Source organism: Oncorhynchus mykiss, chromosome 19 (genome assembly GCF_013265735.2).
Source record: "Oncorhynchus mykiss isolate Arlee chromosome 19, USDA_OmykA_1.1, whole genome shotgun sequence".
In the NCBI taxonomy this organism is placed as follows: Eukaryota; Metazoa; Chordata; class Actinopteri; order Salmoniformes; family Salmonidae; genus Oncorhynchus; species Oncorhynchus mykiss.
Window position 1 is genome coordinate 2612640 of NC_048583.1, and position 132236 is coordinate 2744875.

The 132236-nt window shown below is 44.7% G+C and overlaps 4 protein-coding genes, 3 long non-coding RNA genes and 1 pseudogene across 8 annotated transcripts in view; 1 reads left to right on the plus strand and 7 right to left on the minus strand.

The window, feature by feature from the left end:
* LOC118941533 (zinc finger protein 239-like) overlaps window positions 1–1397 on the minus strand; it is a 2354-nt gene extending 957 nt beyond the window's left edge. The window contains exons 1-2 of the mRNA XM_036955459.1: window positions 1364–1397; window positions 1–507 (exon numbers count right to left, since the gene is read on the minus strand). The exon at window positions 1–507 is cut by the window's left edge and continues 957 nt beyond it. Coding sequence (XP_036811354.1) covers window positions 1–507; window positions 1364–1397 — 541 coding nt within the window. The remainder of the gene's footprint in view (window positions 508–1363) is intronic.
* A 3666-nt stretch (window positions 1398–5063) lies between these two features.
* LOC110519710 (zinc finger protein with KRAB and SCAN domains 7) lies at window positions 5064–7114 on the minus strand. Its single transcript, XM_036953917.1, has 2 exons — window positions 6597–7114; window positions 5064–5796 (listed from the first exon to the last, which is right to left on the minus strand). The coding sequence occupies exons 1-2, from the start codon at window positions 6862–6864 to the stop codon at window positions 5504–5506; spliced, it is 561 nt and encodes a 186-aa protein (XP_036809812.1). The 5' UTR covers window positions 6865–7114; the 3' UTR covers window positions 5064–5503.
* A 10129-nt stretch (window positions 7115–17243) lies between these two features.
* On the minus strand, window positions 17244–52705 carry LOC110516472. 2 transcript variants are annotated; one of them, XM_036953915.1, is made up of 4 exons: window positions 52348–52705; window positions 51570–51890; window positions 17726–17814; window positions 17244–17606 (listed from the first exon to the last, which is right to left on the minus strand). In XM_036953915.1, the coding sequence occupies exons 1-4, from the start codon at window positions 52487–52489 to the stop codon at window positions 17472–17474; spliced, it is 687 nt and encodes a 228-aa protein (XP_036809810.1). In that variant the 5' UTR covers window positions 52490–52705; the 3' UTR covers window positions 17244–17471. The 2 variants fall into 2 exon arrangements, with proteins under 2 accessions (XP_036809810.1, XP_036809809.1); XM_036953914.1 differs by lacking the exons at window positions 17244–17606; window positions 17726–17814 and adding exons at window positions 51027–51266; window positions 51378–51466.
* Window positions 52706–52932: 227 nt separating this feature from the next.
* On the minus strand, window positions 52933–54055 carry LOC118941404. The gene is made up of 3 exons (XR_005037621.1): window positions 54029–54055; window positions 53486–53797; window positions 52933–53057 (listed from the first exon to the last, which is right to left on the minus strand). It is a non-coding gene; the product is annotated as an uncharacterized LOC118941404 (long non-coding RNA).
* A 14180-nt stretch (window positions 54056–68235) lies between these two features.
* On the minus strand, window positions 68236–101210 carry LOC110511353 (deleted in malignant brain tumors 1 protein-like). Its single transcript, XM_036953912.1, has 7 exons — window positions 100847–101210; window positions 71258–71536; window positions 69974–70279; window positions 69575–69850; window positions 68797–69117; window positions 68605–68693; window positions 68236–68475 (listed from the first exon to the last, which is right to left on the minus strand). Exons 2-7 carry the CDS (start codon window positions 71397–71399, stop codon window positions 68341–68343), a joined length of 1269 nt encoding a protein of 422 aa, XP_036809807.1. The 5' UTR covers window positions 71400–71536; window positions 100847–101210; the 3' UTR covers window positions 68236–68340.
* LOC118941405 lies at window positions 71819–81949 on the minus strand. Its single transcript, XR_005037622.1, has 4 exons — window positions 81765–81949; window positions 72938–72967; window positions 72395–72706; window positions 71819–71966 (listed from the first exon to the last, which is right to left on the minus strand). It is a non-coding gene; the product is annotated as an uncharacterized LOC118941405 (long non-coding RNA).
* LOC118941402 lies at window positions 90272–91215 on the minus strand (annotated as a pseudogene).
* A 23236-nt stretch (window positions 101211–124446) lies between the features above and the next one.
* Window positions 124447–132236, plus strand: part of LOC118941408 — a 33069-nt gene continuing 25279 nt past the window's right edge. The window contains exon 1 of the long non-coding RNA XR_005037626.1: window positions 124447–124628. This is a non-coding gene — a long non-coding RNA (uncharacterized LOC118941408). The remainder of the gene's footprint in view (window positions 124629–132236) is intronic.

Below are 132236 nucleotides of genomic sequence, written 5' to 3' on the forward strand. Positions count from 1 at the left end.
TAGATGTAGTAAAATTCTTCCCACATTGTTCACAGCTATAAGATTTCTCTCCTGTGTGTGTTCTCTGGTGTGATACCAGGTTGCTTGACTGAGTAAAATTCTTCCCACATTGATAACAGCTGTAAGATTTCTCTCCTGTGTGTGTTCTCTGGTGAGACAACAGGCTGCTTGACTGAGTAAAACTCTTCCCATATTGATAACAGCTGTAAGGTTCCTCTCCTGTGTGTGTTCTCTGGTGAGATAACAGGCTGCTTGACTGATTAAAATTCTTCCCACATTGATCACAGCTATAAGGTTTCTCTCCAGTGTGAATTCTCATGTGTACTTTTAGTGAATTTGATATTAAGTAACTCTTCCCACAGTTAGAGCAGCAGTGAGATTTCTTCCCTGTTGGTCTCCACTGATGTTTCTTGAGGTGATATGATCTGGAGAGACTCTTCTCTGCCTCGTTAGCATCATGATGTTGAGGCTCCCCAGAGGATCCACGATAGTCATGTCTCTCTCCTGTGTAAACAACAAGTCAGACAGATGGTTAAAGGCCCACAACAGCAGAAATCCACTGTAAAAGGTGATGCCAACAGCGTAGCCATGATGTTGTACAACAATTGTCTGTAATGAATGTTACAATGATTTGACAATTGTCTTAAGACAGTCAAGTGAGCAACAATAGTCATATTTTGTCTTGTTTTCACATTAGTAGTAACATTGATGATTGTAGGCTATAAATACGTTATTACAGTTGCTGAACACCTAACAAGTGTGCCAGACAACCTTTGGTCACCAATATAAGCCCCTTACTGTGTTTGCTAAAATAGGCGCAAGAGGGCAATGAATTGAATGTGAGAGTGGTTACATTTCTCCAGCCCCCATCCCTCAGCTGTTTACCAAACCAAGTCTCAGGGCAGCCATTTTGTTGCCGTTTAAATCCTAGGTTGTCCCTTTAAAAAAGCCAAATCAATCGATCAACCAATCTGCAGTTCAAACAATAACAAAGATGTCATTCCACCACTGTTTTGGTAATAAGATGATGGATGGGTCTGGAGAAATGTAACTACTCTCAAATTCATAGACAGACCTACGGATGCAAGGACTGACCATCCATGAAATCAACATGATAGTTTTAACCATGTTGAGGCTATACAGTGTTGATTCACATTGTTTCTAAACATTGGTGTAAAAAATCTTATTTGGGGTTCTGATGGGGTACAACAGTTGAACTAAGCTCATGAGGTATGTGTTATATTCTTCAAGAATCAATGGCTATAAATAATATAAATGTAGCAATTACATATTTCCCCTTTAACACCACACATCAGTTCAACAACTGCAGAGTTTGTGCCTCTGTTTTTAAGACAGTACTTACTAGTGTTAATCACGGCCCGGTTTCTCAAAACCATCTTACGGCTGAGTTCACCGTTAGAACCATAGGATGCGTTAAGATGCGTTGGGGAAACCGGGCCCAGATATCCAGTTTCCTCCTCTTAGTCTTCCTCCTTTTTCGATGTGACAGTCATCTCCCCCTCTTTCACTCCATAAACTGCAGCCTCCTCTCTCTCCGCTTCCTCTTCTTTTACTGTAACATCCTCCTCCTCTTTCACTCTGAAAGAGTCTTCCTTTTCTTCCACTGAAACGTCTTTCTCTTCTTCTTTCACGGTAACAGCCTCACCCTCTACGTGTTTTTGTATTGAAACATCCTTCTCTTCCTCCTCCTCTTTCAGGAGAACTTCTTTCTCCGTCCAGAAGACCTCCTCTTCTTTAGCAGGAGGAGAGTAGCTTAGTGAACTTATGGTCGGAGATGTTCGCTAGCTAGCATTAGCAACTAGCCTAGTTCTAAGCTAATTTAGCAAACCAGCTAGCTGACAAACAACGTAAATATATAATTAAATGGGCCAATACGTACATACGACAGAAGTGTGTTTAATACACAGCGACTAATGTACACCAAAACAGTGTAAAGAGAGTGAATGTTGTAGCTATGTTTGCTATAAAGCTACCGAGGTGACTAACTGTTGTTGTTGAAGGAGCGTCCCGTCCACTAGATTATACGTCACACTGGCAGCGTCGCCTGAACCTAAAAGACGCACATCGCCATCTGCTGACTGGAGGGGCAACGCAGTTGAGGAACCAAAAGTTTATTTTTCATTTATTTCATTAAAGTTGATTATCATATTAAGTCATTCAAAGAAAAGCATGTGTTGATTGACTCGTTTTTAATGAGTGATAATTTAAAACAAACTCTAGACCCACTACATATTTACATTGAACCATAGTTCTGACATGGATCATTTAGACCCACTACATATTTAAATTGAACCATTGTTCTGACAGGGATCATTTAGACCCACTACATATTTACATTGAACCAGAGTTCTGACAGGGATCATTTAGACCCACTATATATTTACATTGAACCATAGTTCTGACAGGGATCATTTAGACCCACTATATATTTACATTGAACCATAGTTCTGACAGGGATCATTTAGACCCACTATATATTTACATTGAACCAGAGTTCTGACAGGGATCATTTAGACCCACTATATATTTACATTGAACCATAGTTCTGACAGGGATCATTTAGACCCACTACATATTTACATTGAACCATAGTTCTGACAGGGATCATTTAGACCCACTACATATTTACATTGAACCATAGTTCTGACAGGGATCATTTAGACCCACTACATATTTACATTGAACCATAGTTCTGACATGGATCATTTAGACCCACTACATATTTACATTGAACCATAGTTCTGACATGGATCATTTAGACCCACTACATATTTACATTGAACCATAGTTCTGACATGGATCATTTAGACCCACTACATATTTACATTGAACCATAGTTCTGACATGGATCATTTAGACCCACTATATATTTACATTAAACCATAGTTCTGACAGGGATCATTTAGACCCACTATATATTTACATAGAACCATAGTTCTGACATGGATCATTTTGACCCCAGAGGCATATCTTTTATCACAGCCAAAATGTGGTTTATTCAATGTTTCATGACTTTGTCAATCAACTTGTTCTTAATACATCTAAATCCTGGTTTAGTGTTTCTGTATCAATATGGACTTTTAACAAATTAAAATCCTTTGGAGTCATTTTGACTCCAGCCAAAATCACCTTTGATAAATAGGACGTTTATTTCAAATCAAATCAAAATCACATTTTATTGGTCACATACACGTGTTTAGCAAATGTTACTGCAGGTGTAGCAAAATGCTTGTGTTTCTAGCTCCGGCAGTGCAGTAATATCTAACTAGTAATATCTAACAATTTCACAACATATACCCAATACACACAAATCTAAGTATTTGAATGTAGGTTTCTCTGTAGACATGATCCATCCCACCAGAGGGTGGAGGGGCACCTGTATCAGTGGTTTCGACCAGATAGACACCTGCAGACACACAGTATAGTGCCTCCCATGTTCTCTCCTAAGATTGGACTTTCTATACCACGTATCACCTGACTGTGTACAAAACTGCCAATGATAGAAACCTCTTCCAGTGGTATACAGTGTATTCATTAAGTATTCAGACCCCTTCACTTATTCCACATTTAGTTACGTTACAGCTTCATTCTAAAATTGAATAATTTCCCCCCTCATCAACCTACACACAAAACCCCATAATAACAAACCAAAAACGGGTTTTTAGACATTTTTGCCAATGTATTTACTTAAGTATTCAGACCCTTTGCTATGAGACTCGAAAATGATCTCAGATGCATCCTGATTCCATTGATCATCCTTGAGATGATTCTACAACTTGATTGGAGTCCACCTGTGGTAAATTCAATAAATTAGTCATGGTTTGGAAAGGAACACACCTGTCTATATAAGGTCCCACAGTTTACAGTGCATGTCAGAGCAAAAACCAAGCCATGAGGTCAAAGGAATTGTCTGTAGAGATCTGAGACAGGATTGTGTCGAGGCACAGCTCTGTGGAAAGGTACCAAAAATGTCTGCAGCATTGACGGTCCCCATGAACACAATGGCCGCCGTCATTCTTAAATGGAAGAAGTTTGGAACCACCAATACTCTTTCTAGAGCTGGCCACCCGGCCAAACTGAGACATCGGGGGAGAAGGGCCTTGGTCAAGGAGGTGAACAAGAACCCGATGTTCACTCTGACAGAGCTCCAGATTTCCTCTGTGGAGACGGGAGAACCTTCCAGAAGGACAACCATCTCTGCAGCATTCCACCAATCAGGCCTTAATGTAGCAATGATTCAATTGTCAACATTTATTTCAATGGACAATTCTGTGAACTGTTCTGTGAAATGTGTTGGCTAGAGATGACTTGCTGGAGCTTGCAGGGATTTGTAGGCATGTTGTCTACTTTGATGCTAATTAGCATTTTCAAATCTGAGAGTAAAGAGAGACAAATATATTGATACAAGTATTTGTATTTATTGTGGATCCCCATTAGTTCCTGCCAAGGCAGCAGCTACTCTTCCTGGGGTTTATTGTGGATCCCCAATAGTTCCTGCCAAGGCAGCAGCTACTCTTCCTGGGGTTTATTGTGGATCCCCATTAGTTCCTGCCAAGACAGCAGCTACTCTTCCTGGGGTTTATTGTGGATCCCCATTAGTTCCTGCCAAGGCAGCAGCTACTCTTCCTGGGGGTTTATTATGGATCCCCATTAGTTCCTGCCAAGGCAGCAGCTACTCTTCCTGGGGGTTTATTATGGATCCCCATTAGTTCCTGCCAAGGCAGCAGCTACTCTTCCTGGGGTTTAATATGGATCCCCATTAGTTCCTGCCAAGGCAGTAGCTACTCTTCCTGGAATCCAGCTAAAATAAAGGCAGTTATACCATTTTAAAAACATGACAATAAATTGACAACACACTGTGTCCTCAGTCACCTTGTCCCAGAGAGGTTTACATGGTTATCAAAACATCACACCAGGGTGAGTCTAAACAAAACACAGCCCTGTGGGGAAAATGAATGGAACCATCTCCCTGTTTGACCTCTAGTTGTTATGGATATTATGACTCTACAGAGACACACAGTGGACCTGTCAAAATATGTTCCATTGATAAATCACACTTTATTTAACCTCAATGTCATCTTGTGTTTACATGGCATTGTAGATTTTAGCTGTATATAGGATGTATTCTGGATGTTTTCAGTGTGTTTTCAACCCTTTCAGACAATGGATTAATCACAATTAAAAATAGTGCACTAACATTACACAAAGTGGACTCAAGTCTGACAGCCCAAACAAACACACACATTCTCAGTCAAAAACACAAGTCAGAACACAGCCTCTCGATTCTCTCATGTGTTTTCAGGTTTTCTGACTGGGAAAATGTCTTTCCACAATGAGAGCAGTGGTATGTCTTCTCCTCCTGTGTATTTGTATGTATTCTTTCATGCTCTTTCAGGTACCTTAACCGGGTAAATCTCTCTCCACACTGGGAGCAGCGGTACATCTTCTTACCTGTGTGTGTCCTCTCATGCTTGTTCAGGTTTCATACCTGGCCAAAACTCTTTCCACAATGGGAACATTGGAAAAGCTTTTCCCCTGTGTGTCCCCTCTCATGCGTTTGCAGGCTCCCTAACTGGGTAAACGTCATTCCACATTGGGAACAGTGGTAAGGCTTCTCTCCAGTGTGTATTCTCTTATGTGTTCTCAGGCTCCCTAACTGAGTAAAACTCTTTCCACACTGGGAGCAGTGATGTCGTCCTGCTGGTTTGGACGTCTCGGGGTCTGGTTTCCCTGAAGGACTCTTCCTGCTGTCAGAAGGAGAGTCTGGTCTCTCTCCTGACAAAGACAAACAGATGATTTAATTAAACAGAGACCTGAATGAAACCTCCACATGATAAAACTTCCTATGACGTTTAATCTAGACCAGATCCCTCAATCACCTGAAGTCACTTTTCACAAGTGTTATTACAGCCACTACAAAATGCAGGTCTCTGTGTGGTTCTTAGTCAGAGAGGCCTATAGAATGGTCTAGAATGTCATTGTATGTTGTAGCGTTTACACCAGTCCAGCCTACGCTTGACACTCTGGCAATGATAAAGTACTTTATGATTACGCGAAAATTAAATAAACGATTTGGTATCATTTTTATTATGGAAGATTGAATAGGTGTGCTTCAAACGGTTTGTTTGTAATGATTTGTAGCCATCGTCTCGACTAGCTGTGCATGAGAGTCCATTCAACTCAGTTTCCCTACCTGAATAAACGCCATTCCGTAAAGTGTATTCGCGCTCGCAAATTCAGGAAGAAACCGAAGAGCAGATGGCCTGACCGCGTTTTGCGACTGTCGGCTCACTTGACCGCAGTCAACGGTGGGCTGGAAATCGCCTCCAGTTTAATACAGTGGAATTGCAGTATTGAATGAAGGCAAGTCCATTCCGTGAGACATTTAAGATGTGATTTTGGGTGCAAATCCATTAAAGTTTTGTTGTTGGCCAGCTTCTTGATGGTATTCACATCTTACAGTGTAGCTTTATCAATTCCTACATTAAAAAACGGCATTTAAGCTCAGAACCAGAGTAGAATGCCGTTTTAAAACCTCGTATCAGTTCAACAACTATTTTCAAGACAGGACTTACTGGTGTTACTCAGATCTTCTGTCTCCTCCTCTTCTTCCCTCTCCTCCTCCTTCAATATGACAGTTATCTCTCCTTCATTCACTCCAAAAAAAGTATAATGGTTTTCTTCCTCTTCTTTCTGTGTAACAGCCTCACCCTCGACTTCTTCGTTTACTGTGACATCCTCCTCTTCATTCTCCTCTTTCACGACAACGTTCAGCCAAATACCTTCTTTCTCCTTCCAGCAGACCTCTTTTTTAGCAGGAGGGCAGTAGCTTGCTGAGCTCATGGTCGGGGATGTTAGCCAGCTAACCTAGCTAGTTAGCGACTAGCCTAGTGATAGGCTCATTTATCAAGCCAGCTACCGTTACCTGACTAAACGGAAATATGACATGAAATGGGGAAACTAGTTAAAAGACAGAATTATGTTCCAAATACAGAAGTAAATATATACCGAAGCAGTCTGAACAGCTTGAACGTTTCCGCTAGGAAGCTACCGAGGTGGCTGACTAGATGTTGTTGAAGAAGCGTCCCGTCCACTACATTATACGTCACTCTGATAGCATCGCCTGAAAAACGCATATCGCCATCTGTTGACTGGAGTGGTTAACGCAGATAAATGTTTATTTTATTTCCAGACAAAAAGTGAATTTTTACATTTATTTCATTAAATAATAATATAATAATCAGACAACTGCAGATTTGTAATAAGTATGAATTTAAAACCTACTTCTACATTCTACCAACCCAACAGATGTTTCTACTACAGGGAATATTAACCAATGAGGTGAGTCTTTCCACATTCTACCAACCTAACAGATGTTTCTACAGGGAATATTAACCAATGAGGTGGGTCTTTCCACATTCTACCAACCTAACAGATGTTTCTACAGGGAATATTAACCAATGAGGTGGGTCTTTCCACATTCTACCAACCCAACAGATGTTTATACTATGAACACTTTCAGGTTAATTGAAGTTAAATTCTCAAAAAGCCTAAACAGGTTTGGTCATTATCAGGTATTGGAGCGTTGAAAGATGATGCACAACAACGGTTTCTTCCACGAAACCACGACAACAATAACCACCGCGGTCATAAAACCGGAAAGTTATTCGCCATCGAAACGAATACCGCTACAATCAACCTGTTCGCAACACATGGGTATTGGATCTAACCTCATTGATCTATCAGTAAGCTATGTTTAGATGGGTATTGGGATCTAACCTCATTGATCTGTCAGTAAGCTATGTTTACATGGGTATTGGATCTAACCTCATTGATCTGTCAGTAAGCTATGTTTACATGGGTATTGGATCTAACCTCATTGATCTATCAGTAAGCTATGTTTAGATGGGTATTGGGATCTGACCTCATTGATCTGCCAGTAAGCTATCTTTACATGGGTATTGGGATCTAACCTCATTGATCTGTCAGTAAGCTATGTTTACATAGGTATTGGATCTAACCTCATGGATCTGCCAGTAAGCTATGTTTAGATGGGTATTGGATCTGACCTCATTGATCTATCAGTAAACTATGTTTAGCTATGTTTACATGGGTATTGGATCTAACCACATTGATCTGCCAGTAAGCTATGTTTACATGGGTATTGGATCTAACCTCATTGATCTATCAGTAAGCTATGTTTAGCTATGTTTACATGGGTATTGGATCTAACCTCATTGATCTATCAGTAAGCTATGTTTAGCTATGTTTACATGGGTGTTGGATCTAACCTCATTGATCTATCAGTAAGCTATGTTTAGCTATGTTTACATGGGTATTGGATCTAACCTCATTGATCTATCAGTAAGCTATGTTTACATGGGCATTGGATCTAACCTCATTGATCTATCAGTAAGCTATGTTTAGATGGGTATTGGATCTGACCTCATTGATCTATCAGTAAGCTATGTTTAGCTATGTTTACATGGGTATTGGATCTAACCTCATTGATCTGCCAGTAAGCTATGTTTACATGGGTATTGGATCTAACCTCATTGATCTATCAGTAAGCTATGTTTAGATGGGTATTGGATCTGACCTCATTGATCTATCAGTAAGCTATGTTTAGCTATGTTTACATGGGTATTGGATCTAACCACATTGATCTGCCAGTAAGCTATGTTTACATGGGTATTGGATCTAACCTCATTGATCTATCAGTAAGCTATGTTTAGCTATGTTTACATGGGTATTGGATCTAACCTCATTGATCTATCAGTAAGCTATGTTTAGCTATGTTTACATGGGTATTGGATCTAACCTCATTGTGTCATGTATTGTCATATTATGTCTTGTTCCTGTTCTTTCTCTTCACTCCCTCTCCCTCTGCTGGTCGTATTAGGTTACCTTCTCTTCCTCTCCTTCCCCCAGCTGCTCCTCATCTTCTCTAACTACCTCGTTCACCCTTTTCCCACCTGTTCCCTTTTTTCCCTCTGATTAGGTCTCTATTTCTCTCTCTGTTCCTGCTTCTGTCTTTGTCAGATTCTCGTTTGAGTTTCTCATGCCAGAACCAAACTATCGTCTCGTTTGCTTCACCCTTGTTCTGTCCTATCGGAATCTGCCTGTTCATCTGATGCTTCGTGTGATCAGGTACCTCTGTCCTCTACAACCCAGCTATTCTCCTCTGCTGCTAGAAGGGGACTCTAACCCAGCTATTCTCCTCTGCTGCTAGAAGGGGAACTCTTCTGTGATATTCAGAAGGACTTTATGTTTCTTTTGTCGCCCTCTCTGCGGGTTGTTTATTTTGCCATCATATACATTTGAAGAGGATCTATGTCTTACCTGTGTTTTGACATTAAAGGACTCTGTTTTTGTTAAACCGCTTTTGGGTCCTCACTCACGTGCATAACACATTGATCTATCAGTAAGCTATGTTTACATGGGTATTGGATCTAACCTCATTGATCTATCAGTAAGCTATGTTTACATGGGTATTGGATCTAACCTCATTGATCTGCCAGTAAGCTATGTTTACATGGGTATTGGATCTAACCTCATTGATCTATCAGTAAGCTATGTTTACATGGGTATTGGATCTAACCTCATTGCTCTATCAGTAAGCTATGTTTAGCTATGTTTACATGGGTATTGGGATCTCAGCTATAGTATAATCCAGCATAGAGTTTGGAGTGTGACTGTTTGAGGTTGTGGACAGGTGTATTTTATACTGATAACAAGTTCAAACAGGTGCCATTAATATAGGTAACGAGTGGAGGACAGAGGAGCCTCTTAAAGAATAAGTTAAAAGACCCCCAGACAATTTAGAGAAAAAATCATGGTTTGACCATTAAGCAACAACAAGCCTGTTTGAGGCTGCATAGTTCCCAAAAGAGGAAAGTCACAGTCATATCTCACACATGCTCTGTTCCAGTGTGACTAGACCTATAATTTGAGAGCATTTTGGCAAAGTTTTGAGTTTTTTTTTTCGATTTTTAAAACACCCAAAGACATTTACACCCTCTTTCCCAGAATTTCAAGGGCCAGCGAGAGCTCACCGGACGCCGCCGGAACCGCAACGCTTTCCAGGGCTTGGGCCCCTCTCTCGGGGCGAACCCATTCCAGGGCGCCCATCTCCGCCACTCCGGATTTGGGGATCTGAACCCTTTCGATCGGCTCACATGCCACAGGCCCAAAGGCCCAAAAGCCCATAGCCCTGCCCTGGTACTTTCATAGGCTTTCAGGGCTTTACACATGACATATTATGTTGTATATTAGGTATAACGAAAATGTACTTTATTTAGTCACATAACTACAGCTGTAAATACTACTGGATAAAGGCTTCTGCTATTGAATACATTCAATGATTTATAACACCTGGAACAACCTTAAATTGTCCCTGCATTTTTTTGATCCCCTTCAGAACATTTATGAGAGTTTGAGATAGTGACCTTTGGAGAGAGTTTTTCCAAACTGCCAACCTTTTGTTTTCAAATGGAATTAATGCAAATACAACTTGTGAGAAAACCCCCCACTCAGAGGTGTGATATTCCCTCCCTTCACCAAACAATTTGCCCTGAATAGAATATTTAAATGTGTAAAGGGGTTGGGCCTATCTGATTGTAAACATAAAGACCTTTCCAGAGTCTGAACTCATTCACTACAGAACGTTATACTGTGAGACACTTAGAAGGAGCTGGAGCTGGATTATTGCCCTTTTCCCATATTCTGAAAACATTTAATTGAGAATTGACTTCCTTCTCCTTGGAGCAAGATGGCATCTGCAACTGCTACTGGTTCAAGGTAAGTTCTCTCTAAATGAAGGGAATAGCACACCTCTCAGTGGGGGTTTTAGACTCTCATTTGGCTCTTTCTCTTAAATCAGACCATAAATTAATTGCTTTCTATCATGTTTCACAGAGGGTTAGAGGGTGAGAGTGTGCAGAATGTTTTTGAAATCACTTGGCAACTCTTTATTTCTGTGTTTTGTGTCGCGCAGTGAGGGTTGAAAAATGATGGTCTGTGATTGTTAGCTGGCGTGCTATCCTCAGATAATAGCATTGTTTGCTTTCACTGTAAAGCATTTTTGAAATCTGACTGGATTCACAACAAGTGTCGCTTTAATATTGAATGTGTGAATTTCATGAAGTTAAATTTTTACAGTCATTTATTTGAATTTGGCATTCTGCATTTTCACTGGATGTTGGCCAGGTGGGACGCGTCCCACATATCCCAGAGAGGGTTTAAGTAATAACTTCATTACATGTACTTATTGTGCATTCACTGTCTTACAGAAAACAAAGAAGGATCCCTATTGTGTGCAGATTTTGCATGAAGAACCAGGAAAACATAATCTATACATCTCAGCAGAGTGTGCATGAAGACAGAATCAAAACCAAAGATTGATCAGGAAGTTCATCATTCCCGCGATTCCATGATAGAGCATCTTTGGCACGGCAGGATCAATGACTACAGAATACTCAGCTGTATCGTGACACGACAGGACGCACTCCAACCTCTGATTAAGAATCGTGAACAAATGGGTCATTTTGTTACGAACAAGCCAGAAGACAATCAAATAACTGGGTAAGCTACTGTTTTACACTGATAAAATAATATGTGTGCAAGTTACATTGGAACTCATTTGAACTGTTGTCCAATTATGTTTGATTGTAAAATAATAAAAACGTTTTTGTTAATCTGTATGATATTTCAGCGGAAGTGGCTCAAGTGTTGGCACCAACTACAGATGAACATATAGATGAAGACTCAGACGTCAACATGGACCAGTCGGCGTTGTACCAACCGTAAGTAAATGCAAATAGAAATCATCTCATTAACAAGTAGTACGTATAAGTATATAAACAAACATGGATGTATTTTATTAATTCCAATCTGCATACCAGATATTTTCCAGACCATTGAACCAGTCATGGGACACCACACTGAGAAAGGGGATGCAAAGCAGTGGTTTATACCAAAAGCACCCTCTGGATTGTGATCTACTGGCTGGATTTGGGAAATATCTCCGACAACAACATTCCCCATTTCAAACAGGAGGAATGTACAGAGATTTTACTTTAATTTAACTGTTTACATATTTTAATGAGAATGAATAGATTTTAAAGTAGTTATTAACTATGTCATTAATATTATTTTCATGTTTCATGCCGAGAGAGACAGAGAGGATCTATTACATCAACTTATGTTCGTTCATCTGTGATGGCTGAGAGGGATTTGGGTCACAGGTGCTGTTTTGAGGGGTTAAAAAGGTCACATAGCTTGAGAGAGAGAGGATCTATTACATAAAGTTATCACAGATGCACACTATGTAAAACACATTATATTAATAATTCCATAAAAATGGGATGTCATTCTCTCTCATAACTGTTGCAACACAAAACATTGAAACATTGTTAAATATTTGTTACTTTGGTTTTGAGTGAAAAGTTATACATATTGAAAGAGAATGTGCAATATTACACAGTTAAATAATAGATCATCTCTCACACACACAAATGTGGCTTCATCGTTGTTCACAGTTTATTATCATAGTTTCTCACCATTTTTAATTATCGCTTATAATCAGTTTGAACATAGTTGGCCATAGTTTCCAATCATAGTTTCTAATCATAGTTTCTAATCATAGTTTCCAATCATAGTTTCTAATCATAGTTTCCAATCATAGTTTCCAATCATAGTTTCTAATCATAGTTTCCAATCATAGTTTCTAATCATAGTTTCTAATCATAGTTTCTAATCATAGTTTCCAATCATAGTTTCTAATTATAGTTTCTAATTATAGTTTCTAATTATAGTTTCTAATTATAGTTTCTAATCATAGTTTCTAATCATAGTTTCCAATCATAGTTTCTAATCATAGTTTCCAATCGTAGTTTCCAATCGTAGTTTCTAATCGTAGTTTCCAATCATAGTTTCTAATCATAGTTTCCAATCGTAGTTTCTAATCGTAGTTTCTAATCGTAGTTTCCAATCGTAGTTTCCAATCGTAGTTTCCAATCGTAGTTTCTAATCGTAGTTTCTAATCATAGTTTCCAATCATAGTTTCTAATCATAGTTTCTAATCGTAGTTTCCAATCGTAGTTTCCAATCGTAGTTTCTAATCGTAGTTTCCAATCGTAGTTTCTAATCGTAGTTTCTAATCGTAGTTTCTAATCGTAGTTTCTAATCGTAGTTTCTAATCATAGTTTCCAATCATAGTTTCTAATCGTAGTTTCCAATCATAGTTTCTAATCGTAGTTTCCAATCATAGTTTCTAATCATAGTTTCTAATCGTAGTTTCTAATCGTAGTTTCTAATCGTAGTTTCTAATCATAGTTTCTAATCATAGTTTCTAATCATAGTTTCTAATCATAGTTTCTAATCATAGTTTCTAATCATAGTTTCTAATCATAGTTTCTAATCATAGTTTCTAATCGTAGTTTCCAATCATAGTTTCTAATCGTAGTTTCCAATCATAGTTTCTAATCATAGTTTCTAATCGTAGTTTCTAATCATAGTTTCTAATCATAGTTTCTAATCATAGTTTCCAATCATAGTTTCTAATCATAGTTTCTAATCATAGTTTCCAATCATAGTTTCCAATCATAGTTTCTAATCATAGTTTCCAATCATAGTTTCTAATCATAGTTTCCAATCATAGTTTCCAATCATAGTTTCTAATCATAGTTTCTAATCATAGTTTCTAATCATAGTTTCCAATCATAGTTTCTAATCATAGTTTCCAATCATAGTTTCTAATCATAGTTTCTAATCATAGTTTCCAATCATAGTTTCCAATCATAGTTTCTAATCATAGTTTCCAATCATAGTTTCCAATCATAGTTTCTAATCATAGTTTCCAATCATAGTTTCTAATCATAGTTTCTAATCATAGTTGATAAATGTTCTTTCTAATTGTATTTTCTAGTCTGAGAAGTGTTGGTACAATAATATAGTCAAATACAACCTAACAGGCCAGAAGCAATTGTTTGTCCCTGTAGTTTAGAATTTTTCCCTGTCAGAAGATCGTTGAGAGGCAAAGAGAGAATGACCTTTGGAGGTGATCTTCCCAGGATGACAACATTCTGTTATCTTCTGTTGGAGAGGGGAGGTTCCATTCAGGAGGTCAACATTCTGTTATCTTCTATTGGAGAGGGGAGGTTCCATTCAGGAGGTCAACATTCCGTTATCTTCTGTTGGAGAGGGGAGGTTCCATTCAGGATGTCAACATTCTGTTATCTTCTATTGGAGAGGGGAGGTTCCATTCAGGATGTCAACATTCCGTTATCTTCTGTTGGAGAGGGGAGGTTCCATTCAGGAGGTCAACATTCCGTTATCTTCTGTTGGAGAGGGGAGGTTCCATTCAGGAGGTCAACATTCCGTTATCTTCTGTTGGAGAGGGGAGGTTCCATTCAGGATGTCAACATTCTGTTATCTTCTGTTGGAGAGGGGAGGTTCCATTCAGGAGGTCAACATTCCGTTATCTTCTGTTGGAGAGGGGAGGTTCCATTCAGGATGTCAACATTCTGTTATCTTCTGTTGGAGAGGGGAGGTTCCATTCAGGATGTCAACATTCTGTTATCTTCTGTTGGAGAGGGGAGGTTCCATTCAGGATGTCAACATTCTGTTATCTTCTGTTGGAGAGGGGAGGTTCCATTCAGGATGTCAACATTCTGTTATCTTCTGTTGGAGAGGGGAGGTTCCATTCAGGATGTCAACATTCTGTTATCTTCTGTTGGAGAGGGGAGGTTCCATTCAGGATGTCAACATTCTGCGATCTTCTGTTGGAGAGGGGAGGTTCCATTCAGGATGTCAACATTCTGTTATCTTCTGTTGGAGAGGGGAGGTTCCATTCAGGATGTCAACATTCTGTTATCTTCTGTTGGAGAGGGGAGGTTCCATTCAGGATGTCAACATTCTGTTATCTTCTGTTGGAGAGGGGAGGTTCCATTTCAGTGAGCTGGAGCCTTTGATTGGACCTGCCTCTGGGAGACTAAGATATATCTGCCAAATATTTTTAGCTACATACTTCTATGTGGAGAGTTTTTTTTTTTTTTTTTTTACCATTCAGGGATCTACTATCAAACAGTCATGAAATCATAAATAAATGAATGTGTACACTACAGTATGTGAATTTGATGGACTTTCTAACTTTAAAGGTCCAAAGTACAAATGAAGTCCGTGCTCAGCCCTGGTCCTTTCATTCTGTAAATTCTGGTTCCTCTCTAGGTTTCTTCTTAGATTTCTGGCCTTTCTAGGGAGTTTTTCCTAGCCACCGTGCTTCTACACCTGCATTGCTTGCTGTTTGGGGTTTTAGGCTGGGTTTCTTTACAGCACTTTGAGAAATCAGCTGATGTTAGAAGGGCTTTATAAATACATTTGATTTGAGTCAATGCCATGTCTGTTGTCTTTTTTCATAGAGAGAGAGAGAGAGAGAGAGCCTACTACACTAACTGATACATGAAGATGTTTGGTACCAGAGGGAGATACTGCTTGATGATGAGAAACCCTACTACACACAGACTGATCTCAGTTAATTCATACTGTATGTTGTAGTCTGTCCAAGAGGGGAATCACACAGACTGATCTCAGTTAATTCATACTGTATGTTGTAGTCTGTCCAAGAGGGGAATCACACAGACTGATCTCAGTTAATTCATACTGTATGTTGTAGTCTGTCCAAGAGGGGAATCACACAGACTGATCTCAGTTAATTCATACTGTATGTTGTAGTCTGTCTAAGAGGGGAATCACACAGACTGATCTCAGTTAATTCATACTGTATGTTGTAGTCTGTCCAAGAGGGGAATCACACAGACTGATCTCAGTTAATTCATACTGTATGTTGTAGTCTATCCAAGAGGGGAATCACATAAGAATGATCTCAGTTAATTCATACTGTATGTTGTAGTCTGTCCAAGAGGGGAATCACATAAGACTGACAGACAGTAATTTTATTAAAAGCATGAAGTTGATTACATAGCTTAGAGACCAACATAACAAAAATCTACATAATAATGAATCTCATAACAATTATAATCAATAACATAATTATCTCTATACTACTTACAACATCATAACAATAATCTACATCATAATCAATATAATAACTTTTATAATCAACATAATGAGAGGTAAACAACCACAAACCAAAATGACTTCAGGAAAAAATGATCTTTGTATTTATTTTTTCAAAATACAAAGAATGAACAGATGATTATAATAATACATGGACTAATAATGGAAACACTTCAAGATAAAGAATCTAAGAGACACTAAATAAGATAAAGAATCTAAGAGACACTAAATAAGATAAAGAATCTAAGAGACACTAAATAAGATAAAGAATCTAAGAGACACTAAATAAGATAAAGAATCTAAGAGACACTAAATAAGATAAAGAATCTAAGAGACACTAAATAAGATAAAGAATCTAAGAGACACTAAATAAGATAAAGAATCTAAGAGACACTAAATAAGACAAATAAATGAAGATAAGAAGCAATACTGGAAGATGAAACAGACGTAATTGAGCTGCTCTCTTAAAATAATTAAAAACCGATTGTTACCAAAACCCCATGTTACCAAAACCCCATGTTACCCAAAAACCCATGTTACCCAGAACCCCATGTTACCCAAAACCCCATGTTAACCAAAACCCCATGTTACCCAAAACCCCATGTTACCCCAAACCCCATGTTACCCAAAACCCCATGTTACCCAAAACCCCATGTTACCCAAACCCCATGTTACCCAAAATCCCATGTTACCCAAAATCCCATGTTACCCAAACCTCATGTTACCCAAAACCCCATGTTACCCCAAACCCCATGTTACCCAAAACCCCATGTTACCCAAAACCCCATGTTACCCATGTTACCCAAACCCCATGTTACCCAAAATCCCATGTTACCCAAACCTCATGTTACCCAAAACCCCATGTTACCCCAAACCCCATGTTACCCAAAACCCCATGTTACCAAAACCCCATGTTACCCAAAACCCCATGTTACCCAAACCCCATGTTACCCAAAACCCCATGTTACCCAAAACCCCATGTTACCCAAACCCCATGTTACCCAAAAACCCATGTTACCAAAAAAACCCATGTTACCAAAACCCCATGTTAACCAAAACCCCATGTTACCCCAAACCCCATGTTACCCAAACCCCATGTTCCCCAAAACCCCATGTTACCAAAACCCCATGTTACCAAAACCCAATGTTACTCTGGTGGTAAAAACCAAACTAAATTAATAATGGTGGTTGCAGTCACTCCTTTTAGATTTATTCCAAGGTTCTAGAAAGAGAAACTAATTCTGAACTTGTTATTAAAATTAGAACCACTTCAGGTTTGTCACCACATTTTAAACACCAGTCCACTGCTGACCATCGATTTAAAACACAAAACTGACCTAAGATCAGCATGTAGAGTCAGATTCATTCTACTCCTACTCCGTCCCCTGGGCTGCTCTCTCCTCTCCCGGTCCAGCTTCAGCTCTGGAGCTCAGAGAGACCATCTCCATGGCATTGACATAAAGATCCATGCTGCTCACCCTGTTCACTCTCTTCTGCCTCCTGGTGGGCTAGGGAGACACAGCACCAACTGTCAGACATTTACTCTCTAGTATCTCCATTCTCTCCCTCCCTCTCCCCCTCTCCCTCTAGTTTAAATGACTTGTAACGTCTGAGTAAATGTCTTTACCTTGTAGTACAGGTAGGAGATGGTGATGGCTGTCAGTAGGATCAGCAGCACTACAACGTGTCTGATGATGAAGGCTGGCAGAGGAGAGGCTGCAAACAGAAACACCTTTGATGAGGGGACTGATCATCATCACATAGATCTGTGGGAAATCTGTCAATTACAAAGTTATTAGTCTGGTTCATGTTCAGTTACCTGTGATGGTGAGGGAGAGGAGCTCACTCTCAGAGGAGAAGCTATGAGAGAAAACATAATTCTCATAAACACAGCTGTAGTTCCCTTGGTGGGAGTCATCTGCAGCAGGGAAGAGGAAGGCAGCAGAGTGATTGACAGCTGGCTGGGTCTGGGTTCTGTTGGAGCCGGTGAACGTGAGGAGGAAGGAGCCTCCTGGGTACTGTGGCTGAGTGGAGCAGGTGATGGTGAAGTTGTAGCCCCTGAACATCTCGGGCCCCTGGTGGCCCCTGAAGACCCCTCCCATTGGGTCAGTCAGGAAGATATCAGGCTGGACCAGGAGATCTGTAACAATAAAAGAGAACAAGAAAAACCTCTTCAACTAGTTTCCTATAGATATGACAATAACATCAGCATGTAACAGTGCCAGCCACCCTCCCTCACAGGGCAACATGAGTAGTGGGCCTACAGTCACTGAGACAACATATGTTGATATCAGGCTGAAGCAGGACATCTGGAACAAGAGGAGAGAAAAAGAAAACGTAGCTCCTCAACTACTTTCCTCATTTAGATGTGACAATAACATGACATGTGACAGTGGTAGTGAGTAGAGACGTTCACTGAGATAACACTCACATACAAAAGCATTCTGGGATATTTAAGTGGTATTTGATTCCTACTTGACTGAGTGATCTATTTAGTAAAGCAGACTGACAAGTTAAACAGTCATCATGAGAGGTGCAGAGGAAGTTGTATGAATGAAGGAAATCAGTTGAATATAATTATAATATGTTGTTATTACCTGAGCAGATCACTGTGAGTCCAGGAAGGAGATCATATCTTCTGGAACACTCCCTCAGTGCAGATTCATCCCCATCACAGTAAACTCCAAACCCTCTAGTGGTGTTTCCAGGTAGTACTGAAACAGTGGAACCACAACCCAGCTGTCTACACACTACTGCAGCTACATCGTCCCAGTCGTAAGTTCCCACAGTCCTCCACTCTCGCTGGTCGTACCACTCCACTCCACCAGCACAGCGACTGCCTCCTCCCACCAGCCTCACATCATCAGGCTCTGAGAAAAGAAAAGAGAGAGACAGTAATCTTACTATTTTCTCACTAAAACACACCTATATTGTCTCTCATCTTCTTCACTCCAGGTGAGAAACAATGTTGATTGAGTGACAAACTGTTTCTTACCTGAGCAGGTGAGTCCAACAGCATTACCAGGTAGGCAGGTGTTGTTCTCTCTGTCTGAGGTGTCACAGTCCAGGAGAAGGGACTCTTTGCCTTTACACTGGAACTCTTTATCCCAGGTCTGACCCTCACCTTCTCCATAGAGCCCCCCCTGTAGAGCTGCAGGAGCCCCACAGCCAACATCCCTACAGACTACCTCTGCATCCTGCCGGTCAAAGTCAGCTTCACACACTGAGGCCCAGGACTGATTGGACTTCACCTCCACTCTCCCAGAGCAGAGACCAGCTCCATCCACAAGCCGCACAGACTCTGGAGAAAAAGAGTTGGTTGAACATTCAATCAGTTTTGTTGATGACATTGTCAAGGACTAAACACAAATATGTTGGATAAAAGATTGTAGTTTGCTATGTTTGATACTGTAAGAGGTAGAAATGGGTTCTTAGTCACTCAGGATAGGGTTGGGAATAATGCAGGCAGGAGACAGGAATAAGTTCACTTCACTTTCTAGAAAATAAACAGCTGGACATCCATCAGGCAGCTTCACTTCAGTACCATCTGATCTACAAGGTCTGATGCTGTATGTCAGGGTCAGGATGGGCCAAGAGTAGAAAAGGTTACTGGTTATGATGACATCACTGGTGAGAACTTAGTGATAAAAATATATTTGATCTCTCCTTTATCTCCCTCTTCCTCTCCTCCTCCCTCATTCTCTCTTTGTGACAGTGGTAGTGAGTAGAGACGTTCACTGAGGTAACACTCAAATACAAAGCATTCTGGGATATTTAAGTTGTATTTGATTCCTACTTGACTGAGTGATCTATTTAGTAAAGCAGACTGACAAGCTAAACAGTCATCATGAGAGGTGCAGAGGAAGTTGTATGAATGAAGGAAATCAGTTGAATATAATTATAATATGTTGATATTTCCTGAGCAGATCACTGTGAGTCCAGGAAGGAGATATAATACATGGACTAAAGTATGTGGAACTCAGCAGTGAGTTTTACAACAGAGGATTATTCTTAAGCTCTACGTGGTTCAGCACTCGGCGGTCCGTTCTGTGAGCTTGTGTTGTCTACCACTTCACGGCTGAGCCGTTGTTGCTCCGAGATGTTCTACGTTGAAAGTCACTGACATCTTCAGGAAGGACATTTTACTGCTGATATTTGTCTATGGAGATTGCATGGCTGTGTGCTCAATTTGATACACCTGTCAGGAACAGGTGTGGCTGAAATAGCCGAATCCACTAATGTCAACATACTATTGACCATATAGTGTATCTTATTATTACCTGAGCAGATCACTGTGAGTCCAGGACGGGGATAATACATTCTTCTACAGTCCCTCAGTGAAGACTCAGACCCAGAACAGGAAACTCTAAACCCTCTAGTGGTGTTTCCAGGTGGTACTGAAACAGTGGAGCCACAACCCAGCTGTCTACACACTACTGCAGCTATATCCCCCTGGTTCCAGTCATCAGCTCCCACAGTCCTCCACTCTCCCTGGTCGTACCACTCCACTCCACCAGCACAGCGACTGCCTCCTCCCACCAGCCTCACATCATCAGGCTCTGAGAAAAGAAAGGAGAGAGACAGTAATCTTACTATTTTCTCACTAAAACACACCTATATTGTCTCTCATATTCTTCACTCCAGGTGAGAAACAATGTTGATTGAGTGACAAACTGTTTCTTACCTGAGCAGGTGAGTCCAACAGCATTACCAGGTAGGCAGGTGTTGTGCTTTCTGTCTGAGGTGTCACAGTCCAGGAGAAGGGACTCTTTGCCTTTACACTGGAACTCTTTATCCCAGGTCTGACCCTCACCTTCTCCATAGAGCCCCCCCTGTAGAGCTGCAGGAGCCCCACAGCCAAGCTCCCCACAGACTACCTCTGCATCCTGCCGGTCAAAGTCAGCTTCACACACTGAGGACCAGGACTGATTGGACTTCACCTCCACTCTCCCAGAGCAGAGACCAGCTCCATCCACAAGCCGCACAGACTCTGGAGAAAAAGAGTTGGTTCAACATTCAATCAGTTTTGTTGATGACACTGTCAAGGACTAAACACAAATATGTTGGATAAAAGATAGTAGTTTGCTATGTTTGATACTGTAAGAGGTAGAAATGGGTTCTTAGTCACTCAGGATAGGGTTGGGAATAATGCAGGCAGGAGACAGGAATAAGTTCACTTCACTTTATAGAAAATAAACAGCTGGACATCCATCAGGCAGCTTCACTTCAGTACCATCTGAACTACAATGATCTGCCCATGAACATCTCCCATAAACCAATATGACAAACACAAATATAATGTTTAAATACATCTGACATCTCTCCCTCTATTTAAATGAAATAAAAACACATAAAACATGATACATGGTAATATTGTATGATGTATAAATAAATCTCTCAATATGACCAGTCTCTTACCTGAACAGATCACATGATGATAATATCCACCATCACAGACATCAGGTCCTCCTATGATGCTACACTGTCTAACAGAAGACTCCTGTCCACTACAACTCCACATCTTGACTCCTCTTCTTCCATCTTCAATCAGAGGTCCTCTAGATTCAGCTACAGGATTCCCACAATCCAGCTCTCTACACACATCCGTAGTCTCTCTCATCATGTCCCACCACCTATTGCAAAGACCCAACCACTCTCCTCTGTAGAAGACTTCCACTGTCCCAGAACAGGAAGTGGTCCCACCCACCAGTCTGACTGAGTATTCAGCTGTAAACAGCAGAGAGGAAAACACAGTGGTGAGGACAGATGATGACAGTGATTCTGTTATTCTAACAGCAGTAATGCTTTGTGGTTGACAAGTATTAGTAGTTACATAAAACACTACTTGTTATTGGGGTTTAGAATGGTTTGTATGGACACATGAATTTCTCCATGTGGGATAATAAAGTTGACGAATATTGAACTGCTATAATCACTGTAGATTTATACTCTACCTACCTGGTGGACTGACGCTTTGAGCCTGGAGATCTGAGGAGAAAGAGAGAGACAGAGGAGAAAGAGAGAGAAAGAGACAGAGAGACAGAGAGAAACAAAGGATAAAGAGAGGAGTCAGAGGAAGAGAGAGACAGAGGTTAAATGAACATCAACATGACCTTTCATGATGTGATGGGGAAGACAGGCTTATCGTTGGTATGGTGCAACAACACCCATGTGTACATACACTACATATACAAAAGTATGTGGACACCCCTTCAAATTCTGTCCCCATCTGGTCGTGCTGCTGCTCCAGTTTCAACTGTTCTGCCTGCAGCTGTGGAACCCTGACCTGTTCACCGGACGTGCTTCCTGTCCCAGACCTGCTGTTTTCAACTCTCTAGAGACAGCAGGAGCGGTAGAGATACTCTGAGTGATCGGCTATGAAAAGACAACTGACATTTATTCCTGAGGTGTTGACCTGTTGCACCCTCGACAACCACTGTGATTATTATTATTTGACCCTGCTGGTCGTCTATGAACGTTTGAACATCTTGGGTTTTAGGTTTCTGTACAGCACTTTGTGACATCAGCTGATATAAGAAGTAAATAAATAAATGTAATTGATTGATTGTATGTGGACATCTCTTCAAATTAGTGGACTCTATTTCAGCCACAAATCAAGCACTCAGCCATGCAATCTCCATAGTCAAACATTGGCAGTAGAATGGCCTTGATGAAAAGATCAGTGACTTTCAACATGGCAACATCATAGGATGCCACTTTTCCAAGTCAGATGGTCAAATTTGATTTGATTTCCCCCAACTCCTCTTCTCCCCCCTCTTAGCTTCTCCACCCTCTCCTCTTCTCCCCCTCTTCCCTTCTCCCTCCTCTTCTCCCCCTTTCCTATTCTCCCCTCTACTCTTTTCCCCTCTCCATCCAACTCTCCTCTTCTCATCTCCCTTCTTCACTTCTTCCCCTCTCCTCTTTCTCTCTTCTTTCTCCTCTTCCTATTCTCCCCCTTCTCCTTTTCTGCCCCTCTCTTCTCCTCTTCTGCCCCATCTCTTATCCTTTTCTGCCCCTCTCTTCTCCTCTTCTGCTCCTCTCTTCTCCTCTTCTGCCCCTCTTCTCCTCTTCTGCCCCTCTCCTCTTCTCCCCCTCTCTTCTGCCCCTCTCCTCTTCTGCCCCTCTCCTTTCCTCTTCTGCCCCTCTCTTCTCCTCTTCTGCCCCTCTCTTCTCCTCTTCTGCCCCTCTCTTCTCCTCTTTTGCTCCTCTCCTCTCCTCTCCTCTCCTCTCCTCTCCTCTCCTCTCCTCTTCTGCCCCTCTCTTCTCCTCTTCTGCCCCTCTCCTCTCCTCTCCTCTCCTCTCCTCTCCTCTCCTCTCTTCTCCTCTCTTCTGCCCCTCTCCTCTTCTGCCCCTCTCCTCTCATCTCCTCTTCTGCCCCTCTCCTCTCCTCTCCTCTCCTCTCCTCTCCTCTCCTCTCCTCTCCTCTCCTCTCCTCTCCTCTCCTCTCCTCTCCTCTCCTCTTCTGCCCCTCTCTTCTCCTCTTCTGCCCCTCCCCTCTTCTGCCCCTCTCCTCTCCTCTCCTCTCCTCTCCTCTCCTCTCCTCTCTTCTGCCCCTCTCCTCTTCTGCCCCTCTCCTCTTCTGCCCCTCTTCTGCCCCTCTCCTCTCCTCTTCTGCCCCTCTCTTCTCCTCTTCTCTTCTGCCCCTCTCTTCTCCTCTTCTCTTCTGCCCCTCTCCTCTCCTCTTCTGCCCTTCTCCTCTTCTGCCCCTCTCCTCTCCTCTTCTGCCCCTCTCTTCTCCTCTTCTGCCCCTCTCCTCTTCTGCCCCTCTCTTCTCCTCTTCTGCCCCTCTCCTCTCCTCTCCTCTTCTGCCCTTCTCCTCTTCTGCCCCTCTCCTCTCCTCTTCTGCCCCTCTCCTCTCCTCTTCTGCCCCTCTCCTCTCCTCTTCTGCCCCTCTCCTCTTCTGCCCCTCTCTTCTCCTCTTCTGCCCCTCTCCTCTCCTCTTCTGCCCCTCTCTTCTCCTCTTCTCCCCCTCCCTTCTCCTCTTCTCCCCCTATATTTTCCTCTTCTCCCCCCCTCTTCTGCCCCTCTCCTCTCCTCTTCTGCCCCTCTCCTCTCCTCTCCTCTCCTCTCCCTCTCCTCTCCCTCTCCTCTTCTGCCCCTCTCTTCTCCTCTTCTCCCCCTCTCTTCTCCTCTTCTCCCCCTATCTTCTCCTCTTCTCCCCCTCCCTTCTCCTCTTCTCCCCCTCCCTTCTCCTCCCCCTCCCTTCTCCTCTTCTCCCCCTATCTTCTCCCCCTATCTTCTCCTCTTCTCCCCCCTCTTGTTTTCTCCCCTTCTCCTCTTCTCCCCCCTCTTCTCCTCCTCTCCCACTCTCATCATACCACTTTCATATAAACACCTCGATACACAGCAGAACACCTACACTGAATCCTTCCACCAAACATCCTGATTTGTTTTAATGAACACTTTTTACGACACTAAAATAACCTTCAACTACAGTATATATGAAGGGATGATTGTCATTGTTACATTATATAGGCTACAGGAAGTTATATTCTTCCATTTTAAATAACAGGTTCTCCCTCCATCTACAATCATCAGGTCTGCTTGCAGATGAACAGAATGTCTTGGAAAGCCAGACCTTTAGACCTCATAGTTCTGTCCAATACATTGTTGATTATTTATACTTTAGTTACAAGTTAGGATTTAAATTGATGTACACGCCATGACGTCTCAGTGAAAATGTATTATATATATTTATTATAAAACAATTGAGAAAACGTCACTCAAATCCTGTTCAAATGTATATAGAGGCATTAGTCTCATTCTACAGTATATAAATTATATTCTTCCATATTCTTCCAGGCTCTTCCACCATCTCTAATGATCTGATGATGAACAAAATGTAGACCACAGCATGATTATTATATGACTAATGTCGTGGAAATTTCCTCTATTTACTCATGAGAGTAAACCACACACACAAGTCAGAGTTAGTTATCACAAAGTCCATCTTAAATTATATGAGCTCTATCACAACCCTGTGACTCTCAGATCAATTCAGTGTCTATCAATGAATTCTCTGAGAGTCCCTTACACATTGCAACTGAGATCCTTTATAGCAAAGACACACATAGCCAGACAGCATCGGCATAATTTATCATTCAGCTTTGTCTCCTAAACTATGTTATTTACTCAAACTCAGAACCATAAACAAATCCTCCATATCAACAGGCATATATCTCCATATATCATATATCATCATATATCATATATCCTTCATATATCTGTGTGACTGGCACACAGACATTGTGGAGCCAAGAGATACACACTTGACCTCTCCCCTCTCTCCTTCCCAAACAACTTAGTCTTGACATAGAACAGATACTGCAACCCTGCCACAGTATTATACAAACACATTCTGATGAGAAGTAACTTAGTCCTGACAGAGACCAGATTCTGCAACCCCACCACAGTATTATACAAACACATTCTGATGAGAAGTAACTTAGTCCTGACAGAGACCAGATACTGCAACCCTGCCACAGTATTATACAAACACATTCTGATGAGAAGCAACTTACAAACATATGATGAATATAAAACATCTATGTTACCAACTAATTCTGATTATTCCCCAACACACTATGTAGGGAATAGGGTTCTGGTCTAAAGTAGTGCCTATGTAGTTACCTATGTTACCAACTAATTCTGATTATTCCCCAACACTACCACATCTCTGTACCCCTCACACACAATCCATGTTTGGCAGATGCTCTTTTCATTTACAATTGAACCCTTCGCCTACAATTTCTGCAGCCGTGTGGAAATCTGTAACGTCCAATCAGTTTGGCCTGTAAACGATGGAAAGATGAGACTCAGGAACACGATGATGTTCTCCGTTTTGTCCTACAACCCCATAAGCATCGTCTGAGGTCATACAGTCCATCTGCCAACTTCTGTCTGTAGTGTCAGAACCGTTTGGACGACACACTAACATGACCCCACTATGGAAAGGTGAGTCTCTCAGGAACACATACAGGTTGTTGTGATCTAGGACACACTAACATGACCCCACTATGGAAAGGTGAGTCTCTCAGGAACACATACAGGTTGTTGTGATCTAGGACACACTAACATGACCCCACTATGGAAAGGTGAGTCTCTCAGGAACACAGACAGGTTGTTGTGATCTAGGACACACTAACATGATCCCACTATGGAAAGGTGAGTCTCTCAGGAAGACATACAGGTTGTTGTGATCTAGGACACACTAACATGACCCCACTATGGAAAGGTGAGTCTCTCAGGAACACATACAGGTTGTTGTGATCTAGGACACACTAACATGACCCCACTATGGAAAGGTGAGTCTCTCAGGAACACAGACAGGTTGTTGTGATCTAGGACACACTAACATGATCCCACTATGGAAAGGTGAGTCTCTCAGGAACACAGACAGGTTGTTGTGATCTAGGACACACTAACATGACCCCACTATGGAAAGGTGAGTCTCTCAGGAACACATACAGGTTGTTGTGATCTAGGACACACTAACATGACCCCACTATGGAAAGGTGAGTCTCTCAGGAACACATACAGGTTGTTGTGATCTAGGACACAGTAACATGACCCCACTATGGAAAGGTGAGTCTCTCAGGAAGACATACAGGTTGTTTTGATCTAGGACGTCCACAAGCTTTACAAGACTCGTCTGAAGGTCTCCTGGTACCAGTTTAACACATTTATGGAAGTAGATATGGAGATAGTTTAGTTCTTAACAATAAGGGGTTACATTCAAGTAAAAAAATTATAGTTTCCTGATCTGTCTTATATCTCTCAGATAAAAAACATGATTAAAAAAATAACAACTAAAATCCAAGGTTTAAAAATGTCACAGTAGGATGAAAGACAGAGGACACTAAAGTCTCTTCATATCTGGGCTTAACAATAAGATATACGGGCCATTTCTGCTTGGCTGTCAATCAACTGAAAGAGGAAGGAAGAGGGACTTTTTGAGCTATCAAAAGACAAATTCAAATTGACATAACAATTAGAACCTCACACAAAGTATCCAAATCTACACTTGAACCAATTGCCCTTTGTGGGAGTGAAGTGTTAGGTCCACTAACCAATCAAGATTTTTTAAATGGGGCCAACATCCAATTGACATTCTGCAAAAACATTCTCATAGAAAAAGGCCCAAATAATGCATGTAGGGCAGAATAAGGCCAATATCCATCACTAATTAATATCCATCACTAATTAATATCCATCACTAATTAATACCCATCACTAATCAATATCTATCACTAATTAATATCCATCACTAATTAATATCCATCACTAATTAATATCCATCACTAATTAATATCCATCACTAATTAAAATCCATCACTAATTAATATCAATCACTAATTAATATCCATCACTAATTAATATCCATCACTAATTAATATCCATCACTAATTAATACCCATCACTAATTAATATCATCACTAATTAATATCCATCATTAATTAATATCCAGAAACAAGACTTCAATGTCTATAACCACATAAAAACAAGAGAGCAGCACTGAAATACCAAGAGATGAACATAGAGAAAAGTCCCTTCATCCAGCTGGTCCTGAAGCTTAGTTCACAAACCACTACTAACCCAACAAAGCCTCAGGACAGAACTCAGACAGTCTGGCCCAAACAAATTATAACCAAACATATTAAAAATGATTTTACCTATTGGGAAAACATTACAAATTCTCAATTTGAACTTAAATGCTATTTGGCCCTAAACAGACAGTACATGATAGCATACATAGAGACAATGTACAGACTTATTGAGCTTAGCCTTGCTATTGAGAGAAGTTGCCATAGGCAGAGAGAAGACGGGCTATGTGCCCACTGCCCACAAAATGAGTTGGATACTGAGCGGTACTTCCTAACCTCCTGCCAAATGTAAAACGATATAAGAGACACATGTTTCCCTCAGATTACAAAGACCCCAAAATAATTGGAAAACAAATATAATATTGACAAGCTCCTGTATCTGTTAGGTGAAATACCACAGTGTTCAATCATGTCAGCAGAATGTGTGACCTGTTATGATGAGAACAGGGTAACCAGTGGAGAACAAACACCATAGTAAATAAAACCTAGGACTAGATTTATCACTTTAGTTAATACCCCTTGACATTTGTACTTCTACTTTCTGTACACACATCTCACACTCTCCTACACACACCAGCTGACTGAGAGGGCCCTAGTGGAGCTCTCCTATAGACACCAGCTGACTGAGAGGACCTTAGTGGAGCCGGTTGACTGAGAGGGCCCACATAGAGCAGGCTGGCTAAGAGGGCCCTAGTGGAGCCGGCTCGTTGAAAGGGCCCTAGTGGAGCCAGGTGGCTGAGAGGGCCCTAGTGGAGCCAGGTGGCTGAGAGGGCTCTAGTGGAGCCAGGTGGCTGAGAGGGCCCTAGTGGAGCCAGGTGGCTGAGAGGGCTCTAGTGGAGCCAGGTGGCTGAGAGGGCCCTAGTGGAGCCAGGTGGCTGAGAGGGTTCTAGTGGAGCCAGGTGGCTGAGAGGGTCCTAGTGGAGCCAGGTGGCTGAGAGGGTCCTAGTGGAGCCAGGTGGCTGAGAGGGCACTAGTGGAGCCAGGTGGCTGAGAGGGCCCTAGTGGAGACAGCTGGCTGAGAGGGCCCTAGTGGAGACAGCTGGCTGAGAGGGCCCTAGTGGAGCCAGGTGGCTGAGAGGGCCCTAGTGGAGCCTGGTGGCTGAGAGGGCCCTAGAGGAGCCTGGTGGCTGAGAGGGCCCTAGTGGAGCCTGGTGGCTGAGAGGGCCCTAGTGGAGACAGCTGGCTGAGAGGGTCTATGGTGGCAAAATTATGTTTATGTTTATCTATAATGTGTATCTAGTGTATCTATGTATTTAATTATAGTCTGTTATGTTTAACTAGTGTATCTCTGTATTTAACTAAAGTCACATGATGTTCTGATGAGATTTGCTCCCTCTGCTAGAACACTTCCCATTTGTCTACATGACTGACTCATGGTTCTGGACTCACAGCCAAATGCTGTTTCTCCATATCCTGTTATTGAGCAGTAGACTGAACTAAACTGTGAGAGACGAGCAGGACAAATGGTTGTGGTTCTCTTGAGAAACAGTGTTGAGACATTGAGCACTGAGAAATGGTGTGACATTTCTCAACAAGACCTCACCACAACAGTCACAATGTGGAAAGGTGGACCTCTCTCTGCAAAGGAGTTTATATATAATTTAATACATTTGCTTTCTTATGTTTCTGTTTTCTCAATTGTTCAGCTCCATAGGCCAGGGGTCAAGCTGAGCTGAGCCAATAGTGGAAGAGGTTACTGGTTATGATGACATCACTACTGGTTATGATGACATCACTACTGGTTATGATGACATCACTACTGGTTATGATGACATAACTGGTGAGAAGCCTGTAGTGAAAAGATATTCAGTTGACTTCATGTTAGTCTGTCAGCCCTCCCTCTCCTCCCCTTATCTCTCACCCTCCCCACCCCCTCCTCTCTCTCTTTTGACATCTCCCTCCTTCTCCTCCCCTTATCTCTCACCCTCCCCACCCCCTCCTCTCTCTCTTTTGACATCTCCCTCCCTCTCCTCCCCTTATCTCTCACCCTCCCCACCCCCTCCTCTCTCTCTTTTGACATCTCCCTCCCTCTCCTCCCCTTATCTCTCACACTCCCCACCCCCTCCTCTCTCTCTGCTCCTCTCAATTAAATTCAATTGAAGGGTTTTTTTTGGCATGGGAAACATATTAACATTGCCAAAGCAAGTAAACTAGTTAATATACAAAAGTGAACTAAACAATGAAAATGAACAGTAAACATCACACTGACAGAAGTTCCCAAAGAATAAAGACAGGTCAAATGTCATATTATGTATATATATACAGCGTTGTAACGATGTGCAAATGGTTAAAGTCCACAAGGGAAAATAAATAAACAAATATGGGTTGTATTTACAATGGTGTTTGTTCTTCACTGGTTGACCTTTTCTTGTTGCAACAGGTCACAAATCTTGCTGGCTGTGATGTCACACTGTGGAATAGCAAGACTATGCCCACTGAGTCTGTACATAGTCAAAGCTTTCCTTCAGTTTGGGTCAGTCACAGTGGTCAGGTATTCTGCCACTGTGTACTCTCTGTTCAGGGTCAGTCACAGTGGTCAGGTATTCTGCCACTGTGTACTCTCTGTTTAGGGTCAGTCACAGTGGTCAGGTATTCTGCCACTGTGTACTCTCTGTTTAGGGTCAGTCACAGTGGTCAGGTATTCTGCCACTGTGTACTCTCTGTTCAGGGTCAGTCACAGTGGTCAGGTATTCTACCGCTGTGTACTCTCTGTTCAGGGTCAGTCACAGTGGTCAGGTATTCTGCCACTGTGTACTCTCTGTTTAGGGTCAGTCACAGTGGTCAGGTATTCTGCCACTGTGTTCTCTCTGTTCAGGGTCAGTCACAGTGGTCAGGTATTCTGCCACTATGTACTCTCTGTTTAGGGTCAGTCACAGTGGTCAGGTATTCTGCCACTGTGTTCTCTCTGTTTAGGGTCAGTCACAGTGGTCAGGTATTCTGCCGCTGTGTACTCTCTGTTTAGGGTCAGTCACAGTGGTCAGGTATTCTGCCACTGTGTACTCTCTGTTCAGGGTCAGTCACAGTGGTCAGGTATTCTGCCACTGTGTACTCTCTGTTCAGGGTCAGTCACAGTGGTCAGGTATTCTGCCACTGTGTACTCTCTGTTCAGGGTCAGTCACAGTGGTCAGGTATTCTGCCACTGTGTTCTCTCTGTTCAGGGTCAGTCACAGTGGTCAGGTATTCTGCCACAGTGTTCTCTCTGTTCAGGGTCAGTCACAGTGGACAGGTATTCTGCCACTGTGTACTCTCTGTTTAGGGTCAGTCACAGTGGTCAGGTATTCTGCCACTGTGTTCTCTCTGTTTAGGGTCAGTCACAGTGGTCAGGTATTCTGCCACTGTGTACTCTCTGTTCAGGGTCAGTCACAGTGGTCAGGTATTCTGCCACTGTGTACTCTCTGTTCAGGGTCAGTCACAGTGGTCAGGTATTCTGCCACTGTGTACTCTCTGTTTAGGGTCAGTCACAGTGGTCAGGTATTCTGCCACTGTGTTCTCTCTGTTTAGGGTCAGTCACAGTGGTCAGGTATTCTGCCACTGTGTGCTCTCTGTTCAGGGTCAGTCACAGTGGACAGGTATTCTGCCACTGTGTACTCTCTGTTTAGGGTCAGTCACAGTGGTCAGGTATTCTGCCACTGTGTACTCTCTGTTTTGGGTCAGTCACAGTGGTCAGGTATTCTGCCACTGTGTTCTCTCTGTTCAGGGTCAGTCACAGTGGTCAGGTATTCTGCCACTGTGTACTCTCTGTTTAGGGTCAGTCACAGTGGTCAGGTATTCTGCCACTGTGTACTCTCTGTTTAGGGTCAGTCACAGTGGTCAGGTATTCTGCCACTGTGTTCTCTCTGTTTAGGGTCAGTCACAGTGGTCAGGTATTCTGCCACTGTGTTCTCTCTGTTTAGGGTCAGTCACAGTGGTCAGGTATTCTGCCACTGTGTACTCTCTGTTCAGGGTCAGTCACAGTGGTCAGGTATTCTGCCACTGTGTACTCTCTGTTCAGGGTCAGTCACAGTGGTCAGGTATTCTGCCACTGTGTTCTCTCTGTTTAGGGTCAGTCACAGTGGTCAGGTATTATGCCACTGTGTACTCTCTGTTTAGGGTCAGTCACAGTGGTCAGGTATTCTGCCACTGTGTACTCTCTGTTTAGGGTCAGTCACAGTGGTCAGGTATTCTGCCACTGTGTACTCTCTGTTCAGGGTCAGTCACAGTGGTCAGGTATTCTGCCACTGTGTACTCTCTGTTCAGGGTCAGTCACAGTGGTCAGGTATTCTGCCGCTGTGTTCTCTCTGTTTAGGGTCAGTCACAGTGGTCAGGTATTCTTCCACTGTGTTCTCTCTGTTCAGGGTCAGTCACAGTGGTCAGGTATTCTGCCGCTGTGTTCTCTCTGTTTAGGGTCAGTCACAGTGGTCAGGTATTCTTCCACTGTGTACTCTCTGTTCAGGGTCAGTCACAGTGGTCAGGTATTCTGCCGCTGTGTACTCTCTGTTTAGGGTCAGTCACAGTGGTCAGGTATTCTTCCACTGTGTTCTCTCTGTTCAGGGTCAGTCACAGTGGTCAGGTATTCTGCCACTGTGTACTCTCTGTTTAGGGTCAGTCACAGTGGTCAGGTATTCTGCCACTGTGTACTCTCTGTTTAGGGTCAGTCACAGTGGTCAGGTATTCTGCCACTGTGTACTCTCTGTTTAGGGACAAATAGCATTCTAGTTTGGTCTGTTTTTTTTTGTTGTTAATTCTTTCCAATGTGTCAAGTAATTTTATTTGTGTTTTCTCATGATTTGGTTGCGTCTAATTGTGTTGCTGTCCAGTTCTCTCTCTCTTCCTGACATATAGAATCAGCCCTGTTGATCTTGACTCAGGTCACAGACATCTAGGTTCCCCCTGATCTAACATAACCCCAATATAATATATAATATATACTCTCATTAATTTACATAGAGACAGATACAATAAATCATTGACACACTGAATATACAACAGTCAGATGCATGACATCATCACCAATGTTCCCTCTAACTTTCTCCGTCACTGAGCAGACTTCAGGTCTTCCAGTGTGTGTTTACTGTGAACACTGAGGCTGTACCCCCTTTAACTTACAGTTCTAACAGTGTGTGTTTACTGTGAACACTGAGGCTGTACCCCCTTTAACTTACAGTTCTAACAGTGTGTGTTTAGTGTGAACACACAGGCTGTACCCCCTTTAACTTACAGTTCTAACAGTGTGTGTTTACTGTGAACACTGAGGCTGTACCCCCTTTAACTTACAGTTAACAGTGGACAAGTGGGCTACTGTGGCTATTTGATCATAATGTAGATCTACCACAGTAAAGGGACACGTTGACGGTGTGAACAGGAGAAACTCTAGAACAGAGATGGTGTTAACAGGGGAAACTCTAGAACAGTGATGGTGTTAACAGGAGAAACTCTAGAACACTGATGGTGTTAACAGGGGAAACTCTAGAACAATGATGTGTTAACAGGAGAAACTCTAGAACAGTGATGGTGTGAACAGGGGAAACTCTAGAACAGAGATGGTGTTAACAGGGGAAACTCTAGAACAGTGATGGTGTTAACAGGGGAAACTCTAGAACAGTGATGGTGTTAACAGGGGAAACTCTAGAACAGTGATGGTGTTAACAGGGGAAACTCTAGAACAGAGATGGTGTTAACAGGGGAAACTCTAGAACAGAGATGGTGTTAACAGGAGAAACTCTAGAACAGTGATGGTGTTAACAGGGGAAACTCTAGAACAGTGATGGTGTTAACAGGAGAAACTCTAGAACAGTGATGGTGTTAACAGGAGAAACTCTAGAACAGTGATGGTGTTAACAGGGGAAACTCTAGAACAGTGATGGTGTTAACAGGAGAAACTCTAGAACAGTGATGTTGTTAACAGGGAAAACTCTAGAACAGAGATCTAAAGCGAAGTTTTTTTTTGGATGATTGACAATTAATAACTGTGGCTGTAAATGCTACAAAATCCACCTTTTCCAAATAAGTGTTTCCACTTGATTGACATATAACATTTACAACTGGTTGTGGTTCATCCACCTCCATCTCTTCTTCAGAACTGTGGCCTCTTTTCCCTTCAACTCTCTTCATCACCTCCACATAGGAGACTTACTGTACAGCCCTGATCCTTGACTCCTTAACCTCTTTCACCCTAACAGGGAATTCTGGGAATACAGGAATATGATCCCAGCTACATTCTCCATAGAGATCAAACAGCTACATTCTCCATAGAGGTCAATAATACATAATGTCCAACGGTACGCCAGAGATATCAACCCCATACCATTCCAGGTTACTATGACGACACCATATCAACACCATACCATTCCAGGTTACTATGACTAGACCATATCAACATCATACCATTCCAGGTTACTATGACTAAAAAATATCAACACCATACCACTCCTGGTTACTATGACTACAAAATATCAACACCATACCACTCCTGGTTACTATGACTGCACCATATCAACACCATACCAACCGGTTGGTGACCAGTTGGTGCTTCTCGCTATTGGCTGATTTATCTGCAGCTTAGGGAGAACAATGTGTCACACCCTGATCTGTTTCACCACTCTGCCTGTCCTGACTCTGAGCCCACCTGCCTGACCACTCTGCCTGTCCTGACTCTGAGCCCGCCTGCCTGACCACTCTGCCTGTCCTGACTCTGAGCCCACCTGCCTGACCCTGAGCCCACCTGCCTGACCACTCTGCCTGTCCTGACTCTGAGCCCACCTGCCTGACCACTCTGCCTGTCCTAACCCTGAGCCCACCTGCCTGACCCTGAGCCCACCTGCCTGACCCTGAGCCTGTCCTGACTCTGAGCCCGCCTGCCTGACCACTCTGCCTGTCCTGACTCTGAGCCCACCTGCATGACCGCTCTGCCTGTCCTGACTCTGAGCCCACCTGCCTGACCACTCTGCCTGTCCTGACTCTGAGCCCACCTGCCTGACCACTCTGCCTGTCCTGACTCTGAGCCCACCTGCCTGACCACTCTGCCTGTCCTGACTCTGAGCACACCTGCCTGACCACTCTGCCTGTCCTGACTCTGAGCCCACCTGCCTGACCACTCTGCCTGTCCTGACTCTGAGCCCACCTGCCTGACCACTCTGCCTGTCCTGACTCTGAGCCCGCCTGCCTGACCACTCTGCCTGTCTTGACTCTGAGCCCACCTGCCTGACCACTCTGCCTGTCCTGACTCTGAGCCCACCTGCCTGACCACTCTGCCTGTCTTGACTCTGAGCCCACCTGCCTGACCACTCTGCCTGTCCTGACTCTGAGCACACCTGCCTGATCACTCTGCCTGTCTTGACTCTGAGCCCACCTGCCTGACCACTCTGCCTGTCCTGACTCTGAGCCCACCTGCCTGACCACTCTGCCTGTCTTGACTCTGAGCCCACCTGCCTGACCACTCTGCCTGTCCTGACTCTGAGCACACCTGCCTGATCACTCTGCCTGCCCTGACTCTGAGCCCACCTGCCTGACCACTCTGCCTGTCCTGACTCTGAGCACACCTGCCTGATCACTCTGCCTGCCCTGACTCTGAGCCCACCTGCCTGACCACTCTGCCTGTCCAGACTCTGAGCCCACCTGCCTGACCACTCTGCCTGTCCTGACTCTGAGCCCACCTGCCTGACCACCCTGCCTGTCCTGACTCTGAGCACACCTGCCTGATCACTCTGCCTGCCCTGACTCTGAGCCCACCTGCTTGACCACTCTGCCTGTCCTGACTCTGAGCCCACCTGCCTGCCCTGACTCTGAGCCCACCTGCCTGACCACTCTGCCTGCCCTGACTCTGAGCCCGCCTGCCTGACCACTCTGCCGGCCCTGACTCTGAGCCCACCTGCCTGACCACTCTGCCTGTCCTGACTCTGAGCCCACCTGCCTGACCACTCTGCCTTTCCTGACTCTGAGCCCACCTGCCTGACCACTCTGCCTGTCCTGACTCTGAGCCCACCTGCCTGACCACTCTGCCTGTCCTGACTCTGAGCCCGCCTGCCTGACCACTCTGCCTGTCTTGACTCTGAGCCCACCTGCCTGACCACTCTGCCTGTCCTGACTCTGAGCCCACCTGCCTGACCACTCTGCCTGTCCTGACTCTGAGCCCGCCTGCCTGACCACTCTGCCTGTCCTGACTCTGAGCCCACCTGCCTGACCACTCTGCCTGTCTTGACTCTGAGCCCACCTGCCTGACAACTCTGCCTGTCCTGACTCTGAGCACACCTGCCTGATCACTCTGCCTGCCCTGACTCTGAGCCCACCTGCCTGACCACTCTGCCTGTCCTGACTCTGAGCACACCTGCCTGATCACTCTGCCTGCCCTGACTCTGAGCCCACCTGCCTGACCACTCTGCCTGTCCTGACTCTGAGCCCACCTGCCTGACCACTCTGCCTGTCCTGACTCTGAGCACACCTGCCTGATCACTCTGCCTGCCCTGACTCTGAGCCCACCTGCCTGACCACTCTGCCTGTCCTGACTCTGAGCCCACCTGCCTGACCACTCTGCCTGTCCTGACTCTGAGCCCACCTGCCTGACCACCCTGCCTGTCCTGACTCTGAGCACACCTGCCTGATCACTCTGCCTGCCCTGACTCTGAGCCCACCTGCGTGACCACTCTGCCTGTCCTGACTCTGAGCCCACCTGCCTGCCCTGACTCTGAGCCCACCTGCCTGACCACTCTGCCTGCCCTGACTCTGAGCCCGCCTGCCTGACCACTCTGCCTGCCCTGACTCTGAGCCCGCCTGCCTTACCACTCTGCCTGCCCTGACTCTGAGCCCGCCTGCCTGACCACTCTGCCTGTCCTGACTCTGAGCCCGCCTGCCTGACCACTCTGCCTGCCCTGACTCTGAGCCCACCTACCTGACCACTCTGCCTGCCCTGACTCTGAGCCCATCTGCCTGGCCACTCTGCCTGCCCTGACCCTGTGCCCACCTGCCTGACCACTCTGCCTGCCCTGACTCTGAGCCCACCTGCCTGTCCTGACTCTGAGCCCGCCTGCCTGACCACTCTGCCTGTCCTGACTCTGAGCCCACCTGCCTGCCCTGACTCTGAGCCCACCTGCCTGACCACTCTGCCTGTCCTGACTCTGAGCCCGCCTGCCTGACCCTGAGCCCACCTGCCTGTCCTGACTCTGAGCCCACCTGCCTGTCCTGACTCTGAGCCCACCTGCCTGACCACTCTGCCTGTCCTGACCCTGAGCCCACCTGCCTGACCACTCTGCCTGTCCTGATTCTGAGCCCACCTGCCTGACTCTGAGCCCATCTGCCTGACCACTCTGCCTGTCCTGACTCTGAGCCCACCTGCCTGACCACTCTGCCTGTTCTGACTCTGAGCCCACCTGCCTGAGTCTGAGCCCACCTGCCTGACTCTGAACCCGCCTGCCTGACCACTCTGCCTATCTTGACTCTGAGCCCACCTGCGTGATCACTCTGCCTGCCCTGACTCTGAGCCCACCTGCCTGACCACTCTGCCTGTCCTGACTCTGAGCCCACCTGCCTGATCACTCTGCCTGTCCTAACTCTGAGCCCACCTGCGTGATCACTCTGCCTGCCCTGACCCTGAGCCCACCTGCCTGACCCTGAGCCCACCTGCCTGACCCTGAGCCCACCTGCCTGACCATTCTGCCTGTCCTGACTCTGAGCCCACCTGCCTGACCACTCTGCCTGTCCTGACTCTGAGCCCACCAGCCTGACCACTCTGCCTGTCCTGACTCTGAGACCACCTGCCTGACCACTCTGCCTGTCCTGACTCTGAGCCCACCTGCCTGACCACTCAGCCTGTCCTGACTCTGAGCCCACCTGCCTGATCACTCTGCTCGTCCTAACTCTGAGCCCGCCTGCCTGACCACACTGCCTGTCCTGACTCTGAGCACACCTGCCTGATCACTCTGCCTGCCCTGACTCTGAGCCCACCTGCTTGACCACTCTGCCTGTCCTGACTCTGAGCCCACCTGCCTGCCCTGACTCTGAGCCCACCTGCCTGACCACTCTGCCTGCCCTGACTCTGAGCACGCCTGCCTGACCACTCTGCCTGCCCTGACTCTGAGCCCACCTGCCTGACCACTCTGCCTGTTCTGACTCTGAGCCCACCTGCCTGACCACTCTGCCTGTTCTGACTCTGAGCCCACCTGCCTGACCACTCTGCCTGTTCTGACTCTGAGCCCACCTGCCTGACCACTCTGCCTGTCCTGATTCTGAGCCCACCTGCCTGACTCTGAGCCCATCTGCCTGACCACTCTGCCTGTCCTGACTCTGAGCCCACCTGCCTGACCACTCTGCCTGTTCTGACTCTGAGCCCACCTGCCTGATCACTCTGCTCGTCCTAACTCTGAGCCCGCCTGCCTGACCACACTGCCTGTCCTGACTCTGAGCACACCTGCCTGATCACTCTGCCTGCCCTGACTCTGAGCCCACCTGCTTGACCACTCTGCCTGTCCTGACTCTGAGCCCACCTGCCTGCCCTGACTCTGAGCCCACCTGCCTGACCACTCTGCCTGCCCTGACTCTGAGCACGCCTGCCTGACCACTCTGCCTGCCCTGACTCTGAGCCCACCTGCCTGACCACTCTGCCTGTTCTGACTCTGAGCCCACCTGCCTGACCACTCTGCCTGTTCTGACTCTGAGCCCACCTGCCTGACCACTCTGCCTGTTCTGACTCTGAGCCCACCTGCCTGACCACTCTGCCTGTCCTGATTCTGAGCCCACCTGCCTGACTCTGAGCCCATCTGCCTGACCACTCTGCCTGTCCTGACTCTGAGCCCACCTGCCTGACCACTCTGCCTGTTCTGACTCTGAGCCCACCTGCCTGAGTCTGAGCCCACCTGCCTGACTCTGAACCCGCCTGCCTGACCACTCTGCCTGTCCTGACTCTGAGCCCACCTGCCTGATCACTCTGCCTGTCCTAACTCTGAGCCCGCCTGCCTGACCACTCTGCCTGCCCTGACTCTGAGCCCGCCTGCCTTACCACTCTGCCTGCCCTGACTCTGAGCCCGCCTGCCTGACCACTCTGCCTGTCCTGACTCTGAGCACACCTGCCTGATCACTCTGCCTGCCCTGACTCTGAGCCCACCTGCCTGACCACTCTGCCTGTCCTGACTCTGAGCACACCTGCCTGATCACTCTGCCTGCCCTGACTCTGAGCCCACCTGCCTGACCACTCTGCCTGTCCTGACTCTGAGCCCACCTGCCTGACCACTCTGCCTGTCCTGACTCTGAGCCCACCTGCCTGACCACCCTGCCTGTCCTGACTCTGAGCACACCTGTCTGATCACTCTGCCTGCCCTGACTCTGAGCCCACCTGCGTGACCACTCTGCCTGTCCTGACTCTGAGCCCACCTGCCTGCCCTGACTCTGAGCCCACCTGCCTGACCACTCTGCCTGCCCTGACTCTGAGCCCGCCTGCCTGACCACTCTGCCTGCCCTGACTCTGAGCCCGCCTGCCTTACCACTCTGCCTGCCCTGACTCTGAGCCCGCCTGCCTGACCACTCTGCCTGTCCTGACTCTGAGCCCGCCTGCCTGACCACTCTGCCTGTCCTGACTCTGAGCCCACCTGCCTGCCCTGACTCTGAGCCCACCTGCCTGACCACTCTGCCTGTCCTGACTCTGAGCCCGCCTGCCTGACCCTGAGCCCACCTGCCTGTCCTGACTCTGAGCCCACCTGCCTGTCCTGACTCTGAGCCCACCTGCCTGACCACTCTGCCTGTCCTGACCCTGAGCCCACCTGCCTGACCACTCTGCCTGTCCTGATTCTGAGCCCACCTGACTGACTCTGAGCCCATCTGCCTGTCCTGACTCTGAGCCCACCTGCCTGACCACTCTGCCTGTTCTGACTCTGAGCCCACCTGCCTGAGTCTGAGCCCACCTGCCTGACCCTGAACCCGCCTGCCTGACCACTCTGCCTATCTTGACTCTGAGCCCACCTGCGTGATCACTCTGCCTGCCCTGACTCTGAGCCCACCTGCCTGACCACTCTGCCTGTCCTGACTCTGAGCCCACCTGCCTGATCACTCTGCCTGTCCTAACTCTGAGCCCACCTGCGTGATCACTCTGCCTGCCCTGACCCTGAGCCCACCTGCCTGACCCTGAGCCCACCTGCCTGACCCTGAGCCCACCTGCCTGACCATTCTGCCTGTCCTGACTCTGAGCCCACCTGCCTGACCACTCTGCCTGTCCTGACTCTGAGCCCACCAGCCTGACCACTCTGCCTGTCCTGACTCTGAGACCACCTGCCTGACCACTCTGCCTGTCCTGACTCTGAGCCCACCTGCCTGACCACTCAGCCTGTCCTGACTCTGAGCCCACCTGCCTGATCACTCTGCTCGTCCTAACTCTGAGCCCGCCTGCCTGACCACACTGCCTGTCCTGACTCTGAGCACACCTGCCTGATCACTCTGCCTGCCCTGACTCTGAGCCCACCTGCTTGACCACTCTGCCTGTCCTGACTCTGAGCCCACCTGCCTGCCCTGACTCTGAGCCCACCTGCCTGACCACTCTGCCTGCCCTGACTCTGAGCCCGCCTGCCTGACCACTCTGCCTGCCCTGACTCTGAGCCCACCTGCCTGACCACTCTGCCTGTTCTGACTCTGAGCCCACCTGCCTGACCACTCTGCCTGTTCTGACTCTGAGCCCACCTGCCTGACCACTCTGCCTGTTCTGACTCTGAGCCCACCTGCCTGACCACTCTGCCTGTCCTGATTCTGAGCCCACCTGCCTGACTCTGAGCCCATCTGCCTGACCACTCTGCCTGTCCTGACTCTGAGCCCACCTGCCTGACCACTCTGCCTGTTCTGACTCTGAGCCCACCTGCCTGAGTCTGAGCCCACCTGCCTGACTCTGAACCCGCCTGCCTGACCACTCTGCCTGTCCTGACTCTGAGCCCACCTGCCTGATCACTCTGCCTGTCCTAACTCTGAGCCCGCCTGCCTGACCACTCTGCCTGCCCTGACTCTGAGCCCGCCTGCCTTACCACTCTGCCTGCCTGACCACTCTGCCTGTCCTGACTCTGAGCCCGCCTGCCTGACCACTCTGCCTGCCCTGACTCTGAGCCCACCTACCTGACCACTCTGCCTGCCCTGACTCTGAGCCCATCTGCCTGGCCACTCTGCCTGCCCTGACCCTGTGCCCACCTGCCTGACCACTCTGCCTGTCCTGATTCTGAGCCCACCTGCCTGACTCTGAGCCCATCTGCCTGACCACTCTGCCTGTCCTAACTCTGAGCCCACCTGCCTGACCACTCTGCCTGTTCTGACTCTGAGCCCACCTGCCTGAGTCTGAGCCCACCTGCCTGACTCTGAACCCGCCTGCCTGACCACTCTGCCTGTCCTGACTCTGAGCCCACCTGCCTGATCACTCTGCCTGTCCTAACTCTGAGCCCACCTGCGTGATCACTCTGCCTGCCCTGACTCTGAGCCCACCTGCCTGACCACTCTGCCTGTCCTGACTCTGAGCCCACCTGCCTGATCACTCTCCCTGTCCTGACTCTGAGCCCACCTGCGTGATCACTCTGCCTGCCCTGACCCTGAGCCCACCTGCCTGACCCTGAGCCCACCTGCCTGACCCTGAGCCCACCTGCCTGACCACTCTGCCTGTCCTGACTCTGAGCCCACCTGCCTGACCACTCTGCCTGTCCTGACTCTGAGCTCGCCTGCCTGACCACTCTGCCTGCCCTGACTCTGAGCCCGCTGCCTGACCATTCTGCCTGTCCTGACCCTGAGCCCACCTGCCTGACCCTGAGCCCACCTGCCTGACCCTGAGCCCACCTGCCTGACCACTCTGCCTGTCCTGACTCTGAGCCCACCTGCCTGACCACTCTGCCTGTCCTGACCCTGAGCCCACCTGCCTGACCACTCTGCCTGTTCTGACTCTGAGCCCACCTGCCTGACTCTGAGCCCACCTGCCTGACCATTCTGCCTGTCCTGACCCTGAGCCCACCTGCCTGACCCTGAGCCCACCTACCTGACCCTGAGCCCACCTGCCTGACCACTCTGCCTGTCCTGACTCTGAGCCCACCTGCCTGACCACTCTGCCTGTCCTGACTCTGAGCCCACAAGCCTGACCACTCTGCCTGTCCTGTCTCTGAGACCACCTGCCTGACCACTCTGCCTGTCCTGACTCTGAGCCCACCTGCCTGACCACTCTGCCTGTCCTGACTCTGAGCCCACCTGCCTGATCACTCTGCCTGTCCTAACTCTGAGCTCACCTGCCTGACCACTCTGCCTGTCCAGACTCTGAGCCCACCTGCCTGACCACTCTGCCTGTCCTGACTCTGAGCCCACCTGCCTGACCACTCTGCCTGTCCTGTTCTGTCTTTGCCTGAACCCTGCTGTCTGCATTTGGGTCTTACCTTGGTTCTAATAACACTGACCATCACACCTTAACTGATATTAGTGCCTGTCCCCAGATGGACAGTTAGGCTACAGTAAAGTACATTTACAGGTGATCACATCATTGTCCTGCTTTGAGACACATTTTTACTGTCTGCTTCCAGCTGGATGTTATTTTACTAGCCGCACAAATTGTAATATATCTTACAATTTCGAAACATACCTGTGCTCCGGAACAGGATCATCAATATTACTGCAGGTATCATATCTTTCACTAACTGGGGCTCCACTGAGCGAAACAAGTCTACTGTCATGAAGAGAGGACTCAAGAGTGAGAAATACTGCTAGGCTATATGATTTCTAACTCATTACTTCCTTACTTCAATTATGTGGCAAACTGTTAAGCAAATCAGATCAGTTAAACCCACCTTCCTAAAGGAAACACTGACATCAGAAAAACTCCACAGGAAACTGCTGACAGAGCAGCAGTTACACATAGTGTACTATAATATCTTACCTAATTGTCAGTGACTGACTTGGGAAAGTCGCCTCTAACTTTCTGTGTTGTAGAAGCTAGAGGTCTGTTACCCAAGTCAACTCAACAGGTGTGGTGTTAAATGAGACATGCTATACTGTTTTTCTACTTAGAGAATTGTCTGTTGTTAAATGCTAGTGTTTTTCCACTGATACAAACTTGTCTTGTGTGACTTAGTGTTACGTCTGGGCGGACAGCAAAGAGCTGTTTGGGTGGGACCACAGTGTGTGACACATCCTGTTTTTCACAATCTGCAGAGACTCCACTGTGTGGAAATCTGTTAGAAATCATCAATGACATCACATCAACTCACAAGTATCACAGTAGGATAGAAATTAACACTTGGTAGACTATATAACTTAAACATCCATGGTGGTGACATTAACACTTGGTAGACTATATAACTTCTACATCCATGGTGGTGAAATTAACACTTGGTAGACTATATAACTTCTACATCCATGGTGGTGAAATTAACACTTGGTAGACTATATAACTTAAACATTCATGGTGGTGACATTAACACTTGGTAGACTATATAACTTAAACATCCATGGGGGTGACATTAACACTTGGTAGACTATATAACTTAAACATATTGGTTGTTACTGTTGGGTAGCAACTTCACCAGCTTGTTGTTGTTGTCATGGTTGTTCCTGTTTGGTAGTAACTTCACCAGATTCTTGTTGTTGTCATGGTTGTTCCTGTTTGGTAGCAACTTCACCAGCTTGTTGTTGTTGTCATGGTTGTTACTGTTGGGTAGCAACTTCACCAGCTTGGTGTTGTTGTCATGGTTGTTCCTGTTGGGTAGCAACTTCACCAGCTTGTTGTTGTTGTCATGGTTGTTCCTGTTGGGTAGCAACTTCACCAGCTTGGTGTTGTTGTCATGGTTGTTCCTGTTTGGTAGCAACTTCACCAGCTTCTTGTTGTTGTTATTCTGAAGCATCTTGTGTGATGTTGGTCTTGAGGGGAGAGGGTGAGAGAAGATGGATTCTATTCATATGCTGTCCAGCTTCTGAAGAACGTATGGTGCTAGAATGGAGAGGAGATCAGTAAACAACAGAACGTATGGTGCTAGAATGGAGAGGAGATCAGTAAACAACAGAACGTATGGTGCTAGAATGGAGAGGAGGTCAGTAAACAACAGAACGTATGGTGCTAGAATGGAGAGGAGATCAGTAAACAACAGAACGTATGGTGCTAGAATGGAGAGGAGATCAGTAAACAACAGAACGTATGGTGCTAGAATGGAGAGGAGATCAGTAAACAACAGAACGTATGGTGCTAGAATGGAGAGGAGATCAGTAAACAACAGAACGCATGGTGCTAGAATGGAGAGGAGATCAGTAATCAACAGAACGTATGGTGCTAGAATGGAGAGGAGATCAGTAAACAACATATTTAGATTCTCTTCACAACTAGACAGTACATTTGACTCATGTTGGTTCCATGTAGAACCCTCTGTTAAATGGAACCCCAAAGGGTTCTACCTGGAACTAAAAGGGTTCTTCAAAGGGTTCTCCTATGGGGACAGTGGAAGAATCCTTCTAGGTTCTAGATAGCACCTTTTATTTAAGAGTGTAGGCCTATATTCTAATCCCCGAGCTGACAAGGTAAAAATCTGTTGTTCTGCCCCTGAACAAGGCAGTTAACCCACTGTTCCTAGACCGTCATTGAAAATGAGAATTTGTTCTTAACTGACTTGTTAAATAAAGGTTAAAACATAAATAAAACAACTAGACAGTTACAGTACATTTGACATTAAAGTAAAATCCTAATTGTATATATACTTACCTATATAGACACACTTCCCAGGTTTGACAGTAAAAAACCTTGCTACAAAGACTATTTTCCTGACTGTCTCTACTGATGGCCTCTAACAGCAGAATAAAATAAGTGGGATATTTAAACAGCACTGAAACAGAGTAGGTTGCTAGTTGACGATGTGTTGTAAATTGTTTCAATGCTGCCGTCTACAGATCTTCTAATGTATTGTAATACCACATGTACCAATACAGTAGAATAGACAGGGACACTGTGTAATGATACAATGACCCTCCATCCAATGTTCTGCTGCTGTTGTGCAACATTGTGACGTGTAGTGGCAAATCGGTTCAAATATGACACAACCAAGAACTTTGTGAAAATCAATATAGACTTTTAATACAACAGTATCATAAGCCGGAGCGGTCCGCGGAACACACACACTTTTTCAGAGCCCTCGCTCTGAGTTATACACCTACCATATAAGTCCCTCCCATATGCAAATTAAGTTACATCCCAATCCGTGCTTCCTGCTTGTTCAGCCCAATAACGCCCCCATCTGCTTTCCATTAGATCCTAATGGTGACAAGACCCTTGCTTTGACCCTTCACTCAGCTTAATGCGTTCTCCTGTTTGTGTGTTATCTAGGGTCAGCAGACTATGTGTCTCTTCTGTTTTTAGCATGCTCAGCTATACTAAAAATACTATACATTCCCCTTTCCTGTGGCCTGTGTTCATACCCTGTAATTAACTCCATGTGTCCCTTTTGGTGTCTTTCATCTCCTTTAGCTTTAGGGTGCCTAGCTGTTCTGGTCGCCTTCTCTTCATATGGTTGTCTAAGATCAAACAGACTTGTCTCCTGTGATGTGATTGATGTCTGTAATCCATCAATTGGTCCTTTGGCTGAACCCCCCGTCCTTAGATAACCTCTGATCTTTGTATGTCCAGCTGCCCTAGGTGTTGCCCTCTCCCATGGCCCCACTCTGGCTTCCTGTCCTATACAATAGACAATGTACCTTACCAGAATGGCAAATGCATCCCTCTTTTATATAGGACAGTATATTTATCCATATATGTACCTAATTTCTCCCACAGACGCCACTGACATGTTTACAGGTTGCCATGCCGACGAAAGAGAAGGTGTTTTCATTCTGTAACAAGGCCTTCACTTCAGTCTGGATGGCTGGTTGACTGCAGACAGGTTACACAGTATCAGTGGAGGTGTTAGGCTGTTTCTGCTCTCCTCCCAACTACTAATGGAATTGTCCTGCCAATGCAACGTATGAAAATGTATCCAGTCACTACTGTAAGTCTCTCTGGATAAGAGCGTCTGCTAAATGACTCACATGTTCAATGTGTAACTGACAGTTAGACTTACAGGTTATGTCGTTGTATTTTGTTTGAATTGTTTACGTGTCCGCTGTGCGGGGGAAATGATAATACAAGCGGAACTACGTAGCTAATTGTAATTGTTGTAACGGGGATCCTTATTGTAGCAACACACTTTTGGAGGGAAGGCAATCCTGCGCTGCGTTAGCTAAGTTTTCATGTCATCGGGTGTAGTTCATAAAGGTTGAAGAGTGTATGTTAGGATGAAGTGTGAATTCATGCCAGGAATAATAAGTGTGAAGTTTGATTTCCTCCCTTCTGTAATAAGCAGCCGTATTTTTTCAAGAGGTATTTTCTCCTTTATTCATGTGTTTAATCTGAACCCGTTATAACGCCGGTTAAACTGTTATGTATGTTAGCACTTCAGAGTTATACCAAGCTAATAAGTCACTCGTAAGATAAGGTTGTAAGAGTGTGCTTGACTGTATTTTTCATTTACTTTATATCACGGAAGGTGATAATTCTGACTAAAACTACAGAATAAAGCCGCCAGTTAAAATCAAGGAACGGTTGTGCTCGTGGTTACTGAAGGGAGCTACACAATGTAATGTTCAGTTTGACAATATCAATGGAATAGACCAAAGCAGAGCCATGTATTTAGATATGAACAGATATCTCGATGGAGGATAATGTCAGTATTTAGCTACGTTATTAGCTGTTTTGCTCACCAAAGGTGGAACAAAGTGAAACTGTTGATGTCAAAGCCTCAGTTCCGGGAGAGTAGTGGGTGAAACCATTCACCTCAGGAAAAGGGGTGATATAAATAACGTTTCCTTTCATTATGTGTTACTGAATTCATTAAAATATTTGCTGCCATTGTAGTAATGTTGGTAATACGAGAGGTCTTCGGACCTACCATTTTTGTATAATTTTCTTTGAAAGAACAACTAGTGTGTTTTGAGTGCTTCTCCCCTATTTGGGAAGTTGGTCTGCCCGCTCCTCAGTCTGACAGATATTCTGAGAGCAGGTTCGAGTCCTCTTCCTCTGTACATAAAAACTGTTTCAAACTGTATAACACAATAGTGGTTTTGGAAAACTGGTTCATATATCCTAAAGTCAATAGCGAATGTGTCTCTGTAGATATTTATTTAGCCGTTCATGAATTGAAGACCTATTTCAGCCAGTTAACCAAGTTGTTGCTGTCTTAGCTAGCCGTGTTAATGACGAGCTAACGAGCACCGTTGGTCTCTGCACTACAATGTCACGCTAGTTATTACCAGCAGGTGATTTACTAGCAGGTGACTTATTGAAATATTAAGTGAATGTTTATTTTCTTACTACCGTAAAAGGTTTATATAAAAGGGTTGTACTTGTGCTCTGTATTTTTTGATTAATATCACTTCACATTGAGGGTATGAATCAATAACGTTACTGTTGTTCCTATCTAACAGATATCTTGTGTCCTACCTAACCATGTATCACTACTGTTGTTCCTATCTAACAGATATCTTGTGTCCTACCTAACCATGTATCACTACTGTTGTTCCTATCTAACATATATATTGTGTCCTACCTAACCATGTATCACTACTGTTGCTCCTATCTAACAGATATCTTGTGTCCTACCTAACCATGTATCACTACTGTTGCTATTATATTACTGAACAGTACAGCTTGGGTTGGTCTACTATTATCCTACTGAACAGTACAGCTTGGGTTGGTCTACTATTATCCTACTGAACAGTACAGCTTGGGTTGGTCTACTATTATCCTACTTAACAGTACAGCTTGGGTTGGTCTACTATTATCCTACTGAACAGTACAGCTTGGGTGGGTCTACTATTATCCTACTGACCAGTACAGCTTGGGTTGGTCTACTATTATCCTACTGAACAGTACAGCTTGGGTGGGTCTACTATTATCCTACTGAACAGTACAGCTTGGGTTGGTCTACTATTATTCTACTGAACAGTACAACTTGGGTTGGTCTACTATTATCCTACTTAACAGTACAGCTTGGGTTGGTCTACTATTATCCTACTGACCAGTACAGCTTGGGTTGGTCTACTATTATCCTACTGAACAGTACAGCTTGGGTTGGTCTACTATTATCCTACTGAACAGTACAGCTTGGGTTGGTCTACTATTATCCTACTGAACAGTACAACTTGGGTTGGTCTACTATTATCCTACTGAACAGTACAGCTTGGGTTGGTCTACTATTATCCTACTGGACAGTACAGCTTGGGTTGGTCTACTATTATTCTACTGAACAGTACAACTTGGGTTGGTCTACTATTATCCTACTGGACAGTACAGCTTGGGTTGGTCTACTATTATCCTACTGAACAGTACAGCTTGGGTTGGTCTACTATTATCCTACTGAACAGTACCACTTGGGTTGGTCTACTATTATCCTACTGAACAGTACATCTTGGGTTGGTCTACTATTATCCTACTGAACAGTACCACTTGGGTTGGTCTACTATTATCCTACTGAACAGTACATCTTGGGTTGGTCTACTATTATCCTACTGAACAGTACAGCTTGGGTTGGTCTACTATTATCCTACTGAACAGTACCACTTGGGTTGGCCTACTATTATCCTACTGAACAGTACAGCTTGGGTTGGTCTACTATTATCCTACTGAACAGTGCAGCTTGGGTTGGTCTACTATTATCCTACTGAACAGTACCACTTGGGTTGGTCTACTATTATCCTACTGAACAGTACAGCTTGGGTTGGTCTACTATTATCCTACTGAACAGTACCACTTGGGTTAGTCTACTATTATCCTACTGAACAGTACCACTTGGGTTGGTCTACTATTATCCTACTGAACAGAACAGCTTGGGTTGGTCTACTATTATCCTACTGAACAGTACAGCTTGGGTTGGTCTACTATTATCCTACTGAACAGTACAGCTTGGGTTGGTCTACTATTATCCTACTGAACAGTACCACTTGGGTTGGTCTACTATTATCCTACTGAACAGTACAGCTTGGGTTGGTCTACTATTATCCTACTGAACAGTACCACTTGGGTTGGTCTACTATTATCCTACTGAACAGTACCACTTGGGTTGGCCTGTAACAAGTAATTAAAGAGTAAAAAGTAATTAAAGAGCAACAGTAAAATAACAATAGCAGGACTATATACAGGTCAGTACCTGGCTCTCCAGAGAAGACAGGCTATGTGCACACAGCCCACAAAATGAGGTGGAAACTGAGATGCACTTCCTAACCTCCTGCCAAATGTATGACCAGTTAATTCATACTGTATTTTGTAGTCTGTCCAAGAGGGGAATAACACAGACTGATCTCAGTTAATTCATACTGTATGTTGTAGTCTGTATAATAATTAAATCACACCAGACTGATCTCAGTTAATTCATACTGTATGTTGTAGTCTGTCCATGAGGGGAATCACACAGACTGATCTCAGTTAATTCATACTGTATGTTGTAGTCTGTCCAAGAGGGGAATCACACAGACTGATCTCAGTTAATTCATACTGTAGGTTGTAGTCTGTCCAAGAGGGGAATCACACAGACTGATCTCAGTTAATTCATACTGTAGGTTGTAGTCTGTCCATGAGGGGAATCACACAGACTGATCTCAGTTCATTCATACTGTATGTTGTAGTCTGTCCAAGAGGGGAATCACACAGACTGATCTCAGTTAATTCATACTGTAGGTTGTAGTCTGTCCATGAGGGGAATCACACAGACTGATCTCAGTTAATTCATACTGTTTGTTGTAGTCTGTTCAAGAGGGGAATCACACAAGACTGACATCCTGTCATTTTATTAAAAACATTCAGTTGATTACATGGCAGTTTAGAGAGCAACATCACAACAATAATCTACTAATAATCTACTACATAATCAATAATCAATATCATAACATTTATAATCAACAACATCATGAGGTAAACAACAACAAAAACGAAATGACTTGAGAAAAAGATGATGCCTTTATTCAAACATGTTTCAAAATACAAAGAATGAACAGATGATTATAATAATACCTGGACTAATAATGGAGACACTTCAAGATAAAGCATCTAAGAGACACTAAATAAGATAAAGAATCTAAGAGACACTAAATAAGATAAAGAATCTAAGAGACACTAAATAAGATAAAGAATCTAAGAGACACTAAATAAGATAAAGAATCTAAGAGACACTAAATAAGATGAAGACAAAAGCAAAAAGCATTCTGGAACACAAAACAGATTAAAACCCCATGTTACCAAAACACATGTTACCCAGAACCCCATGTTACCAAAACCACATGTTACCCAGAACCCCATGTTACCAAAACCACATTTTACCCAGAACCCCATGTTACCAAAACCACATGTTACCCAGAACCCCATGTTACCCAGAACCACATGTTACCCAGAACCCCATGTTACCAAAACCACATGTTACCCCAAACCCCATGTTACCCAAACCACATGTTACCCAGAACCCCATGTTACCAAAACCACATGTTACCCAGAACCCCATGTTACCCAGAACCACATGTTACCCAGAACCCCATGTTACCAAAACCACATGTTACCCAGAACCCCATGTTACCCAGAACCCCATGTTACCAAAACCACATGTTACCCAGAACCCCATGTTACCCAAAACCCCATGTTACCCCAAACCCCATGTTACCCAAAACCCCATGTTACCCAGAACCCCATGTTACCCCAAACCCCATGTTACCCAAAACCCCATGTTACCCAAAACCCCATGTTACCCAAAACCCCATGTTACCCCAAACCCCATGTTACCCAAAACCCCATGTTACCCAGAACCCCATGTTACCCAAAACCCCATGTTACCAGAACCCCATGTTACCCAAAACCCCATGTTACCAGAACCCCATGTTACCCAAAACCCCATGTTACCCAAACCCCATGTTACCCAAAACCCCATGTTACCCAAAACCCCATGTTACCAGAACCCCATGTTACCCAAAACCCCATGTTACCCAAACCCCATGTTACCCAAAACCCCATGTTACCAGAACCCCATGTTACCCAAAACCCCATGTTACCAGAACCCCATGTTACCAGAACCCCATGTTACCCAAAACCCCATGTTACCAGAACCCCATGTTACCAGAACCCCATGTTACCCAAACCCCATGTTACCCAAAACCCCATGTTACCAGAACCCCATGTTACCCAAAACCCCATGTTACCCAAAACCCCATGTTACCCAAAACCCCATGTTACCCAGAACCCCATGTTTCTCTGGTGGTAAAAACCAAACTAAATGAATAATGGTGGTTGCAGTCACTCCTTTTAGATTTCTTCCAAGGTTCTAGAAAGAGAAACTAATTCTGAACTTGTTATTAAAATTAGAACCACTTCAGGTTTGTCACCACATTTTAAACACCAGTCCACTGCTGACCATCGATTTAAAACACAAAACTGACCTAAGATCAGCATGTAGGGTCAGCTTCATTCTACTCCTACTCCGTCCCCTGGGCTGCTCTCTCCTCTCCCGGTCCAGCTTCAGCTCTGGAGCTCAGAGAGACCATCTCCATGGCATTGACATAAAGATCCATGCTGCTCACCCTGTTCACTCTGTTCTGCCTCCTGGTGGGCTAGGGAGACACAGCACCAACAGTCAGACATTTACTCTCTAGTATCTCCATTCTCTCTCCCCCTCACCCTCTAGTTTAAATGACTTGTAACATCTGAGTAAATGTCTTTACCTTGTAGTACAGGTAGGAGGTGGTGATGGCTGTCAGTAGGATCATCAGCACTACAACGTGTCTGATGATGAAGGCTGGCAGAGGAGAGGCTGCAAACAGAAACACCTTTGATGAGGGGACTGATCATCATCACATAGATCTGTGGGAAATCTGTCAATGACAAAGTTATAAGTCTGGTTCATGTTCACTTACCTGTGATGGTGAGGGAGAGGAGCTCACTCTCAGAGGAGAAGTTATGAGAGAAAACATAATTCTCATAAACACAGATGTAGTTCCCTTGGTGGGAGTCATCTGCAGCAGGGAAGAGGAAGGCAGCAGAGTGATTGACAGCTGGCTGGGTCTGGGTTCTGGTGGAGCCGGTGAACGTGAGGAGGAAGGAGCCTCCTGGGTACTGTGGCTGAGTGGAGCAGGTGATGGTGAAGTTGTAGCCCCTGAACACCTCGGGCCCCTGGTGGCCCCTGGAGACCCCTCCCATTGAGTCAGTCAGGAAGATATCAGGCTGGACCAGGAGATCTGTAACAATAAAAGAGAACAAGAAAAACCTCTTCAACTAGTTTCCTATAGATATGACAATAACATCAGCATGTAACAGTGCCAGCCACCCTCCCTCACAGGGCAACATGAGTAGTGGGCCTACAGTCACTGAGACAACATATGTTGATATCAGGCTGAAGCAGGACATCTGGAACAAGAGGAGAGAAAAAGAAAACGTAGCTCCTCAACTACTTTCCTCATTTAGATATGACAATAACATGACATGTGACAGTGGTAGTGAGTAGAGACGTTCACTGAGATAACACTCACATACAAAAGCATTCTGGGATATTTAAGTTGTATTTGATTCCTACTTGACTGAGTGATCTATTTAGTAAAGCAGACTGACGAGTTAAACATTCATCATGAGAGGTGCAGAGGAAGTTGTATGAATGAAGGAAAACAGTTAAATATAACAATAATATATTTTTATTACCTGAGCAGATCACTGTGAGTCCAGGAAGGAGATCATAACTTCTAAAACACTCCCTCAGTGAAGACTCAGGCCCATAACATGTAACTCCAAACCCTCTAGTGGTGTTTCCAGGAAGAACTGAAAGAGTGGAGCCACAACCCATCTGTCTACACACTACTGCAGCTACATCCCTCTGGTCCCAGTCTCCAGCTCCCACAGTCCTCCACTCTCCCTGGTCGTACCACTCCACTACACCAGCACAGCGACTGCCTCCTCCCACCAGCCTCACATCATCAGGCTCTGAGAAAAGAAAAGAGAGAGACAGTAATCTTACTATTTTCTCACTAAAACACACCTATATTGTCTCTCATATTCTTCACTCCAGATGACAAACAATGTTGACTGAATGACAAACTGTTTCTTACCTGAGCAGGTGAGTCCAACAGCATTACCAGGTAGGCAGGTGTTGTTCTCTCTGTCTGAGGTGTCACAGTCCAGGAGAAGGGACTCTTTGCCTTTACACTGGAACTCTTTATCCCAGGTCTGACCCTCACCTCCTCCATAGAGCCCCCCCTGTAGAGCTGCAGGAGCCCCACAGCCAACATCCCTACAGACTACCTCTGCATCCTGCCGGTCAAAGTCAGCTTCACACACTGAGGCCCAGGACTGATTGGACTTCACCTCCACTCTCCCAGAGCAGAGACCAGCTCTACCCACAAGCCGCACAGACTCTGGAGAAAAAGATTTGGTTGAACATTCAATCAGTTTTGTTGATGACACTGTCGAGGACTAAACACAAATATGTTGGATAAAAGATAGTAGTTTGCTATGTTTGATACTGTAAGAGGTAGAAATGGGTTCTTAGTCACTCAGGATCGGGTTGGGAATAATGCAGGCAGGAGACAGGAATAAGTTCACTTCACTTTATAGAAAATAAACAGCTGGACATCCATCAGGCAGCTTCACTTCAGTACCATCTGAACTAAAATGATCTGCCCATGAACATCTCCCATAAACCAATATGACAAACACAAATATAATGTTTAAATACATCTGACATCTCTCCCTCTATTTAAATGAAATAAAAACACATAAAACATGATACATGGTAATATTGTATGATGTATAAATAAATCTCTCAATATGACCAGTCTCTTACCTGAACAGGTCACATGATGATAATATCCACCATCACAGACACCAGGTGCTCCTGTGATGACACACTGTCCAACAGAAGACTCATGTCCACTACACATACTATATATTGTGACTATTCCTCTTCCCGTTTCAAACTGAGGTCCTATAGATTCAGCTACAACATCTCCACAGTTCAGCTCTCTACACAAAATTTTGACCTCTCTCATTATGCTCCAGCACCCAGAACATAGACCCAACCACTCTCCTTCATAGAAGACTTCCACTGTCCCAGAACAGGAAGTGGTCCCATCCACCAGTCTGACTGAGAGTTCAGCTGTAAACAGCAGAGAGGAAAACACAGTGGTGAGGACAGATGATGACAGTGATTCTGTTATTCTAACAGCAGTAATGCTTTGTGGTTGACAAGTATTAGTAGTTCCATAAAACACTACTTGTTATTGGGGTTTAGAATGGTTTGTATGGACACATGAATTTCTCCTTGTGGGATAATAAAGTTGACTAATATTGAACTGCTATAATCACTGTAGATTTATACTCTACCTACCTGGTGGACTGACGCTTTGAGCCTGGAGATCTGAGGAGAAAGAGAGAGACAGAGGAGACAGAGAGAGACAGAGGTTAAATGAACATCAACATGACCTTTCATGATGTGATGGGGAAGACAGGCTTATCGTTGGTATGGTGCAACAACACCCATGTGTACATACACTATATATACAAAAGTATGTGGACACCCCTTCAAATTAGTGGACTCTATTTCAGCCACACCCCTTCCTGACAGATGTACAAAATCAAGCACTCAGCCATGCAATCTCCATAGACAAACATTGACAGTAGACTGGCCTTAATGAAAAGATCAGTGACTTTCAACAATGCAACATCATAGGATGCCACCTTTCCAAGTCAGATGGTCAAAACTCCTCTTCTCCCCCCTCTTAGCTTCTCCACCCTCTCCTCTTCTCCATCCTCTCCTCTTCTCACTTACTCTTCTCCCCCTCTATTCTCCTCCCCCTGTCCCCCTCTTCTCCCCCTCCCCTACTCCCCTCCCCTCTCCTCTTCTCCCCCCTCTCCTCTCCTCTCCTTCTCCTTTTCTCTACACTCGCTCGCTTCTCCTCCCCCTTTCCTCTTCACCCCCTCCTTTCCTCCCCCTCCCACATCTCTTCTTCCACTTCCACTCTCCTCCAATCCCCCTCCTCTCTTCTCTTCTCACCCCTCTCTAATTCTCTATCTTCTCCTCCAATCCCCCTCCTCTGCTCTCTTCACCCCCTCTTTTCTCCCCCTTTCCTCTTCTCCCCCTCCCCTATCTTATAATCCCTCCTCTCCACTCTTCCCCCTCTCTTCTCCTAATCTCCCCCTTCCCTCTCTTCTTCTGCCCCTCTCCTCTCCTCTTCTGCCCCTATCATCTTTTGCCCCTCTCCTCTCCTCTGGTACAGAGTCAATGTGGAGGCTACATACAGGGGTACTGGTACAGAGTCAATGTGGAGGCTATATACAGGGGGTACCAGTACAGAGTCAATGTGGAGGCTATATACAGGGGGTACTGGTACAGAGTCAATGTGGAGGCTATATACAGGGGGTACCAGTACAGAGTCAATGTGGAGGCTATATACAGGGGTACTGGTACAGAGTCAATGTGGAGGCTATATACAGGGGGTACCAGTACAGAGTACTATATACAGGGGGTACTGGTACAGAGTCAATGGTATAGAGGCCCTGGACGGCAGGAAGCTTGGCCCCAGTGATGTACTGGACCGTACCACTACCCTCTATAGGACCGTACCACTACCCTCTTTAGGACCGTACCACTACCCTCTATAGGGCCGTACGCACTACCCTCTATAGGACCGTACCACTACCCTCTATAGGGCCGTACGCACTACCCTCTATAGGACCGTACCACTACCCTCTATAGGGCCTTACGCACTACCCTCTATAGGGCCTTACGCACTACCCTCTATAGGACCGTACCACTACCCTCTATAGGGCCTTACGCACTACCCTCTATAGGGCCTTACGCACTACCCTCTATAGGGCCGTACGCACTACCCTCTATAGGACCGTACCACTACCCTCTATAGGGCCTTACGCACTACCCTCTATAGGGCCTTACGCACTACCCTCTATAGGGCCTTACGCACTACCCTCTATAGGGCTCTATAGGGCCTTACGCACAACCCTCTATAGGGCCTTACGCACTACCCTCTATAGGGCCTTACGCACAACCCTCTATAGGGCCTTACGCACTACCCTCTATAGGGCCTTACGCACTACCCTCTATAGGGCCTTACGCACTACCCTCTATAGGGCCTTACGCACTATCCTCTATAGGGCCTTACGCACTACCCTCTATAGGGCCTTACGCACTACCCTCTATAGGGCCTTACGCACTACCCTCTATAGGGCCGTACCACTACCCTCTATAGGACCGTACCACTACCCTCTATAGGGCCGTACCACTACCCTCTATAGGACCGTACCACTACCCTCTATAGGGCCGTACAGACTACCCTCTATAGGGCCGGACGCACTACCCTCTATAGGGCCGTACACACTACCCTCTATAGGGCCGTACACACTACCCTCTATAGGGCCGTACACACTACCCTCTATAGGGCCGGACGCACTACCCTCTATAGGGCCGTACACACTACCCTCTATAGGGCCGTACACACTACCCTCTATAGGGCCGTACACACTACCCTCTATAGGGCCGTACACACTACCCTCTATAGGGCCGTACACACTACCCTCTATAGGGCCGTACACACTACCCTCTATAGGGCCGTACACACTACCCTCTATAGGGCCTTGCGGTTGGAGGTCGATCAGTTGCCATACCAGGCAGTGTTGCAACCCGTCAGGATGCTCTCGATGGTGCAGCTGTAAAACCTTTTGAGGATCTGAGGACCCATGCCAAATCTTAGAAATACAGATAAACCTAGGGTATGGCTAAATGGGGTGTGTAGAAATACAGATAAACCTAGGGTATGGCTAAATGGGGTGTGTAGAAATACAGATAAACCTAGGGTATGGCTAAATGGGGTGTGTAGAAATACTTGTTGGGGTCAGGGAGAGAGTTGAGTTATGTACTAGACTGGTGGGGTTCAGGGAGAGAGTTGAGTTATGTACTAGACTGGTGGGGGTCAAGGAGAGAGTTGAGTTATGTACTAGACTGGTGGGGGTCAGGGAGAGAGTTGAGTTATGTACTAGACTGGTGGTGGTCAGGGAGAGAGTTGAGTTATGTACTAGACTGGTGGTGGTCAGGGAGAGAGTTGAGTTATGTACTAGACTGGTGGGGGTCAAGGAGAGAGTTGAGTTATGTACTAGACTGGTGGGGGTCAAGGAGAGAGTTGAGTTATGTACTAGACTGGTGAGGGTCAGGGAGAGAGCTCAGTAGTGCACTAGACTTGTTGGGGTCGGGAGGATCATTTAGTTAATTACTAGACAGGTTTGGTTCAGGGAGAGAGTTGAGTTATTGACTAGACTGATGGGGTCAGGTAGAGAGTTGAGTTCTGTACTAGACAGGTGGGGGTACTAGACAGGTAGACAGGTAGAAAACACATGTTGACTCCCCCTGTAGAGAAACATCAACGCCATCCTCCTCTTTCATGTATCTTACATGTCTATGACTCTGTCATACAGGACACCAATGCTATGGGTGACAATATAATAAACCCACACAGTATCTAGAACTACACAATTATTACATATTTACTGACTAGAAATGTAATAAACCTACACAGTATCTAGAACTACACAATTATTAAATATTTACTGACTAGAAATGTAATAAACCACACAGTATCTAGAACTACACAACTATTAAATATTTACTGACTATGAAATATAATAAACCCACACAGTATCTAGAACTACACAATTATTAAATATTTACTGACTAGAAATGTAATAAACCACACAGTATCTAGAACTACACAACTATTAAATATTTACTGACTATGAAATATAATAAACCACACAGTATCTAGAACTACACAATTATTAAATATTTACTGACTAGAAATATAATAAACCACACAGTATCTAGAACTACACAACTATTAAATATTTACTGACTATGAAATATAATAAACCACACAGTATCTAGAACTACTGTCTGACCATAGTATTCTTTGTTTTCCTTGTTATTTTCGTTAGGTCAGGGTGTGACATGGGTGATGTATGTGTTTTTTTGGTCTTGTCTAGGGGTTTTGTATGTCTATGGTTGCCTAGATTGGTTCTCAATTAGAGGCAGCTGTCTATCGTTGTCTCTGATTGGGAACCATATTTAGGCAGCCATATTGTGTGGGTTCTTTGTGGGTGATTGTTTCCGTGTCTGTTTCACCACACGGTGCTGTTTCGGTTTGTTATTCGTACGTATTAGTTTATTGTTTTGTATTTCATTAGTGTTCAGTGCTTCAGTCTTAATAAAATCGTCATGAACACGTACCACGCCGCATCTTGGTCCGATCCTTCCTCCTCTTCAGACGAAGAGGAGGAAATCAGCCGTGACAACTACACAACTATAAAATGTCAAAGTGAACTTAAATGCTGCAGGCTGGCTGAGAGGGCCCTAGTTGAACAGGCTGGCTGTGAGGGCCCTAGTTGAGCCGGCTGGCTGTGAGGGCCCTAGTGGAACAGGCTGGCTGAGAGGGCCCTAGTGGAACAGGCTGGCTGAGAGGGCCCTAGTGGAGCAGGCTGGCTGAGAGGGCCCTAGTGGAACAGGCTGGCTGAGAGGGCCCTAGTGGAACAGGCTGGCTGAGAGGGCCCTAGTGGAACAGGCTGGCTGAGAGGGCCCTAGTGGAACAGGCTGGCTGAGAGGTCCCTAGTGGAACAGGCTGGCTGAGAGGGCCCTAGTGGAACAGGCTGGCTGAGAGGGCCCTAGTGGAACAGGCTGGCTGAGAGGGCCCTAGTGGAACAGGCTGGCTGAGAGGGCCCTAGTGGAACAGGCTGGCTGAGAGGTCCCTAGTGGAACAGGCTGGCTGAGAGGGCCCTAGTGGAACAGGCTGGCTGAGAGGGCCCTAGTGGAGCAGGCTGGCTGAGAGGGCCCTAGTGGAGCCCTTCCCTAACTATTTCTCTCTTCTCTAGAAATCTCCCTCCCCTCTCTTCCCTCCCCTCTCTCTTCTCTCTCTTTCTCTCTCCTCCACAATTCTCTCTCTCGTTCTCTCTCTCTGACATATAGTGTTGAACCTGTTGATTTTGACTCAGCTCATAGACCTCTAGCATCTACACCCTCCCTTCTCCTACTCCAATATAATACATAATATATACTCTCATTCATTTACATAGAGACAGATACAATCAATCATTGACACGCTGAATATACAACAGTCAGATGCATGACACCATCACAACTTAACTGACATTAGTGCCTGTCCCCAGATGGACAGTTAGACTACAGTAAAGTACATTTACAGGTGATCACATCATTGTCCTGCTTTGAGACACATTTTTACTGTCTGCTTCCAGTTGTATGTTATTTTACTAAAAATAATAATTTACTGCTAATTATAATATATCTTACAAAATCATATCTCAGTAACTGTCACAAGTGTATATCAGTATAACAGCATCATACCTGTGCTCCACAACAGGGTCATCAGTACCACTGCAGGTATCATATCTGTCTCTAACTGGGGCTCCACAGTCTGCTGTCATAAAGAGAGGACTGATGTGTGGAAAATACTGCTAGGCTATATGACTTCTCTCTCATTACGTCCTAACTTCAATGATGTGAGATTAACTTCTTAGCAACTTATCTTGGATCAGTGGTTGAACACACTACAGCAAACTGATATGTTAAAAAAACTCCACAGGAAACTGCTGACAGAGCAGCAACATTTCACATAGTGTCCTATAATATCACCTCTAACTTTCTACTGCTTGAGTTCACCTCTTATAGAATATTGGCTTAATGTTCCAGCACCTAAATATAAACAGTACCAGCACCCAAAATGAGTACTGATGAGGTCTCATGTTAGAGCAGGAGAAGGGGGGATGTGGTGTAGAAGCTAGAGGTCTGTTACCCAAGTCAACTCAACAGGCCTGATGCTGTATGTCAGGGTCAGGCTGGGCTGGGACAAGAGAGGAAAAGGATACTGGTTATGATGACATCACTGGTGAGAAGTCAGTGATACAAATATATTCAGCTGATTTAAATGTTTGTCTCTCTCTCCCTCCTCCCCTGTCTCCTTCTACCCACCCAGTCTGTTAGTAAGAACTATCTCTCTCTCCTATCTTTCTCTCTCTCCCTTCTCCCCTGTCTCCTGCTCAGTCTGTCAGTGAGTAAGAACTATCTCTCTCTCCTATCTCTCTCTCTCCCTCCTCCCCTGTCTCCTCCTCAGTCTGTCAGTGAGTAAGATCTCTCTCCTATCTCTCTCTCTCCCTCCTCCCCTGTCTCCTCCTCAGTCTGTCAGTGAGTAAGATCTCTCTCCCTCCTCCCCTGTCTCCTCCTCAGTCTGTCAGTGAGTAAGATCTCTCTCCTATCTCTCTCCCTCCTCCCCTGTCTCCTCCTCAGTCTGTCAGTGAGTAAGATCTCTCTCCTATCTCTCTCTCTCTCCCTCCTCCCCTGTCTCCTTCTCAGTCTGTCAGTGAGTAAGATCTCTCTCCTATCTCTCTCTCTCCCTCCTCCCCTGTCTCCTCCTCAGTCTGTCAGTGAGTAAGATCTCTCTCCTATCTCTCTCTCTCCCTCCTCCCCTGTCTTCTCCTCAGTCTGTCAGTGAGTAAGATCTCTCTCCTATCTCTCTCTCTCCCTCCTCCTCTGTCTCCTCCTCAGGCTGTCAGTGAGTAAGAAAAAAATCATCTGTCCTCGGTTGCAACACTCACTTCCGAATTCCAAACTTCCTCTGGAAGAAACTTCAGCACAAGAACTGTTCGTCTGGAGCTTCATGAAATGGGTTTCTACAGCAGAGCAGCAGCACACAAGCCTAAGATCAACATGTGCAATGCCAAGCGTCTGCTGGAGTGGAAACACTTTCTCTGGAGTGTTGAATCACGTTTCCCCATCTGGCAGTCCGTACCAAAAACCTGGGTTTGGCAGATGCCAGGAGAACGCTACCTGCCCTAAAGCATAGTGCCAACTGTAAAGTTTGGTGGAGGAGAAATAATGGTCTGGGGTTGTTTTTAATGGATCGTGTTAGGCCCCTTAGTTTCATTGAAGGGAAATCTAATCGCTGCAGCATACAATGACATTCTAGACTATTCTGTGTTTCCAACTTTGTGGCAACAGTTTGGGGAAGGCCCTTTCCTGTTTCAGCATGACAATGCCCCTGAACACAAAGCGAGGTACATACAGAAATAGTTTGTTGAGATCGATGTGGAAGAACTTTACTGGCCTTCACAGAGCCCTGACCTAAACCCCATTGAATACCTTTAGGGATGAATTGAAACGTCGACTGAGCCAAGCCTAATCGCCCAACCTCACTAATGCTGTTGTGGCTGAATGGAAGCAAGTCCCCGCAGCAATGTTCCATCTTCTAGTGGAAAGTCTTCGCAGAAGACTGGAGGCTGTTATAGCAGCAATGTTCCATCATCTAGTGGAAAGCCTTCCCAGAAGACTGGAGGCTGTTATAGCAGCAATGTTCCAACATCTAGTGGAAAACCTTCCCAGAAGACTGGAGGCTGTTATAGCAGCAATGTTCCATCATCTAGTGGAAAGCCTTCCAAGAACAGTGGAGGCTGTTATAGCAGCAAAGGGGGGACCAACTCCATATTAATGCCCATGATTTTGGAATGAGATGTTAGATGAGCAGGTGTCCACATACTTTTGGTCATGTAGTGTACATTCCCCTTCCATGTAAATGTGCAACTCTCTTTGCAGATGAGATTAAATCTTATTTAAAACAAATATATATATATCATTTTTTAAATCATTAATTTCAGAGGTCAGGGGTCAAGCTGAGCCGGACCAAGAGTGGAAAAGGTTGCTGGTTATGATGACATCACTGGTGAGAAGTCAGTAAAGACAAGATATTCAGTTGGCTGCATGTTAGTCTGTCAGCCCTATCTCTGTTGACATCTCACTTTCTCTCCACGCCTTCTCTCTCTCTCTCTCTGTTCCTCTCTCTCTCTTCCTGACAGATAGCATCAGACCTGTTGCCTTGGTAACAGACCTCTATCATCTAAACCCCCCTTCTCCTACTCTAACATCAGGCCTGTTGCCTTGGTAACAGACCTCTATCATCTACACCCCCCTTCTCCTACTCTAACATCAGACCAATATAATATATAATATGTCAAGTATAAGTAGTTCCATAAAACACTACTTGTTATTGGGGTTTAGAATGGTTTGTATGGACACATGACTTTCTTCATGTGGGATAATAAAGTTGACTAATATTGAACTGCTATAATCACTGTAGATTTATACTCTACCTACCTGGTGGACTGACGCTTTGAGCCTGGAGATCTGAGGAGAAAGAGAGAGACAGATGAGAAAGGGAGCGAGGGACAGAGAGAGAGAGAAAGGGAGGAGTCAGAGGAAGAGAGAGACAGAGGTTAAATGAACATCAACATGACCTTTCATAATGTGATGGGGAAGACAGGCTTATCGTTGGTATGGTGCAACAACACCCATGTGTAAACACATTCCCCATCTCTCCTCCACCCTCATCTCTCCCCTACCCTCTTCTCTCCTCTGCAAATCTCTCTATCCCCTCCCCTCCCATCGTCTCTACTCTACCCTTCTCTCTCCTACCCTCCACACTCCCCTTCCCTCCTTTCTCCCCTCCCCTTCTCTCTACCCTACCTTCTCTCCCCTACCCTCCTCTCTCCTCTACCCTTCTCTCGTATCTACCCTCCTCTCTCCTCTACCCTTCCCTCTTTTCTCCTTCTCAAATCTCTCTCCCTACCCTCCTCTCTCACCTATCTTGCTCTATGCCCTCCTTTCCCATCGCCCCTCCCTTTCTCTCTCCCCAACCCTCCTCTCTCCCTACCCTCTCTCTCTCCTCCTCCTCAAATCTCTCTCCCCACCCCTCCTCTCTCCCTACCCTCTCTCTCTCTCCTCCTCCTCAAATCTCTCTCCCCACCCCTCCTCTCTTCTCATCTCTCTCTCTCTCTCTCTCTCTCTCTCTCTTCGTGACGTATAGTGTTGGACCTGTTGATCTTGACTCAGCTCATAGACCTCTATCATCTACACCCTCCCTTCTCCTACTCTAACCAAACACCAATATAATATATAATACATAATATATCCTCTCATTCATTTACATAGAGACAGATACAATCAATCATTGACACACTGAATATACAACAGTCAGATGCATGACACCATCACAACTTAACTGACATTAGTGCCTGTCCCCAGATGGACAGTTAGACTACAGTAAAGTACATTTACAGGTGATCACATCATTGTCCTGCTTTGAGACACATTTTTACTGTCTGCTTCCAGTTGTATGTTATTTTACTAAAAATAATAATTTACTGCTAATTATAATATATCTTACAAAATCATATCTCAGTAACTGTCACAAGTGTATATCAGTATAGCAAAACCTACCTGTGCTCCACAACAGGGTCATCAGTATCACTGCAGGTATCATATCTGTCTCTAACTGGGGCTCCACAGTCTGCTGTCATAAAGAGTGGACTGAAGAGTGGAAAATACTGCTAGGCTATATGACTTCTCTCTCATTACGTCCTAACGTCAATGATGTGAGATTAACTTCTTAGCAACTTATCTTGGATCAGTGGTTGAACACACGACAGCAAACTGATATGTTAAAAAAACTCCACAGGAAACTGCTGTCAGAGCAGCAAAGTTACACATAGTGTGTCCTATAATATCACCTCTAACTTTCTACTGCTTGAGTTCACCTCTTATAGAATATTAGCTTAATGTTCCAGCACCTAAATATAAACAGTACCAGCACCCAAAATGGGTACTGATGAGGTCTCATGTTAGAGCAGGAGAAGGGGGGATGTGGTGTAGGAGCTAGAGGTCTGTTACCCAAATCAGCTCAACAGGCCTGATGCTATATGTCAGGGTCAGGCTGGGCCAAGAGAGGAACAGGTTACTGGTTATGATGACATCACTAGTGAGAAGTCAGTGATGAAAATATGAAGAGGAGAGGAGAGGAGAGGGGAGGGGAGGGGAGGGGAGGAGAGAGAAAAGAGGAGAGGGGGGAGAAGAGGACAGGGGGAGGAGAGAGTGGAGAAGAGGAGATGGGGAGAAGAGGAGAGAGAGAAGAGGGGAGAAGGGGGAAGATGAGAGGGGGGGAAGATGAGAGGGGGAGAAAAGGGGAGAGAGAGAAGTGGAGAGGGGAGAGAAGAAGAGTATGGGAGATGGGGGGGGGGGGGGGGGGTCCTGTTTGTCTCCCACCGTTCCACTCAGAGGACTATCAAATCAATCATCAAATCAATTTTACTCATAAAGCCCTTCTTACATCAGCTGATGTCTCAAAGTGCTGTACAGAAACCCAGCCTAAAACCCCAAACAGCAAGCAATGATAGTGGCCATAGGAGGAACTGTCCTGTCAGTGTGTTTTTACTGCTGGCTCAAAACAACACATGACCTGCAAACAGGATATGATTCATGTGTGAGTACTAAAAGCACCTGAATGTAGTATATTATAGTATATTTATTATATATGTGGGTCTGATAAATAAACACTCTTAATGTTTGCTGTTTTATCACCCAGAAGAACATTTGGCACTATGTAACCAAACACATGTGAAACCTCATGATATGAGTGATAAGAAGTGTTTAAAGAGGTGAGTTCTGAACCCTGTAGACTACTGCACTACTTCTGAAGAAGACCAGAGTCATTTCAGAATGAAGACTGCTATAGTTCTGACGGTGTTGCTGTTCTGTCTGTCTGGGGCCTGGACTCAGGGAGAGAGTGGAGGGGTGACTAAAAGGTCTACTATTATCCTACTGAACAGTACAGCTTGGGTTGGTCTACTATTATCCTACTGAACAGTACAGCTTGGGTTGGTCTACTATTATCCTACTGAACAGTACAGCTTGAGTTGGTCTACTATTATCCTACTGAACAGTACCACTTGGGTTGGTCTACTATAATCCTACTGAACAGTACCACTTGGGTTGGTCTACTATAATCCTACTGAACAGTACCACTTGGGTTGGTCTACTATTATCCTACTGAACAGTACAGCTTGGGTTGGTCTACTATTATCCTACTGAACAGTACCACTTGGGTTGGTCTACTATTATCCTACTGAACAGTACCACTTGGGTTGGTCTACTATTATCCTACTGACCAGTACAGCTTGGGTTGGTCTACTATTATATTACTGAACAGAACAGCTTGGGTTAGTCTACTATTATCCTACTGAACAGTACCACTTGGGTTGGTCTACTATTATCCTACTGACCAGTACAGCTTGGGTTGGTCTACTATTATATTACTGAACAGAACAGCTTGGGTTGGTCTACTATTATCCTACTGAACAGTACAGCTTGGGTTGGTCTACTATTATCCTACTGAACAGTACAGCTTGGGTTGGTCTACCATTATCCTACTGAACAGTGCAGCTTGGGTTGGTCTACTATTATCCTACTGAACAGTACAGCTTGGGTTGGTCTACTATTATCCTACTGAACAGAACAGCTTGGGTTGGCCTGACTGGGAAAGACCAATATGGGATTTATAGTTTTAGGTCATTCGGAGTGTATCACTGTTTCTCGTGCTTTTCACACAGGGTGCCTTTCCTTCTCTGGGCCGTTTGGAAAATGTTTTACTAAATTAGAGTACTGAATACCCACTTCTCCAGGCACCACGACACCACTGACCTACACAACAGCTTTCAACATACCAGTATTCAGTTTGGAAACATTCAAAAGAAATGCTGGTATAAATTATACAATATTAAAATATTAAATTATCCATTTATTTGTTTCAAACGTCGTTGCAATGCTGTGAAAAACAGTTATACTGGACTACAGTGCTAAAATAATAGATATTGTCAAAGTTGAGCTTGTCTTTGCAGAGGGACTGATGATGTGCTGCCAGTATATTATCCTGTTAGGACAAAATTAATACAGCATTTACTCTTGAATAATGTATGGTGTCCTGTGAGGTACAAATTGCACATATACAGAAGATCAGGCTTTAACAACGGTAATTTGGAAATCCTCCGGCCAGGGGTGCGTCCCAAAAGTATTTACTGCTTCCTGAAGTGTGCACTCGTTCACTACTCCCCATAAAGTGTAGTAGCATTGGATTGGTGAAGGTATAGGTTATTGAGTGAGTTTCCATACTAATCAATTTCTTTCAAATCCTGTCCATGAAGGGAAGTGATCAAGCACACACTTTGGGAGAAAGGAGAGATGAAGATTGAGGTATGTAGACTGACCCAAACTTAAGGAAAGCTTTGACTATGTCCAGACTCAGTGAGCATAGCCTATTGAAAAAGGCTGCCGTAGGCAGACCTCAAATGAAATGAAATTGTTTTAGTTTCAAGCCCCTAACTAATAATGTAGTTAAAACAAATATGGATAAGAAGTAATTAAAGAGCAACAGTAAAATAACAACAGCAGGACTATATACAGGTCAGTACCTGGCTCTCCAGAGAAGACAGGCTATGTGCACACAGCCCACAAAATGAGGTGGAAACAGATGCACTTCCTATCCTCCTGCCAAATGTATGACCAGTTAATTCATACTGTATGTTGTAGTCTGTCCAAGAGGGGAATCACACAGACTGATCTCAGTTAATTCATACTGTATGTTGTAGTCTGTCCAAGAGGGGAATCACACAGACTGATCTCAGTTAATTCATACTGTATGTTGTAGTCTGTCCAAGAGGGGAATCACACAGACTGATTGGGGCGGCAGGGTAGCCTAGTGGTTAGAGCGTTGGACTAGTAACCGGAAGGTTGCGAGTTCAAACCCCCGAGCTGACAAGCTGACAAGGTACAAATCTGTCGTTCTGCCCCTGAACAGGCAGTTCCCAGGCCGTCATTGAAAATAAGAATTTGTTCTTAACTGACTTGCCTGGTTAAATAAAGGTAAAAAAAAAAAAAATAATCTCAGTTAATTCATACTGTATGTTGTAGTCTGTCCAAGAGGGGAATCACACAAGACTGATCTCAGTTAATTCATACTGTATGTTGTAGTCTGTCTAATAATTAAATCACACAAGACTGACAGCCTGTAATTTTATTAAAAGCATTCAGTTGATTACATATAATCTACTTCGTAATCAATAATCAATATCATAACATTTATAATCAATAACATCATTATCTCTATACTACTAACAACATAACACTAATCTACATCATAATCAATATCATAACATTTATAATCAATAACATCATGAGAGGTAAACAACAACAACAAACCCCTTTATTAAAAAATGTTTAAAAATACAAAGAATGAACAGATGATTATAATAATACCTGGACTAATAATGGAAACACTTCAAGATAAAGAATCTAAGAGACACTAAATAAGATAAAGAATCTAAGAGACACTAAATAAGATAAAGAATCTAAGAGACACTAAATAAGATAAAGAATCTAAGAGACACTAAATAAGATAAAGAATCTAAGACACTAAATAAGATAAAGAATCTAAGACACACTAAATAAGATAAAGAATCTAAGAGACACTAAATAAGATAAAGAATCTAAGAGACACTAAATAAGATAAAGAATCTAAGAGACACTAAATAAGATAAAGAATCTAAGAGACACTAAATAAGATAAAGAATCTAAGAGACACTAAATAAGATAAAGAATCTAAGAGACACTAAATAAGATAAAGAATCTAAGAGACACTAAGACAAAAAAATAAAGATAATACTGGAACATGTAACAGACGTAATTGAGCTACTCTCTTAAAATAATTAAAAACCGATTGTTACCAAAATCCCATGTTACCGAATTCCCATGTTAAGAAAACAATATGTTCCCCCAAACCCCATGTTACCCAAAACCCCATGTTCCCCAAAACCCCATGTTCCCCCAAACCCTGTTACCCAAAACCCCATGTTCCCCCAAACCCTGTTACCCAAAACCCCATGTTCCCCCAAACCCCATGTTACCCCAAACCACATGTTACCCCAAACCCCATGTTACCCAAAACCCCATGTTACCCAAAACCCCATGTTACCCCAAACTCCATGTTACCCAAACCCCATGTTACCCAAAAACCCAATGTTACCCAAACCCCATGTTACCAAAACCCCATGTTACCCAAAACCCCATGTGACCCAAAACCCCATGTTACCCAAAACCCCATGTTACCAAACCCCATGTTACCCAAAACCCCATGTTACCCCAAACCCCATGTTACCCCAAACCCCATGTTACCCCAAACCCCATGTTACCCAAAACCCCATGTTACCCCAAACCCCATGTTACCCCAAACCCCATGTTACCCCAAAACCCCATGTTACCCAAAACCCCATGTTACCCCAAACCCCATGTTACCCAAAACCCCATGTTACCCAGAACCCCATGTTACCCAGAACCCCATGTTACCCCAAACCCCATGTTACCCAAAACCCCATGTTACCCAGAACCCCATGTTACCCAAACCCCATGTTACCCAAAACCCCATGTTACCAAACCCCATGTTACCCAAAACCCCATGTTACCGTAACCCCATGTTACCCAAAACCCCATGTTACCAAAACCCCATGTTACCCAGAACCCCATGTTTCTCTGGTGGTAAAAACCAAACTAAATGAATAATGGTGGTTGCAGTCACTCCTTTTAGATTTCTTCCAAGGTTCTAGAAAGAGAAACTAATTCTGAACTTGTTATTAAAATTAGAACCACTTCAGGTTTGTCACCACATTTTAAACATCAGTCCACTGTTGACCATCGATTTAAAACACAAAACTGACCTAAGATCAGCATGTAGGGTCAGCTTCATTCTACTCCTACTCCGTCCCCTGGGCTGCTCTCTCCTCTCCCGGTCCAGCTTCAGCTCTGGAGCTCAGAGAGACCATCTCCATGGCATTGACATAAAGATCCATGTTGCTCACCCTGTTCACTCTCTTCTGCCTCCTGGTGGGCTAGGGAGATACAGCACCAACAGTCAGACATTTACTCTCTAGTATCTCCATTCTCTCTCCCTCCCCCTCACCCCCTCTCCCTCTCCCTCTAGTTTAAATGACTTGTAACGTCTGAGTAAATGTCTTTACCTTGTAGTACAGGTAGGAGGTGGTGATGGCTGTCAGTAGGATCAGCAGCACTACAACGTGTCTGATGATGAAGGCTGGCAGAGGAGAGGCTGCAAACAGAAACACCTTTGATGAGGGGACTGATCATCATCACATAGATCTGTGGGAAATCTGTCAATGACAAAGTTATAAGATTGATTCATGTTCAGTTACCTGTGATGGTGAGGGAGAGGAGCTCACTCTCAGAGGAGAAGTTATGAGAGAAAACATAATAGTCATAAACACAGCTGTAGTTCCCTTGGTGGGAGTCATCTGCAGCAGGGAAGAGGAAGGCAGCAGAGTGATTGACAGCTGGCTGGATCTGGGTTCTGTTGGAGCCGGTGAACGTGAGGAGGAAGGAGCCTCCTGGGTACTGTGGCTGAGTGGAGCAGGTGATGGTGAAGTTGTAGCCCCTGAACACCTCGGGCCCCTGGTGGCCCCTGGAGACCCCTCCCATTGAGTCAGTCAGGAAGATATCAGGCTGGACCAGGAGATCTGTAACAATAAAAGAGAACAAGAAAAACCTCTTCAACTAGTTTCCTATAGATATGACAATAACATCAGCATGTAACAGTGCCAGCCATCCTCCCTCACAGGGCAACATGAGTAGTGGGCCTACAGTCACTGAGACAACATATGTTGATATCAGGCTGAAGCAGGACATCTGGAACAAGAGGAGAGAAAAAGAAAACGTAGCTCCTCAACTACTTTCCTCATTTAGATGTGACAATAACATGACATGTGACAGTGGTAGTGAGTAGAGACGTTCACTGAGATAACACTCAAACACAAAAGCATTCTGGGATATGTAAGTTGTATTTGATTCCTACTTGACTGAGTGATCTATTTAGTAAAGCAGACTGACAAGTTAAACAGTCATCATGAGAGGTGCAGAGGAAGTTGTATGAATGAAGGAAATCAGTTGAATATAATTATAAAATGTTGTTATTACCTGAGCAGATCACTGTGAGTTCAGGAAGGAGATCATACGTTCTGCTACACTCCCTCAGTGAAGACTCAGACCCAGAACAGGAAACTTCAATCCCTCTAGTGGTGTTTCCAGGTAGTGCTGAAACAGTGGAGCCACAACCCAACTGTCTACACACTACTGCAGCTACATCCTCTTGGTTCTTGACAGCTCCCACAATCCTCCACTCTCTCTGGTAGTACGACTCCACTCCACCAGCACAGCGACTGCCTCCTCCCACCAGCCTCACATCATCAGGCTCTGAGAAAAGAAAAGAGAGAGACTGTAATCTTACTATTTTCTCACTAAAACACACCTATATTGTCTCATATTCTTCACTCCAGGTGAGAAACAATGTTGATTGAGTGACAAACTGTTTCTTACCTGAGCAGGTGAGTCCAACAGCATTACCAGGTAGGCAGGTGTTGTGTTTTCTGTCTGAGGTGTCACAGTCCAGGAGAAGGGACTCTTTGCCTTTACACTGGAACTCTTTATCCCAGGTCTGACCCTCACCTTCTCCATAGAGCCCCCCCTGTAGAGCTGCAGGAGCCCCACAGCCAAGCTCCACACAGACTACCTCTGCATCCTGCCGGTCAAAGTCAGCTTCACACACTGAGGCCCAGGACTGATTGGACTTCACCTCCACTCTCCCAGAGCAGAGACCAGCTCCATCCACAAGCCGCACAGAGTCTGGAGAAAAAGAGTTGGTTGAACATTCAATCAGTTTTGTTGATGACACTGTCAAGGACTAAACACAAATATGTTGGATAAAGATAGTAGTTTGCTATGTTTGATACTGTAAGAGGTAGAAATGGGTTCTTAGTCACTCAGGATAGGGTTGGGAATAATGCAGGCAGGAGACAGGAATAAGTTCACTTCACTTTATAGAAAATAAACAGCTGGACATCCATCAGGCAGTTTCACTTCAGTACCATCTGATCTACAAGGTCTGATGCTGTATGTCAGGGTCAGGCTGGGCCAAGAGTAGAAAAGGTTACTGGTTATTATGACCTCACTGGTGAGAACTCAGTGATAATAATACATTTTATCTCTCCCATATCTTCCTCTTCCTCTCCTCCTCCCTCATTCTCTCTTTGTGACAGTGGTAGTGAGTTGAGACGTTCACTGAGGTAACACTCAAATACAAAGCATTCTGGGATATTTAAGTTGTATTTGATTCCTACTTGACTGAGTGATCTATTTAGTAAAGCAGACTGACAAGTTAAACAGTCATCATGAGAGGTGCAGAGGAAGTTGTATGAATGAAGGAAATCAGTTGAATATAATTATAATATGTTGATATTTCCTGAGCAGATCACTGTGAGTCCAGGAAGGAGATATAATACATGGACAAAAGTATGTGGAACTCAGCAGCGAGTTTTACAACAGAGGATTATTTTAATGCTCTACGTGGTTCAACACTCGGTGGTCCGTTCTGTGAGCTTGTGTTGTCTACCACTTCACGGCTGTGCCGTTGTTGCTCCGAGATTTTCCACGTTGAAATTCACTGACATCTTCAGTAAGGACAGTTTTCTGCCGATGTTTGTCTATGGAGATTACATGGCTGTGTGCTTAATTTTAGACACTTGTCAGCAACAGGTGTGACTGAAATAGCCGAATCCACTGAAGTCAACATACTGTTGGCAATATAGTGTATCTTGTTATTACCTGAGCAGATCACTGTGAGTCCAGGAAGGAGATCATAACTTCTCCAACACTCCCTCAGTGAAGACTCAGACCCAGGACATCTAACTCCAAACCCTCTAGTGGTGTTTCCAGGTAGTGCTGAAACAGTGGAGCCACAACCCATCTGTCTACACACAACTGCAGCTACATCCCTCTGGTCCCTGTCATCAGCTCCCACAATCCTCCACTCTCCCTGGTCGTACCACTCCACTCCACCAGCACAGCGACTGCCTCCTCCCACCAGCCTCACATCATCAGGCTCTGAGAAAAGAAAAGAGAGAGACAGTAATCTTACTATTTCTCACTAAAACATACCTATATTGTCTCTCATATTCTTCACTCCAGGTGAGAAACAATGTTGATTGAGTGACAAACTGTTTCTTACCTGAGCAGGTGAGTCCAACAGCATTACCAGGTAGGCTGGTGTTGTTCTCTCTGTCTGAGGTGTCACAGTCCAGGAGAAGGGACTCATTACCTTTACACTGGAACTCTTTATCCCAGGTCTGACCCTCACCTTCTCCATAGAGCCCCCCCTGTAGAGCTGCAGGAGCCCCACAGCCAACATCCCTACAGACTACCTCTGCATCCTGCCGGTCAAAGTCAGCTTCACACACTGAGGCCCAGGACTGATTGGACTTCACCTCCACTCTCCCAGAGCAGAAACCAGATCCACCCACAAGCCGCACAGACTCTGGAGAAAAATAGTTGGTTGAACATTCAATCAGTTTTGTTGATGACACTGTCAAGGACTAAACACAAATATGTTGGATAAAAGATAGTAGTTTGCTATGTTTGATACTGTAAGAGGTAGAAATGGGTTCTTAGTCACTCAGGATCGGGTTGGGAATAATGCAGGCAGGAGACAGGAATAAGTTCACTTCACTTTATAGAAAATAAACAGCTGGACATCCATCAGGCAGCTTCACTTCAGTACCATCTGAACTACAATGATCTGCCCATGAACATCTCCCATAAACCAATATGACAAACACAAATATAATGTTTAAATACATCTGACATCTCTCCCTCTATTTAAATGAAATAAAAACACATAAAACATGATACATGGTAATATTGTATAATGTATAAATAAATCTCTCAATATGACCAGTCTCTTACCTGAACAGGTCACATGATGATAATATTCACCATAACAGAAACCAGGTTCTTCTATGATGTTACACTGTCTAATAGAAGACTCATCTCCACTACAAATACTAAATAGTCTGACTCCTCTTCTTCCATCTTCTATCAGAGGTCCTCTAGATACAGATACAGGATTCCCACAGTCCATCTCTCTACACACAACCTTAACATCTCTCCTCATTCCCCACCACTTAAAACATAGACCTGACCACTCTCCTTCATAGAAGACTTCCACTGTCCCAGAACAGGAAGTGGTTCCATCCACCAGTCTGACTGAGAGTTCAGCTGTAAACAGCAGAGAGGAAAACACAGTGGTGAGGACAGATGATGACAGTGATTCTGTTATTCTAACAGCAGTAATGCTTTGTGGTTGACAAGTATTAGTAGTTCCATAAAACACTACTTGTTATTGGGGTTTAGAATGGTTTGTATGGACACATGAATTTCTCCATGTGGGATAATAAAGTTGACTAATATTGAACTGCTATAATCACTGTAGATTTATACTCTACCTACCTGGTGGACTGACACTTTGAGCCTGGAGATCTGAGGAGAACGAGAGCGACAGAGGAGAAAGAGACGGAGAGATAGATAGAAACAAAGGAGAAAGGGAAGAGAGAGACAGAGGTTAAATGAACATCAACATGACCTTTCATGATGTGATGGGGAAGACAGGCTTATCGTTGGTATGGTGCAACAACACCCATGTGTACATACACTATATATACAAAAGTATGTGGACACCCCTTCAAATGAGTGGATTCTAGTTCAGCCACTCTCCATCCTGACAGATGTAAAAAATCAAGCACTCAGCCATGCAATCTCCATAGACAAACATTTGCAGTAGTATGTACTTAACGAAGAGCTCAGTGACTTTCCCCTCTCTTCTCCCCCTCTACACTTCTCTTCTCCTCCCCTCTCTTCTCCTCTTCTCCCCCTCTCTTCTCCAGTCTATTCTCCTCTTCTCCCCCTCTCCTCTACTCTTCTCCCCTCTCCACTCCTCTTCTCCCATTCCTCTTATCCCCCTCTCCTCTTCTCCCCCTTCTAGCCCGCTCTTCCCCCACTTCTCCCCCTTTCTTCTCCTCTTCTCCTCCTCTCTTCTTCCCCCACTTCTCCCCCTTTCTTCTCCTCTTCTCCTCCTCTCTTCTTCCCCCACTTCTCCCCCTTTCTTCTCCTCTTCTCCTCCTCTCTTCTTCCCCCTCTTCTCCCCCTCTCCTCTTCTCTCCCTCTCTTCTCCTCCCCTCCCCCTCTTCTCTTCTCCACATCTCTTCTCCTCTTCTGACCCTTTATTCTCCCCTTCTGCTGCCCCCCCTCTTCTCCTCTTCTCCCCACTCGCCTTATCTCCCGCTCACTTCTCTTCTCCCCCTCTTCTTCTCCTCATCTCCCCCTTTCTTCTCCTCTTCTCCCCTCCCCTCTCCTCTCCATTTCATTTTGGTTTTCATCAACCTCAGACTTTAATATCAGTGTTCCAAGAACCTCCACCAGGGGATTTGTAGACTCCTCAAATGGTCCACCACCTTCTCCCAAACTGCCTTCTCATACAAACCAATAAAGACATGGAATGGTCTCACCTCAACATGGATCTAGTCCAATCAGACGTGTCTCACCTAAACATGGATCTAGTCCAATCAGACGTGTCTCACCTCAACATGGATCTAGTCTAATCAGACGTGTCTCACCTCAACATGGATCTAGTCCAATCAGACGTGTCTCACCTCAACATGGATCTAGTCCAATCAGACGTGTCTCACCTCAACATGGATCTAGTCCAATCACAAGTGTCTCACCTCAACATGGATCTAGTCCAATCAGACGTGTCTCACCTCAACATGGATCTAGTCCAATCACAAGTGTCTCACCTCAACATGGATCTAGTCCAATCAGACGTGTCTCACCTCAACATGGATCTAGTCCAATCAGACGTGTCTCACCTCAACATAGATCTAGTCCAATCAGACGTGTCTCACCTCAACATGGATCTAGTCCAATCAGACGTGTTCACACTGATATTGATCTAATAGGCAACAGTGATTTTTTTTAATGACAGAATAAACACATTACATTTAAATAGCTGTAATAACTTAGCTCTGTACACTATTCTGATTAGATACTATTTAATGCTGTGTTTGGACACAGGTTTTTATAGGAACACTAAGGCACCTGGACCACATATTGAGATGTGCCTTCAGTTAAGTAAATCAGTTGTTACATAAGGTGACAGTTGTAGGTGTCACGACTTCCGCCGAAGTCGGTCCCTGTCCTTGTTCTGGCGGTGAAGAAGGATGGCGGTCTGCGCCCGTGCATTGACTATCAAGGTATCAACCAAATCACTGTGAGGTACCTGCTGCCTCTCATAGCCAGTGTGATATTTTTTTTTTTTTTATTTTTTTTTTTATTTCACCTTTATTTAACCAGGTAGGCTAGTTGAGAACAAGTTCTCATTTACAACTGCGACCTGGCCAAGATAAGGCATAGCAGTGTGAACAGACAACACAGAGTTACACATGGAGTAAACAATTAACAAGTCAATAACACAGTAGAAAAAAAGGGGAGTCTATATATACATTGTGTGCAAAAGGCATGAGGTAGGCAAATAATTACAATTATGCAGATTATCACTGGAGTGATAAATGATCAGATGGTTATGTACAGGTAGAGATATTGGTGTGCAAAAGAGCAGAAAAATAAAAATAAATAAATAAAAACAGTATGGGGATGAGGTAGGTGAAAATGGGTGGGCTATTTACCAATAGACTATGTACAGCTGCAGCGATCGGTTAGCTGCTCAGATAGCAGATGTTTGAAGTTGGTGAGGGAGATAAAAGTCTCCAACTTCAGCGATTTTTGCAATTCGTTCCAGTCACAGGCAGCAGAGAACTGGAACGAAAGGCGGCCAAATGAGGTGTTGGCTTTAGGGATGATCAGTGAGATACACCTGCTGGAGCGCGTGCTACGGATGGGTGTTGCCATCGTAACCAGTGAACTGAGATAAGGCGGAGCTTTACCTAGCATGGACTTGTAGATGACCTGGAGCCAGTGGGTCTGGCGACGAATATGTAGCGAGGGCCAGCCGACTAGAGCATACAAGTCGCAGTGGTGGGTGGTATAAGGTGCTTTAGTGACAAAACGGATGGCACTGTGATAAACTGCATCCAGTTTGCTGAGTAGAGTGTTGGAAGCAATTTTGTAGATGACGTCGCCGAAGTCGAGGATCGGTAGAATAGTCAGTTTTACTAGGGTAAGTTTGGCGGCGTGAGTGAAGGAGGCTTTGTTGCGGAATAGAAAGCCGACTCTTGATTTGATTTTCGATTGGAGATGTTTGATATGGGTCTGGAAGGAGAGTTTAGAGTCTAGCCAGACACCTAGGTACTTATAGATGTCCACATATTCAAGGTCGGAACCATCCAGGGTGGTGATGCTGGTCAGGCGTGCGGGTGCAGGCAGCGAACGGTTGAAAAGCATGCATTTGGTTTTACTAGCGTTTAAGAGCAGTTGGAGGCCACGGAAGGAGTGCTGTATGGCATTGAAGCTCGTTTGGAGGTTAGATAGCACAGTGTCCAAGGACGGGCCGGAAGTATATAGAATGGTGTCGTCTGCGTAGAGGTGGATCAGGGAATCGCCCGCAGCATGAGAAACATCATTGATATATACAGAGAAAAGAGTCGGCCCGAGAATTGAACCCTGTGGCACCCCCATAGAGACTGCCAGAGGACCGGACAGCATGCCCTCCGATTTGACACACTGAACTCTGTCTGCAAAGTAATTGGTGAACCAGGCAAGGCAGTCATCCGAAAAACCGAGGAGTCAATGCACGGGGCTTCTTCACAAAATTGGATCTCAGGAGCGTTTACAACCTGGTGAGTATCCGGGAGGGGGACGAGTGGAAGACGGCATTTAGTACCACCTCAGGGCACTATGAGTACCTCGTCATGCCGTACAGGTTGATGAATGCTCCATCAGTCTTCCAGGCCTTTGTAGACAAGATTTTCCAGGACCTGCACGGGCAGGGTGTAGTGGTGTATATCAATGACATTCTGATGTACTCCGCTACACGCGCCGAGCATGTGTCCCTGGTGTGCAGGGTGCTTGGTCGTCTGTTGGAGCATGACTTATACGTCAAGGCTGAGAAATGTCTGTTCTTCTAACAGTCTGTCTCCTTCTAGGGTACCGCATTTCCACTTCAGGGGTGGAGATGGAGAGTGACTGCATTTCCACTTCAGGGGTGGAGATGGAGAGTGACTGCATTTCAGCTGTGTGTAATTGGCTGACTCCCACCCCGGTAAAGGAAGTGCAGCGGTTTCTATGGTTTCAACTACTACCGGAAGTTTATCCAGGGCTTTGGTCAGGTAGCCAACTACTACCGGAGGTTTATCCAGGGCTTTAATCAGGTAGCCAACTACTACCGGAGGTTTATCCGGGGCTTTGGTCAGGTAGCGACTCACATTACCTCACTGCTGAAGGGGGGACCGGTGCGACTGCAGTGGACGGCTGAGGCGGACAGGGCTTTTGGTCACCTGAGGGCTCTGTTTACCTCGGCTCCCCTGCTGGCTCATCCGGATCTGGGATAGGAGCCGTGCTCCCTCAGCGCTCGGGTATGCCACTAAAGGTCCGCACCTGTGCTTTCTTTTCGAAGAAGCTCAGCCCGGCGGAGCAAAACTATGATGTGGGGGACCGGGAGCTGTTGGCTGTTGTCAAGGCTCTGAAGGCGTGGAGACATTGGCTTGAGGGGGCTAAACACCCTTTTCCCATCTGGACTGACCACCGCAATCTGGAGTACATCCGGGCAGCGAGGAGACTGAACCCTCGCCAGGCAAGGTGGAGACTGAACCCTCGCCAGGCAAGGTGGAGACTGAACCCTCGCCAGGCAAGGTGGAGACTGAACCCTCGCCAGACAAGGTGGAGACTGAACCCTCGTCAGGCAAGGTGGAGACTGAACCCTCGCCAGGCAAGGTGGAGACTGAACCCTCGCCAGGCAAGGTGGAGACTGAACCCTCGCCAGGCAAGGTGGAGACTGAACCCTCGCCAGGCAAGGTGGAGACTGAACCCTCGCTAGGCAAGGTGGAGACTGAACCCTCGCCAGGCAAGGTGGAGACTGAACCCTCGCCAGGCAAGGTGGGCCATGTTGTTTTTACCCTTTTTGTTTTCACCGTCCTACAGACCAGGTTCCCAGAACGCTAAGGCAGATGCACTGTCCTACAGACCAGGTTCCCAGAACGCTAAGGCAGACGCACTATCCTACAGACCAGGTTCCCAGAACGCTAAGGCAGATGCACTGCCCTACAGACCAGGTTCCCAGAACGCTAAGGCAGACGCACTGTCCTACAGACCAGGTTCCCAGAACGCTAAGGCAGACGCACTGTCCTACAGACCAGGTTCCCAGAACGCTAAAGCAGACGCACTGTCCTACAGACCAGGTTCCCAGAACGCTAAGGCAGATGCACTGTCTCGGATGTATAACACAGAGGAGCGGTCCATAGATCACACTCCCGAACTTCCGGCCTCTTGCTTGGTGGCACCGGTAGTGTGGGAGCTGGACGCAAGACATCGAGCGGGCGTTACGTACAGAGCCCACTCCCCTCCACCTGCCCAGAGGGACGTTACAGCCCTTACCCATTCCACAACGACCGTGGTCGCACCTTTCTGTGGACTTCCTCAAGGATCTTCCTCCCTCACGATCCTGGTCGTTGTGGATCGGTTCTCTAAGTCCTGCGGTCTCCTTCCTTTTCCCGGTCTCCCTACCGCCCTACAGACTGAGGAGGCCCTGTTTACACATGTCTTATGGGCACTATGGGGTGCCAGAGGATATAGTGTCTGATCGAGGTCCCCAGTTCACGTCAAGGGTCTGTTGGGCAATCATGGAACGTCTGGGGCCTCGGTCAGCCTTACCTCTGGTTTTCCCCTCCGCCATCGGGTTTTCACCTCCGCCACCGCAGTGAGGCCCCGGTCTGGCTCTCGACCCGAAACCTGCCCCTCCGCCTGCCCTGCCGGAAGCTGGGCCCGCGGATTGTGGGGCCATTCAAAGTCCTGAGGAGAGTGAACAAGGTTTGCTACAGGTTACATCTTCCCCCCCCGATTACCGTATTAACCCCTCGTTCCATGTGTCTCTCCTCAGGCCGGTGGTGGCTGGTCCACTCCAGGAGTCTGAGTTGCAGGTGGTTCCTCCGCCCCCTCTGGACATCGAGGGGGCTCCGGTGTATGCTTTTTGAGCCATACTGGACTCGAGGCGTCGGGCGAAAGTCCTTCAGTACCTTGTGGAGTGGGAGAGGTACGGTCCGGAGGAGAGATGGTGGAGGACGTTTTGGACCCTTCGTTGCTGCGGGAGTTCCACCGTCTCCATCCGGATCGCCCTGCACATCAAGGGGGGGTACTGTTACAACTTCCGCAGAAGTCGGTCCTGCTCCTTGTTCGGGCAGCGACGTCAACGGCCTTCTAGCCTTCGCCGATCCACTTTTCATTTTCCATTTGTTTTGTCTTTGTTTTACACGCCTGGTTCCAAATCCAAATGACATGTTCATTATTTAACCCTCTGTTTTCCCCATGGTTTTTGTGCGGGATTGTTTTATGTATGTTTGGTCTGTACAAATCTCTCTCTTACCCCCCCCCCCCTCTCTCCCCTCCCTTCTCTCTTCCCTCCCCTTCTCTCTCTTTCTCTCTCCTCAACAATTCTCTCTCTCCCCTCTCCTTTTCTCTCCCTTGCCCTCCTCCCTCCTCTACCTCCTCTCTCCCCTACCCCCCTCTGTCCCACCCCGTCCTCTGCTCTCCCCACCCTTCCTCTCTCCTCCCTCTCATTCTGCTCCTCTCTCGCTCTCTCTCTCTCTCTCTCTCTCTCGTTCTCTCTCTTTTCTTGACATATAGTGTTGGACTTGATCTTGACTCTGCTCATAGACTTCTATCATCTACACCCCTCCCTTCTCCTACTCTAACATAACACCAATATAATATATAATACATAATATATACTCTCATTCATTTACATAGAGACAGATACAATCAATGATTGACACACTGAATATACAACAGTCAGACGCATGACACCATCACAACTTAACTGACATTAGTGCCTGTCCCCAGATGGACAGTTAGACTACAGTAAAGTACATTTACAGGTGATCACATCATTGTCCTGCTTTGAGACACATTTTTACTGTCTGCTTCCAGTTGCATGTTATTTTACTAACCCTGCAAATTATAATATATCTTATAATATCAAAACATATCTCAGTAACTGTCACAAGTGTATATCAGTGTAACAAAATCCTACCTGTGCTCCACAACAGGGTCATCAGTACCACTGCAGGTATCATATCTGTCTCTAACTGGGGCTCCACAGTCTGCTGTCATAAAGAGTGGACTGAAGGAAAATACTGCTAGGCTATATGACTTCTCTCTCATTATGTCCTTACTTCAATGATGTGAGATTAACTTCTTAGCATCTTATCTTGGATCAGTGGTTGAACACACGACAGCAAACTGATATGTTAAAAAAAACTCCACAGGGAACTGCTGGCAGAGCAGCAACTTTTCACATAGAGTGTCCTATAATATCACCTCTAACTTTCTACTGCTTGAGTTCAACTCTTATAGAATATTGGCTTAATGTTCCAGCACCTAAATATAAACAGTACCAGCACCCAAAATGAGTAGTGATGAGGTCTCATGTTAGAGCAGGAGAAGGGGGGATGTGGTGTAGAAGCTAGAGGTCTGTTACCCAAGTCAACTCAACAGGCCTGATGCTATATGTCTCCTATATGTCTCCTTCTACCAACCCAGTCTGTTAGTAAGAACTATTTATCTCTCCCTTCTCCCCTGTCTCCTTCTACCAACCCAGTCTGTTAGTAAGAACTATTTCTCTCTCCCTTCTCCCTGTCTCCTCCTCAGTCTGTCAGTGAGTAAGAACTATCTCTCTCTCCTATCTCTCTCTCTCCCTCCTCCCCTGTCTCCTCCTCAGGCTGTCAGTGAGTAAGATCTCACTCTCCTATCTCTCTCGCTCTCCCTCCTCCCTTGTCTCCTCCTCAGTCTGTCAGTGAGTAAGAACTATCTCTCTCTCCCAGCCTTGTGGTTGATTAAAGACCCCCCCACCCTCACGTTTCACCATTTGGTAGTCCGTACCACAAACCTGGGTTTGGCAGATGCCAGGAGAACGCTACCTACCCCAAAGCATAGTGCCAACTGTAAAGTTTGGTGGTGTAGGAATAATGGTCTGGGGCTGTTTTTCATGGTTCAGGCCCCTTAGTTCCAGGGAAAGGGAAATCTTAAGGCTACAGCATAACAATGACATTCTAGACTATTATGTGCTTCCAACTTTGTGGCAACAGTTTGGGGAAGGCCCTTTCCTGTTTCAGCATGACAATGCCCCTGTACACAAAGCGAGGTCCATACAGAAATAGTTTGTTGAGATCGATGTGGAAGAACTTTACTGGCCTTCACAGAGCCCTGACCTAAACCCCATTGAATACCTTTAGGGATGAATTGAAATGTCGACTGAGCCAGGCCTAATCGCCCAACCTCACTAATGCTGTTGTGGCTGAATGGAAGCAAGTCCTCGCAGCAATGTTCCATCTTCTAGTGGAAAGCCTTCCCAGAAGACTCGAGGCTGTTATAGCAGCAATGATCCAACATCTAGTGGAAAACCTTCCCAGAGGACTGGAGGCTGTTATAGCAGCAAAGGGGGGACCAACTCCATATTAATGCCCATGATTTTGGAATGAGATGTTAGATGAGCAGGTGTCCACATACTTTTGGTCATGTAGTGTACATTCCCCTTCCATGCAAATGTGTAACTCTCTTTGCAGATGAGATTAAATCTAATTACATTTATTTTTTCTTTTTTTAAATCATTAATTTCAGAGGTCAGGGGTCAAGCTGAGCCGGACCAAGAGTGGAAAAGGTTGCTGATTATGATGACATCACTGGTGAGAAGTCAGTAAAGACAAGATATTCAGTTGGATGCATGTTAGTCTGTCAGCCCTATCTCTGTTGGCATCTCACTTTCTCTCCACGCCTTCTCTCTCTCTCTCTCTGTTCCTCTCTCTCTCTTCCTGACAGATAGCATCAGGCCTGTTGCCTTGGTAACAGACCTCTATCATCTAAACCCCCCTTCTCCTACTCTAACATCAGGCCTGTTGCCTTGGTAACAGACCTCTATCATCTACACCCCCCTTCTCCTACTCTAACATCAGACCAATATAATATATAATATGTCAAGTATAAGTAGTTCCATAAAACACTACTTGTTATTGGGGTTTAGAATGGTTTGTATGGACACATGACTTTCTTCATGTGGGATAATAAAGTTTACTAATATTGAACTGCTATAATCACTGTAGATTTATACTCTACCTACCTGGTGGACTGACGCTTTGACCCTGGAGATCTGAGGAGAAAGAGAGAGACAGAGGAGAAAGAGAGAGAGAGAGAGACAGAGAGATAGAGAGAAAGGGAGGAGTCAGAGGAAGAGAGAGGCAGAGGTTAAATCAACATAACATGACCTTTCATGATACGATGGGGAAGACAGTGGTATGGTGCAACAACACCCATGTGTAAACACATTCGCCATCTCTCCTCCACCCTCCTCTCTCCCCTACCCTCCTCTCTCCCCTACCCTCTTCTCTCCTCTGCAAATCTCTCTATCCCCTCCCTCCCATCATCTATACTCTACCCTTCTCTCTCCTATCCTCCACTCTCCCCTTCCCTCCTTTCTCCCCTCCCCTTCTCTCTACCCTCCCCTCTATCCCCTACCCTCCTCTCTCCTCTACCCTTCCCTCTTTTCTCCTTCTCAAATCTCTCTCCCCTACCCTCCTCTCTCCCCTACCCTCCTCTCTCACCTATCTTGCTCTATGCCCTCCTTTCCTATTGCCCCTCCCTTTCTCTCTCCCCAACACTCCTCTCTCCCTACCCTCTCTCTCTCCTCCTCCTCAAATCTCTCTCCCCACCCCTCCTCTCTTCTCATCTCTCTCTCTCTCTCTCTCATTCTCTCTCTCTTCGTGACGTATAGTGTTGAACCTGTTGATCTTGACTCAGCTCATAGACCTCTATCATCTACACCCCTCCCTTCTCCTACTCTAACATAACACCAATATAATATATAATACATAATATATACTCTCATTCATTTACATAGAGACAGATACAATCAATCATTGACACACTGAATATACAACAGTCAGATGTATGACACCATCACAACTTAACTGACATTAGTGCCTGTCCCCAGATGGACAGTTAGACTACAGTAAAGTACATTTACAGGTGATCACATCATTGTCCTGCTTTGAGACACATTTTTACTGTCTGCTTCCAGTTGTATGTTATTTTACTAACCCTGCAAATTATAATATATCTTACAATATCAAAACATATCTCAGTAACTGTCACAAGTGTGTAACAGCATCCTACCTGTGCTCCACAACAGGGTCATCAGTATCACTGCAGGTATCATATCTGCCTCTAACTGGGGCTCCACAGTCTGCTGTCAAAAAGAGTGGACTGAAGAGTGGAAAATACTGCTAGGCTATATGACTTCTCTCTCATTATGTCCTTACTTCAATGATGTGAGATTAACTTCTTAGCAACTTATCTTGGATCAGTGGTTGAACACACTACAGCAAACTGATATGTTAAAAAAACTCCACAGGAAACTGCTGACAGAGCAGCAAAGTTACACATAGTGTGTCCTATAATATCACCTCTAACTTTCTACTGCTTGAGTTCACCTCTTATAGAATATAGGCTTAATCTTCCAGCACCTAAATATAAACAGTACCAGCACCCAAAATTAGTACTGATGAGGTCTCATGTTAGAGCAGGAGAAGGGGGGATGTGGTGTAGAAGCTAGAGGTCTGTTACCCAAGTCAACTCAACAGGCCTGATGATGTATGTCAGGGTCAGGCTGGGCCAAGAGAGGAACAGGTTACTGGTCATGATGACATCACTGGTGAGAAGTCAGTGACAAAAAAGATGAAGAGGAGACGAGAGAAGAGGAGAGGAGACGAGAGAAGAGGCGAGGGGGGAGAGGAGGAGAGGAGAGGGGGGAGGAGAGGAGAGGGAGAGGGGGGAGAAGAGGAGAGTGAGAGGGGAGAAGAGGAGAGGAGAGGAGAGGAAAGGGGGGACAAGGGGAGACGCGAGAAGAGTAGAGGGGGGAGAAGAGGAGAGGGAGAGGGGAGAAGAGGAGAGGGGGGAGAAGAGGAGAGGGAGAGGGGAGAAGAGGAGAGGAGAGGGGGGAGAAGAGGAGAGGGAAAGGGGGGAGAAGAGGAGAGTGAGAGGGGAGAAGAGGAGAGGAGAGGAGAGGAAAGGGGGGAGAAGGGGAGACGCGAGAAGAGTAGACGGGGGAGAAGAGGAGAGGGAGAGGGGAGAAGAGGAGAGGGGGGAGAAGAGGAGAGGGAGAGGGGAGAAGAGGAGAGGGGAGAGAAGAGGAGAGGGAGATGGGAGAAGAGGAGAGGAGAGGGGGGAGAAGAGGAGAGGAGAGGAGAGGAAAGGGTGGAGAAGGGGAGACGCGAGAAGAGTAGAGGGGGGAGAAGAGGAGAGGGAGAGGGGAGAAGAGGAGAGGGGGGAGAAGAGGAGAGGGAGAGGGGAGAAGAGGAGAGGGGAGAGAAGAGAAGAGGGAGAGGGGAGAAGAGGAGAGGAGAGGGGGGAGAAGAGGAGAGGGAGAGGGGGGAGAAGAGGAGAGTGAGAGGGGAGAAGAGGAGAGGGGGGAGAAGAGGAGAGTGAGAGGGGAGAAGAGGAGAGGGGGGAGAAGAGGAGAGGGAGAGGGGAGAAGAGGAGAGGGGAGAGAAGAGGAGAGGGAGAAGGGGAGAAGAGGAGAGGAGGTACTGTTTGTCACACCGTTCCACTCAGAGGACTCTACCTTTTGTTATCAAGTGGGGTTTTCCACTATATTTAGTAAACCAGTCATTTCAGTGAAGAGAACAAGTGCACACTTTAGGAGAAAGGAGGATAATTGGGACAATGCTTCTTTCTAGTCTACAGTCCTGTGTCTGTGACACCAGATTACCACCTAGTGGCCATAAGAGGAACTGTCCTGTCAGTGTGTTTTTACTGCTGGCTCAAAACAACACTGTGACACCAGATTATCACCTAGTGGCCATAAGAGGAACTGTCCTGTCAGTGTGTTTTTACTGCTGGCTCAAAACAACACATACAGGATATGATTCATGTGTGAGTACTAAAAGCACATGAATATAGTATATTATAGTAAATTTGATATATATGTGGGTCTGATAAGTAAACAGTCTTAATGTTTGCTGTTTTATCACTCAGAAGAACAATGTGTCAGGACATACGCCAGAGATGAGAAGCAGGTACGTGGAATCAACATTTAATCAGGAACAGACAAAGACAAGAACAGCGTCAGCACACGGGTACAAAACCACAAACCACAATTAATGCTGAAGCAGGGAACAGATCGGGGAACCAGACAGATGTAGGGAAGGTAATGACAGGGGTGACTGAGTCCAGGTCCAATAATCGTTGATGCGCGTGACGGGGGGAGCAGGTGTGTGTAATGATGGTGCAGGATGGAGAGTAATGCTGTTGAGCCTGGGGCCTTCGGGCTCCAGGGAGGGACACATTGGGCACTATGTAACCAAACACATGTGAAACCTCATGATATGAGTGATAAGAAGTGTTTAAAAAGGTGAGTTCTGAACCCTGTAGACTACTGCACTACTTCTGAAGAAGACCAGAGTCATTTCAGAATGAAGACTGCTATAGTTCTGACGGTGTTGCTGCTCTGTCTGTCTGGGGCCTGGACTCAGGGAGAGAGTGGAGGGGTGACTAGTAGTTCTGTCTGTCTGTCTGGGCCCTGGACTCAGGGAGAGAGTGGAGGGGTGACTAGTAGTTCTCTCTGTCTGTCTGCCTGTCTGTCTGTCTGTCTGTCTGTCTGGGGCATGGACTCAGGGAGAGAGTGGAGGGGTGGCTAGTAGTTCTGTCTGTCTGTCTGTCTGGGGCATGGACTCAGGGAGAGAGTGGAGGGGTGGCTAGTAGTTCTGTCTGTCTGTCTGTCCGTCCAGCCGTCTGTCTGTCTGGGGCCTGGACTCAGGGAGAGAGTGGAGGGGTGGCTAGTAGTTCTGTCTGTCTGTCTGTCTGGGGCATGGACTCAGGGAGAGAGTGGAGGGGTGGCTAGTAGTTCTGTCTGTCTGTCTGTCTGTCTGTCTGTCTGTCTGTCTGGGGCCTGGACTCAGGGAGAGAGTGGAGGGGTGGCTAGTAGTTCTGTCTGTCTGTCTGTCCGTCCAGCCGTCTGTCTGTCTGGGGCCTGGACTCAGGGAGAGAGTGGAGGGGTGGCTAGTAGTTCTGTCTGTCTGTCTGTCTGGGGCATGGACTCAGGGAGAGAGTGGAGGGGTGGCTAGTAGTTCTGTCTGTCTGTCTGTCCGTCCAGCCGTCTGTCTGTCTGTCTGTCTGTCTGTCCGTCCAGCCGTCTGTCTGTCTGTCTGTCTGTCTGTCTGTCGGTCTGGGGCATGGACTCAGGGAGAGAGTGGAATATGTACACTAAATCACCAAAAGTATGTGGACACCTGCTCATCTAACATCTCATTCCAAAATCATGGGCATTTGCATGGAGTTGGTCCCCCTTTACTGCTATAACAGCCTCCAGTCTTCTGGGAAGGCTTTCCACTAGATGTTGGAACATTGCTGCTATAACAGCCTCCACTCTTCTGGGAAGGCTTTCCACTAGATGTTGGAACATTGCTGCTATAACAGCCTCCACTCTTCTGGGAAGGCTTTCCACTAGATGTTGGAACATTGCTGCTATAACAGCCTCCACTCTTCTGGGAAGGCTTTCCACTAGATGTTGGAACATTGCTGCTATAACAGCCTCCAGTCTTCTGGGAAGGCTTTCCACTAGATGATGGAACATTGCTGCTATAACAGCCTCCAGTCTTCTGGGAAGGCTTTCCTCTAGATGTTGGAACATTGCTGCTATAACAGCCTCCAGTCTTCTGGGAAGGCGTTCCACTAGATGTTGGAACATTGCTGCTATAACAGCCTCCACTCTTCTGGGAAGGCTTTCCACTAGATGTTGGAACATTGCTGCTATAACAGCCTCCACTCTTCTGGGAAGGTTTTCCTCTAGATGTTGGAACATTGCTGTGAGGACTTGCTTCCATTCAGCCACAAGAGCATTAGTGAGGTCGGAAACTGATGTTGGGCGATTTGGTCTGGCTCGCAGTCGGCGTTCCAATTCATCCCAAAGGCGTTCAACGTCATTGAGGTCAGGGCTTTGTGAAGTTCTTCCACACCAATCTCAACTAACCATTCATGTATTGAACTCGCTTTGTGTACAGGGACGTTGTCATGCTGAAACAGGAAAGGGCCTTCCCCATACTGTTGCCACAAAGTTGGAAGCACAGATTCCTCTAGAATGTCATTCTGTGCTATAGCATTAATTTCCCTTAACTGGAACTAAAAGGCCCGAACCATGAAAAACAGCCCCAGACCATTATTCCTCCTCCACCAAACTTTACAGTTGTCACTATGCATTAGGGCAGGTAGCGTTCTCCTGGCATCCTCCAAACCCAGATTAGTGTGTTGGATTGCTAGAAGGTGAAGATGATTCATTACTCCAGAGAATACGTATCCACTGCTCCAGAGTCCAGTGGCTGTGAGTTTTACACCACTCAAGCCGACGCTTGACATTGCCCATATTGATCTTAGGTTTGTATGCACCTGCTCGGCCGTGGAAACCCATTTCAGGAAGCTCCTGACAAACAGTTTCTTGTGCTGATGTTGCTTCCAGAGGCCGTTTGGATCTCGTTAGTGAGTGTTGCAACCAAGTACAGACGATTTTTACACGTTACACTCTTCAGCACTCGGCGGTCCTGTTCTGTGAGCTTGTGTGGCCCACTACTTCTTGGCTGAGCCGTTGTTGGTCCCAGATGTTTCCACTTCACAATAACAGCACTTACAGTCGACCAGGCAGCTCCAGCAAGGCAGGAATTTGACAAACTGACTTGTTGGAAAGGTACCATCTTATAATGGTGCCACGTTCAAAGTTACTGAGATCGTCAGTAAGGCCATTCTACTGCCAATGTTTGTCTATGGAGATTGCATGGCTGTGGGCTTAAATTTAAACACCTGTCAGCAACTGCTGTGGCTGAAATGGCCCAATCTACTAATTTGAAGGGGTGTCCACATACTATTGTATATATAGTGTATTCACCCAGCTGTCTGGTCCAGGAGAATATCACCTGTGATGCTGTCTGGTCCAGGAGAATATTACCTGTGATGCTGTCTGGTCCAGGAGAATATCACCTGTGATGCTGTCTGGTCCAGGAGAATATCACCTGTGATGCTGTCTGGTCCAGGAGAATATCACCTGTGATGCTGTCTGGTCCAGGAGAATATCACCTGTGATGCTGTCTGGTCCAGGAGAATACCGCCTGTGATGCTGTCTGGTCCAGGAGAATATCACCTGTGATGCTGTCTGGTCCAGGAGAATATCACCTGTGATGCTGTCTGGTCCAGGAGAATATCACCTGTGATGCTGTCTGGTCCAGGAGAATATCACCTGTGATGCTGTCTGGTCCAGGAGAATATCACCTGTGATGCTGTCTGGTCCAGGAGAATACCACCTGTGATGCTGTCTGGTCCAGGAGAATATTACCTGTGATGCTGTCTGGTCCAGGAGAATATCACCTGTGATGCTGTCTGGTCCAGGAGAATATCACCTGTGATGCTGTCTGGTCCAGGAGAATATCACCTGTGATGCTGTCTGGTCCAGGAGAATATCACCTGTGATGCTGTCTGGTCCAGGAGAATATCACCTGTGATGCTGTCTGGTCCAGGAGAATATCACCTGTGATGCTGTCTGGTCCAGGAGAATACCACCTGTGATGCTGTCTGGTCCAGGAGAATATCACCTGTGATGCTGTCTGGTCCAGGAGAATACCACCTGTGATGCTGTCTGGTCCAGGAGAATACCACCTGTGATGCTGTCTGGTCCAGGAGAATACCACCTGTGATGCTGTCTGGTCCAGGAGAAGGTGACCAGTTAGGAGTTCTGTACTATGAGATGTGAAAATGTACCTCATAAAAGGTATAATGTTTTAACTCTTCATCGTTGGGTCTCAGAGCATTTCACAGTAAAGTCTACACCAGTTGTACCTCATAAAAGGTATAATGTTTTAACTCTTCATCGTTGGGTCTCAGATCATTTCACAGTAAAGTCTACACCAGTTGTATTCAACACATTATATTCATGTTTATGTATTTAAGACACTGCATCTCAGTACAAGAGGTGTCACTGAAGGACCTGGTTTGAATCCAGGCTGCATCATATCCTGTGATGGGGGTTCCATAGAGTGGTGCACAATGGGCCCAGCGTTGTCCGGGTTTGGCCGTCATTGTAAATAACTATTTGTTCCTAACTGACTGTGTGGGAGGATTTTCCAGACATCTGGTAACTATACTGTTCTCTTGTAAGTAGATAGAATAATCAATATGAGTTTAAATACTAGACATGTTTAAGCAGAATGAAGGCTGAGCCCATGTGACTGTACAAAGCTGGATCAACATCGAGTCAACTATTAGACATGTAAAAAACAGAACATGAACAGAATCTGTGTAGATGAGGAAAGGTAGACTAACAAGACGTGTCTGGTCTGGGCCATATCTGATCTTGTGAAGGCTACTGGACACACACATGGGTTAATCACACAGACAACATCAGTCTGATCTGGTGAAGGCTACTGGACACACACATGGGTTAATCACACAGACAACATCAGTCTGAACTTGTGAAGACCTTTGGACAGGAACATTAGATAATCAGTTATAGGCCCCAGTAGGAGTGTGCATGTCACCACCAATAGAATCTATGCCCCAATGTCTGAGCTAGTAAGAGAATGGAAACTAAGCAAGACAACGAGATTCATAAAGTGGAGTGATGATGTTATGTAAGGATCAGACTGTATAGGCTATATTACATGTATTTAGTGTATTATTGGGGCAGCAGGGTAGTGGTTAGAATGTTATGTAAGGATCAGACTGTATAGGCTATATTACATGTATTTAGTGTATTATTGGGGCAGCAGGGTAGTGGTTAGAATGTTATGTAAGGATCAGACTGTATAGGCTATATTACATGTATTTAGTGTATTATTGGGGCAGCAGGGTAGCCTAGTGGTTAGAATGTTATGTAAGGATCAGACTGTATAAACCTGCAGAAGACAGTCAGCTACATTTTGGAGAGATGCATTTACATTTAGAGGTTGTTAAACAAAGGAACGCAACACTTATTTTTCATCCCTCATCGATATCATGTTGAAATCATTTGTGTGAGAGTGGGGAGATGAGTTTGTCCTGTTAAAACTAACAGCTCAAAAACCACATGGAACCTTAATGTGTACATCACTGGTTAGAGGACAACTTGTAGAAAACATCGAGCTACATTTTGATTCAAGTGGGTCACCAATGCTGTAAGTGTAACACAGCTCTTTTTGTGTGAGTCACTTTCTGTTATATCATATAAATAGCACTCTTTCAATTCAGAGCCTGGATTTTCCCCCTGAGGCTAATATCCATATCATGCAGAAATCAATTGAACAGGGGGCAAACATTTAGTGTTCTACATTGTGACATCATTAAAATACTCCTTCTACAATGTTAAAACATTCTACATTGTGACATCATTAAAATGCTCCTTCTACAATGTTAAAACATTCTACATTGTGACATCATTAAAATACTCCTACTATAATGTTTAAACATTCTACATTGTGACATCATTAAAATACTCCTTCTACAATGTTAAAACATTCTACATTGTGACATCATTAAAATACTCCTACTATAATGTTTAAACATTCTACATTGTGACATCATTAAAATACTCCTACTACAATGTGAAAGCATTCTACATTGTGACATCATTAAAATACTCCTACTACAATGTTTAAACATTCTACATTGTGACATTAATTCATTGATATCATGAAACAACTCCATCATTAATGTATTTTCTGATGTTTGATCAGAGATCTTTAATCAGAGTATCTCTTGTCACATTGATCACAACTATAAAGTTTCTCTCCTGTGTGTGTTTCTGGTGTGATATCAGGCTACTTGACTGAATAAAACTCTTCCCACATTGACTACAGCTGTAAGATTTCTCTCTTGTGTGTGTTCTCTGCTGTATAGTCAGATGGCTAGATGTAACAAAACTCTTCCCACATTGATCACAGCTATAAGGTTTCACTCCTGTGTGTGTTCTCTGCTGTATAGTCAGATGCCTAGATGTAACAAAACTCTTCCCACATTGATCACAGCTATAAGGTTTCACTCCTGTGTGTGCTCTCAGGTGTACTATCAGCCAGCTTGAGTGATTAAACCTCTTCCCATATTGAGTACAGTTATAAGGTTTCTCTACTGTGTGTATTTTCTGGTGTGATTTTAAATCTGTTGAACTAACAAAACTCTTTCCGCAGTCAGAGCAGTGGTAAGGTTTCTCTCCCTTGTGTGCTCTCAAGATGTACTATCAGGCAGCTTGAGTGAGTAAAATGTTTCCCACATTGATCACAGCTATAAGGTTTCTCTCCAGTGTGTATTCTCTGGTGAGTTTTCAGGCAGCTTGACTGAGTAAAACTCTTCCCACATTGATCACAGCTATAAGGTTTCTCTACAGTATGAATTCTCATGTGTACTTTTAGTAATTCTGATCTTCTTTAAGTTCTAATGAAGATTTGCAACCTTCCCCACAGTCAGAGAAGCAGTGAGATTTATTCCCTGTGGGTGTTTCTTGAGGTGATATAATGTAGCAGTACTTTAATGATGTCACAATGTAGAATGTTTTAACATTGTAGTGGGAGTATTTTAATGATGTCACAATGTAGAATGTTTAAACATTGTAAAAGGGGTATTTTAATGATGTCACAATGTAGAATGTTTTAACATTGTAGTGGGAGTATTTTAATGATGTCACAATGTAGAATGTTTTAACATTGTAGTGGGAGTATTTTAATGATGTCACAATGTAGAATGTTTAAACATTGTAGTAGGAGTATTTTAATGATGTCACAGTGTAGAATGTTTTAACATTGTTGTTGGAGTACAAAGGATTTTAATTTGTTAAAAGTCCATATTGATACAGAAACACTAAACCAGGATTTAGATGTATTAAGAACAAGTTGATTGACAAAGTCATGAAAAATGGAATAAACCACATTTTGGCTGTGATAAAAGATATGCCTCTGGGGTCAAAATGATCCATGTCAGAACTATGGTTCAATGTAAATATGTAGTGGGTCAAAATGATCCATGTCAGAACTATGGTTCAATGTAAATATGTAGTGGGTCAAAATGATCCATGTCAGAACTATGGTTGAATGTAAATATGTAGTGGGTCTAAAGTTTGTTTTAAATTATCACTCATTAAACACGAATCAATCAACACATGCTTCTATTTGAATGACTTAATATAATATTACACTTTTATGAAATAAATGAAAATAAACTTTTGGTTCCTCAACTGTGTTTCCCCTCCAGTCAGCAGATGACGATGTGTCTTTTTATTTTAATTTATATATTTTTTTTTACAAACACTTTCCTCTCGGTGGAAGTTGGTTTTGTGAACGGAGAATTTGTCTTATATATTTATTACAACAAGATCTCTCAAGTAAGCCCACGCCTTCCAATCTGAGTTCTGGATAAACTTTGTGATCATTACCAAAGATAAGATGGTTTTCATTAGTGTAGTTAGACCCCTGGGAACGGCTCTGAGTTCTGGATAAACTTTGTGATCATTAATAAAGATAAGATGGGTTTTCATTAGTGTAGTTAGACCCCTGGGAACGGCTCTGAGTTCTGGATAAACTTTGTGATCATTACCAAAGATAAGATGAGTTTTCATTAGTGTAGTTAGACCCCTGGGAACGGCTCTGAGTTCTGGATAAACTTTGTGATCATTACCAAAGATAAGATGAGTTTTCATTAGTGTAGTTAGACCCCTGGGAACGGCTCTGACCACAGAAATAAACTCTCTGAAAGGTATTGGAAACCCTTTCAATGTTATAAATTGTTCATATGTGAGAATATTACCTCTGTTGTCAAAAACATCAAGAACAACGTCATTATTCCTCTCATGCCAGCTGGGGTAGAACAATGACTTATTCCGTACAGTTATGTCTGAATTATTCCACAAAAGAGCTTTATGTGGGGATAAAATGTGCAGGAAACCTATTTTCCAGGCCAGTAAAGCTTGTTGTTGAAACCTAACTAACTTTGAGAGTTTACTTAGTGTAGAATTGCTTCAGTTATCTGGTGTTGAAAAGTCCCACACCACACCTTACCATCCCATGGGTAACGGCCAAGCAGAACGTCTGAATCGCAAACAGGGTGGGCGAGACTACTGGGTTTCCACCCTTCTTCTTGATGTTCAGACACACCTCTAGGCTGCCGGTAGATGAAAGTGTGCTGTTGGATGGGGACACAGTAGATGTGGATAAGTAGGTCCAGTCTCTGGGTGAATGAAATACCATATTGAATCAGTATTGATCAAACATCTTTTCAACCAGTTGATCTTGAAAGTGTTATTTATGTCACAAAGTCCAACACTTCCAGACCTCCTTCAGCTCTTTTATTAGAGGACTCTTTTAGTTTGTGAGATGTATTTTTCCAGATGAAGTCAAGAAAGGTCTTGTTGATCTCTTTACAAGTAGCAGGATTTACACATAAAGATAATGAGGGGTACACAAAACCAGACAGTCCCTCTGCCTTGGACAGAAGTACTCTCCCAAGTATAGAAACATCTCTTTGTAGACAATTATTACATATATTTTGGGTTTTCTTCATTTTAGGAGAGAAATTCATGTGTTGTCTGACTAAGTGTTTTTTTGACAGATGTATTCCTAAATATTTAACACAGTCCTTTACAGGAATATTTTATATTTCTTTATCATCAGAGTCAAATAAACATAAGATTTCTGTACTATATAAACACTGCTAATCCAACAATAGTGCTAGGTGTCTGTACTATATAAACACTGCTAATACAACAATAGTGCTAGGTGTCTGTACTATATAAACACTGCTAATCCAACAATAGTGCTAGGTGTCTGTACTATATAAACACTGCTAATACAACAATAGTGCTAGGTGTCTGTACTATATAAACACTGCTAATCCAACAATAGTGCTAGGTGTCTGTACTATATAAACACTGCTAATACAACAATAGTGCTAGGTGTCTGTACTATATAAACACTGCTAATCCAACAATAGTGCTAGGTGTCTGTACTATATAAACACTGCTAATCCAACAATAGTGCTAGGTGTCTGTACTATATAAACACTGCTAATACAACAATAGTGCTAGGTGTCTGTACTATATGAACACTGCTAATCCAACAATAGTGCTAGGTGTCTGTACTATATAAATATAAACACTGCTAATCCAACAATAGTGCTAGGTGTCTGTACTATATAAACACTGCTAATCCAACAATAGTGCTAGGTGTCTGTACTATATAAACACTGGTAATACAACAATAGTGCTAGGTGTCTGTACTATATGAACACTGCTAATCCAACAATAGTGCTAGGTGTCTGTACTATATGAACACTGCTAATCCAACAATAGTGCTAGGTGTCTGTACTATATGAACACTGCTAATCCAACAATAGTGCTAGGTGTCTGTACTATATGAACACTGCTAATCCAACAATAGTGCTAGGTGTCTGTACTATATAAACACTGTTAATACAACAATAGTGCTAGGTGTCTGTACTATATAAACACTGCTAATACAACAATAGTGCTAGGTGTCTGTACTATATGAATACTGCTAATCCAACAATAGTGCTAGGTGTCTGTACTATATAAACACTGCTAATACAACAATAGTGCTAGGTGTCTGTACTATATAAACACTGCTAATACAACAATAGTGCTAGGTGTCTGTACTATATAAATATAAATACTGCTAATCCAACAATAGTGCTAGGTGTCTGTACTATATAAACACTGCTAATCCAACAATAGTGCTAGGTGTCTGTACTATGTACTATATAAACACTGCTAATCCAACAATAGTGCTAGGTGTCTGTACTATATAAACACTGCTAATACAACATTAGTGCTAGGTGTCTGTACTATATAAACACTGCTAATCCAACACACTTTAATTAAAGGGGAACTACTCTCAAAAATGTAAATTTCTTAGATTTTCCCCAAACCTCAAACGTGGTCTCCTTTTGTAAGTTATGGACTTAGAACAATTGATTGTTTTTCTGTTTAAAAAAAGTCTGACTTTTAGAACAAAAACCTGAAATTCTGAATTTGTGAATTTCTGACTCAGTTTCTCTGTTTCAATAAAATGTCTACTATTATCCTACTGAACAGTACAGCTTGGGTGGGTCTACTATTATCCTACTGAACATCATTTAGGTCATTCAGAGAGTATCACTGTTTCTCGTGCTTTTCACACAGGGTGCCTTTCCTTCACTGGGCCGTTTGGAAAATGTTTTGCTATATTAGAGTACTGAATACCCACTTCTCCAGGCACAGCTTGACTTGACCTACACAACAGCTTTCAACATACCAGTATTTAGTTTGGAAACTGTCAAAATAAATGCTGGTATAAATTATACAATATTAAAATATGTCAAATTATCCATTTGTTTCAAAAGTGGTTGCAATGCTGTGAAAAACAGTTGTATTGAACTACAGTGCTGAAATAATCGATATTGTCAAATTTGATCTTGTCCTTTCAGAGGGACTCTTATTTAGAAAAAAAATATATATATTTGTATAATTTTTTATTTTATATTTTTTTTTATTTAGAAAAAAAATAATATGCTGTGTGCTGCCAACATATTATCCTGCTGCTAGCAGAACGGTAATATCGGCGTTTAACTTTGAATATTTGTACGGTGTGCTGCGAGGTACAAAATGCACAGAAATATAGAGAGAAGGATTATATTACGTTCTTTCCACCAGGGGGCGACAAACGCCAGTTAATATTCCAGAATAGAGCACCACAGAATGTATAGGCTACCTTTGCCAAGAGGTCAATTTGGAAATCAGAGAAGACAGGCTATGTGCCCACAGCCCACAAAATGAGGTGGAAACTGAGATGCACTTCCTAACCTCCTGCCAAATGTATGACCAGTTAATTCATACTGTATGTTGTAGTCTGTCCAAGAGGGGAATCACACAGACTGATCTCAGTTAATTCATACTGTATGTTGTAGTCTGTCCACGAGGGGAATCACACAGACTGATCTCAGTTAATTCATACTGTATGTTGTAGTCTGTCCAAGAGGGGAATCACACAGACTGATCTCAGTTAATTCATACTGTATGTTGTAGTCTGTCCAAGAGGGGAATCACACAGACTGATCTCAGTTAATTCATACTGTATGTTGTAGTCTGTCCAAGAGGGGAATCACACAGACTGATCTCAGTTAATTCATACTGTATGTTGTAGTCTGTCCAAGAGGGGAATCACACAAGACTGATCTCAGTTAATTCATACTGTATGTTGTAGTCTGTCCAAGAGGGGAATCACACAGACTGATCTCAGTTAATTCATACTGTATGTTGTAGTCTGTCCAAGAGGGGAATCACACAGACTGATCTCAGTTAATTCATACTGTATGTTGTAGTCTGTCCAAGAGGGGAATCACACAAGACTGATCTCAGTTAATTCATACTGTATGTTGTAGTCTGTCCAAGAGGGGAATCACACAAGACTGATCTCAGTTAATTCATACTGTATGTTGTAGTCTGTCCAAGAGGGGAATCACACAAGACTGATCTCAGTTAATTCATACTGTATGTTGTAGTCTGTCCAAGAGGGGAATCACACAGACTGATCTCAGTTAATTCATACTGTATGTTGTAGTCTGTCTAATAATTAAATCACACAAGATTGACAGCCTGTAATTTTATTAAAAACATTCAGTTGATTACATGACAGTTTAGAGAGCAACATCAAAACAATAATCTACTTCATAATCAATATCATAACATTTATAATCAATAACATCATTATCTATACACTACTAACAACAAAATAGCACTAATCTACATCATAATCAATATCATAACGTTTATAATCAATAACATCATGAGAGGTAAACAACAACAAACCCCTTTATTAAAAAATGTTTAAAAATACAAAGAATGAACAGATGATTATAATAATACCTGGACTAATAATGGAAACACTTCAAGATAAAGAATCTAAGACACTAAATAAGATAAAGAATCTAAGAGACACTAAATAAGATAAAGAATCTAAGAGACACTAAATAAGATAAAGAATCTAAGAGACACTAAATAAGATAAAGAATCTAAGAGACACTAAATAAGATAAAGGATCTAAGAGACACTAAATAAGATAAAGAATCTAAGAGACACTAAATAAGATAAAGAATCTAAGAGACACTAAATAAGATAAAGACATGAAGACAGAGTCAAAAATAAATACATTCTGGAACACAAAACAGACGTAATTGAGCTTCTCTCTTAAAATTATTAAAACCTCATGTTACCCCAAACTCCATGTTACCCCAAAATCCCATGTTACCCCAAAACCCATGTTACCCCAAACCCCATGTTACCCCAAACCCCCATGTTACCCCAAACTCCATGTTACCCCAAACCCCATGTTACCCCAAACCCCCATGTTACCCAGAACCCCATGTTACCCAGAACCCCATGTTACCCAAAACCCCATGTTACCCAAAAACCCCATGTTACCAGAACCCCATGTTACCCAGAACCCCATGTTACCCAAAACCTTATGATACCCAAAAACCCCATGTTACCAGAACCCCATGTTACCCAGAACCCCATGTTACCCAAAACCCCATGTTACCCAAAACCCCATGTTACCCAAAACCCCATGTTACCCAAACCCCCATCTTATCCAAAACCCCATTATACCCAAAACCCCATGTAACCCAGAACCTCATGTTACCCAGAACGCCATGTTACCCCATGATACCAAAACCCATGTTACCAAAACCAATGTTAACCCATACCCCAATTTACCCAATCCCCATGTTACCCAAAATCCCATGTTTTTCTGCTGGTTTGTCACCACATTTTAAACATCAGTCCACTGCTGACCATCGATTTAAAACACAAAACTGACCTAAGATCAGCATGTAGGGTCAGCTTCATTCTACTCCTACTCCGTCCCCTGGGCTGCTCTCTCCTCTCCAGCTTCAGCTCTGGAGCTCAGAGAGACCATCTCCATGGCATTGACATAAAGATCCATGTTGCTCACCCTGTTCACTCTCTTCTGCCTCTTGGTGGGCTAGGGAGACACAGCACCAACAGTCAGACATATCTCCATTCTCTCTCCCTCCCTCTCCCCCTCACCCTCTCCCTCTAGTTTAAATGACTTGTAACGTCTGAGTAAATGTCTTTACCTTGTAGTACAGGTAGGAGGTGGTGATGGCTGTCAGTAGGATCAGCAGCACTACAACGTGTCTGATGATGAGGGCTGGCAGAGGAGAGGCTGCAAACAGAAACACCTTTGATGAGGGGACTGATCATCATCACATAGATCTGTGGGAAATCTGTCAATGACAAAGTTATAAGTCTGGTTCATGTTCAGTTACCTGTGATGGTGAGGGAGAGGAGCTCACTCTCAGAGGAGAAGTTATGAGCGAAAACATAATTGTCATAAACACAGCTGTAGTTCCCTTGGTGGGAGTCATCTGCAGCAGGGAAGAGGAAGGCAGCAGAGTGATTGACAGCTGGCTGGGTCTGGGTTCTGTTGGAGCCGTTGAACGCGAGGAGGAAGGAGCCTCCTGAGTACTGTGGCTGAGTGGAGCAGGTGATGGTGAAGCTGTAGCCCCTGAACACCTCAGGCCCCTGGTGGCCCCTGGAGACCCCTCCCATTGAGTCAGTCAGGAAGATATCAGGCTGGACCAGGAGATCTGTAACAATAAAAGAGAACAAGAAAAACCTGTTCCACTAGTTTCCTATAGATATGACAATAACATCAGCATGTAACAGTGCCAGCCACCCTCCCTCTCAGGGCAACATGAGTAGTGGGCCTACAGTCACTGAGACAACATATGTTGATATCAGGCTGAAGCAGGACATCTGGAACAAGAGGAGAGAAAAAGAAAACGTAGCTCCTCAACTACTGTCCTCATTTAGATATGACAATAACATGACATGTGACAGTGGTTGTGAGTAGAGACGTTCACTGAGATAACACTCACATACAAAAGCATTCTGGGATATTTAAGTTGTATTTGATTCCTACTTGACTGAGTGATCTATTTAGTAAAGCAGACTGACAAGTTAAACAGTCATCATGAGAGGTGCAGAGGAAGTTGTATGAATGAAGGAAATCAGTTGAAAATGTTTCTTGTTATTACCAGAGCAGATCACTGTGAGTCCAGGAAGGAGATCATCTGATCTTCTACACTCCCTCAGTGAAGACTCAGACCCAGAACAGATAACTTCAACCCCTCTAGTGGTGTCTCCAGGTGGTACTGAAACAGTGGAGCCACAACCCAGCTGTCTACACACTACTGCAGCTACATCCTCCTGCTCCCAGTCTTGAGTTCCCACAATCCTCCACTCTCCCTGGTCGTACCACTCCACTCCACCAGCACAGCGACTGTCTCCTCCCACCAGCCTCACATCATCAGGCTCTGAGAAAAGAAGAGAGAGAGACAGTAATCTTACTATTTTCTCACTAAAACACACCTTTATTGTCTCTCATATTCTTCACTCCAGGTGAGAAACAATGTTGATTGAGTGACAAACTGTTTCTTACCTGAGCAGGTGAGTCCAACAGCATTACCAGGTAGGCAGGTGTTGTTCTCTCTGTCTGAGGTGTCACAGTCCAGGAGAAGGGACTCTTTGCCTTTACACTGGAACTCTTTATCCCAGGTCTGACCCTCACCTTCTCCATAGAGCCCCCCCTGTAGAGCTGCAGGAGCCCCACAGCCAAGCTCCACACAGACTACCTCTGCATCCTGCCGGTCAAAGTCAGCTTCACACACTGAGGCCCAGGACTGATTGGACTTCACCTCCACTCTCCCAGAGCAGAGACCAGCTCCGTCCACAAGCCGCACAGACTCTGGAGAAAAAGAGTTGGTTGAACATTCAATCAGTTTTGTTGATGACACTGTCAAGGACGAAACACAAATATGTTGGATAAAAGATTGTAGTTTGCTATGTTTGATACTGTAAGAGGTAGAAATGGGTTCTTAGTCACTCAGGATCGGGTTGGGAATAATGCAGGCAGGAGACAGGAATAAGTTCACTTCACTTTCTAGAAAATAAACAGCTGGACATCCATCAGGCAGCTTCACTTCAGTACCATCTGATCTACAAGGTCTGATGCTGTATGTCAGGGTCAGGATGGGCCAAGAGTAGAAAAGGTTACTGGTTATGATGACATCACTGGTGAGAACTCAGTGATATAAATATATTTGATCTCTCCCTCTTCCTCTCCTCCTCCCTTATTCTCTCTTTGTGACAGTGGTAGTGAGTAGAGACGTTCACTGAGATAACACTCAAATGCAAAAGCATTCTGGGATATTTAAGGTGTATTTGATTCCTACTTGACTAAGTGACATTTTTTGCGAAGCAGATTTACAAGCTAAACAGTCATCATTAGAGATGCAGAGGAAGTTGTATGAATGAAGGAAATCAGTTGAATATAATTATAATATCTTGATATTTCCTGAGCAGATCACTGTGAGTCCAGGAAGGGGATATAATACATGGACTAAAGTATGTGGAACTCAGCAGTGAGTTTTTCATTCGAGGACAGACAATTCTTACACTCCAAGCACTTCAACACTCAGAGGTCCGTTCTGTGAGATTGTTTGACCTTCCACTTCACGGCTGAGCCGTTGTTGCTCCTAGATGTGCCACTTTGAAAGTCACTGAGATCTTCATTTAGGACATTTTACTGACTGTGTTTGTCTATGTGTTTGTATATGCAGATTGCAATTGCATGGTTGTGTGCTTGATTTTATACACCTGTGGCTGAAATAGCCAAATCAACTAATGTCCACTTACTTTTGTCCATATAGTGTATCTTGTTAATACCTGAGCAGATCACTGTGAGTCCAGGAAGGAGATCATAACTTCTGGAACACTCCCTCAGTGAAGACTCAGACCCAGAACAGAAAACTCCAAACCCTCTAGTGATGTTTCCAGGTGGTACTGAAACAGTGGAGCCACAACCCATCTGTCTACACACTACTGCAGCTACATTCTCCTTGTTCCAGTCAGCTCCCACAATCCTCCACTCTCCCTGGTCGTACCACTCCACTCCACCAGCACAGCGACTGCCTCCTCCCACCAGCCTCACATCATCAGGCTCTGAGAAAAGAAAAGAGAGAGACAGTAATCTTACTATTTTCTCACTAAAACACACCTATATTGTCTCTCATATTCTTCACTCCAGATGAGAAACAATGTTGATTGAGTGACAAACTGTTTCTTACCTGAGCAGGTGAGTCCAACAGCATTACCAGGTAGGCAGGTGTTGTTCTCTCTGTCTGAGGTGTCACAGTCCAGGAGAAGGGACTCTTTGCCTTTACACTGGAACTCTTTATCCCAGGTCTGACCCTCACCTTCTCCATAGAGCCCCCCCTGTAGAGCTGCAGGAGCCCCACAGCCAAGCTCCACACAGACTACCTCTGCATCCTGCCGGTCAAAGTCAGCTTCACACACTGAGGCCCAGGACTGATTGGACTTCACCTCCACTCTCCCAGAGCAGAGACCAGCTCTACCCACAAGCCGCACAGAGTCTGGAGAAAAAGAGTTGGTTGAACATTCAATCAGTTTTGTTGATGACACTGACAAGGACTAAACACAAATATGTTGGATAAAAGATAGTAGTTTGCTATGTTTGATACTGTAAGAGGTAGAAATGGGTTCTTAGTCACTCAGGATCAGGTTGGGAATAATGCAGGCAGGAGACAGGAATAAGTTCACTTCACTTTATAGAAAATAAACAGCTGGATATCCATCAGGCAGCTTCACTTCAGTACCATCTGAACTACAATGATCTGCCCATGAACATCTCCCATAAACCAATATGACAAACACAAATATAATGTTTAAATACATCTGACATCTCTCCCTCTATTTAAATGAAATAAAAACACATAAAACATGATTCATGGTAATATTGTATAATGTATAAATAAATCTCTCAATATGACCAGTCTCTTACCTGAACAGGTCACATGATGATAATATCCACCATCACAGACACCACGTCCACCTATGATGTCACACTGTCTAATAGAAGACTCATTTCCATAGCAACTACTATATAGTGTGACTCCTCTTCTTCCATCTTCAAACAGAGGTCCTCTAGATTCAGCTACAGGATTCCCACAACTCAGGTCTCTACACACAACATTAACATCTTTCATGTCCCACAACCTAGAACATAGACCTGACCACTCTCCTTCATTGAAGACTTCCACTGTCCCAGAACAGGAAGTGGTCCCATTCACCAGTCTGACTGAGAGTTCAGCTGTAAACAGCAGAGAGGAAAACACAGTGGTGAGGACAGATGATGACAGTAATTCTGTTATTCTAACAGCAGTAGTTTTGTGGTTGACAAGTATTAGTAGTTCCATAAAACACTACTTGTTATTGGGGTTTAGAATGGTTTGTATGGACACATGAATTTCTCCATGTGGGATAATAAAGTTGACTAATATTGAACTGCTATAATCACTGTAGATTTATACTCTACCTACCTGGTGGACTGACGCGTTGAGCCTGGAGATCTGAGGAGAAAGAGAGAGACAGAGGAGAAAGAGAGAGAAAGAGACAGAGAGAGAGAGAGAAACAAAGGGGGAAGAGAGGAGTCAGAGGAAGAGAGAGACAGAGGTTAAATGAACATCAACATGAACTTTCATGATGTGATGGGGAAGACAGGCTTATCGTTGGTATGGTGCAACAACACCCATGTGTACATACACTATATATACAAAAGTATGTGGACACCCCTTCAAATTAGTGGATACTATTTCAACCACACCCCTTCCTGCCAGATGCATAAAATCAAGCACTCAGCCATGCAATCTCCATAGACAAACATTGGCAGTAAAATGGCCTTAATGAAGAGCTCAGTGACTTTCAACATGGCAACATCATAGGATGCCACCTTTCCAAGTCAGATGGTCAAATGTCTCCCCTGATAGATTTGCCCCGGTTAGCTGTAAGTGCTGTTATTGTGAAGTGGAAACGTCTAGGAGCAACACCGGCTTTCCTCTGTTGCAACACTCACTAACGAGTTTCAAAACTGCCTCTGGAAGCAACGCCAGCACAAGAACTGTTCATTGGGAGCTTCATGAAATGGGTTTCCATGGCCGACCAGCCTCACACAAGCCTTAGATACAAATGGGAAACGCCAAGCGTCAGTTGGAGTGGTGTAAAGATCTCCGACATTGGACTCCGGAGCTTTGACCACATGTTCTCTGGAGTGATGAATCATGCTTCACCATCTGGCAGTCTGACAGACAAATCTGGGTTTGGCTAATGCCACGAGAAAACTACCTGCCCGAATGCGTAGTGCCAACTGTAAAGTTTGGTGGAGGACGAATCATGGTTTGGGGATGTTTTTCATGGTTCTTAACGCTACAGCAAACAATTTGATAAAAAATATATATTTTTAGTACTCACACATGAATCATATCCTGTTTTCAGGTCATGTGTTGTTTTAAGCCAGCAGTAAAAACACACTGACAGGACAGTTCCTCTTATGGCCACTAGTTGGTAATCTGGTGTCACAGACGCAGGACTGTAGACCAGAAAGAAGCGTTGTCCCAATTATCTCTCCTTTCTCCTAATGTGTGCACTTGGTCCCTTCACTGAAATGACTGGTAAACTAAATATGGTAGAAACACATAATTGAACCGCTCTCCTTGAAGTTCTTGATGATCTGATAAATGATTTCTTTAGGTGCAATCTTACTGGCAGCAATATCTTGCCTCTTTTTCTGCAAAGCAACGATGACGGCACGTGTTTCCTTTTAGGTAAGCATGGTTGACAGAGGAAGAACAATGATTCCAAGCACCACCCTCCTTTTGAAGCTTCCAGTCTGTTATTTGAACTCAATCAGCATGACAGAGTGATCTCCAGCCTTGTCCTCATCAAGACACACCTGTGTTAACGAGAGAATCACTGACATGATGTCAGCTGGTCCTTTTGTGGCAGGGCTGAAATGCAGTGGAAATGTTGTTTTGGGATACATTTGCATGGCAAAGAGGGAATTTAATTAATTGGAAAGCATCTGGTCACGCTTCATAACATTCTGGAGTATATGCAAATTGCCATCATACAAACTGAGGCAGCAGACTTTGTGAAAATTCATATTTGTGTCATTCTCAAAACTTTTTTTTAGTTAATTACATATACATGATTAGCTCAATCAGGTGATATTAATTACGGATAAATTATTTCATAGAATAGCATGTCATAGCAATTATTCCGGCATAGCCAAAGACACGACAACACACACACACACACACACACACACACACACACACACACACACACACACACAAACACACACACACACACACACACACACACACACACACACACACACACACACACACACACACACACACACACACACTTTTACATTGACAATTGACTTATTCTGCTCTGTTCTTCATGTACATATCTACCTCAAATACCTTATTATTATCTATCCTGATGTCTAGTCACTTTACCCTGCCTTCATGTACATATCTACCTCAAATACCTTATTATTATCTATCCTGATGTCTAGTCACTTTACCCTGCCTTCATGTACATATCTACCTCAAATACCTTATTATTATCTATCCTGATGTCTAGTCACTTTACCCTGCCTTCATGTACATATCTACCTCAAATACCTTATTATCTATCCTGATGTCTAGTCACTTTACCCTGCCTTCATGTACATATCTACCTCAAATACCTTATTATTATCTATCCTGATGTCTAGTCACTTTACCCTGCCTTCATGTACATATCTACCTCAAATACCTTATTTTTATCTATCCTGATGTCTAGTCACTTTACCCTGCCTTCATGTACATATCTACCTCAAATACCTTATTATTATCTATCCTGATGTCTAGTCACTTTACCCTGCCTTCATGTACACGTGCATTCAGACCCTTTGTCTTACAGCCTTATTCTAAAATTAATTATATCAAGCTACACACAATACCCCATAATGACAATACCCCAATACCCCATAATTGCTCATTTATTAAATGTAAAAAACAGAAATATCTTATTAACATAAGTATTCAGACCCTTTGCTATGAGACTCGAAATTGAGCTCAGATGCATCTTGTTTCCATTGATCATCCATGATTTGGAAAGGCACACACCTGTCTATATAAGGTCCCACAGTTCACAGTGCATGTCAGAGTAAAAATCAAGCCATGAGGTTGAAGGAATTGTCCGTAGAGCTCTGAGAAATGATTGTGTTGAGACACGGATCTGGGGAAGGGAACCAAAAAATGTCTGCAGCATTGAAAAGTCCCCATTTAAGTGACTCCATCATTGTTAAATGGAAGAAGTGTGGAACCACCAAGACTCTTCCTAGAGCTGGCTGCCCGGCCAAACTGAGCAATCGGGGGAGAAGGGCCCTGGTCAGTGAGATGACCAAGAACCCGATCGTCACCCTGACAGAGCTCCAGTGTTCCTCTGTGGAGATGTGAGAACCTTCCAGAAGGACAATCATCTTTGCAGCACTCCACCAATTAGGTCATTATGGTAGAGTGGCCAGATGGAAGCCACACCTCAGTAAAAGCCACATGGCAGCCGCTTGGAGTTTGACAAAAGGCACATAAAGAATCTCAGACCATGAGAACTGAACTGAATGATGAGCATCATGTCTGGAGGAAGCCTGGCAAGTCAAGTATTATATATCTGTTGTTTATTTTTAATACATTTGCAAACATTTCTAAAAATATTTTTTTTGTTTGTTATTATGGGGAATAGTGATGTCGGTGATGGAGCATAGGGGCGGCAGGTTAGACTAATGGTTAGAGCGTTGGACTAGTAACCAGAAGGTTGCAAGTTCAAATCCCAAAGCTGACAAGGTACAAATCTGTTGTTCTGCCCATGAACAGGCTGCACATTTAAATAGCTGTAATAACTTATCTCTCTGTACACTGTTCTGATTAGATGCTATTTAATGCTGAGTTTGGACACAGGTTTCTATAGGAACACTAAGGCACCTGGACCACATATTGAGATGTGCCTTTTGTTAAGTATATCAGTTGTCACATAATGTGACAGTTGTAAGACTGTTAACAAAGTAGCTGAATTGTCAAAGACCGTAGCCCGAGGTCACCCAAAGATAAGTAATCCAGAACTTTCTCTTGTAAAGAATTACAAATCTACCACTTTCATATAAACCCCTCGATACACAGCAGAACACCTACACTGAATCCATCCAACAAACATCCTGATTTGTTTTAATGAACACTTTTTATGACACTAAAATAACCTTCAACTACAGTATATATGAAGGGATTGTTGTCATTGTTACATTATATAGGCTACAGGAAGTTATATTCTTCCATTTTAAATAATTTGAATCCATCCTCCTTTTATGAAAGAAGAACCCTGTTGGAAACCCTTTTTTCTAAGAGTGACATCACAATACCCCATAATGACATCACAATACCCCATAATGACATCACAATACCCCATAACAGCTGAATAACCCTGTTGGAAACCCTTTTTTCTAAGAGTGAATTCAACAAGTTCAACCTGTTCAGGTTCCACCATTTCATTCTGAACTCCAACATGACGTGACATTTTCTAAATTGTTTTCATATTTAAATTAAATATCCTGATTTGTTTAAACTAACACTTTTTATGACACTAAAATAACCTTAAACTACAGTATATATATGAAGGAATTATTGTCTGTTGTGACGTTGTATTAGTTAATGTGGCGACTGCTGCTCATCGAATGATTAACAGGTTATAATTGCGTGATTAAATTAATCAGGAAATGATTAACTCATTAACCTGTGGCACCATGGGAAAATTGTTTTTATTGAGTTTCTATTTCCCAAATGAACTCAAAGAATATCAGAATATCGATTTTACAACAGTCGCTGAACAATCAATTTCCTCTACAGTCTCATTCTGAACGTCGCATAATTCGGGAATCTGCACAAACCCGGGTCTCACCAATGAGTCTGGACCAATTTTAGTTGATTATTTATTTACTAGCAAGCTAAAATGATAATATTGTCAAGATCGTCGTATGAGTGAGACCAAGGCGCAGCATGGGAGGCGTACATTCTCTTTTAATGAATGAAACACTTAACAGAAACAACAAAACCAACAAAACGTGAAGCTATACAAAATAGTGCAGACAGGTATCTAAACATAGTCAAGATCCCACAAAAAACAAAATGGAAATGGCTGCCTAAATATGATCCCCAATCAGGGACAATGATAAACAGCTGTCTCTGATTGGTAACCATATCAGGCCAACATAGAAATACAAAACCCTAGATGAACAAAACTAACCCTAGATGAACAAAACTAGAATACCCACTCTCGTCACACCCTGACCTAACCAAAATATTTAGAAAAAACAGAGGTCAGGGCGTGACAGTACCCCTCCTCCAAAGGTGCGGACCCCCCACCGCAAACCTGAACCTATAGGGGGAGGGTCCGGGTGGGCATCTACCCTCGGTGGTGGCTCCGGTTCGGGTGTAGCCCCCGCTCCCTACGCTGATCCCTCCGCTTCTGTTGAACTGGACCGTGGATCATCGCCATTGGCTCTGAACTAGGAACCACCGCTGGAGGCTCTGAACTAGGAACCACCGCTGGAGGCTCTGAACTAGGAACCACCGCTGGAGGCTCTGAACTAGGAACCACCGCTGGAGGCTCTGAACTAGGAACCACCGCTGGAGGCTCTGAACTAGGAACCACCGCTGGAGGCTCTGAACTAGGAACCACCGCTGGAGGCTCTGAACTAGGAACCACCGCTGGAGGCTCTGAACTAGGAACCACCGCTGGAGGCTCTGAACTAGGAAGCACCGCTGGAGGCTCTGAACTAGGAACCACCGCTGGAGGCTCTGAACTAGGAACCACCGCTGGAGGCTCTGAACTAGGAACCACCGCTGGAGGCTCTGAACTAGGAACCATCGCTGGAGGCTCTGAACTAGGAACCACCGCTGGAGGCTCTGAACTAGGAACCACCGCTGGAGGCTCTGAACTAGGAACCACCGCTGGAGGCTCTGAACTAGGAACCACCGCTGGAGGCTCTGAACTAGGAACCACCGCTGGAGGCTCTGAACTAGGAACCATCGCTGGAGGCTCTGAACTAGGAACCACCGCTGGAGGCTCTGAACTAGGAACCACCGCTGGAGGCTCTGAACTAGGAACCATCGCTGGAGGCTCTGAACTAGGAAGCACCGCTGGAGGCTCTGAACTAGGAACCACCGCTGGAGGCTCTGAACTAGGAACCACCGCTGGAGGCTCTGAACTAGGAACCACCGCTCGAGGCTCTGAACTAGGAACCACCGCTGGAGGCTCTGAACTAGGAACCACCGCTGGAGGCTCTGAACTAGGAACCACCGCTGGAGGCTCTGAACTAGGAACCACCGCTGGAGGCTCTGAACTAGGAACCACCGCTGGAGGCTCTGAACTAGGAACCACCGCTGGAGGCTCCGGACCGCAGAACGTCGCTGGAGAAGCTCTGGACTGGAAACTGTCGCCGGAAGCTCTGGACTGGAAACTGTCGCCGGAAGCTCTGGACTGGGAACTGTCGCCGGAAACTCCTCTATTTGGCATAATATGCTTTCGCCATAAAGCCTTTTTGAAATCTGACACCGTGTTTGGATTAACCTTTCTGATCTCCCCATCCCGGATCCGGGATCGTGAATACAGACTCAAGCTCATTACCATAACGCAACGTTAACTATTCATGAAAATCGCAAATGAAATGAAATAAATATGCCATCTCTCAAGCTTAGCCTTTTGTAAACAACACTGTCATCTCAGATTTTCAAAATATGCTTCTCAACCATAGGAAAACAATCATTTGTGTAAAAGTAGCTAGCTAGCGTAGCATTTAGCGTTAGCATTAGCATTAGCATCCAGCACGCAACATTTCAACAAAAACTTAAAAGCCTTCAAATAAAATAATTTACCTTTGAAGAACTTCAGATGTTTTCAATGAGGAGACTCTCAGTTAGATAGCAGATGCTCAGTTTTTCCAAAAAGATTCTTTGTGTATTAGAAATAGCTTTTGTTTTGTACATCACATTTGGCTACCAAAAAAAAACGAAAATTCAGTCCTCAAAACGCGAACTTTTTTCCAAATTAACTCCATAATATCGACTGAAAACATGGCAAACGTTGTTTAGAATCAATCCTCAAGGTGTTTTTCACATATCTCTTCGATGATATATCGTTCGTGGAAGCATGGTTTCCCCTCTCAATCAAATGGAAAAATACTTGCACATGGCTTTGCGCACCAGTTTCGACGCAGGACACCAGGCGGACACTTGGAAAATGTAGTCTCTTATGGTCAATCTTCCAATGATATGCCTACAAATACGTCACAATGCTGCCGACGTCTTGGGGAAACGGCAGAAGGTCTAAGCTTATTCCTGTCGCATTCACAGCCATATAAGGAGACATTAGAAAACAGAGCTTCAGAAATTCTGCTCATTTCCTGTTTGACGTATCATCTTGGTTTCGCCTGTAGAATGAGTTCTGGGGCACTTACAGACAAAATCTTTGCAGATTCTGAAACTTCAGAGTGTTTTCTTTCCAAAACTGTCATAGTCGAGCATCTTTTCGTGATGACAAAATATCGCGCTTAAAACGGGAACGTTTTTTATCCAAAAATGAAATAGCGCCCCTAGAGATGCAACTGGTTAACAAGAAGTTCATCTTAAACCGATGTATAACACTTGTATGTTATTAATTTTTATGATGAGTATTTCTGTTTTTGAATTTGGCGCTCTGCAATTTCACTGGATGATGGCCAGGTGGGACGGTTGCGTCCCACACCCCTTAGAGAGGTTAAACGTAAAACACGTAGTTACATTCTAGCTGCGGGTCCAGTTCCAACACTATGTGTAGGCCTAGCTGAGGTGACCCCGAATCCCAAGTTTCGGCTCGATAGGTCATTCGAAGCCTGAGCAGCGACCTTAATTGGTGCTGAAAATCCACTTTTTCCGAGCTTTGCTACGGTCCGTCTGTATGGGCCGAGGTGGGTTCAATGCACCTAGTCCTGTGACTCTGGGACTTTTGTAAATGTTGTCATTTTCGCATTGGTCAAAATGATTTGAAGTTATTGCAAATGTACAAGGCTGTGTCTCGGTCTAAAACCTAATAGGGCCACATAACTCACAGTGCACTATCGACTTAACCTCTAGAAAAGGGTTCTAAAGATTCAGAGCTCTAGGTCTGACGGTTCTTTGATAGTTCCAACGAAGAGAACTATTGCAGGCTCTGTGTGTCTCTAAGCCCCTCACTGTCACACCATCCTTGCTGTGTGTGTGTGAGAGTTTTTCTTGGAAATTTGATGGGAGAAATGACTGATTTACAGTTCATGAGGGTTGCCTAATCACACAATTGAAGTTTTGGAAAGATGTGACTTTTTGAACCCTTCAAAACAGCCCCTATGACCCCAATTTAAGGCACTTACGGTTGGCACAGGAAGCTTAAAGTAAACACATATCCTCGTTGGCGTAGGCTTTTACAGAATCCTGAGTTTTAAGTCTTTACGTTAAGAACTGACTGATTTACAGAGGGTTGAATGCAGTGTTTTCACAAATTGCAGGATGGGTATATCAAAACACCTTTAGGGTGAATTTAACCACTTCCGGTTGCTCCAGGAAGCTTAGAATCAACACAGGTAGACCTCATAGTGGCCTGATGGATGGTCATCGAAAACAGGTTCATAAGGCAATGATAACCCACATAGGCTTCAGGTTGAATTTTGTGGAGCAGGCAATGTATTCCAATGGGGAGAGAAGTCATTGCAAACTGTTTGATGTAAACACCCTGTTTTCACTGTTAAGGGTTAATGCCACACGGTTAAGGTTAGGCTTGCACAGATCGGGAAGACCTTAGGAACGTTCCTGAGGTTGACTTGTGCTTCTAACCCTAACGTTTCTACCACTGCCACCCAAAAGCACCTGAAATTTAGGCCAGGCTTCATTTTGGGCCTTCTTATTTGCATGGTCGCTGCGGTCAGACTGAGTGAGCTATGGTCAAATGGGGCGTCTCATTGAACTCGGCACGGCCTAGAGACTATGGTGATGCCATTTGTTTCCCTTTCTATGATGATTTAAGCCTCTCCATTTGGGCATTTCAGCACTATTTGATGGTAAAGTTCACATTTCCCCTTTGGGATATGAAGGTGACAATAACATTTTCATGTTGATATCTGTAGAGGCACATGTGACCCTGAATACATGGCAAAAGGAATTTTGAAAATGGCCTGCACAAAAGCAGAGTTAGAGGATAACCTGTACACCCATGTTATCCTTAGGGATAAACTTGGATGTGTCAGGCTACATAAACCGGTGCACGCAGCCAGAATAACTCTGTGGCTAGTCCACCCCAACCTCCCCCCGATAAGCCCATTGAAAACGGCGTGTCTCTGTGTAACCCAGATGCCACAATATGTCCAAAACATCATTAAATCCCTACTAGTCAGGCTTCATTCCGGGCCTGTTATTTGCACGGTCGCTACGGTCAGACAGAGCGAGCTACGGTCAAATGGGGCATCTCCATGAACTTGGCACGGCCTAAAGACTACGGTGATGCCATTTTCCAAAACTTTTAGTGTTGACTTCAGTCTGTAATTTTGATGATGGTTGTTCACTGTTTAAACTTATTGCAAATACACAAAAGTCAGCCAGCAAGTCAGCGTCCATCAGTCAATAAGATATCATTCTGACACCAAACTGATACAAACTGACACTAATCCCACTTTGTCCAACTCGTTTAAAAGCCAACTATCACATGTTTCAGAGCAGGCCCAAAATTCACAGCGCCTTCTGTTTAAACCATAATAAAAAAAATAGAACAATTAGTTACATTCTAGTTGCGGGTCCAGTTCTGACATTATGTTTAGGCCTAGCTGAGGCGACCCCGAATTCCAGGTTTCGGCTCGATAAGTCAGCTCCGAAACCCGCCTTAACGGATTAGTCTGAACAGTGACATTAATTGGTGCTGAAAATCCACTTTTTCCAGGATTTGCTACGGGGTCCTTGAATGAGATATCGGACAGAAACGTTAGGGTCCGTCTCTATGGGTCGAGGCGGTTTCAATGCACCTAGTCTTGTGACTCTGGGGCATTTGTAAATGTTGTCATTATTGCGATGGTCAAAATGAATTGAAGTCATTGCAAATGTGCAAGGCTGGTTCTCGGGCCCGAGAACCTTCTAGAACCACACAACACACCGTGCACGATCGACTTAAGCTCTAGAACATGCATTTAAAGTGGTTCTTTGTGGTTCGAATGCAGGAAACTATTGCATGCTCTGTCTGTCTGTCAGCCCCACACTGTGTCACTTCCCATTGACTGTGTGTGATTTCAGAAAATCACAGAAAGTCACAGAAATCACGTAGAGCTCCGAAACCCGCCTTAACGGATTAGTCTGAAACCCGCCTTAACGGATTAGTCTGAAACCCGCCTTAACGGATTAGTCTGAAACCCGCCTTAACGGATTAGTCTGAAACCCGCCTTAACGGATTAGTCTGAAACCCGCCTTAACGGATTAGTCTGAACACGCCGCAACAGGATCTGTCACTTTTTTGAAGAAAGAAAATACAGTTCTTTAACCATAATCAATTGTACATTGTGCGATGTCTCGTAAATTACGATAGATAAATGGCTTGTTGTCTTTTTCCTAACACCATAGGGTCATGTACTTTGACGTGAAGCGGTCAAATGAGCGCTGTTTTTTACCTTTAATCCCAGAAAATGGGCCATAACTCAAAAAGCGATGAGGCCTCGACGCCATCTTGTTTCTGGGCTCATAGCCCAATTGGCCAAACCCGTGCATACCGAGTTTAATCTTCAAAGTCTTTACCATTTAGGAGAAATGGCCATGTCAAATTGGTGATGTTTTGTACATTTGCAATAAGCAGCCAGTCTCCATCTGGTGGAATTTTCCGGAACAGCGGAACTCGTGGACGTCCAGTAAGGGACAGTACATTTGCAACATGGTCATCCTCATTGATCATATGGCAAATGCTGAAAAGTGCCCTTCATGTTGGAAAGGAAGCATTCTGTGAATACTGAAGCATTGCATCAACAAGGTGGCTCTGATAATACTGAAACGTTGTTTAAACGAACAAGGCGGCCCGGAGAAACTGAAACACTTTGTATCAACAAGACAACTCACATTGCAACATAGTAGTCAACACAGAGGCAGCACACATTTTTTTCCCCCCCGGGCCAGCTTGTCTGTCTGATATTATTGTGTTGAATAAGCAGTAACTGGCTGCTCATTATACTCTAAAAACAGCCCTACATCCACACTATAGATAAATAATTTAGCAATATTTAATGATGTTATGCCAGCATTATTGATCTGGTCATCTGTTAATTCAGGAAGGTGGACAAGCAAAACTGATGGAGTGAGAGGTAGAAATGCATTATACCAGAGGGAGGTAGACTACAGGTAGGGATGAGGATGCAGACAGAGCAACACTGGTAGACTACAGGTAGGGATTAGGATGCAGACAGAGCAACACTGATGGAGTGAGAGGTAGAAATGCATTATACCAGAGGTAGGTAGACTACAGGTAGGGATTAGGATGACAGAGGATGATGATGTAGGCCCAGAGCAAGACGTTTATTTTGGGCTCGCTACAGAAGGGTATATCAAACCACTGATACAGTCCTGGACTACTAGGGGGGGAAATGGTTTTCCAAAAAGTAAAGAAAAACTTTTTTGTATTTTTCTGGGGTCACTGCAGCACCCTCATCACACCTACTTCCCTCAGCTATAATCTGTCCCCTCCCCTCCTCTCTCTCTCCACTACTCTCTCCTCTGTCCCCTTCCCTCCTCTCTCTCTCCACTACTATCTCCTCTGTCCCCTCCCCTCCTCTCTCTCTCCACTACTCTCTCCTCTGTCCCCTCCTCTCTCTCTCCACTACTCTCTCCTCTGTCCCCTTCCCTCCTCTCTCCACTACTCTTTCCTCTGTCCCCTTCCCTCCTCTCTCTCTCCACTACTCTCTCCTCTGTCCCCTTCCCTCCTCTCTCTCTCCACTACTCTTTCCTCTGTCCCCTACCCTCCTCTCTCTCTCCACTACTCTCTCCTCTGTCCCTCCCCTCCTCTCTCTCTCCACTACTCTTTCCTCTGTCCCCTACCCTCCTCTCTCTCTCCACTACTCTCTCCTCTGTCCCCTTCCCTCCTCTCTCTCTCTCCACTACTCTCTCCTCTGTCCCCTCCCCTCCTCTCTCTCTCCACTACTCTCTCCTCTGCCCTCCCCTCCTCTCTCTCTCCACTACTCTCTCCTCTGGCCCCTTCCCTCCTCTCTCTCTCCACTACTCTCTCCTCTGCCCTCCTCTCCTCTCTCTCTCCACTACTCTCTCCTCTGCCCTCCCCACCCCTCCTTTCACTCTCTCGTTCTCTCTCTCTTCCTGACATATAGCATCAGGCCTGTTGAGCTTGACTCAGGTCACAGACCTCTGCCATCGACAATCCCCCTTCTCCTGCTCTAACATAAGACCAATATTAAATATAATATATACTCTCCTTCATTTACATAGAGACAGATACAATCAATCATTGACACACTGAATATACAACAGTCAGATGCATGACACCATCACAAATTAACTGACATTAGTGCCTGTCCCCAGATGGACAGTTAGACTACAGTAAAGTACATTTACAGGTGATCACATCATTGTCCTGCTTTGAGACACATTTTTACTGTCTGCTTCCAGTTGTATGTTATTTTACTAACCCTGCAAATTATAATATATCTTACAATATCAAAACATATCTCAGTAACTGTCACAAGTGTATATCAGTATAACAGCATCCTACCTGTGCGCCACAACAGGGTCATCAGTACCACTGCAGGTATCATATCTCTCTCTAACTGGGGCTCCACTGAGCGAAACAAGTCTACTGTCATAAGGAGAGGACTGAAGAGTGTGAAATATTGCTAGGCTATATGACTTCTATATCATTACTTCCTTACTTATATGATGTGACAAACCTTTAAGCAGATAAGATCATTTAAACACACCTACCTACAGGAAACACTGACTTTTGAAAAACTCCACAGGAAACTGCTGACAGAGCAGCAAAGTTACACATAGTGTGTCCTATAATATCACCTCTAACTTTCTACTGCTTGAGTTCACCTCTTATAGAATATTGGCTTAATGTTCCAGCACCTAAATAGAAACAGTACCAGCACCCAAAATGAGTACTGATGAGGTCTCATGTCAGAACAGGAGAAGGGGGGATGTGGTGTTGAAGCTAGAGGTCTGTTACCCAAGTCAACTCAACAGGCCTGATGCTATATGTCAGGGTCAGGTTGGGCTGGACCAAGAGAGGAAAATGATACTGGTTATGATGACATCACTGGTGAGAAGTCAGTGATACAAATATATTCAGTTGATTTAAATGTCAGTTTTTCTCTCCCTCCTCCCCTGTCTCCTTCTACCAACTCAGTCTGTCAATAAGTCCTATATCTCTCTCTCATCTCTCTCTCCCTCCTCCCCTGTCTCCTTCTACCAACCCAGTCTGTCAATAAGTCATATCTCTCTCTCATCTCTCTCCCTCCTCCCCTGTCTCCTTCTACCAACTCAGTCTGTCAATAAGTCCTATCTCTCTCTCGCTCATCTCTCTCTCCCTCCTCCCCTGTCTCCTTCTACCAACTCAGTCTGTCAATAAGTCATATCTCTCTCTCTCCCTCCTCCCTTGTCTCCTTCTACCAACTCAGTCTGTCAATAAGTCATATCTCTCTCTCTCATCTCTCTCTCCCTCCTCCCCTGTCTCCTTCTACCAACTCAGTCTGTCAATAAGTCATATCTCTCTCTCATCTTTCTCTCCCTCCTCCCCTGTCTCCTTCTACCAACTCAGTCTGTCAATAAGTCATATCTCTCTCTTTCTCATCTCTCTCTCCCTCCTCCCCTGTCTCCTTCTACCAACCCAGTCTGTCAATAAGTCATATCTCTCTCTCTCATCTCTCTCTCCCTCCTCCCCTGTCTCCTTCTACCAACTCAGTCTGTCAATAAGTCATATCTCTCTCTCTCTCTCTCTCTCTCTCTCTCTCTCTCTCTCTCTCTCTCTCTCTCTCTCTCTCTCTCTCTCTCTCTCTCTCTCTCTCTCTCTCTCTCTCTCTCTCTCTCTCTCTCTCTCTCTCTCTCTCTCTCTCTCTCTCTCTCTCTCTCTCTCTCTCTCTCTCTCTCTCTCTCTCTCTCTCTCTCTCTCTCTCTCTCTCTCTCTCTCTCTCTCTCTCTCTCTCTCTCACCCCCTCCCCCTCCCCCCCCTGAGAAATACTGCTAGGCTATCTGACTTCTATCTCATCTCTTCCTTACTTCTATGACGTGACAAACCTTTAAGCAGATAAGATCAGTTAAACACACCTACCTACAGGAAACACTGACATTAGAACAACTCCACAGGAAACTGCTGACAGAGCAGCAACGTTTCACATAGTGTCCTATAATATCACCTCTAACTTTCTACTGCTTGAGTTCACCTCTTATAGAATATTGACTTAATGTTCCAGCACCTAAATAGAAACAGTACCAGCACCCAAAATGAGTACTGATGAGGTCTCATGTTAGAGCAGGAGAAGGGGGGATGTGGTGTAGAAGCTAGAGGTCTGTTACCCAAGTCAACTCAACAGGCCTGATGCTATATGTCAGGGTCAGGCTGGGCTGGGCCAAGAGAGGAAAATGTTACTGGTTATGATGACATCACTGGTGAGAAGTCAGTGATGAAAATATATTCAGCTGATTTAAATGTCAGTCTATCTCTCCCTCCTCCCCTGTCTCCTTCTACCAACTCAGTCTGTCAATAAGTCATATCTCTCTCTCATCTCTCTCTCCCTCCTCCCCTGTCTCCTTCTACCAACTCAGTCTGTCAATAAGTCCTATCTATCTCTCTCTCTCATCTCTCCCTCCTCCCCTGTCTCCTTCTACCAACTCAGTCTGTCAATAAGTAATATCTCTCTCTCATCTCTCTCTCCCTCCTCCCCTGTCACCTTCTACCAACTCAGTCTGTCAATAAGTCATATCTCTCTCTCATCTCTCTTTCCCTCCTCCCCTGTCTCCTTCTACCAACTCAGTCTGTCAATAAGTCCTATCTTTCTCTCTCTCTCTCATCTCTCTCTCCTCCCCTGTCTCTTTCTACCAACCCAGTCTGTCAATAAGTCCTATCTCTCTCTCTCTCTCTCATCTCTCTCTCCTCCCCTGTCTCTTTCTACCACCGTAGTCTGTAAGTAAGAACTAAACTCAGCAAAAAAAGAAACGTCCTCTCACTGTCAACTGCCTTTATTTTCAGCAAGCTTAACATGCATAAATATTTGTATGAACATAGCAAGATTCAACAACTGAGACATAAACTGAACAAGTTCCACAGACATGTGACTAACAGAAATTGAAAAATGTGTCCCTGAACATAGGGGGGAGGGGGTCAAAATCAAAAGTAACAGGCAGTATCTGGTGTGGCCACCAGCTGCATTAAGTACTGAGTGTATCTCCTCCTCATGGACTGCACCAGATTTGCCAGTTATTGCTGTGGGATGTTACCCCACTCTTCCACCAAGGCAAGTTCCCAGACATTTCTGGGGAGAATGGCCCTAGCCCTCACCCTCCGATCCAACAGGTCCCAGACGTGCCCTAGCCCTCACCCTCCTATCCAACAGGTCCCAGACGTGCCCTAGCCCTCACCCTCCGATCCAACAGGTCCCAGACGTGCCCTAAATCAAATCAAATTTATTTATATAGCCCTTCGTACATCAGCTGATATCTCAAAGTGCTGTACAGAAACCCAGCCTAAAACCCCAAACAGCAAGCAATGCAGGTGTAGAAGCACGGTGGCTAGGAAAAACTAGCCCTAGCCCTCACCCTCCGATCCAACAGGTCCCAGACGTGCCCTAGCCCTCACCCTCCGATCCAACAGGTCCCAGACGTGCCCTAGCCCTCACCCTCTGATCCAACAGGTCCCAGACGTGCCCTAGCCCTCACCCTCCGATCCAACAGGTCCCAGACGTGCCCTAGCCCTCACCCTCCGATCCAACAGGTCCCAGACGTGCCCTAGCCCTCACCCTCCGATCCAACAGGTCCCAGACGTGCCCTAGCCCTCACCCTCTGATCCAACAGGTCCCAGACGTGCCCTAGCCCTCACCCTCCGATCCAACAGGTCCCAGACGTGCCCTAGCCCTCACCCTCCGATCCAACAGGTCCCAGACGTGCCCTAGCCCTCACCCTCCGATCCAACAGGTCCCAGACGTGCCCTAGCCCTCACCCTCCGATCCAACAGGTCCCAGACGTGCCCTAGCCCTCACCCTCCGATCCAACAGGTCCCAGACGTGCCCTAGCCCTCACCCTCCTATCCAACAGGTCCCAGACGTGCTCAATGGGACTGAGATCCTGGCTCTTCGCTGACCATGGCAAAACACTGGTATTCCTGTCTTGCAGGAAATCATACACAGAATGAGCAGTATGGCTGGTGGCATTGTCAGCTTGTTGTTGTTGTCATTGTCATGGTTGTTCCTGTTGGGTAGCAACTTCCCCAGCTTGTTGTTGTTGTCATTGTCATGGTTGTCCTGTTGGGTAGCAACTTCACCAGCGTGTTGTTGTTGTTGTCATGGTTGTTCCTGTAGGGTAGCAACTTCACCAGCTTGTTGTTGTTGTTGCCATGGTTGTTGCTGTTGGGTAGTAACTTCACCAGCTTGTTATTGTTGTTGTTGTCATGGTTGTCCTGTTGGGTAGCAACTTCATCAGCTTGTTATTGTTGTTGTTGTCATGGTTGTCCTGTTGGGTAGCAACTTCACCAGCTTGTTGTTGTTGTTGTTGTCATGGTTGTTCCTGTTGGGTAGCAACTTCACCAGCTTGTGGTTCTTGTCATCGTCGTCAGGGTTGTTCCTGTTTGGTAGCAACTTCACCAGCTTGTTGCTGTTGTTGTTCTGAAGCATCTTGTGTGATGTAGGTCTTGAGGGGAGAGGGTGAGAGAAGATGGATTCTATTAATATGCTGTCCAGCTTCTGAAGAACATATGGTGCTAGAATGGAGAGGAGATCAGTAAACAACAGAACGCATGGTGCTAGAATGGGGAAGAGGTCAATAAACAACGGAACGTGTGGTGCTAGAATGGAGAGGAGATCAGTAACCAACAGAACGTATGGTGCTAGAATGGAGAGGAGATCAGTAAACAACAGAACGTTTGGTGCTAGAATGGGGAAGAGGTCAATAAACAACGGAACGTGTGGTGCTAGAATGGAGAGGAGATCAGTAACCAACAGAACGTATGGTGCTAGAATGGAGAGGAGATCAGTAAACAACAGAACGTATGGTGCTAGAATGGAGAGGAGATCAGTAAACAACAGAACGTATGGTGCTAGTATGGAGAGGTGAGGAGGTCAATAAACAATATATTTAGATTCTCTTCACAACTAGACAGTTACAGTACATTTGACCTTAAAGTAAAATCCTAATTGTATATGTACTTACCTATATAGACACACTTCCCAGGTTTGACAGAAAAAAAACTTGCTACAGACTATTTTCCTGACTGTCTGTACTGATGGCCTCTAACAGCAGAATAAAATAAGTGGGATATTTAAACAGCACTGAAACAGAGTAGGTTGCTAGTTGACGATGTGTTGTAAATTGTTTCAATGCTGCCGTCTACAGATCTTCTAATGCATTGTAATACCACATGTACCAATACAGTAGAATAGACAGGGACACTGTGTAATGATACAATGACCCTCCATCCAATGTTCTGCTGCTGTTGTGCAACATTGTGACGCCACTGACATGTTTACAGGTTGCCATGCCGACGAAAGAGAAGGTGTTTTCATTCTGTAACAAGGCCTTCACTTCAGTCTGGATGGCTGGTTGACTGCAGACAGGTTACACAGTATCAGTGGAGGTGTTAGGCTGTTTCTGCTCTCCTCCCAACTACTAATGGAATTGTCCTGCCAATGCAACGTATGAAAATGTATCCAGTCACTACTGTAAGTCTCTCTGGATAAGAGCGTCTGCTAAATGACTCACATGTTCAATGTAATGTTCAGTTTGACAATATCAATGGAATAGACCAAAGCAGAGCCATGTATTTAGATATGAACAGATATCTCGATGGAGGATAATGTCAGTATTTAGCTACGTTATTAGCTGTTTTGCTCACCAAAGGTGGAACAAAGTGAAACTGTTGATGTCAAAGCCTCAGTTCCGGGAGCGTAGTGGGTGAAACCATTCACCCCAGGAAAAGGGGTGATATAAATAACGTTTCCTTTCATTATGTGTTACTGAATTCATTAAAATATTTGCTGCCATTGTCGTAATGTTGGTAATACGAGAGGTCTTCGGACCTACCATTTTTGTATAATTTTCTTTGAAAGAACAACTAGTGTGTTTTGAGTGCTTCTCCCCTATTTGGGAAGTTGGTCTGCCCGCTCCTCAGTCTGACAGATATTCTGAGAGCAGGTTCGAGTCCTCTTCCTCTGTACATAAACACTGTTTCAAACTGTATAACACAATAGTGGTTTTGGAAAACTGGTTCATATATCCTAAAGTCAATAGCGAATGTGGCTCTGTAGATATTTATTTAGCCGTTCATGAATTGAAGACCTATTTCAGCCAGTTAACCAAGTTGTTGTTGTCTTAGCTAGCCGTGTTAATGACGAGCTAACGAGCACCGTTGGTCTCTGCACTACAATGTCACGCTAGTTATTACCAGCAGGTGATTTACTAGCAGGTGACTTGTTGAAATATTAAGTGAATGTTTATTTTCTTACTACCTTAAAAGGTTTATTAAAAGGGTTGTACTTGTGCTCTGTATTTATGGATTAATATCACTTCACATTGAGGGTTTGAATCAATAACGTTACTGTTGTTACTATCTAACAGATATCTTGTGTCCTACCTAACCATGTGTCACTACTGTTGTTCCTATCTAACATATATCTTGTGTCCTACCTAACCATGTATCACTACTGTTGTTCCTATCTAACATATATCTTGTGTCCTACCTAACCATGTGTCACTACTGTTGTTCCTATCTAGCAGATATCTTGTGTCCTACCTAACCAGTGAACTTGTGGCTGTGACTGTCCTGCAGATAAAAACTGAGTCAACCTGAAGTGTGGATGTCCGTGTGCCTTTCTTCTGGGGGGCGATGTGAAGTTGGTTCCACCAGGTGTCTGTACTATATAAACACTGCTAATCCAACAATAGTGCTAGGTGTCTGTACTATATAAACACTGCTAATCCAACAATAGTGCTAGGTGTCTGTACTATATAAACACTGCTAATACAACAATAGTGTCTGTACTATATAAACACTGCTAATACAACAATAGTGCTAGGTGCCTGTACTATATAAACACTGCTAATACAACAATAGTGTCTGTACTATATAAACAATGCTAATCTAACAATACTGCTAGGTGCCTGTACTATATAAACACTGCTAATCCAACAATAGTGCTATGTGTCTGTACTATATAAACACTGCTAATACAACAATAGCGCTAGGTGTCTGTACTATATAAACACTGCTAATCCAACAATAGTGCTAGGTGTCTGTACTATATAAACACTGCTAATACAACAATAGTGTCTGTACTATATAAACACTGCTAATACAACAATAGCGCTAGGTATCTGTACTATATAAACAATGCTAATCTAACAATACTGCTAGGTGCCTGTACTATATAAACACTGCTAATCCAACAATAGTGCTATGTGTCTGTACTATATAAACACTGCTAATACAACAATAGTGCTAGGTGTCTGTACTATATAAACACTGCTAATCTAACAATAGTGCTAGGTGTCTGTACTATATAAACACTGCTAATACAACAATACTGCTAGGTGTCTGTACTATATAAACACTGCTAATACAACAATACTGCTAGGTGTCTGTACTACAGGTTCACACTTTAATTAAAATCTACATTTCTTAGATTCTTCCCAAAACTCAAACGTGGTCTCCTGATGTGGTTTAAGCATTGTTATATACATTGTTATATACTATTATATACTTGTATTGTTTTTCTGTTTAAAAAAGTCTGACTTTGAGAACGAAAACCTGAAATAAAAATGAGATCAATTCTGAAACCTGTTTCTTCGTCAGTTTCTCTGTTTCGATAATAGTAATGCCATTATCCTACTGAACAGTACAGCTTGGGTTGGTCTACTATTATCCTACTGAACAGTACAGCTTGGGTTGGTCTACTATTATCCTACTGAACAGTACAGCTTGGGTTGGTCTATTATTCTACTGAACAGTACAACTTGGGTTGGTCTACTATTATCCTAATGAACAGTCCAGCTTGGGTTGGTCTACTATTATCCTACTGAACAGTACAGCTTGGGTTGGTCTACTATTATCCTACTGAACAGTACAGCTTGGGTTGGTCTACTATTATCCTACTGAACAGTACAGCTTGGGTTGGTCTACTATTACCCTACTGAACAGTACCACTTGGGTTGGTCTACTATTATCCTACTGAACAGTACAGCTTGGTTTGGTCTACTATTATCCTACTGAACAGTACAGCTTGGGTTGATCTACTATTATCCTACTGAACAGTACAGCTTGTGTTGGTCTGACTGTGAAAGACCAATATGGGGATGTATAGTTTTAGGTCATTCAGAGTGTATGTCACTGTTTCTCATATAATCTTTCACACAGGGTGCCTTTCCTTCTCTGGGCCGTTTGGAAAATGTTTTACTAAATTAGAGTACTGTATACCCACTTCTCCAGGCACCACGACACCACTGACCTACACAACAGCTTTCAACATACCAGTATTCAGTTTGGAAAATGTTTTGCTAAATTAGAGTACTGAATACCCACTTCTCCAGGCACCACTACACCACTGACCTACACAACAGCTTTCAACATACCAGTATTCAGTTTGGAACTTTCTAAAGAAATGCTGGTATAAATTATACAATATTAAAATATTAAATTATCCATTTATTTGTTTCAAAAGTGGTTGCAATGCTGTGAAAAACAGTTGTATTTGACTACAGTGCTAAAATAATCGATATTGTAAAATTTGAGCTTGTCCTTGCAAGGGGACTCTTATTTAGAGTAAAATATATATATATCTATATATATTTTTATTGATTTATTTTTTATTATTAATATTTTTATTTCGAAATATATAATATGCTGTTGTGCTGCCAGCATATTATCCTGCTGCTAGCAGAACGGTAATATAGGAGCTGTCAGCATATTATCCTGCTGCTAGCAGAACAGTAATATAGGAGCTGTCAGCATATTATCCTGCTGCCAGCAGAACGGTAATATAGGAGCTGTCAGCATATTATCCTGCTGCCAGCAGAACGGTAATATAGGAGCTGTCAGCATATTATCCTGCTGCCAGCAGAACGGTAATATAGGAGCTGTCAGCATATTATCCTGCTGCTAGCAGAACGGTAATATAGGAGCTGTCAGCATATTATCCTGCTGCTAGCAGAACAGTAATATAGGAGCTGTCAGCATATTATCCTGCTGCTAGCAGAACGGTAATATAGGAGCTGTCAGCATATTATCCTGCTGCTAGCAGAACAGTAATATAGGAGCTGTCAGCATATTATCCTGCTGCTAGCAGAACGGTAATATAGGAGCTGTCAGCATATTATCCTGCTGCTAGCCGAACGGTAATATAGGAGCTGTCAGCATATTATCCTGCTGCTAGCAGAACGGTAATATAGGAGCTGTCAGCATATTATCCTGCTGCTAGCAGAACGGTAATATAGGAGCTGTCAGCATATTATCCTGCTGCTAGCAGAACGGTAATATAGGAGCTGTCAGCATATTATCCTGCTGCTAGCAGAACGGTAATATAGGAGCTGTCAGCATATTATCCTGCTGCTAGCAGAACGGTAATATAGGAGCTGTCAGCATATTATCCTGCTGCTAGCAGAACGGTAATATAGGAGCTGTCAGCATATTATCCTGCTGCTAGCAGAACGGTAATATAGGAGCTGTCAGCATATTATCCTGCTGCTAGCCGAACGGTAATATAGGCGTTTCATTTGGAATATTTGTACGGTGTGCTGCGAGGTACAAAATGCACAGAAATATAGAGAGAAGGATTATATTACGTTCTTTCCACCAGGGGGCGACAAACGCCAGTTAATATTCCAGAATAGAGCACCACAGAATGTATAGGCTACCTTTGACAAATGTCAATTTGGAGATCCTCGGGCCTGGGTCAGGTGTGTGTCCTAAATGTCTTTCCTGCTTCCCGAAGTGTGCACTCGTTCACCACACCCCATAACGTGTAAAAGCATTGGATTGTTGTAGTAGGCATAGGTTATAAAATTAGTTTCCAGACTGTATCTCTCCAGGGTTGGTGGGTGAATGTATCTCTCCAGGGTTGGTGTGTGACTGTATCTCTCCAGGGTTGGTGGGTGACTGTATCTCTCCAGGGTTGGTGGGTGACTGTATCTCTCCAGGGTTGGTGGGTGACTGTATCTCTCCAGGGTTGGTGTGTGACTGTATCTCTCCAGGGTTGGTGGGTGACTGTATCTCTCCAGGGTTGGTGGGTGACTGTATCTCTCCAGGGTTGGTGGGTGACTGTATCTCTCCAGGGTTGGTGGGTGACTGTATCTCACTGCTGGACCCTGACCAGACATGGAGTAGTTGGCTCTGCATTTACATTCACAGCACACACACCCATCACCGTCAATCACCACACACACCGACAACACTAGAGCACAGTCTATTTGGAGGCTAAATAACTAAATTGATGTCTTATATTTTCTCTTTCTGTTTGTTTGTTATTGTGTGTGTGAGAGAAAGACAGAGAGACAGAGACAGACAAAGAGAGCGAGAAAGAGGGAGGGAGGGAGGTAGCCTTGTTGAGTGAGTGAAGATTAATGTCGCGCTTTTCCCGTGCACGCACCTGCCTTGGGACTAGACTCCACCGGAGCTGCCTCACATTTGAACTGGAAAACCTTGCGCGTGTCGGTGTATCTGGATTAACGGAATGGATTAGAGATCTAAGAACGCCCCTTTCCCATGTCGGAGGTGAGTGTTTATTTTTCTTTACCCTGTTTCGGTTTGTGGTGGAAATGGAAATTCCGTGTCGTCAAAAGACGGTTGGGAGTCGGGATGGCCCGCCCTGAGCGCAAAACACCGGATTAGACAGGGGTTAACGGTAACCGGTAAGAGAGGTCGGAATGAACCACGAACTGATCAGTCGAGGGACAGAAATTAGTTTAGAATATTAGGCTCTAAAAGTAGCCTAGTGTGCATATTATTTTACAGCCTAACATACCGTGAAACGTATTCAGTCAGTGTGACGACAAAATAGTCATTCAGGGCTGGGTCATATAATAAACACGAAATGACTGGTCTGCTAGCCTATTTCCATGTCCCAAACGCGTTTCTTTTAAGTTTGTAAACAAATGAATAAAGACATTATCCAGTTGTCACACCAGTAGGCCAGGCTAGCCTCAGAACAGCCTAAATTCGCCCGGGCATGGACTCGAAAGCGTTCCACAGGGATGCTGGCCCATGTTGACTACGATGCTTCCCACAGTTGTCAAGTTGACTGGATGTCCTATGCGTGGTCCATTGTGGTACACACGGAAACAGTTGAGTGTGAAAAACCCAGCAGTGTTGCAGGTCTTGAAACAAACCGGTGCGCCTGACACCTACTACCATACGCTGTTCAAAGTCACTTACATTTCATGTCTTGCCCATCCACACTCTGAATGCCTACATACATAATCCATGTCTCAATTGTCTCAAGGTTTACAAAACCTTCTTTAACCCGTCTCCTCCCATTCATCTACAATGATTGAAGTGGAAGTGACATCAATAAGGGATCATAGCTTTCACCTGGATTCACCTGGTCAGTATAAGTCACGGAAAGAGCAGGCGTTCTTAATGTTTTGTACACTCAGTGTATAGCCTAACTACAGGATACATGAAACAAACAAAGCTACAATGTTTTTTCCGTCGTGCCTCGCTAGTCAACAGACTACTCCTGCCCCGCTGCAACAATTCAGGAAGGCGTCGCCGGAATCCAATTTTTAGAAGTTGTCACTCCCGAAAATCACGTGACTACACATCTTTGTCTATGTGAAGCCTGCCTGCCTGCCTGCCTGTCTGTCTGTTTCAGTGTGTGTGTGTGTGTGTGTGTGTGTGTGTGTGTCTGTTTCTTTCAGTGTGTGTGTGTGTGTGTGTGTGTGTGTGTGTGTGTGTAGTCTTTTGGTTAGCGACAGAACAGACCAGAGGTGTAGTAAAAAACAAAAACATGGCACACTATTCACTACTTAGTGCCCTATATCTGACCACAGCTCTATGAATCCTGTTCAGAAGTAGTGCCCTATATAGGGTGCCATTTGGGAGGTAGCCAGTGACTCAGTATGTTCCTATACAAAAAATTATTTAACAATTCATGACTGATAGTTTATTGTAGCTTTTAGTGGGAAATCACATTTCCCAGCCATCCCCACAGCAGGGCTGTAGAATACACACACCAACACAGTCATGAAGAGGGCACGACACCACCTCTCCCCCCTCAGGAGGCTGAAAAGATCTGTCATGGTCCTCACACACCAACACAGTCATGAAGAGGGCACGACACCACCTCTCCCCCCTCAGGAGGCTGAAAAGATCTGTCATGGTCCTCACACACCAACACAGTCATGAAGAGGGCACGACACCACCTCTCCCCCCTCAGGAGGCTGAAAAGATCTGTCATGGTCCTCACACACCAACACAGTCATGAAGTGGGCACGACACCACCTCTCCCCCCTCAGGAGGCTGAAAAGATCTGTCATGGTCCTCACACACCAACACAGTCATGAAGAGGGCACGACACCACCTCTCCCCCCTCAGGAGGCTGAAAAGATCTGTCATGGTTCTCACACACCAACACAGTCATGAAGAGGGCACGACACCACCTCTCCCCCCTCAGGAGGCTGAAAAGATTTGACATGGGCCCTCAGATCCTCAAAGTTCTACAGCTGCACCATTGAGAGCATTTTGATTGGCTGCATCACCGCCTGGTACGGCAACTGCTTATCATCCGAGTGCAAGGCCCTACAGAGGCTAGTGCGTACGGCCCAGTACATCACTGGGGCCAAGCTCCCTGCCGTCCAGGACCTCTGTACCAGGTGGTGTCAGTGGAAAGCCCTAAACATGGTCAAAGACTCCAGCCACCCAAGTTATAGACTGTTGTCTCTGCTACCGCACGGAAAGTGGTACCGATGCACCAAGTAGGGGCGTGGATAAAAAAAACAGTCAGTATCTGGTGTGACCACCATTTCCCTCAGGCAGCACAACACATCTCCTTCACATAGAGTTAATCAGGCTGTTGGTTGTAGCCTGTGGAATGCTGTCCCACTCCTCTTCAATGGCTGTGTGACAACACATCTCCTTCACATAGAGTTAATCAGGCTGTTGGTTGTAGCCTGTGGAATGCTGTCCCACTCCTCTTCAATGGCTGTGTGAAGTCCCTGGATATTGGCTGGAACTGGAACACGATGTCGTACACGTCGATCCAGAGCATCCCAAACATGCTCAATGGGTGACATGTCTGGTGAGTGTGCAGCCCATGGAAGAACTGGGACGTTTTCAGCTTCCAGGTATTGTGTACAGATCCTTACGACATGGGTCTGTGCGTTATCATGCTGCAACATGAGGTGATGGCGGCGGATGACTGGCACGACAATGGGCCTCAGGATGTTGTCATGGTGTCTCTGTGCATTCAAATTGCCATCGATAAAATGCAATTGTATTCATTGTCTGTAGTTTATGCCTGCCCATACCATAACCCCACCGCCACCACGGGGAACTCTATATATTAGTGCCCCCCGCTCACCCACACAAGACCATACAGGCGTCTGCCATCTGCCTGGAACAGTTGAAACCGGGTTTCACACTTCTCCAGCGTGCCAGTGGCCATCGAAGGGGATCATTTTCCCACTGAAGTTGGTTCTTTGTTTGTGCAAAGCCATAGTTTTATTCTTTGTCCGGGTGGCTGGTCTCAAACGATCCCAGAGAGGAAGAAGCCGGATGAGGAGGTCCTGGGCTGGCATGGTTACACTTGGTCTGCTGTTGTGAGGCAGGTTGTTAGTTAGTTGTTCGTTTCGGTGTGTGTTTACTTTCTGTGTGTGTGTGTTTTTCATTTTTTCATTGGAAGAAGCCAAAAACAAACGCATATACAAAAACACAGGGATGTAATCCAAACAAAAGTTAAACCTCTAATAAATACACGGGACGAGACCCGTAATAACAACACACGAGACCCGTAATAACAACACACAGGACCCGTAATAACAACACACGGGCGGGACGAGACCCGTAATAACAACACACGGGACGGGACCCGTAATAACAACACACGAGACCCGTAATAACAACACACAGGACCCGTAATAACAACACACGGGACGAGACCCGTAATAACAACACACGGGACCCGTAATAACAACACACAGGACCCGTAATAACAACACACGGGACGAGACCTGTAATAACAACACACGGGACGAGAGCCGTAATAACAACACACGGGACCCGTAATAACAACACACGGGACCCGTAATAATAACACACGGGACGAGACCCGTAATAACAACACACGGGACGAGACCCGTAATAACAACACACGGGACGAGACCCGTAATAACAACACATGAGACCCGTAATAACAACACACGAGACCCGTAATAACAACACACGGGACGGGACCCGTAATAACACACGGGACGAGACCCGTAATATCAACACACGGGACCCGTAATAACAACACACGGGACGAGACCCGTGATAACAACACACGAGATGAGACCCGTAATAACAACACATGAGACCCGTAATAACAACACACGGGATCCGTAATAACAATACACGGGACCCGTAATAACAACACACGGGACTCGTAATAACAACACACGGGATGAGACCCGTAATAACAACACACGGGACCCGTAATAACAACACACGGGACCGTAATAACAACACACGGGACGAGACCCGTAATAACAACACACGGGACCCGTAATAACAACACACAGGACCCGTAATAACAACACACGGGACGAGACCCGTAATAACAACACACGGGACGAGAGCCGTAATAACAACACACGGGACCCGTAATAACAACACATAGGACCCGTAATAACAACACACGGGACGAGACCCGTAATAACAACACACGGGACCCGTAATAGCAACACACGGGACGAGACCCGTAATAACAATACACGGGACCCGTAATAACAACACACGGGACCCGTAATAACAACACACGGGACGGGACCCGTAATAACAACACACGGGACGAGACCCGTAATAACAACACACGGGACCCGTAATAACAACACACGGGACCCGTAATAACAACACACGGGACCCGTAATAACAACACACGGGACCCGTAATAACAACACACGGGACCCGTAATAACAACACACAGGACCAGTAATAACAACACACGAGACCTGTAATAACAACACACGGGACCCGTAATAACAACACACGGGACCCGTAATAACAACACACGGGACGGGACCCGTAATAACAACACACGAGCCCCGTAATAACAACACACGGGACTGGACCCGTAATAACAACACACGAGACCCGTAATAACAACACACGAGACGAGACCCGTAATAACAACACACGGGACGAGACCCGTAATAACAACACACGGGACGAGACCCGTAATAACAATACACAGGACGAGACCCGTAATAACAACACACGGGACGAGACCCGTAATAACAACACACGGGACGAGACCCGTAATAACAACACATGGGACGAGACCCGTAATAACAATAGACAGAACGAGACCCGTAATAACAACACACGGGACGAGACCCGTAATAACAACACACGGGACCCGTAATAACAACACACGAGACCTGTAATAACAACACACGGGACCCGTAATAACAACACACGGGACCCGTAATAACAACACACGGGACGGGACCCGTAATAACAACACACGAGCCCCGTAATAACAACACACGGGACTGGACCCGTAATAACAACACACGAGACCCGTAATAACAACACACGAGACGAGACCCGTAATAACAACACACGGGACGAGACCCGTAATAACAACACACGGGACGAGACCCGTAATAACAATACACAGGACGAGACCCGTAATAACAACACACGGGACGAGACCCGTAATAACAACACACGGGACGAGACCCGTAATAACAACACACGGGACGAGACCCGTAATAACAATAGACAGAACGAGACCCGTAATAACAACACACGGGACGAGACCCGTAATAACAACACACGGGACCCGTAATAACAACACACGGGACGAGACCCGTAATAACAACACACGGGACGAGACCCGTAATAACAGCAACACTACCGGGGCAATCCGTGACATCACAACAAGAGAGACACCACAACACGACATAAAGAGAGACCTAAGACAACAACACCACATAACAGCAACATGGTAGCAGCACAACATGGTAGCAACACAACACGACAGCAACATGGTAGCAACACAACATGGCAGTATCACAACATGGCAGTAGCACAACATGGCAGTAGCACAACATGGTAGCAGCACAACATGGCAGTATCACAACATGGCAGTAGCACAACATGGTAGCAGCACAACATGGTAGCAACACAACATGACAGCAACATGGTAGCAACACAACATGGCAGTAGCAGAACATGGTAGCAAAACAACATGACAACAACATGGTAGCAACACAACATGGCAGTAGCACAACATGGTAGCAGCACAACATGACAAGAACATGGTAGCAGCACCACATAATAACAACATGGTAGCAACACAACATGACAACATGGTAGCAGCACAACATGACAACAACATGGTAGCAGCACAACATGACAACAACATGGTAGCAGCACAACATGGCAGTAGCACAACATGGTAGCAGCACAACATGACAAGAACATGGTAGCAGCACAACATGGCAGTAGCACAACATGGCAGTAGCACAACATGGTAGCAGCACAACATGGCAGTAGCACAACATGGTAGCAGCACAACATGGTAGTAGCACAACATGGTAGTAGCACAACATGGCAGTAGCACAACATGGCAGTAGCACAACATGGTAGTAGCACAACATGGCAGTAGCACAACATGGCAGTAGCACAACATGGTAGTAGCACAACATGGCAGTAGCACAACATGGCAGTAGCACAACATGGCAGTAGCACAACATGGTAGTAGCACAACATGGCAGTAGCACAACATGGTAGTAGCACAACATGGCAGTAGCACAACATGGCAGTAGCACAACATGGCAGTAGCACAACATGGCAGTAGCACAACATGGCAGTAGCACAACATGGCAGTAGCACAACATGGTAGTAGCACAACATGGCAGTAGCACAACATGGCAGTAGCACAACATGGTAGTAGCACAACATGGCAGTAGCACAACATGGTAGTAGCACAACATGGCAGTAGCACAAAATGGCAGTAGCACAACATGGTAGTAGCACAACATGGCAGTAGCACAACATGGTAGTAGCACAACATGGTAGTAGCACAACATGACAACATGGCAGTAGCACAACATGGTAGTAGCACAACATGACAACATGGCAGTAGCACAACATGGTAGTAGCACAACATGACAACATGGCAGTAGCACAACATGGTAGTAGCACAACATGACACGAACATGGTAGCAGCACAACATGGTAGTAGCACAACATGACAACATGGCAGTAGCACAACATGGTAGTAGCACAACATGACAACATGGCAGTAGCACAACATGGTAGTAGCACAACATGACAACATGGCAGTAGCACAACATGGTAGTAGCACAACATGACACGAACATGGTAGCAGCACAACATGGCAGTAGCACAACATGGTAGTAGCACAACATGACAACATGGCAGTAGCACAACATGGTAGTAGCACAACATGACAACATGGCAGTAGCACAACATGGTAGTAGCACAACATGACACGAACATGGTAGCAGCACAACATGGCAGTAGCACAACATGGTAGTAGCACAACATGGCAGTAGCACAACATGGTAGTAGCACAACATGACAACATGGTAGCAGCACCAAACAGGGTACAAAGGGACAGAAGGTAGAGACAACAATATATCACGTGAAGCAGCCACAAATGTCAGTAAGAGTGCCCATGATTGAGTCTTTGAATGAGGAGATGGAGATAAAACTGTCCAGTTTAAGTGTTTGTTGCAGCTCGTTCCAGTCACTAACTGTAGCGAACTGAAAAGAGGAGCGACCCAGGGATGTGTGTGCTTTGGGGACCTTTAACAGAATGTGACTGGCAGAACGGGTGTTGTATGTGGAGGATGAGGGCTGCAGTAGATATCTCAGATAGGGGGGAGTGAGGCCTAAGAGGGTTTTATAAATAAGCATCAACCAGTGTGTGTGCATGTGTGCACGTGTGTGTACGGTGTGTGTGTGTACAGTGTGTGTGTGTGTGTGCGGTGTGTGTGTGTGTACGGTGTGTGTGTGTGTGTGTGTGCGGTGTGTGTGTGTGTGTGTACGGTGTGTGTGTGTACGCTGTGTGTGTGTGTGTGTGTATGGTGTGTGTGTGTACAGTGTGTGTGTGTGTGTGTGTGTACGGTGTGTCTGTGTGTGTACGGTGTG

Excerpts from the sequence above, each read along its gene's own strand:
- LOC110519710 (XM_036953917.1), bottom strand. The coding sequence starts at position 6,864 with ATGAGCTCAGCAAGCTACTGCCCTCCTGCTAAAAAAGAGGTCTGCTGG. Across the intron at positions 5,797-6,596 it reads AGAAGATCTGAGTAACACCA|GAGAGAGACCAGACTCTCCT; the intron begins GTAAGTCCTGTC and ends TGTCTTTGTCAG.
- LOC110516472 (XM_036953915.1), bottom strand. The coding sequence starts at position 52,489 with ATGGGTTGTGGCTCCACTCTTTCAGTTCTTCCTGGAAACACCACTAGA. Across the intron at positions 17,815-51,569 it reads CCTCTCCCTCACCATCACAG|CCTCTCCTCTGCCAGCCTTC; the intron begins GTAAGTGAACAT and ends TTCTGTTTGCAG. Across the intron at positions 17,607-17,725 it reads TCTCCTACCTGTACTACAAG|CCCACCAGGAGGCAGAAGAG; the intron begins GTAAAGACATTT and ends GTGTCTCCCTAG.
- LOC110511353 (XM_036953912.1), bottom strand. The coding sequence starts at position 71,399 with ATGGGTTGTGGCTCCACTGTTTCAGCACTACCTGGAAACACCACTAGA. Across the intron at positions 69,851-69,973 it reads TGTTGGACTCACCTGCTCAG|AGCCTGATGATGTGAGGCTG; the intron begins GTAAGAAACAGT and ends TTCTTTTCTCAG. Across the intron at positions 68,476-68,604 it reads CCTCCTACCTGTACTACAAG|CCCACCAGGAGGCAGAAGAG; the intron begins GTAAAGACATTT and ends GTATCTCCCTAG.